The 125366-nt window shown below is 48.8% G+C and overlaps 4 protein-coding genes and 23 non-coding genes across 28 annotated transcripts; 16 read left to right on the top strand and 11 right to left on the bottom strand.

Moving 5' to 3' along the window:
* Nucleotides 1-16583: 16583 nt before the first annotated feature.
* Nucleotides 16584-16656, bottom strand: TRNAV-CAC (transfer RNA valine (anticodon CAC)). The gene has a single exon. It is a non-coding gene; the product is annotated as a tRNA-Val (tRNA).
* A 5508-nt stretch (nucleotides 16657-22164) lies between these two features.
* Nucleotides 22165-22236, top strand: TRNAE-UUC (transfer RNA glutamic acid (anticodon UUC)). Its single transcript has one exon. It is a non-coding gene; the product is annotated as a tRNA-Glu (tRNA).
* An 813-nt stretch (nucleotides 22237-23049) lies between these two features.
* TRNAE-UUC (transfer RNA glutamic acid (anticodon UUC)) lies at nucleotides 23050-23121 on the bottom strand. Its single transcript has one exon. It is a non-coding gene; the product is annotated as a tRNA-Glu (tRNA).
* Nucleotides 23122-30876: 7755 nt separating this feature from the next.
* Nucleotides 30877-30950, bottom strand: TRNAN-GUU (transfer RNA asparagine (anticodon GUU)). The gene has a single exon. It is a non-coding gene; the product is annotated as a tRNA-Asn (tRNA).
* A 3291-nt stretch (nucleotides 30951-34241) lies between these two features.
* On the top strand, nucleotides 34242-34313 carry TRNAD-GUC (transfer RNA aspartic acid (anticodon GUC)). Its single transcript has one exon. It is a non-coding gene; the product is annotated as a tRNA-Asp (tRNA).
* Nucleotides 34314-35121: 808 nt separating this feature from the next.
* On the top strand, nucleotides 35122-35193 carry TRNAG-UCC (transfer RNA glycine (anticodon UCC)). Its single transcript has one exon. It is a non-coding gene; the product is annotated as a tRNA-Gly (tRNA).
* A 301-nt stretch (nucleotides 35194-35494) lies between these two features.
* Nucleotides 35495-35566, top strand: TRNAE-CUC (transfer RNA glutamic acid (anticodon CUC)). Its single transcript has one exon. It is a non-coding gene; the product is annotated as a tRNA-Glu (tRNA).
* Nucleotides 35567-37161: 1595 nt separating this feature from the next.
* Nucleotides 37162-41821, bottom strand: LOC128778908 (collagen alpha-1(III) chain-like). The gene is made up of 4 exons (XM_053909519.1): nucleotides 41616-41821; nucleotides 39847-41447; nucleotides 37976-38095; nucleotides 37162-37310 (listed from the first exon to the last, which is right to left on the bottom strand). Exons 1-4 carry the CDS (start codon nucleotides 41819-41821, stop codon nucleotides 37162-37164), a joined length of 2076 nt encoding a protein of 691 aa, XP_053765494.1.
* TRNAG-GCC (transfer RNA glycine (anticodon GCC)) lies at nucleotides 37899-37969 on the bottom strand. Its single transcript has one exon. It is a non-coding gene; the product is annotated as a tRNA-Gly (tRNA).
* On the bottom strand, nucleotides 39472-39554 carry TRNAL-CAG (transfer RNA leucine (anticodon CAG)). Its single transcript has one exon. It is a non-coding gene; the product is annotated as a tRNA-Leu (tRNA).
* On the top strand, nucleotides 40185-40256 carry TRNAD-GUC (transfer RNA aspartic acid (anticodon GUC)). The gene has a single exon. It is a non-coding gene; the product is annotated as a tRNA-Asp (tRNA).
* TRNAG-UCC (transfer RNA glycine (anticodon UCC)) lies at nucleotides 41064-41135 on the top strand. The gene has a single exon. It is a non-coding gene; the product is annotated as a tRNA-Gly (tRNA).
* TRNAE-CUC (transfer RNA glutamic acid (anticodon CUC)) lies at nucleotides 41437-41508 on the top strand. The gene has a single exon. It is a non-coding gene; the product is annotated as a tRNA-Glu (tRNA).
* A 420-nt stretch (nucleotides 41822-42241) lies between the features above and the next one.
* LOC128778909 (collagen alpha-1(I) chain-like) lies at nucleotides 42242-47914 on the top strand. The gene is made up of 9 exons (XM_053909520.1): nucleotides 42242-42354; nucleotides 42801-42967; nucleotides 44147-44247; nucleotides 44737-44855; nucleotides 45454-45700; nucleotides 45790-45939; nucleotides 46225-46458; nucleotides 46582-47299; nucleotides 47532-47914. Exons 1-9 carry the CDS (start codon nucleotides 42242-42244, stop codon nucleotides 47912-47914), a joined length of 2232 nt encoding a protein of 743 aa, XP_053765495.1.
* Nucleotides 43828-43898, bottom strand: TRNAG-GCC (transfer RNA glycine (anticodon GCC)). Its single transcript has one exon. It is a non-coding gene; the product is annotated as a tRNA-Gly (tRNA).
* On the bottom strand, nucleotides 45398-45480 carry TRNAL-CAG (transfer RNA leucine (anticodon CAG)). The gene has a single exon. It is a non-coding gene; the product is annotated as a tRNA-Leu (tRNA).
* On the top strand, nucleotides 46096-46167 carry TRNAD-GUC (transfer RNA aspartic acid (anticodon GUC)). The gene has a single exon. It is a non-coding gene; the product is annotated as a tRNA-Asp (tRNA).
* TRNAG-UCC (transfer RNA glycine (anticodon UCC)) lies at nucleotides 46985-47056 on the top strand. The gene has a single exon. It is a non-coding gene; the product is annotated as a tRNA-Gly (tRNA).
* On the top strand, nucleotides 47358-47429 carry TRNAE-CUC (transfer RNA glutamic acid (anticodon CUC)). The gene has a single exon. It is a non-coding gene; the product is annotated as a tRNA-Glu (tRNA).
* A 12363-nt stretch (nucleotides 47915-60277) lies between the features above and the next one.
* Nucleotides 60278-60348, bottom strand: TRNAG-GCC (transfer RNA glycine (anticodon GCC)). Its single transcript has one exon. It is a non-coding gene; the product is annotated as a tRNA-Gly (tRNA).
* Nucleotides 60349-60558: 210 nt separating this feature from the next.
* HSPA6 (heat shock protein family A (Hsp70) member 6) lies at nucleotides 60559-62085 on the top strand. The gene is given in 5 exon segments (XM_053909521.1): nucleotides 60559-60713; nucleotides 61066-61194; nucleotides 61196-61317; nucleotides 61320-61384; nucleotides 61386-62085. Coding segments are annotated over 5 exon segments (678 nt in total). The 3' UTR covers nucleotides 61593-62085.
* Nucleotides 62086-69412: 7327 nt separating this feature from the next.
* Nucleotides 69413-69495, bottom strand: TRNAL-CAG (transfer RNA leucine (anticodon CAG)). The gene has a single exon. It is a non-coding gene; the product is annotated as a tRNA-Leu (tRNA).
* A 615-nt stretch (nucleotides 69496-70110) lies between these two features.
* TRNAG-UCC (transfer RNA glycine (anticodon UCC)) lies at nucleotides 70111-70182 on the top strand. The gene has a single exon. It is a non-coding gene; the product is annotated as a tRNA-Gly (tRNA).
* Nucleotides 70183-71075: 893 nt separating this feature from the next.
* TRNAD-GUC (transfer RNA aspartic acid (anticodon GUC)) lies at nucleotides 71076-71147 on the top strand. Its single transcript has one exon. It is a non-coding gene; the product is annotated as a tRNA-Asp (tRNA).
* Nucleotides 71148-78317: 7170 nt separating this feature from the next.
* Nucleotides 78318-78391, top strand: TRNAN-GUU (transfer RNA asparagine (anticodon GUU)). The gene has a single exon. It is a non-coding gene; the product is annotated as a tRNA-Asn (tRNA).
* Nucleotides 78392-79833: 1442 nt separating this feature from the next.
* Nucleotides 79834-87158, bottom strand: LOC109276673 (low affinity immunoglobulin gamma Fc region receptor III-A). 2 transcript variants are annotated; one of them, XM_053908934.1, is made up of 5 exons: nucleotides 87037-87158; nucleotides 86057-86077; nucleotides 85432-85686; nucleotides 81956-82210; nucleotides 79834-81160 (listed from the first exon to the last, which is right to left on the bottom strand). In XM_053908934.1, the coding sequence occupies exons 1-5, from the start codon at nucleotides 87074-87076 to the stop codon at nucleotides 80982-80984; spliced, it is 750 nt and encodes a 249-aa protein (XP_053764909.1). In that variant the 5' UTR covers nucleotides 87077-87158; the 3' UTR covers nucleotides 79834-80981. The 2 variants fall into 2 exon arrangements, with proteins under 2 accessions (XP_053764909.1, XP_053764908.1); XM_053908933.1 differs by having other exon boundaries at nucleotides 85432-85689; nucleotides 87037-87156.
* Nucleotides 86486-86570, top strand: TRNAR-UCG (transfer RNA arginine (anticodon UCG)). The gene has a single exon. It is a non-coding gene; the product is annotated as a tRNA-Arg (tRNA).
* Nucleotides 87159-125366: the final 38208 nt, after the last annotated feature.

A 125366-nucleotide genomic window follows, 5' to 3' on the forward strand; every position in this document is an offset into this window, starting at 1 on the left:
GGTTTTAGGAGTAGAAATTCGGAGAAATGTTTTTGATCCAATACTTCTGCATGTCTGTCGCCTCCCGCTTGAGCGTACGACCACCAGCTTCAGACAGCCAAAGCGTGGCTCTTTCAGCCCGCGGCTCCTGTCCCCGTGCTACGTACTGAAATAAGCTAAGTTGCGCAGTAAGGTGTCTCAAGAATTCTTTCCCGACTGCCACGCTCAATGATCCCGCAAGAGAAAGGGAATAGCATTAGTACGTTTTACATAGGAGAAAACGGAAGCATAGGAAGGTTAAATACTTTGTCCACAGCAGCACAGCTAGGAAGACGCAGAACCAGCTTTCACGTTCCCGGACTGGCCCGGCCCTGAAAGTCCAGACTCTGAAATCTGGACGCTCTAGCCCTCCTTGAATCTGATTGGGCTACTGAAGGGAAACAGGCTTCTCAGATGCTTAATTTCCTAAGGCACACGGACACTTCAAGGGGGGGACGGGGCTATACTATGCAGCGTCACTTCAACCTATTTGACCACTGGGCCTCTTTTTCACGAAGCATCTCAACGAACTCTCCCGGCTGCAATTTTGCAAAACTTTGCATCCATTAAACAGTGTAATAAGCAACACTGCTTTTGAGAGAGAGGGAGACACAGAATCCAAAACAGGTTCCAGGCTCCGAGCTGTCAGCTCAGAGACCGACACGGGGCTTGAACCCACAAACCGTGAGATTGTGACCTGAGCCAAAGTCAGATGCTTAACCGACTGAGCCACCCAGGCGCCCGAGAAATTTTTTTTTCTTGTGGTAAGGATTTTAAGGTCTATTCTCTCAGCAACTTTTAAATATACAATACAGTATTATTAACTCTACTCACTATACATCACATCCCGAGAACTTATTTATTTTATGATGGAAAGTTTGTACTTTTTGATCTCCCTAACCTTTTTTGCCCATCCCTAACCCTCACCTCTGGCAACCACCAATCACTTCTCTGTATCTATGAGCTTAGCTTATTATTTTTGTTTTTTTAGATTCCACATATAAGTGATATCATGATGTTTGCCTTTCTCTATCTGACTCATTTCACTTAGCATAATGCCCTCGATGTCCATCCATGTTGTCACAATGGCAAGATTTAATTCTTTTTATTTATTTTTAATTTTTTAATGTTTATTTTTGAGACAGAGAGAGACAGAGCCTGGCGTGGGGCTAGAACTCACTAACCATGAGATCATGACCTGAGCCTAGGTTGGACGCTCAACCAATTGAGCCACCCAGGCGCCCCAAGATTTAATTTGTTTTAATGGCTGAGTAATATTCCATCACACACACACACACACACACACACACACACACACACACACACGCTCACCTTTATCCATTCGTCCATCGATGGGGACTTAGGTTGTTTTCATGTCTTGGCTATTGAGTAATACTGCAATCAACATGAAGGCCCATATATCTTTTCAAATTAAGTGTTTTTGTTTTCTTTGGATACCCAGAAGCAAATTGCTGGATGATATGGCGGTTCTATTTTTAATTTTTTGAGGAACCTCCATACCGTTTTCCACAGTGGCTGCATCAACTTACATTCCCACTAATGTAATGTGCAGGGGGGTTTCCTTGTCCCCACATCCTCAGTAGTAATTGTTATTTCTGGTCTTCTTGAGGACAGCCATCCTAACAGGTGTGGCCTGGTATCTTACTGTGATTTTGATTTGCATTTCTCTGATGATGAGTGATGCTGAGCATCTTTCACGTACCTGTGGGCCATCTGGATGTCTTCTTTGGAAAAAAATGTCTATTCTTAGGCCCTCTGCCCCTTTTTTAATTGGAATGTTTGTGTCTTTTGCTATTGAGTTGAATGAGTTCTTTACATATTTTGGATATTAACCCCTTATCAGATGTATGATTTGCAAATATTTTCTCCCCTTTACTAGGTTGCCTTTTCGTTTTGTTGATGATTTCCTTTGCAAGGATGAAGCTTTTTAGTCCGCTGTATTTCCACCTTGCTTATTTTTTACTTTTGTTGTGTTTGGTTTTGGAATCAGATCCAAGAAGTTATCACCAAGGTTGATGGTAAGGAGTTTACCACCTGAAGTTTTCTTTTGGGAGTTTTACGGTTTCAGGTTGGCACTAAATAATCTGAAGTGCTTGTTATGTATTCTTTCAAATTGTTATGTCTTCTTGTACTGTATACATTACTCGGCAACTTGCCTTCTTCATTTAACATATCATTGAGATAACGGAGTCCTTAGTTGAAAGAAACACAAACGGGGCGCCTGGGTGGCTCAGTCGGTTAAGCGTCCGACTTCAGCTCAGGTCGTGATCTCGTGGTCCATGACTTCGAGCCCCGTGTCGGGCTCTGTGCTGACAGCTCAGAGCCTGGAGCCTGTTTCAGATTCTGTGTCTCTCTCTCTCTGACCCTCCCCCGTTCATGCTCTGTCTCTCTCTGTCTCAAAAATAAATAAACGTTTAAAAAAAATTTCTTTTAAATGAAAGAAACACAAACTGGGGTGCTTGAGTGGCTCAGTTGGTTAAGCATCTGACTCTTTATTTCAGCTCAGGTCATGATCTCATGGTTTGGAGATCAAGCTCCACATTGGGCTCTGTGCTGAGCGTGGAGCCTGCTTGGGATTCTCTCTCTCTCTCTCTCTCTCTCTCTTTCTCTCTCTGCCTCTCCCCCACTGGTCTCTTGCTCTCTCTCAAAATAAACATCTAGAAAGAAAGAAAGAAAGAAAGAAGGAAAGAAAGAAGGAAGGAAGGAAGGAAAGAAACACAAACTAAATCTGGCTAATTCAGCAGAAAAGTAGCTTATTAAAGGCCATTGTGTAGTTCGTACAATTTCTGGAAAGTAGGAGCATTAGATTTTAGATTATTAGATTTTAGGTTATTCCCGATTGTCCTGCAAAATGGCTACCCTGAACTGTCACTGCCACTGGGCACAACCACCGCATCTTGCACGTGTGACTCACTGGTACTCTCTCGGCTGGCTCCATGGACACATGACCCGTGCGATCGCCTGTGGCCCTGCACTTGGAAAGGCCATGCTCTTGGTTGAATACTCTGCTGTTTCCATCTTGAAATTCCTAATCATTGTTTAACAAGGGGCCCCGCATTCTCGTCTTGCACCGGGCCCTGCAAATCGTGCAGTCAGTCCTGGGTTCTGGACATTGGGGGCCTGCTATTAGAGTCACTGTCACCTCTAGAAACGGACGAAGTTTGCCCCTGTTGTCATTAACCCTCACCAGGATGCATTCATGCATTCCTTCCATGGCCCTCTCCTTCCCCTGTTTCCAATTCAAGATATGGGACCCCTGCTTCTAACCTGCAGGTTTTCCAGCTGCAATGGAGCTAGAAGAATGAATATCTAGTCTTTTATGGTGGGAGGAAAACTGTATCTTCTAAGGTAGAGGTGGGTGGTAGTCCCCCAAACATAGGAAGTAGGTTCAGATGCTCAATAGTTGAATGGAATCACAGCTGCTCAGTAAGATAGAGCCACGTGAGTATGTATAGATTTGTCACATCCTTTTAAATAGCTGTCTAGGGGTACCTGGATGGCTCAGTTGGTTAATCGTCCTACTCTTGGTTTTACCTCGGGTCATGATCTCACGGTTCGTGAGTTTGAGCCCCGCATCCGGCTCTGTGCTGACTGTGCAGACCCTTCTTGAGATTCTCTCTCTCTCCCTCTCTCTGTTCCTCCTCGACTTGTGCTCTCTCTCTCTCTCTCTCACTCTCTCTCTCAAAATAAATAAATAAACTTAAAAAAAAAAAATAGCTGCCAGGCACCGGGTGGCTCAGTTGGTTAAGCACCTGACTCTTGGTTTTGGCTCAGGTCATGATCTCATGGCTTGTGAGTTCCAGCCCTGCGTTGGGCTCTCTGCTGTCAGCACGGAGCCTGCTTCAGATCCTCTGTCCCCCTGTCTCTCTGCCCCCCCCCCTCTCTCTGCCCCTCCCCTACTTGTACACACACTCTCTCTCTCTCTCAAAAATAAACAAACATTAAAAAAATAGCTGTCTAATATTCTGTAGTGGAGACATAGTGTAATTTATTCAGTCGTTGCCCTGTTGATGGGCATTTAAGATATTTCCACTTTCTTGCTACTAGTGTTTTCACAGACAGCTTTGTACATTTGACCTTATGTACTTACGGTTTTATTTCAGTAAGCTGGATTCTTAGAAGTGGAGGATCTGGACAACTGTGAATATGTTGTGTCTATGTTTAGTATATGTTGCCAGATTACTTTTAAAAATATACACTAATTTAGATTCCCACCAGCAAGATACAAAAGTGCCTTTTTCTTCCATCCTTTCAGTTTCTGAATATTATCACTCTTTTTATCAATCTGATGAGTGAAAAATGACATTATCAGTATTCTTTTGATTTCTGGTTTCTTGACTACTAGCACCTTTTCATATTGTTTATTGGCTACACGGAGTTCCTTTTTGATGGTTTGCCTATTCCTATCCTTTGCTCATTTTTCTTTTGTTCCTTTTTTTTTAATGTTTATTTTGAGAGAGAGTGAGAGAGCACTATAGCAGTCCTGCAAGGGGTGTAGGGAGGGACAGAGAGAGAGGGGGGAGAGAGAATCCCAAGCAGGGAATCCCAACATGGGGCTCGAACTCACAAACTGTGAGATCATGACCTACCCGATGCCGAAATCAAGAGATGCTTAACTGACTGAGCCACCCAGGCGACCTGTTTTGTTCCTTTTTCTTCTCAAGTTGTTGGTACCCTATGTGTATTAGAGATACTCTTTATTAGTCATATGTGTTGGGTTATTTCTCAGAGCATGTTTTTAGTGGTTTTTTGTTTGCTTGGGTTTTTAAATTCTATTTATGATATGCTTGAACCCACGAATCCTGAGATCATGACCTGGGCCAAAGCCAGACACTTAACTGACTGAGCCACCCAGGCACCCCTGGCTTAATTTTTTTTAAGGTAGTTAAATATGTCTTTTCCTTTGTGGCTTCTCTGTTTTTGTTATTCTTTTTTTTAAAAAAAAAAGTTTTTTTTTTTTTTACGTTTATTTATTTTTGAGACAGAGAGAGACAGAGCATGAACAGGGGAGGGGCAGAGAGAGAGGGAGACACAGAATCGGAAGCAGGCTCCAGGCTCTGAGCCATCAGCCCAGAGCCCGAAGCGGGGCTCGAACTCACGGAACGCGAGATCGTGACCTGAGCTGAAGTCGACGCAAAACCGACTGAGCCACCCAGGCGCCCCTCTGTTTTTGTTATTCTTAAGAAAGTTTTTATCATTCATTTCTGTGTTGACTGGTTACAATAAGCACATGTTACTTTTGTAAAAATTATATACGTATTTTTTTGAACGGAAAAAATGTAAAAGCCATGAAAGAGTATCCTGAAGACTTGTATTCTTAGACCCAAATCTATTACCAGCTAGTTACAGCCTCAGACAACTCACCACGCCTCTCAGTATCTCCTTGTGTTAGTTTTACCAACTGAGAATAATAGCACCACCCTGCTGACTTCACAGGGTCACTATAAAGATAAGATGAGATTTAAACAAAGTAAAGGCTTGAGGGACGCCTGGGTAGCTCTGTCGGTTAAGCGACCGACTTTGGCTCAGATCATGATTTCGAGGTCTGTGGGTTTGAGCAGCGCATTGGGCTCTGTGCTGATGCCTCAGAGCCTAGAGCCTGCTTCCCGTTATGTGTCTCCCCACTCTCTCTGCCCCTCCCCCTCTCATGCTCTGTCTCTCTCTAAAAAAAATTTAAAAAAAAAAGGCTTGAAAAGTGTCAATAAGGGTTATAAAAATATGATGTTATTAACATGTATTCCCTCATTCCTTGAAAGGTAATGGGGTGAGTAAAAAGATCACTACATTAGGAACTCATGTTCCATCTTAGGCCAATAATGAGTGGCACACTTCTAAGCAACTTCTTTAACTTCTGTGAGATTAACTTGCCTCATCCCTAAAATGAAAGAGTTGGTCTGTACGTTCCCTTCCAGTGTTAAGGATCTGAAAATACTACAGCAAAATCCCTAACCAGAAAGTTATTTAAATTTCTTTTTGTAGTAAAGCCATATTCTTCGGATTAAGTGTTTAAATATGTATCTTAAAGATGCAGAAATGGAGGATGGGTTGGAAGAGGACAGCTGTGGGTGCAGACACTCATTAGGAGTGTCTGAGGTAGTTTAAGTGAGGGATGGTGGAAAACTGAACCAGGATGAGAGCAAAGGAAATGAAGAACAAGTGAATGAGGCTTAAAAGTCTCACCCGATCTTTTGATCCACCTTAAGGTGTTTGTTAAGTCACGGCAAGTACTGAAGTGATGGATAGATGCAGGTATAAAAGCTTTAGCATCAAAACCAAAATTAATCTATTTCCCATCCTGATCCAAATTTGTTATCCAGTTTTATTTCTTCAGACCAAGACTCTTTCTAATGCATACTAGTGTTTTTTTTAATTTTTAAACATTTTTTTTAACGTTTATTTATTTTTGAGACAGAGAGAGACAGACCATGAACGGGGGAGGGCCACAGAGAGAGGGAGACACAGAATCTGAAACAGGCGCCAGGCTCTGAGCTGTCAGCACAGAGCCCAACACGGGGTTCGAACCCACGGACCGTGAGATCATGACCTGAGCCGAAGTCGGACGCTTAACCGACCGAGCCACCCAGGCGCCCCAAGTATTTTGACATATGTAGTGGCTCACAATTTACTTAAAAAAAAAATTTTTTTTTTCATGTTTAGTTTTGAGAGAGACAGAGACAAAGAGTGCAAGTGGGGGAGGGGCAGAGGGAGAGAGGGAGACACAGAATCTGAAGCAGGCTCCGGGTTCTGAGCTGTCAGCACAGAACCCGATGCACGGCTTGAATTCACAGACCATGAGATCATGACATGAGCTGAAGTCAAACGCTTAACCACCAAGCCACCCAGGCGCCCCCCCCCCCATATACTCTTTATACTCAAATATGCAGGGGAGAAAAAGTGGCATATTTACAACTGATCTTTTTCCTAAGTCTCTGTCCCACAAGATGGGGAGAAATAGGGGAAAATTTAACTGCCCAATTAAATATCTGTTTTTTCTTGTTTTGCACAGTAGTGGTGACTGTGTTCCCAAAGATGACCACATCAATATCTCCCCTCCCAAAAGCTCTTTTGCAATGTGACCTAGACAATTACCCTTCAAGGGATGGAGTCTACTTCCTCTCCCTTTGCGTGGGGGTTGGCCCTCTGACCCGTTCTGACCAATAGAACCGGATGGAAGCACTAACGTGTAGCTTGTGGGGTGCAAGCCTTAACAGACCGGCAGCTTCCGTCTCTTTTGGTTGGAACGTTTCTTCTTGGAAGTCAGTTCCATGTCCAGTCACCTTGCCAGAGATCAAGGCCATGGTGGAGAGAGGCCAACGGCTATTTTGATCGTTCCAGCTCAAGCCAAACTCCCATCAGAACAGCCCAGCCTAAGCCCCAGCCAAACAAAAGAACCACGAGAAATGGTAAATTATTTCAAGCCACTAAACTCTGAAGTGGTTACGTAAAAAGAACCAAAACATAGTGTGTGGAGCCTAACTCAGTCGTTCTTGGTAAATGAGCTCTCGTCATTCCTTTATTTTATTTTATTTTTTTTTTTAAATTTTTTGATGTTTATTTATTTTTGAGAGAGCGAGAGAGACACAGCACAAACAGGGGAGGGGCAGAGAGAGAGGGAGACACAGAATCAGAAGCAGGTTCCAGGCTCTGAGCTGGCAGCACAGAGCCCGACATGGGGCTCGAACTCACGAGCTGTGAGATCGTGACCTGAGCCGCAGTCTGATGCTTAACCGACTGAGCCACTCAGGCGCCCCTCGTCATTCCTTTCAATCTTTCATGAAGCCTGTAACAAGATACTCCACAACACGTGCTGTTCTTAAATGTGACGCGGACACTCCTCCCATTGAGGGCCGGAGTCTATATTCAAGTCTCCTCTTGAATTTGGGGGTGCCTATCGCTAAGGTGGAAGTGATACTAAGTTTTAAAAAAAAGATGATCTCCTCTGCTTGGTTCTCGCGGGAGCCTCTCTCTTGGCATCCAGCCACCCTGATGTGTGGAGGCTGGGGGACCCTATGGGGAGGCAGCCTGTAGGTGTTCCCGCTGAGATCCTAGCCCACGGCCAGCACAACGGAGGAGCGGACGAGTGACTCCGGATGATTCCAGCACCGACCTGGCAAGTCACCTCTAAGCCTCCGTCTTCCCAGATGGAGTCCCGGAGATTCTTGGACCAGACAAAGGCTGTTTCCACTCCTTCCAAACTCTTGGCCCTGTAGTGGTTTGTTACACAGCAGGAGTTCATTAGGACACCCCCTAATGCCACTCAAGGTAGCACCTAGGTGAGTGTGGAACTACCATGGTAGCAGAGAAAAGGAGGCAACCTCAGGTCGCTGTGACTGGCCTCTGGGACCTTACTGCCCTCAGCTGTGTTGGCCTTGGGTACAAGGGCGGCGGATTTGGATGACCCCAACCGCGACACCCCGGCTCTGCTCCGATTCCCTTCCGCGGCGTGTTACCGGCACTGCCGGGAAACGACACCAGCCCCTCCCCACCCTCCGGTAGTGACTCAGCCTCGCAGGCGGGAAGCCTCCCGACCGACGGGGCGGACACACGAGCGGGGGGCGGGGGCGTCCGCGGGCGTGACCGCGGGCGGGAGGCGGGGCTGGACGTGACCACGGACCCGGAAGCCGGGACTTTCGCGGAAGACAGGCGGGCGAAGCCGGACGTGACACGAGGACTGGGGGAACGATGACGTCCGCCAGCGGGAGGCGGGGCCGGACATGACCGGGGGCGGGGGACCGGGGACGTCCGCCGGCGGAAGGCGGGGCCGGACGTGACAGGAGGCTAGGGAGGTGGGACATCCACGGGCAGGAGGCGGGGGCCGCGTGACAGGGGGCGGGGCGTGCGGGCGGAGACCTCGGTGGGCGCGGTCGTCGGGCGTCCTCGGGCTTCCGGGAAACGCTGGCTCACCTTTTCTCGGGCCTCAAGCGTCTCATCCGGGATTTGGATTCCCCGGGATGTTTGATGAGGCTGGCGAGGTTGGCCGATGTGCAGGGTCGATGTCCCGGAGAAGACACTTCCGTGTCCCTGGGCACGTACGCGTGGCTGGCGCACTGCGGGCACCCGCCCTGAGCCTGGGGGAGAGGGGTCAGGGATTAGGCGCAACTCGGACGCCCCCAGAAGTAGGAAGGCGAAATCACCACGTGACGAATAAGTTTTGGGGAAATACGCGTTAATGTGGCCCCGTTTGTCTTTGTAATGAAAAGGTACTCATAATCTCGCCTCTGCCTGACTCTTCCTGGCTCTTCCTCTTCCTGGCTCGTTTGACATGATGCCGCCCGTCTTTTTACCGTACTCGCAATTCGGGGCGCACTGACCTTTCTTTTACGAACGTTTGTCATTTGGTAGATACTATGTTAACGTGATAAAAATAAGTTCATGGGAGTGCGGAACCACTTAAGAGAAAACCTGGCCTCCGTTTTCACAAAGGAAAAAAAAAAATAGGATAGGCTTCCCTGGTGCGGAGGGGAAAATGGTTTTTGTTTTCGTTTTGTTTTTAAATGGAGCCCTGAGGCATCAGCTCTTATACTTGGGACTCTACCTCTCACTCACTATATGCTGCCTTAAAGCCATTCAACAAGGAGTCCAGTAGGTATCTGAAATTCAATACTCAACGGACTCCTCTTTTTCAGCTGTATTTTTCAGGTACTGCGTGGTGAACGCCCCCCCTGGTGTCTCTTACAGGGCCACTTTGGTAGTTGTGTATCTGCTCGTGTATGTGGTTTGACAAACCAGTTTTTTTAAAAAACAAATGGCTTTAAAAAAAATAATAAGTTCAAACATTAAAGTACATGCAAGGAAAAGTAAATCTTTCCACCTGTGCCCTCAGTTCCCCATTCCCTTTCCCAGAAGCAACCAGTTACCAGTGTCTCGCAGGTACTGCACGGATAATCCACGCATGTGCATATTTCTCTGTGCATATGATGTGGTTTGAAGGAGGGCTCAGGAGCCAACAGCCCAGAAAGAATTCTTGAGACATTTGCATAATAAAAGGTGGTTCTATTATAACAGGGGGACAGGACCCCTGAGCAGAGAGAGCTGCCCCGGGATTGTGAAGGCAATTGATTTTTATACTTTGGAGTTGGGGGTGGGGTGGGTAAAGACCAGATGAAGTTTCCAAAAGGATTTTCCGACCTTAGAGAAGATTTACAGGAATCTGGAGGCCTGCCTAGGGTCAAGCTAAGATTTTTCCCTTTAGCAAGGCATTACCGTAAAGACGGGGAGTTCCTCGAAGAATGTTATACTCTCCCTGTCTCAAGTATTTGTCAATGGGCTTTACGTATAAGGAAATTTAATTTTACCTCTAGTTTCTTTTGCCTTGTTCTCCACATCACTTACATATATGTCCTCCATTTTTCCTTCCCCAAACACCACATATTACACACATGGCTCTGTCCCCGAGTCTTTCAATTAACATAACTTAGAGCCCCTGAATGAGTCCAAAAGTGAGGCGCTCTGCAAGATTCTATGGTTGGGCTTTAACGTGCGTGCTTTCAGCTTTTTGACAACTTAGGCAGGAGTCCCAGCCATGGGAATTATAGATGCATTTCTGGCCTCTGCCATGCACCGGCTGTTCCTAAACAAAGGGAAAAGGTTTGTTGAGTCTTCTCACTGGAGTTGGGCAGGATGGTGAAGCCTGAGACTCCTGACTCAGCCACGTGGAGCCCATCCCCCCAGCAGTGTGTGCGGCTCTTACCGGAAGCACCAAAACTTGAGTAGAACTACTGGCCTGTGTAGCGTGGCCTCTTCGAAAGCCAAGGCTGCTTTTGCATCAGTGGGGGTTCCCTGGGGCCTCACCAAATAGGTGGTGGTGATGCTTGTTGCCCGGGAGGCCACGTTCAGGCAGACAGGCTAGAGCAATGGAATATGGAAAGGGCCCACAGTTAGCACTTAGCTGAATACAAACAGGCCCATCAGGCAACCCACTTCAAAATAACCCCCTCAAAGTATTCATAGGCCGTAACTAACCAATGGACGGACTATTTACAACTAGGCACTGTTACCAAAAAAGGGAAAATTCCAAAAGTTGCCATACCTCCTTACTTTCCCTTTTTTTTTTTTTTTTTTTCAACATTAAAAAAACTTTTTGGGGGCGCCTGGGTGGCTCAGTCGGTTGGGCGTCCAACTTCGGCTCAGGTCGTGATCTCACGGTTTGTGAGTTCGAGCCCCACGTCAGGCTCTGTGCTGACAGCTCAGAGCCTGGAGCCTGCTTCGGATTCGGTGTCTCCTTCTCTCTCTGCCCCTCCCCAACTTGTGCTCTTTCTCTCTATGTCTCTCAAAAAATAAATAAATTGTTAAAAAAAATGTTAAAAAAACTGTTTTGAGAGAGAGAGAGAGAGAGAGAGAGCATGTGCACATGAGCAGGGCAGAGGGAGAGAGAATCCCAAGCAAGCTCCAACACTGGCTTGATCCAACAACCCTGGGATCATGACCTGAGCCGAAATCAAGGGTCACATGCTTGGGGCGTCTGAGTGGCTCAGTCGGTTAGGCATCCAAAGTCGGCTCAGGTCATGATCTTGCGTTCGTGAGTTTGAACCCCACGTCGGGCTCTGTGCTGACAGCTCAGAGCCTGGAGCCTGCTTCCGATTCTGTGTCTGCCTGTCTCTCTGCCCCTCTACCACTCATACTCTGTCTCTCAAAAATAAATAAATGTTTTTAAAAAACTAAAGAAAAAAAGAGTCAGATGCTCAACCAGACTGAGCCACCCAGGTGCGCCTCGCTTTCCCTGCTTAAAAGAAGTCCCCCTCCCACTCTCTTTGCAGACAGAGTCTCCTCCGCTGTCCTGCCCACCACTCCCCTGTGGTGGATTCAATAAAAATCTCCTTTGTTCTGCCTCAGATGAAATCTTTCACCTCTCATGCCACCAGCTTCGGCCCATCATTACCCCACATTTGGGGGCCCCCATCCAACCGGACAGACACCCCATTTAGGCAACAACAGAAGGTTCTTGGTTCATCATGAAAATGAAGTCAAGGACATGCACGCAGCACAGCAGATGGGTGACACAAGCTGGAAAGTTTATTAAAGTGAAAAGTACACTCTTGAGATAGGAGAGAGGCCAAGCTCAAGAGAGAGAGAGAGAGAGCTGTGTGCCTTTGGTGGTTGTGATGTGGAAGACGTTGGGGTTTGGAGTCAATGGCCAAGAAAGAATTCTTGAGATGTCTTCAGTGCAAAGAAAGTGGTTTGTTAAACCTGCGGGCAGAAAGAGTTGCCCTGGGATTGTAAGGAGCAGTTGATTCTATCCTTGGGGGTTGGAGGAGGGAAAGGCAAGGGAAGTTTCCAAAAGGACTTTCATATGCTAAAGAGGCCCAGCTAGGGTTCAGCTAAGGTGGTTTTTCCCTCTAGCAAAACATTAACATTAAGACAGTTTGGAGCTCCTGGAGGAATGACCTACTTTGCCAGCCTTTATAAGGAAATTTAATTTATCTGCATTTCTTTCTGCCTTTGTTCCCCACATCAGTTGTTTCATTATCTTTTTTTTTTTGACTGTTGTTAACTAGGGAATGGAATATTTGTTGCCTGAGGTGGGAAACAGGGTTTTGCACGTTTGCTTCGTAATTTGGCCAGGGGTTTCCTGTCTTGGCATCCACCATCTTGGGCCTGTCTGGTTTGATCCGGCTTCCTGGGGAGTGTTTCCCGGACAGGCCTCAGACCTTCCCACAGCTGGCCACGACTTCTTTGTTGCTGGCCTCCGGGTGTCCTGTCAGAGCCTAACTAACTGTCTATGCTGACCTGCAGACTACCCTTTTCAGGCCCAAAACACACGCGACCCAGCCATTTTCTTATTTCTAAGCAAGCCTCGCGGATTCTATCCTGAAACTCCGCAGAAGGCTCATCACACTTTTCCTCGGACCTGGGGCGACAGCAGCCTGGGTTCTGCCTGACGGCAGAGAGGGGACTTGTTTGCTCCCGCAAAGAAGGTCTGTGTCCCTGCCCCCCGAATTTCCCTTCTGCATTCCACCAAGGATCAGACTTCGGAAGATGCTGACCAGTCTGGGTAGCACAGGCCTATCGCCCTACTAATTCTTTGTGCTCTCCATAAAGCCCTGAAATATTCTGACCAACAGGGAGGGACTCATTTCAAGGTGCACAAAGCTCTGAGGAATTTGCCCTTCTCCCCGACTGGCCCGGGTTTCTGGCGTCTACTCAGAAAGCAGCTAGCGGAATGGGTAACCTAGGAATGCTAGGTTAGTTGGTCTGGAACAAGGGTGAAGAAGAGCAGTCGACCACTTTGGGCTCAGGATAGAGAAGAAAGCAGGGCCACTGAGGGAGCTGTAGTTATTCCCTCTGTGCTGCTGTTTGGCTGCTGTTTCGCCATGTACAGCCGCAATGGCCGTATATCCATTTTCTGCCCTATTGTGCATTGCAGGGACATGCATTTCCCAAGCTTGCAAAGCAAAAGCCAAATTTCTTAATATGTCTCACAGGGAATTCTACTGCCCCCTAGCTCACTCTGATCCACTTACAGGGCTCTTTTTGCTATTTCCAGAATACAATAGCGCCTGCCACAGGACCTTTGCACTTGCTGCTGCGCTTGCTGGAAGCTGGGCATCCAGATATCTACAGGGCTAGTTTCCTCACTTCCTGTAGGTTTTAACTCAAAAGTCACATTCTCAGGACCCCTTCCTTGGCCGTGCCGTCTAAAACTTCCCATGCTCCCCCCCCCCCCCACACACACACGCATATCGCCGACACTTCCTATTCTGCTGCCCTCTATTTCCTCTTAGTATTTGTTATCACCGAGCATACTATATATTTGATCTTGTCATTGTCTGTCTCACCCACTGGACCGTAAACTCCATGCAGGCAGGGATTTGTTTTTGTCTCTCGTTGTCATTACCGAATCCCCAGGGGTTAGAACAGTACCTGGCACTTAGACACTCTATAAATATTTATTTAATAAAGAATGTATGACGGCATTGTTTGTCCTAGCAAGGAGTACGTGACAGCCTGGTATCCATCACGGGGGAAGGGACAGTAAAATGGGTGGGTGCTCACTATAGAATTATTTACAGTAGTTGGAAACAAAGGACTAAATGTGCGTACAACCACGTGGGTAGACCCTAAAGTTACAGCGCTGAGTGTTACACACCTATCAACTGCACACTTTACAAGGATACATACAAATCCAAGATACATATCAAACACATTAGAGGGGGTGGGAGTAAGGAATAGGGATAAAGGAAAGAAGATTAAGACAAAAATAAAGAGTTTTGTACCCATCCATGTGGATAGAGGACAATGAATTGAGATTAACACTGTACCTGAGGTCCGCCCAAGAACTAATTAATGTTGTGAATATATATTCTTGTTTCATACAAACTTTTTTTTTAAGCTTATTTATTATTGAGAGACAGAGAGAGAGAGAGCATGAGCACTGGAGGGACAGAGAGAGGGGGAGACACAGACTCTGAAGCAGGCTCCAGGCTCCGAGCTGTCAGCACAAAGCCCGATGCGGGGCTGGAACTCAGGAACCGTGAGATCATGACCTGAGCTGAAGTTGGATGCTCAACCAACTGAGCCACCCAGGTGCCCCTTGTTTTTGTTTTGTTTATTTTAGAGAGAGAGAATGAGACCGCATGAGCAGGTGAAAGAGGCAGAGAGAGAGAGAAACAGAGAGACAGAGAGAGTATCTTAAGCAGGCTCCATACTCAGCACGGAGCTCAGGACCTGAGCCGAAATCAAGTCAGATGCTCAACCCACTGAGCCACCCAGGCACCCCGAAAGGTTTTTAATATTTAAAAAAATAGTTTTTATGAAGGAAGTGGCCTACAACGTCCAGGTGCCTATGGCCAATGAAAGTCACAATATAGATCTGCTACAGTTAAGACAATGAGCATATTCATCACCCCCTTCAAATTTCTGTGGGCCCCTTTTTATTTACGTATTTAAAGTTTATTTATTTTGGAGCTCATGGGTGGCTCAATCAGTTAAGCTTTGGACTCTTGATTTCAGCTCAGGTCATGATCTCACATCGGGCTCTGTGCTGACAGTACAGAGCCTGCTTGGGATTCTCTCTCTTCCCCTCTCTCTGCCCCTCCTCTGCTCATGTGCTCCCTCTCCCTCTCTCAACATAAATAAATACACCTAAAAATAAAATTGAAAGAAATACATACACATTAAAAAAGTAATAAAAATACACAAAATACATTTGAGAGAGAGAGAGAGGTAGGGGCAGAGAGAGGGAGGGAGAGAATTCCAAACAGTGCAGAGCCTGATGCAGGGCTGAACCCATGAACTGCGAGATCATGACCTGAGCTGAAATCAAGAGTCCGAAACTTAATCGACTGAGCCACCTAGGCACCTCTGGGCCCCCTTTTCATCCTTATCACCTGCTATCCTCCCATTTCCCAAGCAAGCTCTGATCTGCTTCTGTCATTATAGTTTTCATTTTCTAGAATTTTACACAAATGGACTCCTCTAACCCTCTTTTTTGGTGGGGCTTTCACTCGGCATAATTATTTTGAGGTCCATGTTGTATCACTAGTTCATTCCTTTTCGCGGAGGGGTTGAGGAATATTCTTTTGCATGGGGATACCACAATTTACCTTCATCTGCTCATTGGCATTTGGGTTGTTTCCAGTTTCTGGCTATTACAGATAAAGCTGCTATGAACATTTGTAGACAAGCCTTCATATGGGCATTTATTTTCTTTTTGCTTGGTAAATACCGGGGATTGGAATGGCTCAGTCGTATTTTAGCAGTTTAACTTTCAAAGAAACTGCAAAGTGGACTTTTACATTCATACCAACACGTACGAGTGTATCGATTCCTCTGCATCCTGGACAGCCTGATACGGCAGGCGTTAATAACAGCGTCTAGTGAAATCCCAGCGTGTTTTTGATTTGCGTTTCTCTGGTTAACCACGTCGAACACCTTTTCGTGTGAGCATGTGCTACTCCTCTGTCTTCTCTGGCGAGGTGTCTGAGGGAGGGGTTGGATGGCGAGCATAACTCTTTAATGAGAAGAAAATGTCTCCTTTTCACCTGGTTGAGAACCGAGGGCCTTAGGATCCCCGTGGGGAGGGGCAGAGAAGAGGGAGGGAGGAGATCGCTGTCGTCGACTGAGAACCGGCGGGGGACCCATGGGGGAGAGAGCCCAGTGAAGGCAGGTTGGGCTGGGGGCCCGGCTCCTGGATCCCGGCACCCGAGAGCCGGACCGTCGCCAAGCACTGGCTGGGTCCCCGCACAGCTTTGGCAGATTGTCCGCAGGAAGCGCGACCGCCGCGGCCCCAGCCGAAGGGGGCGGAACCGAGCAGGGTCCGAAGCACAACCTGCTCATCGGGGGTCCGCAAAGGAACCGAGGGGCTTCGCTCACTGAGCAGCCAAGAACTCTCCCTTTCCCGGCCGGAAAAGGACCCCGCAGCGGAGCGCGCCGAAGGGCTGCGGCGGTGCCTGCTGACCCGCGCGGGGCCGAGCCACCTGCCCACCCGCCGCCGGCTCCCGGGCGCCGGTAGTGTCCCCGCGGGCTCGGCGGATTCCTCCGCAGGACTCCCGACGGGGGTGGGGTGGGGGTTTGTAAAAAAAAAAAAAAAAAAAAAAAAGTACGGTTGTTTCCGCCCGGTTTCGAACCGGGGACCTTTCGCGTGTGAGGCGAACGTGATAACCACTACACTACGGAAACCGGTCGGCAGCGGGCGCCTGGAAATCCGCCTTGAAGCTCTACGGCTGGGAGCCGCTGGCCGGCCGGCCGCGGTGAACCCGAGCGCGCCTCCCCCGGGAGCCCCCGGCCCAGCGGGCCCCGGCAGGTGTCGCCGGGGTGGAGAGTCGCAGTCTGCCCCGCGGATGCTGGCCGCGCTGGCGACGTGCGGTAACTACAGGTGGGAAGGGACAGGTGACGGACTTGGCCAGGGTAAGGAAAGCCAGCTTCTATTCGAAACAATACAAATACACTTGATGTTCGCCCAGCACGCAACTTAGAAGGCACTTAGGCAGGAAAACTCCGTTTTCTCTTTCCTATGTCTTTCCTCCTGGGAGTCTCATTTCCGCTCAAACACTTCCTGTCCGCTCCCCACCTGGGTGGGAGGCCTCCCCACGCCCAGCCTGGGACAGCAGCTCAATTCTGACACGATGCTCGCAGAGACAGCGTCAGATCCCCCAGGTTAAGGGCTCGGTCCCACCTGACACCCCTTGCCCCCCTTCAGGTACATATCACAAGGGCACGCTGTCACCTGTGCTTCTGACCAACCGGAGGTTCCCACCACCTCCTTCTGGGATTTGACAATGTGCTAGAATGACTCACTGAACTAAGGAAAACAGGTTACTTACCAGAGTGTCCCTTTATTATAAAAGGATGTAACTCAAGAATAGCCTGACGGAAGAGATGCATAGGGAGGGGTGCGGGAGAAGGGGCATAGATACGGGCTTTGTTGCCCTTTCCGGACCCTCCCTGTGTTCCCCAAGCTCCCTGAACCCCCTACCTAAGGGATCTTTTGCAGACTTCATCAAGGAGGCATGACCCATTATTAACTCAGTCTCCAGCCTCTCTCCAGAGTGGTGGTGGGGGGGGGGGGTGTAACTGAAATGTCCAAACTTTTTAAAAAAAAATTTCTTTTTTTAACGTTTATTTATTTTTGAGACAGAGAGAGACAGAGCGTGAACAGGGGAGGGGCAGAGAGAGAGGGAGACACAGAATCTGAAACAGGCTCCAGGCTCTGAGCTGTCAGCACAGAGCCTGACTCTGGGCTGGAACTCACAGACCCTGAGATCATGACCTGAGCCGAAGTCGGACGCTTAACCGACTGAGCCACCCAGGCGCCCCCCAAACTTTTAATCATAATGGTTTTTCTGGTGACTGGACCCCCATCCTGAGACTATCCAGGAGCCCACCAAGAATCACCCCATTAAAACATGACAGACGCCTCTCCGGGAAATTCCAAGGGATTTAGGAGCTCTGTGACAGGAACCAGGTCAAAGAGCAAATGTTAGAACAAAAGATGCTCCTAGCACCTTTAAAAAGAATTTTTTTTAAGTGTTTGTTTATTTTTGAGAGAGAGAGAGACAGAGAGAGAGTGAACAAGCAGGGGAGGGGCGGAGAGAGAGGGAGACACAGAATCCGAAGCAGGTTTTTTTTGTTTGTTTGTTTGTTTTCCTAGCACTTTTCTTTCTTAGAAAATTACAAGAGTTTTAGGAGCTCTGGCCCGGAGCCTGGGATGAAGACCAAAGTATACATTTCTCGTTATGTCACAGTATCACATTGCCTACGCATTTGGGCGGGGCCTCATTATTTTATAACACTGACTATTAAGTCAGACAGATGCTAGCACCTTCTCTCTCTTTCACTCGGGGCCAGGAAGGAGTTGGGGCCCTCGGCAGAGACCAAAACTAAGACTCAGAAAGTTGGAGAACGAACGAAGGCAGGTTGAAACGTAGGGGGCAGGTCAACTCAGGATGAGGTTACAGGATGGTCACCTCAGAAAAGGTTGTCCAGGGACAGGATCGCACCCGCCAACCTGAGTTCAAAGCTGAAGGTGGCCGCCAACGGTGCCACGTGCGGTCGCGGGCAGGGCTTCCCAGGTAGGTCTTGTCTTGTTCAGGCGCTCGCCGCAGGGAGGGAAGGCTGTACTTCACGCTCGGCCCTGCTGGGCCCAGCACCGGCCCTCGGCACCGCCCAGGGCCCAGCACTGTGATCCAGAGCCTGGTAGCAGGACGGACTCGGGTGATGGCAAAAGCCAGACGCGGAAATCATCGGGAGCCCAGCACTTCGCTTCATGTCTCCCAAAGCCCCGCTCCGGCTGAAAGCCACTCTTTCTTTTACCCAGAGTCGAGACCCAGGTCGAGAATTAGGCTGGACCCTGTGCTGGCTTGAAGGGACCCTTCCCTTGGACTGAGGGAGGGGGGGTGCCAGGGCGGGGGAGGGAATTCCCATCCACCAGCCCTCAGCCTGATGATAACAGCTTCTCGGCAACCTCTTCTGTAAGCCCTCTTCTGTAAGCTAGAAGCCCTCTTCTGTAAGCTAGTTTCATCAACTTCTTTCTGAAATAGATCTTATTTTTTTTTAAATTTTTTAATGTTTATTTATTTAGAGACAGAGAGAGACAGAGCATGAACGAGGGAGGGTCAGAGAGAGAGGGAGACACAGAATCTGAAGCAGGCTCCAGGCTCTGAGCTGTCAGCACAGAGCCCGACGCGGGGCTCGAACTCATGGACCGTGAGAACATGCCCTGAGCCGAAGTCGGACGCTTAACCGACTGAAATATATTTTAACCTATAACCCTGAAATATATTTTAAAAGTAGGGGCGCCTGCGTGGCTCAGTTGCTTAAACGCCCAACCCTTGGTTTCAGCTCAGGTCATGATCTTGTGGTTTGTGGGTTCAAGCCCCACATTGGGTTCCGTGCTGGCAGCACAGAGCCGGCTTGGGATTCTTTCTCTCTCTCTCTAGCTCTGAGAGACCAGCATAGGAGTCACACAAGGTGGAAATGCCAGAAACACTGCGGGCTTTCCACCCCTCCCCCTCCCAAGTCCACAAGGTTGTGGAAGGTGGTCATAGACAGCCCCTCTTCCCACTGGGGACGAAGAGGTGGCCCGGGGGGTGTGGGGCCCACGTGTGGGAGTGGGCAGAGCAGAGCAGAGGCTTGGCCTTGCGGAAGCGGTGGGTCAGCAAAATCCAACCGCGGGCTCAGGCCAGAGGCCTGCCTGCCTGGCTCCTGCTGGCGGAGAGGGCAGTGGGCGATCGCAAGGAGCCCTCTGTTGGCGTCTATCCTACAGGCGAAGCAAAAAGAGCGATCAACTGGGTCCAGAGTCCAGCCCGACGCCTGGCTGGGAGTTGCAGCCTGGGCTTCCTGAGCTCTTAGGCCTTGTGCAGAAAGCGGCAGGAAAAGGGCCGTGAAAGGTAGTGAAATATAAAGCTTTTCCCTTTGTTCCATGGCCTCCCTCCCAACCTGTCGTGGTGTCGTTTTTACTTGCTATTTAATGTCGTTCTGTGTGAAGAAAAATTAAAATGATTTGCACAAATGTTACATGTCATCTTTATATTGTACAAGGCCCATTTCTTATCCTCTACTTCATCTGGTTTTTTCTTAAAATTTTTTTAACGTTTATTTATTATTGAGAGACAGGGCATGAGCATGGGAGGGGCAGAGAGAGTTGGAGGAGACAGAATCCAAAGCGGGCTCCAGGCTCTGAGCTGTCAGCACAGAGCCCAACGCGGGACCCAAACTCACCCACCAGGAGATCATGGCCTAAACTGAAGTTAGACACTTAACCGACTGAGCCACCCAGGTGCCCCTCTTCTGCTTTATCTTGAGCTCCTATGGTCAAGCTTCTCTCCTCCCCGTAGGTCCTTGGACTTTGACGTGTCCCCAAGATTGAGCAGGCACCCCTATGCAGAACATGTCCCATTTACTAGCTGATCCTGACAATCGGGTGACCAAAGGGAAACACGTTTCCTGGGAAACTGCAGCATCATCGTGTTCTGTTCACTCTCCCTTGCTGCCTCAACTTCCCCTTAAAAGTTTCTGCTAAGCTCTGCTTACCTCACCCTATGACAGAAACGCCCTTTGCTGTTTGATTTTGAGATATTTGCAGATTTCTGAGATTGGAGCATTCTCTCTATTGCGGTAGTCTTTTTTGAGAAGTGTCTCCTTAACTAAGTCCGGATTTGGTTTTGGTTGGCAGTGCAAATACAAAAGCGTTTAACTCATAGGCAGAATCACCAGAATCACGCACATGAATTAAAAAAAAAATTATTTCAATTCTAGTTAGTTAATATATGGTGCAATATCGGTTTCAGAAGTAGAATTTAGTGATGCATCACTTACATACAATACGCAGTGCTCATCACAAGGCCCTCCTTAGTACCCATCACCCAATTAGCTCATCCCCCCCCCCACCTTCCCTTCAGCAACCCTCAGTTCGTTCTCTGTATTTAAGAGTCTCTTATGGTTTGCCTTCCTCTCTTTTTTTCCCCTCTCGTCCCTTATGTTCATCCGTTTTGTTTCTTAAATTCCACATATGAGTGAAAACCTACGGTATTTGTCTTTCTCTAACTTATTTCCCTTAGCATAATACATTCTAGCTCCATCCACATCCTTGCAACTGGCAAGATTTCATTTTTTTGATGACTAATAATCCATTGTTTATATAAATATAAATATAAATATCTATATTATATATAATATAAATTATATATAATATATAATCTATATAATATAAATATTATATAATATATATATATATATCTCACATCTTTTTTATCCATTCATCTGTCGATGGACATTTGGGCTCTTTCCATAGTTTGGAAATTTCCATAATTTCCACAGTTGTTGATAGTGCTGTTAACATGGGGGTGCTCGTGCCCATTCAAATGTGTATTTTTGTATCCCTTGGGTAAATACCTAGTAGTGCAATTGCTGGGTCAGGGTAGTTCTATTTTTAACTTTTTGAGGAACCTCCATACTGTTTCCCAGAGTGGCTGCCCCAGTTGGCATTCCCACCAGCAGTGTAAGAGGGGGGTCCCCTCTCCCCGCACTCCCAGAACATGTTGCACAGACTTAACTGTTTTTATTTTACTCCTGAATATGCCCATCCTACCGCCATTTTCTGCCTTCAGCTTGCTGATATGGAAGGAAGGACTGGAAGGAAAAGGAACTCTGGCTTGTGCTGTCTTCACCTTTCCTTCTGTGTCATCCTTTCCCCCCTAAGCAGTTGGCTAATACAGGAAGTGAGGGAAGAAAGGATATGATAGGATTATTTGGTCTTTGGTCTTTTTGCTTAGAACGCCATAACCTTCTTTTTGCGTTTGAAGCAAATTCTGCTTGGAAAGGAAAGCGTGGCCTCGGGGCTGGCAGGTCAGTTTATTCTGTCACCAAGACAACGTGCTTACTGTGCACTCGCCTTAAGTCTCTGAACTCCCATTGCGGCAGTGGGTCCATCCCGAATTCTGTGTTCATCAAAGGTAGCAAATGCTAGGTACAAATGCGCCACGAGGAAGGTCGACACGAATGTTGCTGGTATCTTCTCTGCTCATACGCAGGCGCCCTGGTTCCAATGGACTCTGTTACGAAACCCACATTTAAAGGTTATTTAAAATTTCAAGGACATTTCCCGGACATCCCCCCCGAATTCCAAGACACAGAATCAGTCCTAAGCTCCTTTTCCAGAAGGCGCTACTTACGTTTGTTGAGCACCGCTCCCTGGTGGTCTAGTGGCTAGGATTCGGCGCTTTCACCGCCGCGGCCCGGGTTCGATTCCCGGTCAGGGAAGTCTGTTTTCTTTCTGATCCCCACCGACATTCTGCTGTTGCCGCCAACAACTCGGTTTTGACCAAGGCTCACGTGCGCGCACCTCACATGCCATCCTGTCCCGAGGTGTGTCAATATCACGGGAATGGGGTACACGGGGTGTATGTGAAGAATGAAAAATTCCTCTAAGCCTAGCCAAACTCGCCTCTGCCTCACTCTATTGGGAATTATGGATTTGTTTTTTCCATCTAAGAAAATTTCTACATGAAACGAGTTCTATCAAATGACTCTCACATCTATTACGGTTTGATTGGGATAGGTACGGTTTTAGTAATGGATGTAATTTTTTCCCTGTTCATTGAAACCCTAAGGTACATGCGAGAGGTGTAGACAGCTCAGGTGATTTTACCAGATCTGGGGCCGTTCGGTCTTTTGTAAGCGCAAGAATACATTTCTATATGTTGATTAGTTCATTTTACCTGTAAGACAGGAACTATAATACAAAGACGGATAGCAACTCATATGACACCAGTCTTTGGCTCCCTGGTGACTTTGTCTGCGGTTCTCAGCACTGATTTCAGGATCACCTGGGAAAAGCTTGAGAGGCAGGCAGATTCTGCGAGGCATCGTCTTAATCCGGGGATCCGTGAGCTTGGCCTTGGCGGGCAGGAGTGGGGAGCCACGGGAGCACTGGCTGGCCTGCAAGGCTGCGTGCAACCGGCCTTGGGGGTAACCAGGCTCAGGAGCCGTAACAGTAGCAAAATGTTAGTGGTGGACAGAAAGGAAGGCGGGGGGGGGGGGGGGGAGAAAAAAAAGAAGGAAGGCACAACCCACTTCCCTGACCGGGAATCGAACCCGGGCCGCGGCGGTGAAAGCGCCGAATCCTAGCCACTAGACCACCAGGGAGAGGTATTTAGCATCCCTGAGCGTCAACTCCTAGAATAAGATCTTAAGAATGATGCAGCCACCTGTTAGGGGCCTTTAGAAACGTCTGGAGAATGTTCTGTAGGGGGGTGTGTGGTGCTGGATGCAGCGACTGCCACGTGGGTCAGAGGGTGGCAGGAAACTTTAGTGGCAGAAAAGTTGCAAAAAAGACCGTCACAAGTCAAGCCAGGGAAGAGGACACTTTTTCCTACATTTTCGTCACCGACTCCCTCTGACCGCAGGGCTCGCTCGGGTTTCTTTCTTTTTTCCCCTCTCTTCATTCCTAAAATATTTGTGCGTCTCTCACTTCAAGTTTCCCCGTGGTTGATTGAGGAAACCCATGTCTCTCTTTTGCTCCCTCACCCCCCAAAAAGGATGCTGTTCCTGATCTTCTCCGATGATGGCCCTCCCCTGCGCAGAGGGAGGAGCATTCAGGGCCAAGGGGACACGCCCACCGGGAGCCGCCCCCCTCTCCCCGGCCAGGCTCTGTTATTTGGGACGTAGAATGACCTGCACAAATGGCTGACGTTTGGTTAGGGCGCCCCTCTCCCCCACCCGCGTGGTGGAAGTGGGTTAGCCTCCGGTGCGTGCAAGTAAGGCTCGACAGGTGGCCAAAGGGAGGCTGTTTGCAGGGGTTCGAACAGATCCTGGTGCCCATACACCTGCACAGGACCCCTCTCAGCGCAGGAAGGAGCTAGAATTGAGAGGAGAGGGTCTTTCCTGGGCCACGGTGGTCAGGCAGAACTATGAGGAGTCTCACAATTCTAAATGCAAATCTGGACCCACAGGTCCTTAAGAAAATATTTTTGTCAATGTAGATGGAAAGCTCTCATTGTATGTTACTGCTTATGAGCTTAATTGATCAATTTAAAGCATCTAGACATATGGTATGTGGCCCTCCATTTGTACTGTTCCCCGCAATCACAAATATGAGGCACCAATGGAGGGTCTTTTGGACTCTTCCCTTTTGTATTCCGTTTGCACTGCTTCTCTGACCTTCCAGGCCCACCCCCAACAGAGCTCTCAGCTCCTTACCCCACCACTGGGAGGATCTAAAGTCATGCTCCCCCAAACTAAGTCATCTTCCTCCATTCCCCCAACCAGGAACCTTTCCCACGGCCCCACCCCCACAGCACCCTTGGAAATAAGCTCAGAACCTTTTCTACCCACCATATCCGTTGAACGTACGGTCCTTTCTGTTTTAACCTCTGTGGCGCTCCCTCTGGTGAGGACACTGCCAAGTTCTTTGGGGGGTATTTTCACCTCAGCAGCTCAAGCAGCCCGCGTGTGGTTTAAGGTAGTGGGCTAGCAGGTAACAGGTATGCAGTTTTTCCTTAAAATTGTATTCAGTAGCATGTTTCCAATTAAAAAAAAAAAAAGAAATTGTAAAGTTGTTTCTGTTTCCTGTAATTTGAGGAACCCTCAGATCTGCTAGGAGTTAATGAGAGGAGGGAGAAGAAGGCACCTGCTTGCGTGGTGTATCAGAGTTCTTCAGAGACACAGAACAAATCAGAGATCGACATCCACACGTATATTTGTATCTATGTCTGTGTGTATATCTATACCTATACCTGTACCTACATGTATATCTGTATCTTTATCTATATCTATATATGTTTCTGTATCTGAAGATCACATGATCATGGAGTGTCGAGGTCTGCAAAGTGAGCTGGCAAGCTGGAGGCCCAGGAGAGTCGGTGGGTCCAGTTGGAGTCTGAAGGCCTGAGAATCAGGGAAGCTGCTGGTGTAGTTCAAGTCCAAAGACCAAGGCCAGTATGCTCGAGACCCAGGAAGAGCTGGTGTTCCAGTCCAAGTCCAAAAGCAGGAAAAACTCAATATCCTAGTTCAAAGGCAGTCTGGCAGGAGGAGTTCTCTCATCTGATTGGATGAGGCCCACCCACATTAGCCAGGGCAATAAGCTTTGCTCAGTCTGCTGACTTAAATGTTAATTCCATCCAAAAACATCGGCACAGAAACACTCCAGGGGCACCTGGGTGGCTCAGTCGGTTAGGCCTCCAACTTCGGCTCAGGTCATGATCTCACGTTCGTGAGTTCGAGCCCTGCGTTGGGCTCTGTGCTGACCGCCTGGAGCCTGCTTCCGATTCTGTGTCTCCCTCTGTCTGTGTCCCTCCCCATCTCTCTCTCTCTCTCAAAAATAAATTAAAAAAAATTAAAAACAACAAAAAAGAAACACTCCAAATAATGTTTGACCAAATATCTGGGCACCATATGACCCAGTCAGGTAGACACATATAATTAAACATCTTAGAAGGTGATGCCTTATACTAAACACACAGAAGAGACAGAAGAGAGATCTGCCTTGGTTAGGCTTCAGTGTAGGATAGTTGCTTCTTCAGAGCACTTTTGCCTTTGCCTCTGCTCTGTCTGGATATAGTGCAAAGTTGCTTTCATCCGGTCACATAAGAGGGATGAATTAAAAAGAAAAAGTCCGTTCTGACAGAGCAACAGCAGGGCTGGAGAATAGCAGGTTACCAACACACCTCCCCCAGGGGACTCGAACCACCAATATACTGATTTATGGTCAAACCAGCTGACCATTGGACTTCAAGGACTCTGCGGCTGAGTTTTTTTTTTTTTTTTTTAAGTGGCATGCATAGAAGTTTAACTATTTTAGAGTGGAACTATTCAGTTACTGAGTAGTACTCAGTTACTTAGTACATTAACAATGTACCAAGTAACTTTGTGTAACTACCTTAACTATCTAGTTCTAAAACATATTCATCATCCCAAAATAAAGCCCCACATCCATGAAGCAATTACTCCTCTACACACGCTCCTCCTGGAAGCCATCATCTTGCTTTCTGTTCCTGTGGACTTATCTATTCGGGATATTTCATTTACACGGAATCATACAACAGGTAACATTCTGTCTGTGGCTTCTTTTACTTAGCTTGTGGTTGGAGTTCCTTCATGCTGCGACATGTATCATTTAAATGTTAATTCCATTCCTTTTTATGGCTGATTAACATTTCATTGTGTGTATATGTGACATGTTTATACATCCACCCAGTGATGGAACTTTTGATTGTTTCTCCCTCTTGGCTGCTGTGAGTAGTGGCGCTGTGAACATTCACATGCAAGGACTAGTTTGAGTAGCTAGGTTTTTTTTTTTTTTTTTTTTTTTCTAACGTGTATTTATTTTTTGAGAGACAGAGACAGAGCAGGGGGAAAGAACCGAGGAGGGACAGAGAGAGAGGGAGACACAGCATCTGAAGCAGGCTCCAGGCTCTGAGCTGTCAGCATAGACCCTGACACAGGGCTCAAACCACCTGAGACACCCAGGCGCCCCTTGGTGCCCCTGGTTTTAATTACTCTGGGTATATACCTAGTAAGTAAAATCGTGGGGTCATTTACATTCTCACCAGCAATGTTTGGTGGTCCTCATTTCTCCTTCCTGCCAACACTTTCTATTTTCTATTGTTGTTGTTGTATTTAAAGTGACAGCAATCTTAGTGGGTATGGAGTTAACACCACATGTGTTCTAGAATGACTAAAATTAACAAGATTCATGATACCAAAGGAAAAAGAGGACCTTCGGTATGACTCCATTTATGTAAAATCTAGAAAATGCCAACTAATCTACAGTGGCAATAAGCAGATCCGTAATTGCTCGAGATGCTGCGCAGGTCAGTGGGGACGTGACTTAGCAAAGGGCAGAAGGGGGAATTATCAAGGGCTATAAGGACACTTCTGGGGATGATGGGTACGTTTATTATCTTGATTGTAATCATGGCTTCAGTAGTACGTACATATGTCAAAACTGTATATTTTATTTATTTATTTATTTATTATTTTTTTAAATTTATTCAATGTTTATTGATTTTTGAGAGAGACAGAGAACAAGCAGGGAAGAAGCAGAGAGAGAGGGACACACAGAATTGGAAGCAGGCTCCAGGCTCTGAGCTGTCAGCACAGAGCCCAATGTGGCTCAAACCCAAGAACCATGAGATCATGACCTGAGCCAAAGTTGGACACTCAACCAACTGAGCCACCCAGGTGCTCCTTTATTATATATTTTAAATATGGGCAGTTGGTTGTATGTTAAATACTAAAGTGTTAAAAAAAAAAAAAAAAAAAAAAAAAAAAAACAAGGTGAGGGGTGCCTGGGTGGCTCAGTCAGTTAAGCATCTGACTCTTGATTTAGGCTCAGGTCACGATCTCACGGGTTCCTGAGATGGAACCCCACGTGAGGCTTTACACCGACAGCGCAGAGCCTGCTTGGGACTCTTTCTCTCCCCTCTCTGCCCCTCTCCCACTTGTGTGGGCTCTCTCTCTCTCTCTCTCAAGAAAAAAAAAACACCAAAAAAAGGAAACAAAGCCAAACAGTTTTACATATACCTTTTGGAGGTCACTAAAGTCTCTTCATTTTAAACGGTGCCATAACTTGAAAATGTAGGGGACTGATTACACCATTCTCTTTTTTTAAGACTGTTTTAAAAGGAGACTTTCTGAGCCTTTAAATTTCTCACAGCTGGGACAAAGTCCTAAGTCATTAGCAATGCAGGTTCCCAGATGGCAACAGATGACCCTTCACTGTTACACAGCAGTTCTCGGGTTGTTAGACTCCCTTTCCAGAGTATTCAAAATATCTTGCCTGCTTTCCAGCCAACAAAGCCCTTTCACCTATTTCGTATACCCATATTTTTCTGTTACTGATGTCTAAATATTAGTGGTCTTGGATAGAAAATGCATAAATAAACTTTAGCAAATTAAGCAGAAAAGGAATTAATTGAGAGATCACTGGGCGGTCATAGATTTATGAGAATTAACAACCAGACTCAGATAAAGGGAATAACCAAAGGGGAGCTAAGAGGCCAGAAATATAGCCAAACTCATGCCAAAGAAAGAGTCTGGGAAGGAAACTACAGAATCTGTCAAAACTACACGCTAGCTTTGACTTCCTGGATAAAGGAATTCTAAACTGTTTGTGAGTCTACACATCATTGGCTCTTGAATCAGAATCTGGGGAAGTACCTTCTAGCTAAAAGAACCAAGAAGAATTTTTCCTCCTCTACACTGCCTATAATGAAACACTAGAAAGGAGACATGAAGTAAGGACTGAGTATTCAGTTTTCAGCTGGAATTTGGACAAAATGTAAGACTTGGGACAGTTTCCATCCAGCAAATGCTTCAGGAAGAAAGGGAAGGCCAAGGAGATCAAACCCAGGTGCTGTCAGGAAACATGGTCCAGGGGAAAGAGGAACCTAAATCTGTATCTACAGAAGCCTTTGCACCTCAAGAAGATTGAAGGAGTGCCTCCTAGACTTTTTCAGAAAGAAAGAAGGCCTTTTATGAATCTTAAGGGCTTGCCTCAGAGACCCTTCCTGTTAAGAAGGCTTTTAAGGATCTTAAGGACATTGACCCACAGCAACCTTACCAGGGGCCCAATGTAGAAAAGGGCTGATCTCAAAGAGATTTGTGAGTGTGGCTTTTGCCTAATAAGTGAAGTATATATTGATATATTTATAAGAAACTCTTCAAGCTTTTAAAGGAAGTATATCAGCTTGGATCGAAAGGGACAGAGGCAGTACAAAATTAAAAGAAGCCTCTGGACCTGCAAACGCCTATGAGCAGGAAGCAGGCTGAGCAAATGATCAGCTGTGAACACCGACTATTCCTCTGGAAAAGTAAGCAGAATTCAGGAAGCAGAAGTGAGGAATTCCCAGTAAGTAGTAATGGGGCTTAATCAAGGAACTGGCCACATGAATCTGACTGGATGTCAGAGTTGATGTGGACCATTGGTCTTCAATTTCTCTCTTTCAAATGGGATTGGCAACAGAGGTTGACCCATGCCTGTCCCAACACTGTATGTTGGAGATGTGGGGGCCGGATAACTTATTCTTTCGCTCAAAAGTCTTTTGACCAAGAAGAAACTACTCACGGGGCCTCAGGTATAGCAGGAACAACTCAGAAATGAGATAAGGAGCTTACGAAGAGAGGGGGAACATGGAGTTCTGCAGGCAAAGGAAGCATGTTTGTGGCTCAAAGGACAGCAGTCTCTGGGTGGACTGTGAACCACCAAGCTTTAACCTAACAGCAGAAAGTCTAACTCATTACAAAGATCAGGCAGAGTCCATGGGCTGGCATTTCCTATTGAATAACTTGTGGCCAAACACCAGACTGTACTCCTGGGTTAACTGCCAGCTCCTGGGTGCAGCACTTTGGGGAGTTCAGCTCTAGGCAGTCAGAGACCCTGCCCTGCTCTCCTGAGTCTGAAAACCTGGCAGTACAACGGATTTGGATGATTCCAGAAGCCAAGTTCTTTCGGCCAATATGGGGCGAGTACATAGAATAGCCTTGGAGCCTCCATAGCTTTGTAAACGGCAGGAGAAAGATTTAGGGACCATGGTGCCCCATTTGTTCTGGAAATTCCCCCCAGCGGGCACAGTTGGATCACACTGATCTTGGTAGGAATTTCAGAAAGTAGGTTATGAACTGAAAAAGTATGGTAACTGTATCTGTTTTCTCACTCATCATTTTATTTACAGCTCTTTACAGAGTGCCTGGCATATAAGAGTTGTCAACATATGTTTGTTGAATGAATGTATGTGTGCATGAATAAATAGATGAATAACAGGTACATATTTAAAGACTAGGGACAAGCCAGGATTTTGTGTTTTTCGAAAAGCCTTCAGGGAGAAAGTTTGATTTAGCCAACAGTTTCGTTTCTGTGGTCTTCCTGTCCTGACTTCTGAGCTAAGAAGGGCATCTGAGAGATGAAAGGTCAGCTTTGGCTGAGGGGAAAGTCCAGCTCTCAGGAATTCCTGGCATGAGAACACTCACAGACAGGAGTCCTGGCAACACATTCCTTGCACTATAACAGGACTTCTCAAGGTGACCCGGGTCCAGTCCCCGAGGGAACCTGGCAGTGGGCTAACAGGAATGGAAGGCAGAGAAGTTAAATTGGAAGAACTTGACGACGGATGGATTTGCTGGGTGAGGGAAAAAGACTTGAAGGAAGTCCCCTTCCCATCTGGCTTGTTTCCCTAAAGGTGGTGGTAATGCCATTCACTAAGAGAGGAAACACTGGAAAAGACTCTCATGCCTCGGGGATGAGGAGAAGATGAACTCAGCTTGGGAGAGGATAACCCTGAGGTCAACGGGTCACGTGAAGCAGGCAGGTGGAGGCGTGGGTAGGTTTAGAACTCAGAGAGGTTCTGGAGACACAAATTTGAAAGTCAACAAGATCACTAAAAGAGAGCGCAATATGAAAACGAGAAGCGTTGGAGCCACAGTCAAAGCCTTGAAGGTTTATTTCTAGGACCTTCACTGCAGCCTTATATATAAGAGCAGTGTCCAGTTCTAAGTAAGTAGCAGGATAAGTGTGAGAGCACATTAATGCAGGGAATGCTTTATACTTTAATCCCTTTAAAACGCGGCCAGAGATCATTGGGTTTCTCCAGGTGCTTGCCATCTGCTACAAGAATTAACTGAACTCAAAAGAGCCTTAACTGTTTTCTGTACTAGCAGTGCCCATTTGCAAAGGCCCACTTGCTGTGGAATTCTGCCAAAAAAGCAGCTCGAAAAAGGTTTTGATTTTAGAGGAAAGGGAAGTACAGATACCTCTAGATTCTCCATAGAAAGCTCCTGATCATAAGATGTGGCACTCAGAGAATTTCTCTTAGTACACAAGTAATTCGCAGAATTTTGGATTGGAAATGGAACTCTGATTTTTAAAATGAAGGAAAAAAAAAAAAGTGAGGTTATCACTTCAGGCGTCCCTGGGTGGGATCGAACCACCAACCTTTCGGTTAACAGCCGAACGCGCTAACCGATTGCGCCACAGAGACTACCCACAACCCCTGGCAAAATTTTGCACGTCCTCTGTATGTGTAGACCATTAACCAAACACTAGCGTTCCGCCATCTGGGTTCGTTTCTTCATCTTGAGATTGCAAGTAGGTTCCGAGTTATGTGATTCTAAAAGCCAGAACATTAAACCATCCCTGTCCTACAACAGTAGAATCCTTGCTTCCTTTCTTCCCAATCTCTTAGCACCAGCGGGAAGCGACGTCCTCTTTCTCCCCAAGTAGAGATCTGGACACGAGTTAAGACCAGATTCACCACCGGAGGAAATGGAGAATGGCGGGACGGAGTGGAGAACTAAGCAGGGATTAATGAGTGCTGGGGAGACAGCTTGCTGCTGATTTGAACTGACATCCCTGCTTGGGACATCAGCCTGATACTCCTACTTCGCTAAACTTCTATGAAACCCACTTACATTACCTCTCTGTGAATTATAAAACCCAGATGCCGAGCGTTTATTTAAAAACGTAACTTCAAGAGGGCAGTGATCTTCAAAGCTCTTCCTGAATGTGATTCTCAAGTAGTAGTGACTATTCCACGGGGGAGGGAAGACAACCTCTGGAGACCGGACACACAGACTAGGTTGAACACTTCCCCCAGTGCTCCTCCTTCTACTCACAATTGTGATTCAAAAATATCGCCAATGGGCCCTGGCTCTCGGTAGAGAATTTAGTAACTTATAAGAATTTAGTAACTAAATTTCTTCTTAAACATTTTTAAAGTTAATAAATTTATTTTTTAATTAATTAATTTTTAAATTTTACATCCAAATTAGTTAGCATGTAGTGCCGCAATGATTTCAAAAGTAGATTCCTTAATGCCCCTTACCCATTTAGCTCATCCCCCCTCCCATAGTCCCTCCAGCAACCCTGTTTGTTTTCTATATTTGAGAGTCTCTTATGATTTGTCCCCCTCCCTGTTTTGGTATTATTTTTACTTTCCTTCCCTTATGCTCATCTGTTTTGTCTCTTAAAGTCCTCATATGAATGAAGTCATATGATTTTTGTCTTCCTCTGACTAATTTCCCTTAGCATAATACCCTCCAGTTCCACCCACGTGGTTGTAAATGGCAAGATTTCATTCTTTCTGATTGCCGAGTAATACTCCATTGTATGTATATACCACATCTTCTTTATCCGTTCATCCATCGATGGACATTTGGGCTCTTTCCATCCTTTGACTATTGTCCATAGCGCTGCTATAAACATTGGGGTGCATGTGCCCCTTTGAAACAGCACAACTATATCCTTGGATAAATACCTAGTAGTGCAATGGCTGGGTCATAGGGTAGTTCTATTTTTAATTTTTTGAGGAACCTCCATACTATTTTCCAGAGTGGCTGCACCAGTTTGCATTCCCACCAGCAGTGCAAAAGAGATCCTCTTTCTCTGCATCCTCCCCAACGTTGTGTTGTTGCCTGAGTTGTTAATGTGAGCCATTCTGACAGGTGTGAGGTGGTATCTCATTGCGGTTTTGATACAACTAAAATGTTTTACATTGAAACCAATCTGCAAGTTACTTTGAATCAAGAAAATAAGTTTTAGTAATGAACGTAATTTGACTGATTGGATGAAATTCTAAGAACAGGTAAATTTTCAGAATTTTGTAGAGCCTGTGGGCATTGGGAGAAACCCTCTGGCATTTCCAGGGGTAGATACCGTGACTCAGAAATTCCTGGCTAGAGAAACACAGATCGTTCATTACACAGACTTAGGCTCAGAAAAACACGAGTACAGGTACACCTCATATAGTTAGTCTTCTAGATGTAAACAGGTGGAAACTTCAGCTGCTTGTAAAACCAGATCAAAGTCATCTTCACGAAGTAGAAAATATTAGCATGCCATTTCTCTGCTAGACAACAAAGCAGATATGACTGAAACACACTGGTTCCTCAGGGATACATCTGCAGTTGACTCAAAAGATTTTATAAAAATTCACAGGCCAAGTTACCTAGAGGTACAGGGGTCATGGCAGATGGCTGAGTCAACAGACCCGAAGGGCTTTTTCCCACCCATATATTTTCTTACCAGGTTCTGAGGATCCACGTCCTGTACTAAGGAAGAAAGCCCAGTAGCTTCAGAGAATACATGGGTACTGAAGGGAAAGCCAGCTTTCCCATATGACCAGAAGCTAAAAGCCTAGGAAGAAAATACAGAAAATACAGAGCACAGAACTGATTTCCCAGGATCACAAACAATATGAGGCACTATTTGCAATATAGCCAGGATGCCGGATGGGGGGGAAAAAAAATCAAGTGGTGTGAAAAAGATTAACAAAAGGGAGGAGTTCTGAAAAAGGGAAAAAAATCAAAATAAAAGGTCTTTAGAGAAAGGAAAAACTAAAGAAGTCAAGACAAGCTAGTATAAGGAGGATATATTAAATAGTTTTAATGTAATGCACGTAGCACTGGGATACAAGTTGCACACAACGCAGGAGGGTGCGATTCACCTTGGAGAGCACCCATAGAAGAAGGGTACGGAGCTGGTGAGAAGGAACGGGAAGATCCTGGCTAGGTGTAAGGTAAGGCAGGAACGGGAAACTAGTAAGTGAAATCTTGGTGGCGGGCAAGTGGAACGAGGGATGGGGGTGGGGAGAGGAGGGGGAGGACGGTACTTCTGGGTAACACGCTGGCCGCTGGGCCATATGAGGGAGGGTATCAGTCACGCAACTGGAAAAACACGCACACGAGAAGTCCACTCTGTCCTCCCGTGTGATGCACAGGCTCCCACCTGCTTGGGGTTGGATCTCCCTCACCGGCTCCACCTGTATCTGCGTGCTCTCTCACTATCATTGCCTGATGGTCCCAATGCAGGGACGTGGCGAGAATTTGCTTTTCACAACCAGGTTCGGATTCCACGGTCGGTCTCAGTTCTCCCATTCCCCCCAACACACCACTCCCGTGGGACACAGTAATCGCCGCAGGGAGGACTCCACCTCTGCCACGGCTGGTTCCGCCGCCCCTGAACCAACACCACTGCCGTCGTTCATCCACACACCGCGTCCTCTATTCCGGCGCGATGCCCGCTTTGCTGGCAAAAGGCAGCGTGCTGGAAGTACCGAGCGCCAAACCGATCCGTGATGGATCTCGGTCCCCTCAGAGTCGGAGCCAGAAATGCCCTGCGGGGGAGGGGAGCGAAGCCGGGGGTGTGGAGTCGGGAAGGGGGTGGCCCGGGCGGGGCGCCCGTGCAGGGCAGGGCGTCGAGGGCGGGCAGGGGCAGGCGTGGGGAGGCAGCCGGAGAGGGGTCGGGCGGGCGCCCGGGTGGCCGGCCGCCGCCGTCCTCGTTAGTATAGTGGTGAGTATCCCCGCCTGTCACGCGGGAGACCGGGGTTCGATTCCCCGACGGGGAGGCAAGACGCCCTTTTTGGTGGCCTGCGCAGCTCTGGGTCCCACCTCTTGCTCCCGAGGGAGGGGCAGGGGCGCTTCTTCTCGGCCGTCCGTCGTCCGGCCGGCGGCGCGTGCCCGGCCTGCCCACCGTCCACCGGGCCCAGCCCTTTGCGTGGCTCGAGGCCGGACGCTGGGTCGCCACCGCGCAGCCGGGGCCTCGTGCGGTCCCCGCGGCAGCCACAGCGAGCTCCTTGGCGACGTGCCGCCCAGCCGCGCAGCCGCGCAGCCGCGCAGCCGCCGTGGGTGTGGGTCGGGTGGGAGGCAGATGGGTCCGGTCCCGTGTGGATGCGGGAGGTGGTGTGTGAGGCCTGGCGGCCGCCCCCTCTGCTCCTTCCCGCGCGGGGCCGGGCCGGGCCGGGCCGCTAGCTGCGGGCCGCGGAGGACGCGGAAGACGCCGGGCCGGGGGCGTGGCGGGGCTCCCCAGCCGGCCTCCGAGGGCCCGAGAGCGGCCAGGCGGCCAGAGCGCCCTCCAGAGGCGGGCGGCGGTGGGCGCCGGGCGCCGGGCGCCGGGCGCAGGGCGGGCAGGTGGGCGGGCGGGCGTGCCCGGCGACCGGCCGGCGCAGCGGAGTCGGAGGGGCGAGGCTGGGGCTCCGGGCGGCCGGAGCCCGTGGTGGCCGGAGCCCGTGGTGGCCGGGCAGAGCTGCGGCCGGCCGGGACGTCGGGGCAGGGCTGCGCCGGGCGGCGGCGGCGGCGGCGGCGAGAGAGCGCCAAGGCGAGAAGGCGCCGGAGCGCACCCTGGGCCGGCCGCGTCGGGCCGGCCCGGGCCGTGCAGCGTTGGTGGTATAGTGGTGAGCATAGCTGCCTTCCAAGCAGTTGACCCGGGTTCGATTCCCGGCCAACGCAGCCGGCCGACCTTTTGCGCCCCTCCGGGGCCCTCCTGGCCAGGCCCGCCGGGCGCTGGCAGTGGGGGACGGCGTGCCGGCCGCTGGGCGCTGGGCACGTGGCCCGAGGCGGCCGGCGTGCGGGTGCGAGGGCGACCGGCGCGCAGCGTTTTGCGGGTGCTGCCAGCGGGCCGGGTGGACTGCGTGGGGCCCGCGGGCGGCTGGACGTGCAGAGGCAGGGGCCTCGGGGCCCAAGCGGAGCCGCGTGGGTGGAATGGAGGCGCTGGGTCCAGGGGGTGCAGGCCAGGCGCGCAGCCTGTCGCTCCCTGGTGGTCTAGTGGTTAGGATTCGGCGCTCTCACCGCCGCGGCCCGGGTTCGATTCCCGGTCAGGGAAGCCTTTCTTCTTCCTCTGGCCCTCCGGGGCCTCCCCTCCCGGCCTGCCAGGCCGAGCCACCCACCGTCCGGTCCCCAGTGCACCCGCACCACCCCCTTTTAGCCCACGCCAGCACGCCAGGACACAGGTGGCTAGCTTGTCGTGGGCCCCGCCGCCGCGACGACGACGACGACGACGACGACGATGACGACGGCGGCCGCGGCGGTGTGCGCACAAGGCCACCTGCCACGCCCCCACGGGCAGCCCAAGCCTCGCCCTGCCACCTCGGCCCCTCCGAGCCTTTTGGCCTGGCTGGCCCTCTGGAGGCCCTCGGCATCGCCTCTCCCCTTCGCCCCCCTGCGCACGCGCTCGCCTGGCTCCTTCGCTTCCACAGCCCGAGACGCGAGTGGCCGGGGCGACCTCTGTCCCCCGCGGGGACCACCAGTGTGCGCAGAGGCCCCGGCCCCCCGAGTGTGCTCGGACCCCCACCGCCCCCGCCGGTGGCGCTCCTAGCTGGCCAGGCTGACGAGCCATCCCGTCCTCCCTCCCGAGGTGCCCGCGGTGGCGGTGCTGGGCGCGTGGGGCAGGTGAGCCACGCGCAGCCCTGAGTCCCGTCACCTGGCCGAGCCCCCCGGGCCTTGCCTCCCTCGCGCCCCTCGGGCCTGCGACCTCTCGGGCGGCTTCCCTGCCCCACGCGGGGCGGGAGCGCCACGACCTGGCTGGCTGCGTCTCTCCCCGGCGCCGGAGAGCAGACCCCATGGGCACGGTGGTCTTGGGCCCCGATGGGAGCGCACAGTCCGACCGCCGGGCCCGGGAGGTGGAGGAGGGAAGAGGCATCCGGGCCCGGCCCGGTCCCCGCGGGCACTGGAGGTGACACAGCGGGGAGGTGTGGTGGGAGCCGCGGGAGAAGAAACCCCAGCAGCCAGGCAGGTGGGTGGCGGTGCAGTCACCCCGGGGGACTGGGCGCACTTGTCGCCAACTTGTCATTCCAATTGCAGGACACGTCGGTCCCCTGCATCCTTTGGCAAAGGGGCCAGCGTGTTACCCAGAGGTCCCTTTCAACACCTCCGCGCCCCACCCCCCCACCCCCGATGAGCGGCGTCCTCCACCCCCCCCCCCACTCACGCACACTTTCTACAGTTGCGCTTTTCACAGTTTCCCATCCCGCCTCGCCCCGTGCCTCGCCATGATAGGCGCCGTCAGTCCCTCTGTCCACCCCTGTATCCGTCCTCTTCTGTGGATGCCTCCCACGGTCCATCGCACACCTCAGTCTCCTTCCCGCCCCATCTTGGACACCCTTGTCCGCCAGGGATTTGCTCTGTGATCAGAGGTGTCCCCTCTCGAGGCCAAGCGGTCAGCCGGTGCGCCGCGCACACCTGCTGGGGCACACTCGCTTCAACCGGACGACCCCCCTGCACCGGTGCGGAGGGGCCGCGGCGGCCGTGGGTCTCCGGGTGCTTCCCGTGCCCGCCGGAAGTTTCCTCGGAGTCCTTGCTTTTGCGTGTGTGTGCGTGTGCGTGTGCGTGTGCGTGTGGGTGTGGGTGTGTGTGGAGGGGTGGAGGTCGGGGTGGGAGAGGGATGGAGGACGGCGGTGGCCTTTGGTGCCGTGGGCGGCTCTAGCGGTGGAAGAGGAAGCCGCGTCGGCACGGTAGCGGCGGCGGCGAATCGGGACGCAGAGAATCAAGGGCCTGCGCGACCCTGACGTTAGGCACGCTGGGGTCCTGCGGGTGCGGGTGTCGGTGCCACCTGGAGTCTGTGGGCGACCCTCCCGGACAATGGGATGTATAGCGCACCTAGGCGTGGCAGCTTGGTTTCTGCCGGTGTTGCAAAAGGGGAGGATTTCTGGAGTGTGAATAGAGTGAGCCAGAGCCTGTGTGTGTGTGTGTGTGTGTGTGTGTGTGTGTGTGTGTGTGTGTGCGTGCGCGCGCGGGGGGGGGGGGTTGGGGGCTGGTGGCAGGGGCGGGGGCGCGAGGTGGTGCCGAGGGAAGGGGAGGAGCGTGTGGGTGGCAGCGGCGAGTTGGTGCGTGGATGCGTCCCTTGCAGTGAATCGGGAGACTCGAGCGAGGCGAGCGTCGTTAAAGAGAAGAAGGGCAAGGCAGGTGTGTGGGCGGGCGCGGAAGGGCCCTTGGCTCCCGGGCGGAGTTTTGTCCCTTGTCCCCAGGGCGAGCGAGCCAGGGAGGAGGAAGGGAATGTGCGGCAGGGGCGGGGACGGGATGGGGCGTGGGCGGGCCCCCAGAGAGGAGCAGAGGTGGCTTTGGCCAGGTGCTCTGAAGCTGGGAGAGAGGCAGCTTAGCAGGGAGAGAGGAAGCGTAGCGCGCAGTTGGCGCTGCGGGGCCAAAAGGGGATGGCGCGTTGCATGGGCCGGGAATCGAACCCGGGCCTCCCGCGTGGCAGGCGAGAATTCTACCACTGAACCACCCATGCACCCACGGACGTGGTCCACAGAGGGCTTCCCCAGCGGCGCCGGCCGCCTCCGTTGCCGGTCCCCGCCAGTAGTGAGCGTGAGCGTGAGCATGAGCGTCTGCTCCGTGGGAGCAGGAGGCGGGCGGTCTGCAAGACAGGCTCCAGGCACGCGGAGAGCCAGCCCCTGGGGCGCGGCGCGGCGCGGACGTCCGGGCAGAGGAAGGCAGGGAGGCGGACTGGGCTCATCCTGTGCTTTGTCCCTCGTCCAGGGCCGCCGCCACAGCCTGCCCAGTGTCGCCAGAGGCAGCCAGGAGCCGGACCCAGCCTGGCCAGCGCCCGAACCCCAAACAGCCGGAGCCATCTGTGGCAGGTGCAGGCAGGCGAGGGACCTTGCCTTCAGCTACTCCCAGCCCCGAGCCAAAGTCCGTTTGGCAAAGTCCGTTTGGCGGATGGTTTTCTCGCGCGTGCAGTGTGTGTCCCGGCGGACCGGGTGGGGAACGGACCTCTCGTGTGTGGAGCCGTGGGGCCGGGGGCGGGGATGGGTGGGCTGTGTGTGTGTGTGTGTGTGTGTTCGCGCTCGCGCCGGCGTCTGTCGGAGTTAGAGGCCAGGTAGCGCCGCGTGCGCCTCTGAGTGCGTCTGGGGCCGAGAGAGCAAAGGCCTGAGCGCGTTTGGCCGGCGGCTCTCCCTAGGGGTCCGGCTCGGTGCCTTGACAGGTTGGGAGCCAGGAGGGCGATCTTGGATCCGGGAGGAACGCTGGGGCGGAGTGGCCGGCCGGCGGCCTCCCCGAGCCAGGAGATGCGCTGTGGCGCCCGGCTGGATGGCCTGGGGGGGTCTAGGGCTTCCGCTCCCTGCTCCCTGCAGCCATCTTCCCGGCTTGGACTCGTGAGCCAGGCCCACAGAAGGGAGGGGTCCACGCCGCCGGCTGGCCAGCAGACGGCTGGGCTGTATGGCTCCCGGGAGGCAGGCAGGCAGGCAGGCAGGTAGGTGTGGCCAGGGGAAGGCCCCCAGGTGGAGGATCGTGTGGGCCGCCTCGGGAGGGTGTGGAGAGAATGGACTGGGGCCGGGGGGGAAAGCACGGGGTGACGGTGGGGTGGGTGCGTGTTCCCGGTGGCGGCGGAAGCGGACGGCTGGCTGTAAGAAAGAGCCAGGCGCTGTCCAGCGGCCACAAGTGGGAGCGGGAAGCGCGGGGAGCTTTGCAGCCTGGGCTGGTCCGCGAGTGCCGGGGTGACGAGGGCAGGGGCGGGAATAGGCGAGAAGGAGGACCAAAGAGCCTCCAGAAAGCAGCAGGTGCGAAGTCAGCGAAGCCCGCGGGTGTGGGAAAGGCGCTCGAGTCGCCGGGGAGTGCGTGTGCGTTCGCGCACGCGCGCGCGCTCGCTCCGAGCCCGAGGCGGCGAGGGTGGAGGGGCTGGAGCTCGGTCCTGGGCAGCGTGTGCTCGGGTGCGAGGCGGGCCGCGGCGGCGAGAGGGTGTGGTCCAGGCCCGGGTGGCGTGGCTGCTGTGTGGGGCGGGCCAAAAGGTGGGCGTGTCAGGAGTGGGATTCGAACCCACGCCTCCAGGGGAGACTGCGACCTGAACGCAGCGCCTTAGACCGCTCGGCCATCCTGACGGCGGGTGTGGGCGCGTCGCCGCTGGCCTGGCTGGGACGCGGCGCTAACGCTGGTGTCCTTGGCCGTCATGGCGCCTGGCTGGCGGCTGTGTGGGTGCGCAAGGGGCGAGACACGCGCGGCGGCCCCGGAGGAGCACCGCCAGCCGCCTCGCCGCCGCCGCCGCCGCCGCCGCCGCCGCCGCCGCCGCCGCCAGCGCGGCTCCCGTCGCTGTCGCACCCCCACCCCCAGCTCCCTGCAGGCCCCGTCCAGCGTCGGCGCCCCTTGCCCTGCTCCCCACCCCGCCTTCCTCGCCCTCGCCCTCGCCCTCGCCCTGGCCCTCGCAGCCCCGCTTGCCGTCTGGGGCCTTTTCTCCCGGCGCGATGCCCGCCTGGCAGACGAGAGAGAGGCAGCGCTCGTTGGGAGTACTGAGCGCCGTCCGGGTCCGTGTGTGGGCCCGGGTGCGGGTGGACTCCGAGTCGGGGCCGGGGGCTGCCGTGCGGGAGAGGGGGCCGAAGCGGGGGTGGGGTCGGGTGGGGCGTGGCCCGGGCCGGGCGCCCGTGCAGGGCAGGGCGTCGAGGGCGGGCAGGGGCAGGCGTGGGGAGGCAGCCGGAGAGGGGTCGGGCGGGCGCCCGGGTGTCCGGCCGCCGCCGTCCTCGTTAGTATAGTGGTGAGTATCCCCGCCTGTCACGCGGGAGACCGGGGTTCGATTCCCCGACGGGGAGGCAAGATGCCCTTTTTGGTGGCCTGCGCAGCTCTGGGTCCCACCTCTTGCTCCCGAGGGAGGGGCAGGGGCGCTTCTTCTCGGCCGTCCGTCGTCCGGCCGGCGGCGCGTGCCCGGCCTGCCCACCGTCCACCGGGCCCCAGCCCTTTGCGTGGCTCGAGGCCGGACGCTGGGTCGCCACCGCGCAGCCGGGGCCTCGTGCGGTCCCCGCGGCAGCCACAGCGAGCTCCTTGGCGACGTGCCGCCCAGCCGCGCAGCCGCGCAGCCGCGCAGCCGCCGTGGGTGTGGGTCGGGTGGGAGGCAGATGGGTCCGGTCCCGTGTGGATGCGGGAGGTGGTGTGTGAGGCCTGGCGGCCGCCCCCTCTGCTCCTTCCCGCGCGGGGCCGGACCGGGCCGGGCCGCTAGCTGCGGGCCGCGGAGGACGCGGAAGACGCCGGGCCGGGGGCGTGGCGGGGCTCCCCAGCCGGCCTCCGAGGGCCCGAGAGCGGCCAGGCGGCCAGAGCGCCCTCCAGAGGCGGGCGGCGGTGGGCGCCGGGCGCCGGGCGCCGGGCGCAGGGCGGGCAGGTGGGCGGGCGGGCGTGCCCGGCGACCGGCCGGCGCAGCGGAGTCGGAGGGGCGAGGCTGGGGCTCCGGGTGGCCGGAGCCCGTGGTGGCCGGAGGCCCGTGGTGGCCGGGCAGAGCTGCGGCCGGCCGGGACGTCGGGGCAGGGCTGCGCCGGGCGGCGGCGGCGGCGGCGAGAGAGCGCCAAGGCGAGAAGGCGCCGGAGCGCACCCTGGGCCGGCCGCGTCGGGCCGGCCCGGGCCGTGCAGCGTTGGTGGTATAGTGGTGAGCATAGCTGCCTTCCAAGCAGTTGACCCGGGTTCGATTCCCGGCCAACGCAGCCGGCCGACCTTTTGCGCCCCTCCGGGGCCCTCCTGGCCAGGCCCGCCGGGCGCTGGCAGTGGGGGACGGCGTGCCGGCCGCTGGGCGCTGGGCACGTGGCCCGAGGCGGCCGGCGTGCGGGTGCGAGGGCGACCGGCGCGCAGCGTTTTGCGGGTGCTGCCAGCGGGCCGGGTGGACTGCGTGGGGCCCGCGGGCGGCTGGACGTGCAGAGGCAGGGGCCTCGGGGCCCAAGCGGAGCCGCGTGGGTGGAATGGAGGCGCTGGGTCCAGGGGGTGCAGGCCAGGCGCGCAGCCTGTCGCTCCCTGGTGGTCTAGTGGTTAGGATTCGGCGCTCTCACCGCCGCGGCCCGGGTTCGATTCCCGGTCAGGGAAGCCTTTCTTCTTCCTCTGGCCCTCCGGGGCCTCCCCTCCCGGCCTGCCAGGCCGAGCCACCCACCGTCCGGTCCCCAGTGCACCCGCACCACCCCCTTTTAGCCCACGCCAGCACGCCAGGCCACAGGTGGCTAGCTTGTCGTGGGCCCCGCCGCCGCCACGACGACGACGACGACGACGATGACGACGGCGGCCGCGGCGGTGTGCGCACAAGGCCACCTGCCACGCCCCCACGGGCAGCCCAAGCCTCGCCCTGCCACCTCGGCCCCTCCGAGCCTTTTGGCCTGGCTGGCCCTCTGGAGGCCCTCGGCATCGCCTCTCCCCTTCGCCCCCCTGCGCACGCGCTCGCCTGGCTCCTTCGCTTCCACAGCCCGAGACGCGAGTGGCCGGGGCGACCTCTGTCCCCCGCGGGGACCACCAGTGTGCGCAGAGGCCCCGGCCCCCCGAGTGTGCTCGGACCCCCACCGCCCCCGCCGGTGGCGCTCCTAGCTGGCCAGGCTGACGAGCCATCCCGTCCTCCCTCCCGAGGTGCCCGCGGTGGCGGTGCTGGGCGCGTGGGGCAGGTGAGCCACGCGCAGCCCTGAGTCCCGTCACCTGGCCGAGTCCCCCGGGCCTTGCCTCCCTCGCCCCCCTCGGGCCTGCGACCTCTCGGGCGGCTTCCCTGCCCCACGCGGGGCGGGAGCGCCACGACCTGGCTGGCTGCGTCTCTCCCCGGCGCCGGAGAGCAGACCCCATGGGCACGGTGGTCTTGGGCCCCGATGGGAGCGCACAGTCCGACCGCCGGGCCCGGGAGGTGGAGGAGGGAAGAGGCATCCGGGCCCGGCCCGGTCCCCGCGGGCACTGGAGGTGACACAGCGGGGAGGTGTGGTGGGAGCCGCGGGAGAAGAAACCCCAGCAGCCAGGCAGGTGGGTGGCGGTGCAGTCACCCTGGGGGACTGGGCGCACTCGTCGCCAACTTGTCATTCCAATTGCAGGACACGTCGGTCCCCTGCATCCTTTGGCAAAGGGGCCAGCGTGTTACCCAGAGGTCCCTTTCAACACCTCCGCGCCCCACCCCCCCACCCCCGATGAGCGGCGTCCTCCACCCCCCCCCCCCCCCCCCACTCACGCACACTTTCTACAGTTGCGCTTTTCACAGTTTCCCATCCCGCCTCGCCCCGTGCCTCGCCATGATAGGCGCCGTCAGTCCCTCTGTCCACCCCTGTATCCGTCCTCTTCTGTGGATGCCTCCCACGGTCCATCGCACACCTCAGTCTCCTTCCCGCCCCATCTTGGACACCCTTGTCCGCCAGGGATTTGCTCTGTGATCAGAGGTGTCCCCTCTCGAGGCCAAGCGGTCAGCCGGTGCGCCGCGCACACCTGCTGGGGCACACTCGCTTCAACCGGACGACCCCCCTGCACCGGTGCGGAGGGGCCGCGGCGGCCGTGGGTCTCCGGGTGCTTCCCGTGCCCGCCGCAAGTTTCCTCGGAGTCCTTGCTTTTGCGTGTGTGTGCGTGTGCGTGTGCGTGTGGGTGTGGGTGTGGGTGTGTGTGGAGGGGTGGAGGTCGGGGTGGGAGAGGGATGGAGGACGGCGGTGGCCTTTGGTGCCGTGGGCGGCTCTAGCGGTGGAAGAGGAAGCCGCGTCGGCACGGTAGCGGCGGCGGCGAATCGGGACGCAGAGAATCAAGGGCCTGCGCGACCCTGAGTTAGGCACGCTGGGGTCCTGCGGGTGCGGGTGTCGGTGCCACCTGGAGTCTGTGGGCGACCCTCCCGGACAATGGGATGTATAGCGCACCTAGGCGTGGCAGCTTGGTTTCTGCCGGTGTTGCAAAAGGGGAGGATTTCTGGAGTGTGGATAGAGTGAGCCAGAGCCTGTGTGTGTGTGTGTGTGTGTGTGCGCGCGCGTGCGCGCGCGGGGGGGGGGGGTTGGGGGCTGATGGCAGGGGCGGGGGCGCGAGGTGGTGCCGAGGGAAGGGGAGGAGTGTGTGGGTGGCAGCGTCGAGTTGGTGCGTGGATGCGTCCCTTGCAGTGAATCGGGAGACTCGAGCGAGGCGAGCGTCGTTAAAGAGAAGAAGGGCAAGGCAGGTGTGTGGGCGGGCGCGGATGGGCCCTTGGCTCCCGGGCGGAGTTTTGTCCCTTGTCCCCAGGGCGAGCGAGCCAGGGAGGAGGAAGGGAATGTGCGGCAGGGGCGGGGACGGGATGGGGCGTGGGCGGGCCCCCAGAGAGGAGCAGAGGTGGCTTTGGCCAGGTGCTCTGAAGCTGGGAGAGAGGCAGCTTAGCAGGGAGAGAGGAAGCGTAGCGCGCAGTTGGCGCTGCGGGGCCAAAAGGGGATGGCGCGTTGCATGGGCCGGGAATCGAACCCGGGCCTCCCGCGTGGCAGGCGAGAATTCTACCACTGAACCACCCATGCACCCACGGACGTGGTCTACAGAGGGCTTCCCCAGCGGCGCCGGCCGCCTCCGTTGCCGGTCCCCGCCAGTAGTGAGCGTGAGCGTGAGCATGAGCGTCTGCTCCGTGGGAGCAGGAGGCGGGCGGTCTGCAAGACAGGCTCCAGGCACGCGGAGAGCCAGCCCCTGGGGCGCGGCGCGGCGCGGACGTCCGGGCAGAGGAAGGCAGGGAGGCGGACTGGGCTCATCCTGTGCTTTGTCCCTCGTCCAGGGCCGCCGCCACAGCCTGCCCAGTGTCGCCAGAGGCAGCCAGGAGCCGGACCCAGCCTGGCCAGCGCCCGAACCCCAAACAGCCGGAGCCATCTGTGGCAGGTGCAGGCAGGCGAGGGACCTTGCCTTCAGCTACTCCCAGCCCCGAGCCAAAGTCCGTTTGGCGGATGGTTTTCTCGCGCGTGCAGTGTGTGTCCCGGCGGACCGGGTGGGGAACGGACCTCTCGTGTGTGGAGCCGTGGGGCCGGGGGCGGGGATGGGTGGGCTGTGTGTGTGTGTGTGTGTGTGTGTGTGTGTGTGTTCGCGCTCGCGCCGGCGTCTGTCGGAGTTAGAGGCCAGGTAGCGCCGCGTGCGCCTCTGAGTGCGTCTGGGGCCGAGAGAGCAAAGGCCTGAGCGCGTTGGCCGGCGGCTCTCCCTAGGGGTCCGGCTCGGTGCCTTGACAGGTTGGGAGCCAGGAGGGCGATCTTGGATCCGGGAGGAACGCTGGGGCGGAGTGGCCGGCCGGCGGCCTCCCCGAGCCAGGAGATGCGCTGTGGCGCCCGTCTGGATGGCCTGGGGGGGTCTAGGGCTTCCGCTCCCTGCTCCCTGCAGCCATCTTCCCGGCTTGGACTCGTGAGCCAGGCCCACAGAAGGGAGGGGTCCACGCCGCCGGCTGGCCAGCAGACGGCTGGGCTGTATGGCTCCCGGGAGGCAGGCAGGCAGGCAGGCAGGTAGGTGTGGCCAGGGGAAGGCCCCCAGGTGGAGGATCGTGTGGGCCGCCTCGGGAGGGTGTGGAGAGAATGGACTGGGGCCGGGGGGGAAAGCACGGGGTGACGGTGGGGTGGGTGCGTGTTCCCGGTGGCGGCGGAAGCGGACGGCTGGCTGTAAGAAAGAGCCAGGCGCTGTCCAGCGGCCACAAGTGGGAGCGGGAAGCGCGGGGAGCTTTGCAGCCTGGGCTGGTCCGCGAGTGCCGGGGTGACGAGGGCAGGGGCGGGAATAGGCGAGAAGGAGGACCAAAGAGCCTCCAGAAAGCAGCAGGTGCGAAGTCAGCGAAGCCCGCGGGTGTGGGAAAGGCGCTCGAGTCGCCGGGGAGTGCGTGTGCGTTCGCGCACGCGCGCGCGCTCGCTCCGAGCCCGAGGCGGCGAGGGTGGAGGGGCTGGAGCTCGGTCCTGGGCAGCGTGTGCTCGGGTGCGAGGCGGGCCGCGGCGGCGAGAGGGTGTGGTCCAGGCCCGGGTGGCGTGGCTGCTGTGTGGGGCGGGCCAAAAGGTGGGCGTGTCAGGAGTGGGATTCGAACCCACGCCTCCAGGGGAGACTGCGACCTGAACGCAGCGCCTTAGACCGCTCGGCCATCCTGACGGCGGGTGTGGGCGCGTCGCCGCTGGCCTGGCTGGGACGCGGCGCTAACGCTGGTGTCCTTGGCCGTCATGGCGCCTGGCTGGCGGCTGTGTGGGTGCGCAAGGGGCGAGCCACGCGCGGCGGCCCCGGAGGAGCACCGCCAGCCGCCTCGCCGCCGCCGCCGCCGCCGCCGCCGCCAGCGCGGCTCCCGTCGCTGTCGCACCCCCACCCCCAGCTCCCTGCAGGCCCCGTCCAGCGTCGGCGCCCCTTGCCCTGCTCCCCACCCCGCCTTCCTCGCCCTCGCCCTCGCCCTCGCCCTGGCCCTCGCAGCCCCGCTTGCCGTCTGGGGCCTTTTCTCCCGGCGCGATGCCCGCCTGGCAGACGAGAGAGAGGCAGCGCTCGTTGGGAGTACTGAGCGCCGTCCGGGTCCGTGTGTGGGCCCGGGTGCGGGTGGACTCCGAGTCGGGGCCGGGGGCTGCCGTGCGGGAGAGGGGGCCGAAGCGGGGGTGGGGTCGGGTGGGGCGTGGCCCGGGCCGGGCGCCCGTGCAGGGCAGGGCGTCGAGGGCGGGCAGGGGCAGGCGTGGGGAGGCAGCCGGAGAGGGGTCGGGCGGGCGCCCGGGTGGCCGGCCGCCGCCGTCCTCGTTAGTATAGTGGTGAGTATCCCCGCCTGTCACGCGGGAGACCGGGGTTCGATTCCCCGACGGGGAGGCAAGACGCCCTTTTTGGTGGCCTGCGCAGCTCTGGGTCCCACCTCTTGCTCCCGAGGGAGGGGCAGGGGCGCTTCTTCTCGGCCGTCCGTCGTCCGGCCGGCGGCGCGTGCCCGGCCTGCCCACCGTCCACCGGGCCCAGCCCTTTGCGTGGCTCGAGGCCGGACGCTGGGTCGCCACCGCGCAGCCGGGGCCTCGTGCGGTCCCCGCGGCAGCCACAGCGAGCTCCTTGGCGACGTGCCGCCCAGCCGCGCAGCCGCGCAGCCGCGCAGCCGCCGTGGGTGTGGGTCGGGTGGGAGGCAGATGGGTCCGGTCCCGTGTGGATGCGGGAGGTGGTGTGTGAGGCCTGGCGGCCCGCCCCCTCTGCTCCTTCCCGCGCGGGGCCGGGCCGGGCCGGGCCGGGCCGGGCCGCTAGCTGCGGGCCGCGGAGGACGCGGAAGACGCCGGGCCGGGGGCGTGGCGGGGCTCCCCAGCCGGCCTCCGAGGGCCCGAGAGCGGCCAGGCGGCCAGAGCGCCCTCCAGAGGCGGGCGGCGGTGGGCGCCGGGCGCCGGGCGCCGGGCGCAGGGCGGGCAGGTGGGCGTGCGGGCGTGCCAGGCGACCGGCCGGCGCAGCGGAGTCGGAGGGGCGAGGCTGGGGCTCCGGGTGGCCGGAGCCCGTGGTGGCCGGAGGCCCGTGGTGGCCGGGCAGAGCTGCGGCCGGCCGGGACGTCGGGGCAGGGCTGCGCCGGGCGGCGGCGGCGGCGGCGAGAGAGCGCCAAGGCGAGAAGGCGCCGGAGCGCACCCTGGGCCGGCCGCGTCGGGCCGGCCCGGGCCGTGCAGCGTTGGTGGTATAGTGGTGAGCATAGCTGCCTTCCAAGCAGTTGACCCGGGTTCGATTCCCGGCCAACGCAGCCGGCCGACCTTTTGCGCCCCTCCGGGGCCCTCCTGGCCAGGCCCGCCGGGCGCTGGCAGTGGGGGACGGCGTGCCGGCCGCTGGGCGCTGGGCACGTGGCCCGAGGCGGCCGGCGTGCGGGTGCGAGGGCGACCGGCGCGCAGCGTTTTGCGGGTGCTGCCAGCGGGCCGGGTGGACTGCGTGGGGCCCGCGGGCGGCTGGACGTGCAGAGGCAGGGGCCTCGGGGCCCAAGCGGAGCCGCGTGGGTGGAATGGAGGCGCTGGGTCCAGGGGGTGCAGGCCAGGCGCGCAGCCTGTCGCTCCCTGGTGGTCTAGTGGTTAGGATTCGGCGCTCTCACCGCCGCGGCCCGGGTTCGATTCCCGGTCAGGGAAGCCTTTCTTCTTCCTCTGGCCCTCCGGGGCCTCCCCTCCCGGCCTGCCAGGCCGAGCCACCCACCGTCCGGTCCCCAGTGCACCCGCACCACCCCCTTTTAGCCCACGCCAGCACGCCAGGCCACAGGTGGCTAGCTTGTCGTGGGCCCCGCCGTCGCGACGACGACGACGACGACGATGACGACGGCGGCCGCGGCGGTGTGCGCACAAGGCCACCTGCCACGCCCCCACGGGCAGCCCAAGCCTCGCCCTGCCACCTCGGCCCCTCCGAGCCTTTTGGCCTGGCTGGCCCTCTGGAGGCCCTCGGCATCGCCTCTCCCCTTCGCCCCCCGCGCACGCGCTCGCCTGGCTCCTTCGCTTCCACAGCCCGAGACGCGAGTGGCCGGGGCGACCTCTGTCCCCCGCCGGGACCACCAGTGTGCGCAGAGGCCCCGGCCCCCCGAGTGTGCTCGGACCCCCACCGCCCCCGCCGGTGGCGCTCCTAGCTGGCCAGGCTGACGAGCCATCCCGTCCTCCCTCCCGAGGTGCCCGCGGTGGCGGTGCTGGGCGCGTGGGGCAGGTGAGCCACGCGCAGCCCTGAGTCCCGTCACCTGGCCGAGCCCCCCGGGCCTTGCCTCCCTCGCCCCCCTCGGGCCTGCGACCTCTCGGGCGGCTTCCCTGCCCCACGCGGGGCGGGAGCGCCACGACCTGGCTGGCTGCGTCTCTCCCCGGCGCCGGAGAGCAGACCCCATGGGCACGGTGGTCTTGGGCCCCGATGGGAGCGCACAGTCCGACCGCCGGGCCCGGGAGGTGGAGGAGGGAAGAGGCATCCGGGCCCGGCCCGGTCCCCGCGGGCACTGGAGGTGACACAGCGGGGAGGTGTCGTGGGAGCCGCGGGGGAAGAAACCCCAGCAGCCAGGCAGGTGGGTGGCGGTGCAGTCACCCCGGGGGACTGGGCGCACTTGTCGCCAACTTGTCATTCCAATTGCAGGACACGTCGGTCCCCTGCATCCTTTGGCAAAGGGGCCAGCGTGTTACCCAGAGGTCCCTTTCAACACCTCCGCGCCCCACCCCCCCACCCCCGATGAGCGGCGTCCTCCACCCCCCCCCCCCCACTCACGCACACTTTCCACAGTTGCGCTTTTCACAGTTTCCCATCCCGCCTCACCCTGTTCCTCGCCATGATAGGCGTCGTCCGTCCCTCTGTCCACCCCTGTATCCGTCCTCTTCTGTGGGTGCCTCCCAAGGTCCATTGCACGCCTCAGTCTTTCTCCTGCCACATCAGTCCCCACCTCACGGTGTTGTTAGTCCTAGCTGGACCTCAGAGCTCGACCCTTGGGCCAGGTGGTTGGTGGAGGGAAAGGGAATGTGGGCACTGGTGTTTTGCCAGCACAGAGGCAGTGGAGGTGAGAGAGCGTGGAGATATTCGGAATGGAGGGGGAAAACGCAGCGTCCACCCAGCTCGGTGTGGGCAGAGGCACCTTGGGGACAGGGAGGACCTCTATCTATGGTGTTATTCAATTTGAGGCCCCATACTCTCCATCCTATGGCACAGTTGCCAGCGTGGTACCCAGAAATAGCTTCCTCCACCTGTGTTCAGCTACCCGCTCTCAGCAGCACCCCCCTCCAAACCCTGGTTTCACTGTTAACAGTTTCATGTCCCCACCTTCCCTTACTCCCAGCCTCAATATGTTCCAAGTCTCTCCTCAGCATGTATGTATCTTTTCTTGATGTTCAAGTTTTCTTTAAAAGAGACATTTCCACCACAGACAATAATGCATCAGGTTGTGAAATTGATTATTGAGTCACACATTAATATTCTAACAGCCAAGGGAATCGTGGGAGATACCAAAGCTTGGTCGGTCCTAGAAATAGTTTTTTCCTAGAACATTAGAGGTAGGATGCTCCTGCTGACAGGTTGATTTATGAGTTGTAGCCCTTTCAGTCTGTGTGGGATGAAATTTCTGTTTTTTTAAGGTCTCACTGTGGTTAATATTTTTGGAAGCCCTAGGAATTAAATATCATTTGTGTAATTGCCATCTAGGTCTTGGAATTATATCTTATATCTTTGATCTCTTGCCTTTCTACATGGCCAGTCTCTGGCTTGTCATATTTTTAGCCTTATTAGCTTTTATCGATATTTGTTGGGGTTCTGGCGGTCCCAGCAGACTCTTGATTTCATGGGTAATGAATTTTAGCCTGTAGGGCATAAAGCTAAAATAAAGTAAAACCCTCCTGTGAAATGTGCCCTCCTTGTACGTGGAGGAAAGGAACACTTTTATCTTGCAAGGCAAAGGGACTCAGAGAAGAATCTGAAAATTTGCAATATATGAGAAAGTGTGCTGGTGAGGATTCGAGGAAGTGGTCCATATCATCCAGTCTTTTGGAAGTCAAATTATAGGACAAAGTTTTTAGAGAAAAATTTGGATCTATGTAAATTTTAAATGTGTTTATCATTTATCAAGCAGTTCAACTGGGGGAATTTATCTTAATATTTGCACCGGTGGGCAAAGTTGTATGTTCATTACTTCATTATTGGTGTCCTAGAAAACTAGGCAATGTTCCCCATGTTCATAGCTAAGAACTTGTTTATGAAATATACAACACAATATAACTGTTTAAAAGAGTCAGTAGGTAAGTGAATATATTAGTTATACTTTTGTGGTAGTCAGCTTGTAAGATAGTTTCTGATGATCACCACCTCCTGGTTTTCCAAACCCGCCACAGTCCTTTCCCACATTGTAGTGGGATTTGTCTTTGTGAATGACAGAACATAGCCAAAATGTAAGTATGTCACTTCTAAGATTTGTTTAGAAAACGCTATGGTTTCCACCCTGGGCTCTCTCTCACTCTCTCTTTCTCTCTCATAACTTTCTTTGGGCAAAGCCAGCGAACACTTCGCGCTGATTCACAGGCAGCCTAGGAGTGGCCCAGAGGGGGAGGAACAGGGCTTAAGTGAACCACCACCCACACGAGCTCTGAATTGGGCCCCCCATTGTAGTTAAAGCTTCAGGTGACTTCAGGCCCAGGCAACGGCTCGACAGCGACTTCACGAGGACGCGGAAGCAGAAACCGTGAAGCTAAGTTGTTCCTGGATTCCTCACTCCAGAAGCTGTGACATAATACATGTTTCTTCTTTGAAGCTGCTAAGGTTTGGAGTAATATAACATGTGCTCCGTAGAGAACAAACTAACGATATATCAGTTGTCTGCAGATAACTAATACAAATTACATGCTAAAAAAGTAAATTGTACCATAGTGAATTTATAATATGAAAAATGATAAATCATGAAAAATCATAAATCATATAATTATTTTCATAGAAACTCTCGAAATTCAAAATACAATAATATGGCAAGTAGGGGCTCGTATCATTTGTCCCCGAGTCTTATTTAAATGTGCTTAGGGGGGCCTACATGGCTCAGTCGGTTAAGGGTCCGCATCTTGATTTTAACGGGGTCATGGTTTTGTGGTTTGTGGGATCAAGTCCCACGGCAGGCTGTGCGCTGACAGCACAGAGCCTGCTTGGGATTCTCTCTCTGCCCCAACCAAGCTCATGCTCTCTCTGTTTCTCAAAATAAATGAAATTTATTTTTAAAATGTTTTTAAATGTTTTTACAATTAATTTTTTAAATTGATGTATAAATGGCATGCAATAAAATGGACACATTTAAAGTGCACTATTTTGGGGGCGCCTGGGTGGCTCAGTCGGTTAAGCGTCCAACTTGGGCTCAGGTCATGATCTTGCGGTCGGTGAGTTCAAGCCCCGCGTCGGGCTCTGTGCTGGCTCTGTGCTGACAGCTCAGAGCCTGGAGCCTGTTTCAGATTCTGTGTCTCCCTCTCTCTGACCCTCCCCCGTTCGTGCTCTGTCTCTCTCTGTCTCAAAAATAAATAAACGTTAAAAAAAATTTTTTTTTCTGTCACCACTGAGTACTTTTGTTTTCTAGAGCATGCTGTCTGCTAGAATTTCTGTGATTATAAAAATGTTTTATATTTGTGTTTTCCACGATGGTAGCCACTAGTCACATATGGCTATTGAGCACTTGAAAAGAGGCTCGTCCAAACTGAGAAATCCTGTAAGTGTGAAATACACACTCAATTTCAAAGACTCAATATGAAGCCAAGAGTGTAAAACATCCATATATTTTTATACCAATTCTACATTGAATTAGCATTATATGGGGTATATTGGGTATTATGGATTACATTGTGTCCCCTCAAAATCCGTATATTGAAATCCTAAGTCCCAGGACCTCCGAATGGGAGCTTATTTGGAAATAGGATGTCTCTCTCCTCTGTAATGAGGATGAAGTCAGATTGCAGTAGAGTGGGCTGCTAATACAATGTGGATGCTACTCACCCGTCATCAATATGGATGCTACTCACCCATATTAAAAGGGGAAATTCAAATACACAGACATACTCACGGGGGAAGAACACCAGGTAAAGTCTGGAGTTCTGCTGCGAGCAAGGAAATATCAGCAGCTAGGAAGGAGGCCCGGAACATATCCTTCTAGTATCTTCCGAAGGAGCATGACCCTGATGACACTTTGATCTGGCTTCCAGCCTCTGAAACTGTGAAACAATAAATTTATGTTGGTCAAGCCAGTCAGTTCATGGTACTTTATTATGGCAGCTATTTAAAATTAATATGTTGGGGTCGACTGGGTGGCTCAGTTGGTTAAACGTCCGACTCGTGATTTGGGCTCAAGTCATGATATCATGGTTTGGGGGTTTGAGGCCCACGTAGGGCTCTCCACTGACCTTGAGGAGCCTTCTTAGGATTCTCTCTCCTTCTCTCTCTGCCCCTCCCTAGCTTGTTTTCTGTCTCTCAAAATAAATAAAAACTTTTTAAAAAATTAATACATTGGATTCAAAAAGTATGTTATTAAATTAATTTTAGGGGCACCTGGATGGCTCAGTCGGTTAAGTGTCCAACTTCGGCTCAGGTCATGATCTCGCAGCTTGTGAATTCGAGCCCTGTGTCAGGCTCTGTGCTGACATCTCAGAGGCCTGGAGCCTGCTTTGGATTCTGTGTCTCCCTCTCTCTCTGCCCCCTCTGCTGCTTGCTCTCTGTCTCTGCCTCTCTCTCAAAAATAAACATTAAAATTTTATAAATTAATTTTATATGTGCCTTTTTTTAAATACTCCCTTTTGAAGAAGGCCCTGAATCTGCCCTCTTCAAACACCCTACAGAACAGATGTACGAATTTCTGAAAAACCAAGCAATCCCATTTTAAACAAAACAACAAGCATATTCCTTATTTTGTGGCATGGCGGCTAAGGTGATATAGACCCCCAGAGGAAACTTTTCCATAGTTAAGGCAACAAGAATGGAATCAAGCTCCCCACACCTACGATGGAACGGATACCTATTCCTACCCTTGCCCCTCTGGAGTGTGTATTGTGACCACATAAGGAGTTGTGATGAGATCACAGTAAAGAATTATGGTGGAGGTGAACTGTAGCACAAAAGTCTGTAAGAATAAGTCATTTATTTGACTTTTTTTCTAATTTTTTTATACGAAGAAGGAAATAGCTATCCAATCATCAAACGTATGAGGTGAGCCCTCAGCAAAATTGTCAGTCAATTGCTTTTTATTTCTCTCCTTCCAACCCTTCCCTGAGCTACCCTGTCTTCTCACTGGCCCTCTCCCTAATTGCTGGCATTCCCAGCATTCTGGATTTTTGTCTCCTCTGGTGAAACTACCAGCCTGAGAAGGTGATTCTCCCTGTGGTGTTAAATGACTGTCCTCAGCTAGGGATGAAGGTTGGTTATAAGAAAACAAAACCCACTCGAACTAGATTAAATAAAGAGTGACCGTAAGCCGATGAGAGGAAACCTCAAAGCTATTTAAAGACGGGAGAAAAAGCATGACGTGAGCCGGCTGAAAGCGAGACTGGAAGTGTGTTTGGGAAGCCACGATTCGAAGACGTGACCACTCGCGTCTGCTTTTTTCTCTACTTCTCTCCAGTTTCGACCAACTCCCTCATTCTCTCTTGCTCTCTCACTCTCTCCCCTGTCCGTCCTCCAATCCTTCCCGTCTCCTTCTCTCAGATGGCTTCTTTTACTTTCACATGACCTAACGTGGCGTGATTTGAAAAGCTCTTTCAATTAAGGACCTCCCGTAACCTACCTAAAGCGTTTGCAACGCGGTTCAATTTCAAAGAGCATCTGATTGGTCGTTGGTCGTCGTGAGCTCCCTCCTTCCTGGGTAGTGATAGGCCCTGGTCGCCCTGAGGTGGGAGGGGAGTGAAGGAGTTAGGAGAGGCCTTTTCCAACCTGCAAGACGGAGGGCTGTCTCTTCTATCTAGGAGCGGGGCGCAGGCAGTGGAGCACGCGTGTCAGGTTTCTGCTGACGTTACCTATTGAAAATAGATATTGACATTACCTATTGTGCCCCTGTGGGTCTGGATGTATTGTGAAAAATACTGTAAAAAGTATATACTTACGATTTCATAAATGCTAGAGAGATCATCCCCATTGGGGAAGAGATGATTTTTTTTTTACCTTCCCTTTTTTTACTTCTTACTTTTCAAAATGCTCTATTATATATGTGAATTTAAATATGCGGCTCACATTACATTTCTACTGGACAACACTGCTCTACGGGTATACTTAGCAACAAATGGATCCCATCAGGTTTACCGGAGAGCTGTTTCTTCTGCTCCTAGTCCTTTATCTGGTGATGCCTATCTACTCCACATCCCTAGTAAATACGGAAAGTCAGTCTCTGTTTAGCAAACAGCAACTGGTCCTGCCTTTGATATTTACCTAGAACACTCTCCCATTTATATGTAATCTAGCTCTCAAAATCTCAGGTCCTCTTGATGATCTATTTGGAAGAACTCTCTGACTTTGACACTTGATACTCTCTTCTGAGCATGTTTTTGAATCTGCCGTTCAAATCCACAAACTTCTAGCCGTAGACATTTTTGCTGGCAACATGGATGGTTATTCGCCCATCCTGATCCCATGGGAGCTATCCTATTGGGCAGGTGTGCTTGATTTTGCTTTAGGAGAACTAAACAGATGCCATATTATTCAATCATGAACAATGACATTGTTCTAGGAATTATAGAGAGCATCTTACTACCGTTATGTAATTCAGCAAAAATAAGCGTTACGTATCTATTAGGATCTCTGCCTTGGAGAATTCAGTCTGTTGAGGTTACTCTTGAGTTGTGGAAAGAGACAGAGAAATGGACAGGATAACCTATAAGTGGTAAGTGCAGATGAGAGAATGAGACAGGGAGGTATAAGGGGACCTAGGTTTTAGCACTGAAGAGAGAGATGCCCTGGGGGCTCCTAGGTGGCTCAGTCAGTTGAGCGTCCAACTTCGGCTCAGGTTATGACCTTGCAGCTCGTGGGTTTAAGCCCCTCATTGCGCTCTGTGTCGGACTCTGTGCTGACAGCTCAGAGCCTGGAGGCTGCTTCAGATTCTGTCTCCCTCTCTCTCTGCCCCAACCCACTTGCATTCTGTCTCGGTATCTCTCAAAAATAAATAAACATTAAAAAAAAGAGAGAGCGATGCCCTGGGTCAACTCACAGCCCTTGTCTGGACTATGGTTTCCTCGCTTACACAAATGAAGGGTTGGACTTCAACTCTTTAGTCTTATGATTCCTTTTTTTTTTTTTTTTAACATATATAGTAGGAAAAAAAGATACTCCTTTCCATGGACAAACAATCATGCTCAGACATTTCAACTTTCCTACCTCAGAGAGAATTCCGAATATTCGCGAACAACTTTCTGAAATGGGGGAAGATATTGTATCTCTGATTATGAGCATGAACCACACCACCTGTATTCCTGCCCTTGTTCACAGGTTGTCTTAATCCTCAAACCACTGTAGATCTTGCATAGACAGTTTAGAGTGCTCTCTGATGCCTCAGAAATGCCGCTCCTGACCTTGGAATGCTGAATAGAATTTTCTATAAGTTCTGATAAATGTGTTGGGGTAGGTGGCCAGGAAATCTTATAGGAGGCATTATTAAAAATGCAAGCCCAGGATACATACAGTTCTGTCTAATCTGAGGCAACAGAACAAGGCTCTAGGAGATATGTGCACATAAAGGCTTTGGATCTTCTGGAAGGGATAGATCTCTCTTCCTCTGCTCATCGCACACTTACACATTGAATTTAGCACACATACCTTTAAAGTTCTACCTGAGGCCGAAGAGCAATTTCCTTTACTTTCTACACTGTCATGTCAAGAGCTCTGCTTCTGCAAATCTGTCCCAGAAGGCTGCAAAAACAACCAATCTTCATAGGTTCTTTATCAATTCCATTGACTTCATTTCCTAATAGCAAAACAAAACACCCCAAAACCCAAACCCAACCCCCCCCCCCAAAAAAAAAACCAAAAAAGACCAACCAACCAACAAAAAACCCTGGGCTCTCTTAGTATATGGGAGGAGTCATTGGTGGGGTGGGGATGGGCGTTCTATCTTTTATTGACACTGGTTAACTAGAGAGTGGAATATTCATTGCTTGGGGCAGGAATTTCTTGGACGCAGGGTTTCTGCCTCTTTTTCCTTATTTGGTCAGGTGTTGCCTACTGTGGTATCTGCCATCTTGGGCCTGTCTGTTTTCATCCCGCTTCATGTGGAGTGCTGCCAGGACAGGCCTCTGACTTTCCCCCTAGCTGGCCACGACTTCCTTGTTGCAGACGTCCAGGCATCCTGTTAGAACCTAACTGCCTACTCTAACATGGTGACTGGCTTTGTTTCCCACAGTCGTTTGGCCTGATTAAAATTTTAGGTGCTTTCCCTTGACAGGAAGGAGTCCATCTTGTTTGTTAGCTGTTGCTGTCTAATCATTGGGGTCTTTTTTTCTCACCAGTGTTAGCCAGTGAGTACCACCCAGTCCTGAGCTCAGAGGACGTGGCAAGTGAATATCTGTAGATTTGGTCTGGATTCCCTAGTTCAGTGTTTTCCAAAAGCTGTTCCCCAGCCACATAACTCCTTGAGAGAGGTTTTTCAGAATGAAGGGCTCCGTGGTCAAAATAATGCAGACATTCTGCATACACTGTTCCTCTCCTTGTGTATTCATAATGCCCATTAAACGCTCCAAGAAGCCTTATTGCAAAGAGAACTTTCAAACTAAATTTTATAAGGCATTTGCCAAACCTCGATAACCACAGAATCTTTTTTCCTCTGTAACTTTTATCAGTGTCGTTCAGACCAGATGTGGCCACTGTCACCCTTTGGGAAATGCTGACCCAGTGCTTTATTTGGGAAGTCAGAGAGAAGAAGAGAACCTCTGAAGACATCCTGGGCTCCCCGACTGCCATTGGCCTTGGTCTTAGCCCCTGGCCTGAGGGACTTCACAAAGGTTTCCCCACAGGGAACCTGTTTATTCCAAATCTCTGACTTAACAACTCCTTTTCCCCATCCCTCTCCTGTGAGGTCTAGCAATTGTATTCATTTTTCCACCTTGGTGTCAAATCACTTTCTGCTTGCTGATGGGACTCCTGCAGTGGCAGTGGGCACGGAACCATCTTTTTCTGTGCAGAGAGACTTTCAAAGCTCAAAGGGAAACTGGAGAAATTGTAAAGTCAAATGGAGCCAGGGCCCTCAGGGCAAACGGCCTCTCATCTCAAGGTGTAACAGCACCGGGTTGTGATGGGGTTTTAGGGTGAGGGTAGAATTTGGAGCTGAGGGCCAAGAAAGATTTCTTGAAGACATCTTTGGTGCAAAAGGGTGATTTTATTAAAGCACGGGGACAGGACCCATAGGCAGAAAGAGCTGCTCTGGAGTTATGAGGAGTGACTGGCCCTACACTCTGGACTTGGGGGAGGCAAAGCCAGAACGTAAGTTTCCAAAGGGGTCCCCACACGTCAAAGACCCACAGATCACTGGAGGCCCAGCCACTGCCAAGTCATGGATGCCCTTCCCTCCCGCAAAGCATCAACATCAAGACGGTAGGGGTTCCTGGAGAAATGTTCTACTCTGGCAGCCTCCAGTATTTGTCAATGAACTGCAAGTTATAAGGAAATTTAATTTTCCCTGCCATTTCCTTCTGCTTTGGTTTCCCACACCACCGTGGAGGGGAGGGTGCTGTTAGGGCTCCAGGAAACTGAGTCTATAGGTTTCTGGAGATTAGGCCATTGATAAGATTGCCCCTCTCTCGCAATCCACCAAGATCCCTGTAAACTGATGGAGACTCTATCATCCAACCATCTGTTCTCCATCCCCTCCCCTGTCCTGGGGCAGCCAGGAGTGCCCGCAGAACGTCACACGCATCCCACCGGGAGGGGGGTGCGTGCCAGCCTGTACTTTGCCCCCAGCCTGCCCCATCGTCCCTCATCAGTAGAAGCATCTGTTCAGGACATAGATTTCCTCCTCCTCTAGCCCCTCTTCTGACAGCAACCTGGCTAAGGAGCCTTCCACCACCCATTAGCCTCCAGAGGAAAAATAAAAAGAGCCTTTGATCTCCAGACCTAACCGGTAACAGACCCCACCTTCACTGGGTTTCTGAAGATCAAAGCATGGTCTCAGCCCACCCAGTTCTGTAAGGACTCACGGCAAATGTATTTTCACAGATTTTAGACAGAGGCTCCTTAAATAGATGAAAATTCAGTACATTCTGCTTCTACTTTCAAAATAAGTCCAGCAAACTTACCACCAGCAAGTGGGTCCAAGCCACTGTCGTCCCTCGCTCGGATTACTGCACAGGCTTCTGACCGGTCTCCCTACACTCGCCCTTGACACCCTACAGTCTGCTCTCACCAGGACTGCCAAAGTGGTCCTTCTAAGATGTGCGTTGTATTTGCCGCTTCCTTGCTTAAACTAAGCAAGAGCTTGTCCCTGCACTTGAGAACAAATGCTAAAGCTTTGCAGGGCTCCACGACGTGATCCATGATCTTGACCTCACTGTCTGACCTCATCTACTGCTCTTCCTTGAACACACCAATTAGACCCCTGCTCAGGGCTTATGTTAACTTCTGTTTCTGGAATGTTCTTCCTTACAGATATCCACATCATGCTTCGTCATGGCCTTGATTCAAATGTCACCTTATCAGGGAGGCCTCCCCGATCATTCACTAGAACTCCAACCCACCCCTTCACCATCTCCTAACCCCTGTCTCCTGCTTTATTTCCCCTCATTGTACTTCCTGCCAATCGAAGTACCCTGTGTTCCCTTGTTTAGCTGTGTATTGCCTGACTACCCTGCCTCCCATCAGAACGACAGCTCCAGGAGAGCAGGGCCTTTGAATTTGCTCACTGCCTTCTGCCTTAGAGTGTCTGGCACATTATAAAGCACTCAATAAAAATTCTTCAGCGTTTGACATCAGAAATGTAAACCTAGAAAGTCCTGTATAAACGATATAGTCCACACTCCTCGCCGACGCGAGGCTCAAACCATGAGATCCTGACCTGAGCTGAAGTCGGACGCTCAACAGGCCGAGCCACCTAGGCACTCCGACAGCTTGCTTTTTGCGCTCAGTATTGATAGTGCGCTCAGTATCACAAGCATCCCTCCACTTCATGATGTCCAGGTAAGTTATCGCTTAAAAAATCTGTTCTACGTCTAAAGACACTCAGGCTAAGTTACGAAACGTAAGTGGATATATTTCAGTGCATGGGAGAAGACGGCCCTGCAACATACATTCCTCTATATTGGAAACTTTCTGAATTAAAAAGTAAAGACGTGAAATGACTTTGGAAGAGTGCCTGTGATGTACTGTGTGGGTCATGTCCAGGTACAGAGGTGCTCACTTTAGGCCTACACCTGGAGCTCTGGGGGGTGGGTGGGTGGGTGGGTGGGGTTTTGAGTTGCTGAGGGCTGGGAGAGAATGCTGGAGGAACTTGGACAAGACAGTCCCTGAACAGGCCAGGACACAGATCCCAAGCCAGGCCACCTTTCCTTCTGAGGTGAGGACCCTTCTCTTGCAGACCCTTTGCTACAAGTGTCCAGAGTGTGACAGCCAGGCCGGACCGGCCTAGACTCTAAGAGGGAATGAACTTAAAGCTGACGGCTTCTTTCTTCCGGGGCTATAGACTAGCTTTCTTCCTTTTTGAGGATGGTTTGATTTTTCCACTATGGGAGGCATTCACTGCACACTTCTTCTCACATTCCCTTTTTTTCCTGGACCGATCACCTGGACTGATCCCAGTAGAGCTGATCTCTCCAGCAGCAAACCTTGCGAAGCCTTCGCACCACTGCACCGGGAGAAGGTTGACTAAGAAACCCCGTCCAGAAGCTGGACTGACCTCTGCATCCTGACTCCCACCTCCTTCCAAGGACCCCCTGAGCTTTCCACAGGGTTCTCGGGCCTGAGGAGAAAATAGCCACTTATGGGACACAGGTTTTCAGTTTCTCTTTTTTAAAAAACTGGTTTCCTTTGAGTTAGGCAAATAACAATATATTACAAAACAGCCAACTTTACTGAAGCTTAAAGCCCTGAGACGCTGCGCCTGTTTAGTGTAGCCGCTAGTGTCTCTGCCTGCCACCTGGGACAGTCAGGTTCCATTCGCCGTCGGGCAAATGACAAGGACATTTTGTTTTCTTTCCTCCATTTCTACCCTCACGTCTCGAAAAGTCTCCTCCTTTTGTCATGCAGAGCCTTTCCAGCAGGCCTCTGGGACGATGCCCCTCGGGACGCCAGCGACAAGGACGTGGCTCAAGAGGAGGGCGTTCCCACAGTTCAGGCACATCCTCCTTCCGGCGCGCCCCTCCCCCTCCCCGGCCCCGCCCCCGCCCCCGCCCTCGGCCTTCAGAGGAAAGGGACTTGATAAAGGAGGGGAATCAAATCCAATCAATGCAGGCTTCAGCTAGCTGGTTTCGCTTATTTCAGTGTTGCAAATCCTAGAATAGAAAAAGACTGAATTAAAACGACTGGATCAGAAAACAAAAGGCTGTGATGCATTGGCCGGGAATCGAACCCGGGCCTCCCGCGTGGCAGGCGAGAATTCTACCACTGAACCACCAATGCTCCCGCTTTGCGTTTCGTGGTGGCATCCCTTAGCTTCATCTCTATCCCGAGCTCCGTTCCACGATGTGAATCAGGCTCCCGCTTGAGTCACCGCTGAGCCACCAGTTTGAAAATATTGTCTTTATGTTCCAAGACAGAGAACGTTAGGACTCAAAAAAGAACAACAACAACAAAAGCTATTTAAAGTCCTGACTCTGAGGCTCTATTGGCATGACGATGACACGCTTTCGGCTCTCCCGGCTCATCAACCATCCAGGGGGCGCATTTGTCCTCGTGGGGAGTTGCGACCTGAAGTGGTTTCGGATCTCGCTTCGGGCCGGCGGGGAGGAGCTGGAACTTTCCCCTCCACGCCGAGCCAGGAGCGGGTAACCGGCAGGCGGCGCGACGGCGCGGGATGAAGGGCTCCTGGAGGCCCAGCCAAGCAGCCCGGAGTCCCAAGGGCTCAGGCGTCCGACGCGGCCCGGGAGCGCGAGAAACCACCAGCGAAGTGGCCGTGGGCACCGACCCTAGCCCCACGTGCTCGTGGGTCGGCGTGCTGCAGGGAGGCGGGGTGGCGGCTGCCAGTCACCCACGACCAGGGCACGCGCCCAGCGCCCGGCTAGGTGGCCTTCAGGACCGCGCGCGGCTGGTGCGCGCGTAGCTAAGATGCCGGCGCACCACCTGCTTGGACGCCACGCGCGCAGGTTCGCGGTCCCGGCGGTGCTGGCGGACCTGAAGCACTGACCCTTGCAGGGGGCCGAGGGAGGGCGGCAAGGCCTGGGTGCGCGTGTCCCCCCCCCGGGGGCAGGAGACGTCCTCCTACCCCCAGGAGGTCTCTTCCATGGTGCTGGGCCAGGTGCAGGAGATTGGTCACGGTGCCCGTCTACCTCAACGACCCGCAGCGCCAGGCCACCAAGGACACCGGTGCCATCGTGGGGCGCCACGGGCTGCGGATCATCAACAAGGCCACGGCGGCCACCATCGCCGACGGGCTGATCAGCGCGGCGCGGGGGAGCAAAATGCGCTCATTTTCGACCTGGGCGGGAGCACCTTCGACCGTATGCATTCTCGCTGTCGACGCGGGTGTCTTCGAGGCTCCTGAGGCTGGGTGGGGAGGGCTCGACGACAGGTTGGTGAGCCGCCTCGGGAAGGAGTTCCGACGGAAGCAAGGGAAGATTTCCCAAGAGGACAGGCACAGAGTACAAGTGTCGGGAAGTCCTTGCCTGGCCAGAGCACAACCAGCTGGCAGAGAAGGAGGACTATGAGAATCAGAAGAGGGAGCTGGAGCAAAGTCTGTCACCCCACCTTCCCCAGGCCCTACGTGTCCCTGGGGGTAGCCGCTGTGGAACTGACACCGGCCAGGGAGCCCCCCACCCCTCCCCGGTAGTGGCCTCCGCACTGAGCAGGTTGATTGAATGGTCCCTCCTGGCAGGTCATCTGTGATGGTAAGGCCTGGGCTTGTGGTCCCTCTGTCTTCTGTGATCCTGCCCTGAACTTGAAGAATGGGAGTGCAGAGGAATCCTCCAATCAGGGAGCTTTCTTCTCGCCGTGGTGTCCCACTGAGGCCTGTGCCCGCGTCGCTTGGTAAAATCCTTTTCTCTCCCATTTCAGACCGGCAGAAGTCATCATTATTAACATTTGTGGGGCACTTTACCATCGCTTTTGCCTACTTTGGTGCTGTTGTTACCTGCATGTATGGATTTTGTTAATATATGGGTTTTGTGAAACATACATGGAAATAAACATTTAAAACTCCTCCTTGGTTTTCAGTCCAGTTAAATACATAAAGAGGCAAGGCTTTCAGAAGCAGAAAATGTCAGGGTGGGTGCTGAAGGAAGGAAGTGAAGAAAACTCACAAGCCTGTGCGTGTGATTTCCACAGGGGAAAACAGGCTAAGGGAGAGTTTGAGGCAGACATGTCCAGTGGGTACTGAAGTCTGAGGGCTGATAGGAGCGAGCTGTGAGTTATCTGCTGCAAGAGGAAAGGAGATGAGAGTTGGAAAAGTAGAGAATGGAGAGAAACTTTAAGTCCCAGCAAGGTTCCCACGTGTGACCCTAAGATTAAAAAAAAATCCTGTATTGGGATTCTAGTTTAGTTTGTCTGTCTATATGTCCTAATACACTGACAAGATAGTTTATACGATAATTAGCTGGCTCTAATCGAGTTACTTTATCCATTGTTCCTTTTTTAAGCTTGTTTATTTATTTTGAGAGAGAAAGAGAGAGCGTGCGCATGTGGGGGAGGGAGAGAGAGCGAGGGAGAGAGAATCCCAAGTAGGCTCCACACTGCCATTGCTGAGCCCGATGCTGATGCTGGGGCTTGAACGCACGATCCATGAGAACCATGAGAACTGTGAGATCATGACCCCAGCTGAAATCAAGAGTCTGAGGCTTAACTGACTGAGACCCTTAGGTGCCCCTATCCATGTCGTGTTAGAGAATAAACCCCACGTCCTGAACTCTGGGATGTAGTGTATCCTGTCTCTGGAGAGTACATCTAGGGGTGTAATTAAAGTTACTATTGATCTTGTGTGTGAGAAGTTTCTGGTTTCTTCTGATGGGCCCTAAGGGTGATGATTAATAATAATGATGATGATGCCAGCCCTGTATCATAATAGCAATACTGAAACCAGATTGCTTAGGTTTTCAGCTCTGTTCCTTTATATCTGGTGGAAGTTAAACTTCCCAAGGTTTGGGGGCATCTGGGTGGCTCAGTCAGTTAAGTGTCTGACTTCGGCTCAGGTCATGACCTCATGGTTCATAGGCTTGAGTTCTGCATTAGGCTCTGTGCTGACAGCTCAGAGCCTGGAGCTTGCTTCCGATTCTGTGTCTCCCTCTCTTCTCCTCCCCACCACCCCCAAATAAAAAAACATAAAAAAAAAAAAAAAAAAAAAACCACTTCTCCGAGGTTCGGTCTCTCCTTCTATATAGAGGGGATGATGATGAAATAGGACCTATTTCAGGATTGGTAAGAGGGTTCAGTTAATTAGTACATGTAAGAAATGATGAAGAAAGTTATGCATACAGCATATGAGCCACAAATATTAGCTATTACTAATTATTTTAGTTGAGCATCATCTATGTAGCAGGTACTTGACATACACAATCTAATTTAATCCTCACGGCAACATCACAGGGTTTTATTTCTTTGGGGAGATGAGGATTCTGAGGTTCACAGAGGTTAAACAATTTACTCAAGTTCGCATAGCTGTTAACTGTGGGGGAGGGGCAGGTTGGAATTGAGAATCCCGTCCTGCCTGATTCTAGAGCCTGTGCCTTGTCACCTCACAAACAGGCGGTGACTCTACTTGTTATCAAAACTTCCCAATATGTCGTGAAATTGGCTATGTTATTCCTCTAGAACACAGTTGGAGAGAAAAGGTATATATTTTTTTTATTAGTTATATTATTCACTGATACATGTTTTTTACAGCACGTGGCTGAAGCTGGGAAGTATCTTCGGGCTCAATTTTACTGCCAGTTGAGCAAGTGCCGATGTAAGAACAAGGATAAACTCGCGTCAGCTAGTTCCCAATTAACGCAGTCCACACTGGGTCTCTCCTGTGAGCAACGGGAAGATAGACTTTTATCTCAGAACTGCAGGCGGGTTTGGCCAGAGCAAGGCTGCATTACAGTTGGTTCAGGGGCGCCTCTTGCGGGTGACGAGGAGATTGCAGAACAACCCACTTGGCCCCATACTTGTCACTTCCCATTTTTAACTGCTCTCTTTTCCTGCACCTGGGCTTAGTGCTGGCCATGCTGGTTTCACAGTGAGAGAACTTGCCCAGAAAAGATGACATCACATACACATTCTATATTACACTTTCCCTTCCCAGAATTTCCTCCCAACTTCCAACTTGGACTTCCCAAGAGGAATGATACTCGTGTTGCTGGGTGAATTGGGGAGACCCTGGGCCCGGGGCCTTGACCCAGTCAGACCTGAAGGAGTCACCAAAGGTTCTTGGTCTTGTCACAAGAATGAATCCAAGGACAGACATGCAACACAGCGGTCGAGTGACACAAGTGGGAAAAGTTTATTAAAGCGAAAAGTACACTCTTGAGATTTGAGAGCAGGCTAGCAAGGGGGGGTGGAGGGAGAGACAGAGAGAGGGAGCGAGTGCCTTCTAGAGGTGGGGTTTGGGTTTCTGTCTTTTATTGACAGTTGTTAACTAGGGGGGCAGAATATTTATCACTTGGGGCAGAAAGCAGGGTTTCCCGCTTTTTCTTCCTAATTTGGTCAGGGGTTTCCTGTTAGGGTATCTGCCAACTTGGGCCTGTTGCTTTGATGGGGCTTCCTGTGGAGTGCTGCCTGGACAGGCCTCTGACCTTCGCACAGCCGGCCACAGCTTCCTGGTTGCTGGCCTCCAGGTATCCTGTCAGAGCTTAAGTAACTTCCTATTCTAACACTCACAGGGTCAAGATAGTTTCTTAGCATTCCAACAACATATTCTCTCTCTCTCCTTAAAAACATACACAGGGTGTAAGAAGGAAAATCGTCTTGTGTTGGGAAAACATTTCAGATCCTCTCATTTGTATGGGATCTATTTTTCCATAGAGGGATTTAAACACACTACTTCATCTACTTTTGAATGAGACTGTTGTTAATGGTTTAGTTTCTTTGGGGACTATTCCTTGTATGCCTGGTAAGGCATCTTTTTTTTTTTAAAATTTTTAAAGATTTACTCTTGAGAGAGAGAGGGGGGAACAGAGCACGAGCGGGGGAGGGGCAGAGCAAGAGAGGGACGCAGAATCCGAAGCAGGCTCCAGGATCTCAGCTGTCACCGGATCCCGACGAGGGGCTCGAACTCACAAGCCGAGAGATCATGACGTGAGCCAAAGTCGGGCGCCCAAACGACTGAGCCGCTCAGGTGTCCTTGATAAGACATCTTTATATTGTATATAGTTGTCAAAGGACAGAATTTTAACCGAGTAACTCTGAAGATCTAATTGGCTTTTGTAAGTGATTCAAGAATTGGGCAACACCCATTCCAGCAAGTCAAGGGGAACTCTGAGGCCTTTTACAAAAACCGAAGGTTTTTATAGGCAGGAGGGTGGGGTGACAAGTTATTAGCAAAAGAAACGAAAGGATTGCTCCAGATAAGGTCACCCTCCCTTAGGGGCAAGGGCGGGGTTTCTTACCCTAATCGGTGCAGACTGGAAAATTCCTGACTGACTGGTTAGGACTAAATTTCAGGGAGAGGTTTAAACTGCAATTAGGTTAGGATTTAAGCCCCAGTTTGGTGGCTTGGCCCAGCATAAGTGACTCCACCTTGGACCTGTCGTTTCTTTCTTTCTTTCTTTCTTTCTTTCTTCTTTTGATGTATGTTGATTTTTTCTTTTTTTCTTTCTTTTTTTTTTGAAATTTACATCCAAATTAGCATATAGTGCAGTAATGATTTCAGGAGTAGAATTCAGTGATTCATCCCCTACATATAACAACAAGTGTCCTCCTTAATGTCCCTTGCCCAAATAGCCCATCCCCCACCCACAACCCCTCCAGCAATCCTCAGTTGGTTCTCTATATTTAAGAGTCTCTTATGTTTTGTCCCCCTCCCTGTTTTTATATTATTTTTGCTTACCTTCCCTACTGTTCATCTGTTTTGTATCTTAAAGTCCTCATATGAGTGAGGTCACATGATATTTGTCTTTCTCTGACTGACCAATTTCGCTTAGCGTGATACCCTCCAGTTCCATCCACGTAGTTGCAAATGGCAAGACTTTGTTCTTTTTGATTGCCGAGTAATACTCCATTGTATATACATGCCACATCTTCTTTATTCATTCATCCGTGGATGCATTTGGGCTCTTTCCATACTTTGGCTATTGTTGATAGTGCTGCTATAAACATTGGAGTGCATGGGCCCCTTCGAAATAGCAAACCTGTATCCCTTGGATAAATACCTAGTAGTGTAATTGCTGGGTCTTAGGGTAGTTCTATTGTTAATTTTTTGAGGAACCTCCCAACTGTTTTCCAGAGTGGCTGCACTGGTTTGCATTCCCACCAGCAGTGCAAAAATGTTCCTCTTTCTCCTCATCCTCCCCAGCATCTGTCCTTGCCCGAGTTGTTAATTTTAACCATTCTGAAAGGCATGATGTGATAGCTCATTGTGGTTTTGATTTGTATTTGCCTGGTGATGAGTGATGTTGAGCATCTTTTCATGTGTCTGTTAGCCATCTGGATGTCTTCTTTAGAAAAGTGTCTATTCATGTCTTTTGCCCATTTCTTCACTGGATTATTTGTTTTTGGGTCTGTCGTTTTCTTTTTAACATAGTTTGATTAGTGTAATAACAACCGTGTCACCCAGTTCCTCCCCAAAAATATTACAACAAATTAAATCAAAATACATGCCCATTACTTAGAAATGAAATCTTGCTACAATCCCTCTAATGTAAAAACAGCATTTTCTTGCCCTACTCTCAATTCCTCACAGGCAGCTACTTTCAAGCGTTTTTCATTTCGGGTTTTTTTTGTTTTTTTTTTTTTGTTTTTTTTTTTTGTTTTTAGGGCCTTTTTATTGCGCAATAACTTTTGATTGACAGAGAGTTGGGAAGATACTACAGAAAGTTACTATATATCCAGGGGTGCCTGGGTGGCTCAGACGTTAAGAAAGTTACTATATATCCTTCACCCAGCTTCCCCTAATGTTAAGATTTTTACATAACCATGGTGCACTTATCAAACCCAAGAAGCTGACATTGGTACAATACAGTTAAGTGAACTATAGACTTTATTCAGATTTCATGTTTTTCCACTAATTTTTTTTTCCAGAAGCCAATCCAGGATACCATGCTGGTTTTGGTTATCATATCTTCCCTGATGTGGGTTGGGGTTCAGAGCTAATGGTCAAGAAAAAAATCCTTGAACCGTCTTTGGCGCAAAAATGTGGTTTTATTACAGCATGGGGACAGGACCCGTGGGCAGAAAGCTGTCCTGGGGTAGTGACAGGTGACTGATTATGTAAGTTCAAGTTGGGAGGGGATTAGGGATAGCAGAAGTCTCTAAGGAATGTTGGAAACAAGGTTTCTAGGACCTTGAGGGGGCTAGCTATTTTTAGGAAAAGGTCATTTATTACTGTTAGTAAAAAAAAACTCAGTCGTGAGACCCTTCGGATATCTGGGGGACATATGCCTGGAGGATGATTGCCAACATGTATCTTGGGGGGCAGCGAAAATGAAGTTTCCAAAAGAATTTTTATATGTTACACAGGATCCTGTGGGGTTGGGCTAATGTTGCCTTTTGCCCCTAGCAAAGTGTCAACTTCAAGGCAGCTGAACTCCCAGAGGAAGGTCACTCTGCCTGTCTCAAGGCCTTATCAATGGGCTATAGGTAGTAAGGACATTTAATTTTTTTCTTTTGCCTTTGTTTTGTACATCATTCCCGACAATCTGTGACAGTTTCCCAACCTTGTGTTTCATGACCTTGACATTTCAAGAGCACTGGTCAGTATTCGGCAGATTGTCCCTCGATTTGGGTTTATGTGATATTCTTTCATGATTAGACTGAGGTTTTTAAGAAGTGCCCATCTCCATGAATTCGGTCAGTGGGACTGTGACCTTGATCACATGGTTAAGGTTCAACTTTGTTTTTTTACATGTCTCTCTTGTGAATGCATTGCCATCGGCTTTAGCGTAGACACCTTCTGTTCTAAGCGCGGTGTCTGACATAGTGTGAGTGCTCATCTGAAACTGCCTTGGTGAGAAGCAAGGGAAAGGGTAGTCCAAGTTCAAGATCAGCCTGTGCAAAGGCACCTAAATTGGATCGGTGCTGCTCAAGCTTTCGGATGGGTGTGCATCACCTGGAGACCTTACGAACTTTGGATTTGGTGGGTCTGAGGTTGTGGCCTGCGACCTGCATTTCTAATAAGCCCCTAGGTATTCACCTAAGCCTCCCACCAGCTCAGTGTACTTACTATGCTGCTGGCAGCTTCCTGAGGTCACGGTCTGGTCTAGTAAATAACAAAGAATGCAGTTTATCTGGCAAAGTTTCACCAATTTCACCAATTGACCTAAAGATCCTTCCAATCTCACACCTGTGAACCTCACACATTCAGCTTGACAGCTCGTCCCTCTTCCCAGAAGGGCAACAAGATTTTTTTCATAGCCACTTCCTCCTCCTATCAGAAAGCATCTTATCTGTGACCTTCAGGAAAAAGGAGCTCTCGAAACACCCAACTCCACGAGTTTACCTTTCCTCTGTATTACTTTCCCAGATTTTTTCTGTTGATTTATTTTCCTTGGTTTTGGTGACACAGCAAACCTACTGAATTAGAGTTGGTGGTGGTTTTAGCGCAAGCAGGTAGTCGGGTTTCAACCCCACGTCTGGACGCCAGCAAGGGAGGAGTCAGGGTCAGCTATGGGGAAAGTCAGATACCTGTCCTGGCAACATTCCCAAACTAAAGCCGGAAGAAAGCCGGATCAAATCAGACAGGCCCAAGACAAAGAAGGCCTGCAACCCTGCTCCCAAAGAAATCCCCTCCCCAAATAATATTCCACCGCCTGGTAGACAACTGTTGATGAAAGATAGAGACCCAAACCCTGGGCCCTGCTCTCCCTTGAGCGGGCTGCTCTCACATCTGGAGAGTGCACTCTCTCTCCCTTTAATGATCTCTTTTCCAGCACTACTCAACCAGTGTCTGGTCTGTTCTTGAATTTTTCTCTTGGGAGGAGCCTAAGAGCCTGAGGTGACATCCCAGGGAGGGGCTGCGCGGAGGCCTCAGGGCCAAGGGGTCTCCCCAGTCCACCCTGCGACAGATGAACGGCCTGCCCTAATATGCTTGGCACATAGGAAGGGCTCAATATATTGTTGTTAGATAAAGGAATGGATAAATAGGTACCAAGAGGACGGAGTCTAAGGCAGAAACACTTTTTTTTCCAGTTAGGGATAGATCTTAGTGTCAATTGTTTCCTGATTTCCTAGACCAGTCTCCTGCCTATGACAGAAAAAAATTGATTGTTTCATATTTACAATGAAGCATAATATTCATATGTAGATACTCAGGATAAAGAGGTGTCGATTAATCAATACTCCCTTCTCCATGAATTCAATTCTATTTGTTGGTGGGAAAAAAAAAGTAAAAGCAACACTTTGTCAGAAGTGGGATTCGAACCCACGCCTCCAGGGGAGACTGCGACCTGAACGCAGCGCCTTAGACCGCTCGGCCATCCTGACTTGGCGTTTATCGTCGTCTTATTTTCCTTTAGTATTATTCCACAGTACTGTATCATGACGTTAACGTACATCAAAGTTGTATTTATTGTTTTATATAAAATTAGAACTCTCCATGGGATCCTTGTCAAAGCACGGAAAATAAAACTGTCTCCGACTCCTCTTTCTTACTTCACCATCCTAAACGGTAAGGATCCATTTTAACTGTCGCCCTTTTGAGCCCTCCAATCACTCCTCTAGCGCGGCGGAATCTCGCCAGGGTGGGCCCCTCGCCGGCCGGTCTCCTTCAGACCCTCCGTCCCAAATCGTCGGTACCGAATCCCACGCCCCGCGGATCCAGCGCTGGGACGAGCCCAGTGGCAGAGCTGGGAGCGCGGACGAGAGCAGGGGGCGGGAAAGATCCCTGGGCCGAGCGAGGCGTCTACTTTCCTGCTGGGCTCCGCGCTGCCCCGGCCTCCAGTCCCTGTCCGTAGCTGGAGGATCGACTAGGAGCAAGGCCGAGACCCATTCTCGTTAAAGGAAAGCTCCACGCACCTCAGAATCGTGGAACACCGTGGTCCGAGAAGCCACGGCCTCCATTTGCCTTATATAGAAAATTCCCAAGACCTAAGAACGCCGGCGTTGGTGGTATAGTGGTGAGCATAGCTGCCTTCCAAGCAGTTGACCCGGGTTCGATTCCCGGCCAACGCAGCTCTTCCTTTTTTCCCCTTCCCGAGGAAAGCCACATGGGATTTCCTTTTTTTTTTTTTAAAAGCCTGAACCCAAACTAGGAACCGCAGGCACTGCCTTCTCTCCCGGACTCATCTGTCGCTGGGGAGCCCCTTCTCCGCCCAGCCGCGTTTGGGTCCAGTGTCCGACTCGGAAGGCTTTCTTTCCTGGCTGCCGCTCCTCCCCGCCTTTCTTTCCCCGCTGCCACCTCTGGAGGAACCTGCGCGACGCCGGGTGCCAGGTACCGAGTGCCGAGCGCCGGGAGCCAGGTCTCCGGAGGGCCCTGCGTGCAGGTGCGCGAGGTCCGTGCGGCTGCCCTGCGAGTGCGTCGGGAGAACTGCGCTTGCAGGTGTACGACAGTAAACTAAATAATTAGCAGAAGTCAATAAATGGACACCCAGTTCAGCCACTGAAGAAAGTCTAAGTACGCTGGGAGCAACTTGGGCATATGAATCCCCTTTTTCAACTGTAAACGTTATGAAATCTAAGTACCCATCCAGTTTTTCCGATGAAAATTTAACGCCCGAGTGTGCAACCTGCTGTCTGTTGAGTGTCCAATACATACTGGTTTGAAGACGAAGTATAAAAAAATTCTAATATCTTCATATTGGTTACATGTCCAAATAATATTTTGGAGATCTTGGGCTAAAGGAGATGTGGTATTAAAAGCCACCCGTTTCTTAATTTTTAGTGTGGCTGCAAGAAAATGTAGATTGCATGTAGGGCATTCGGCATGTGTCGGTTGCGACGCGCCAGTCGAGGCAGGAAAAAGGGCATAGCGTTGCCAGCAGCCAGTAACGTTTCATGGAAGAAATTGTCCTGGCAAGTTAAAAGTAAGTTTGTAAACAATGACTTTGGCGGTCGTTTCGCGGTTTTCCTCGTTAGTATAGTGGTGAGTATCCCCGCCTGTCACGCGGGAGACCGGGGTTCGATTCCCCGACGGGGAGACGACGAAGCTTTTTTTTTTTTTTTTTTTTCTTTCTTCACCATGGCCTCCCTGAAATCTGTGCTGGGTAGATACTTGGTTCGAGGGTAAGCCAGAGATAGGAGAGATTTATTTGCAGATTTGGTTTTCCGGAATCAGGCTATCTCTTCTCTGAGATTTGCTCCTTCAATATCCAGCCAGTCTAGCAGCCTTCAACTTTGTCTCAATGCATGAGGTATAAGACTGGTTTTCTGCCTGAATTTATGCTCCCGAGTCTCATTTCCTGGAGAGTGCCCTCAGAACGAGGATCTTACCCGTATGATTCCTCCTTCTATAGCTTGAATCCTCTTTTCTTTTTTTTTTTATTTTTAAATTTTATTTATATCCAATTTAGTTAACATATAAAATCCTCTTTATTTTCTATCTCCTTTGATCGCTTTCCAGTGTTTTATAGATTTTTTTTTTTAATTTGTCCAGAGTTTATAATTCTTATGGGCACAGTGGTTAGTACCACACAAACTCCCCCACCAGTATGGAAAGGAATTAACTTTCTAATTGTATTCATAGCATTTTTGAACAGAAGTTTCTAATTTTTATGGAGACAAACACTTTCCCTGGTAGTTTCTTAACTTTTTTCATAAGTAGAAAACTCTTACCCACCCCAATATCAGATCAGTTTTTACCTTTATTTTCTTAAGTGTTTCCTTTTGCTTTTTTGGTATTATCCCTTTAATTCTTTTTGAAACCATTTTGAGATGTAACATGGGTAAGTATAACTCTATTCCCATCCCTCCACCTGGTGGTTCTCCATTCAATTCATTGCATAGCCCACCCCTCAACCACTGATTTGAAATGACATCATTGATGGGTACTAACGCATCCATCCCTCTCAAAGAAGACAACACAAAAACTCTGGGACACACTTGACTCCAGTCCCAGCTTGGATCCATGAGCTAAACGTGAAACCAGAAGATATCAAGCTTCCTCTTGGATACTGTGAATGACTGGGTGTCAATGGCTTACAGTCCCTTAGGCTGCCGTCCCTTGTTGTCTCTTCTTGCTCACGTTTTTGATATTTGGCTATGTGAGTGGCGCCCCGGTCTGATTTCCAAGACAGTTTTGACTCCATCTTGGATTATGAGCTGTTTATCACGAACCCAGTAGATTGCATGCTTTCTCTTAGGTATCGTGGATCAACGGGATGGTATAAACTTTTCTCTGTTCCACTGTTGGGATCTTTTCCACAGGAATTTGGGAAGAGTCCAACACAGGGACCTGGAACCCCTCCCTCCTCCCGCACCCGGGTTGTCTTTTAAGAACAAAAAGCTACACAGATCCTTGGTGGCAAGGTATATATTATCACAATATACCCACAACTGTAGCCCAAGACTACATAGTTCTTTAGATCGTTTCATCCCCTCAGTATCTAATAGCCCCGCATCAGAGGTGGAGGTGGAAGCGTTATCTGCTTTTGTTTTAATTTGGAGTTGGTTTTATTTTATTTTTGCTTTTCAGTTTATTCACTGTAGTGGATATGTCCCCTGGTTTGCTCAGCCCCCGGTCCCGTACCATTCTGGTTTGCTTTCCTGTGCTATTGAGGCTGGGAAGCTAAAAACTACATTTCCTAGATTCCTTTGCAGCGGGGGTTCTGGTTATGACTTACGTTCCACCAACCAGATGTACTTTAGTGAGATCTGATTTGTAACTGAGTTACATGGGAGAGACATGGGGATACAATTTGGGTTGTGTAAATAGTGGCCATTGCAGCCAGTGTTCTGGAGCCAGAGACCAGAGACTGGGGAAGCTTTTTAATTTGTTTTATAGCAGGTTTTGCTGGGTAGTGTGGTAGCCCGATATACAGAATAGTTTGGGGAGCTATTCCCGGAAGTTAGCCTAGAGTCTGTTTCTTCAGTCTTCCGGATGCCTGGCGAATTATCCATAGCCCTCAATAAATCCTTTTGTATTTAAACAAGCTACAGTAGATTCTGCTGTTTGCAGTTAAGGATCCTACTGTGCTCATCCTTGAATGAGAAGCCATCTAAGGAATCTCTCTAAATCGGGTGTCTCTTTCTCCCAATAAGGAGCACACTTTATTCTGGGTTTTATATTCATTATTCCTTTGGCCTGTATAACAGTTTCAATACATGTGTATGTGTTGCCAAATATATGTATTATTTGGATTTTCATGCTTTTAAAGGTTTTATAACTGGTACCAGGCAGTATGTATTCTTTTGCAACCAGCGTTTTTTCCCCCTAAATATTATTTTTATAGGATTCATTTATATTGAGACACATAGCCATTAATGGTATTCAGAAGATTTAAAACAGCTGCAGGATTCTGTATTTCAACTATTCCCTACTAGTCCTTAACTGCACGTATAGATCTGTGTGTTTACGGGTCTCATAAAACCGATTTCCAGGCGACGTAGTTGTCGTGCGAGTCCTATTTAACCTTTCAAATCATCTCCAAACTGTTTGATTTTTAATAACTGTTGGTTTTGTTTGATGCAGCTGTCACTGGCTAAATGATGCCTCTCTCTGAACCCTGCTTTTCCTGCGTCAAATTCCCCCACTTTCTGTCCAATACACTGATAGTCATGCAGTGACTTGTGTAAGCTGAACATTTTTTCCTAAAATTAGGATACTGAATCCTTTGACATCTTCTGTTAAACTAACAGCAATGGTGATAAGTTTTTTTTTTCCGGCCTTTGAAATACTGTCTGAGGGTTGTTTTCTCTATCACACAATAGTCATTTATTGGAATGATATGTGTCATCAGGCTGGATGAGGCAACTAACGGGATTGTGGGGTACATGGGCTCTGTTGTGCTTCCCGTGTTTGGACTTGGCTCCCCTTCTCTCAGTTTCCTCATATGTAAAAGGGGGTAATGATGACGATTATAATTCTCAGATGAGTTAATAAGCGTTTAGAATGGTGTCTGGCAATGAGCAAGCATTAATTATCCTCTTTATTACTAAAACAATTACCTGCGGTGGGAGGATGTTTGAGGTTTGAAAAACAAACAAACAAACCTGTTCCATGAAATGAAGGTGAACCACAATACAGATGGGGGAAAGGGGCACCTGCCCCTCCGTCACCCGTTAGCCCCCAATTTCCCCTATGTTCCAGTCTGCGTCCCAGTCTCCATCCTATCACGGGACGGCCAGCAGAGGCCACAACATGTGGCTGATACTTTGTGTGACGCATTACTGCCTGCCCGTTCTCTGTTATTTCCTGATTCTCGGTACCAAGTTTGGGTGGAGGCTGTGGTTCCTACAAGTGGCCACAGGCAAGGGTGGCTACTGAGTAGTAATGAGTGGTAGCAGACAGCCACAGTGTCGGGGAGCCAAACTGACGCTGGGCCTTTGTTAACTGGACCAGGGTTTCGGGTGGCCCTGTCCTGGGATAGGACAGTCCTATCACCAGGACTTGCAGTAGGCTGGCTTAAATTGGACCTGTAGGCTGGGAGGCATTGAGCTGCCTCTTGACAGTGCTCATGTAGAATTCTTTAGAGTTGGCCAGCATTGGCATGGGGACTGGCTTTCTGGTATCTAGGGACAGCCAAAGCAGAACCCAGACGACGATTCTTTCTGAGGGGGAGTTAACGGGTATGGCACTGACCGATCAGAATGTTACCGTCTATACATTTCCCTCCTTGTCACAGGATTAATTGTCTTCCAAAAGTTTTCTGTTGTCGTCGTCGTTGTTGTTTTTCTAGCAGATTTATTGACCCGCAGATCCCGTGCAATACGTATGCTAAGCATTGAAGGTCGGTATAGCATTCCTGTTCCCTGGTGCACATGTAAAACCCTGAACAATCAACAGTTTGGGTATGTTATATATTTGTTACTACTCCATCTAAGCATTTTTCTTTTCTTTAATTTTTTTTTTAATGTTTATTTATTTTTGAGACAGAGAGAGAGCATGAACAGGGGAGGGGCAGAGAGAGAGGGAGACACAGAATCTGAAACAGGCTCCAGGCTCTGAGCTGTCAGCACAGAGCCCGACGCGGGGCTCGAACCCACGGACCGTGAGATCATGACCTGAGCCGAAGTCGGCCGCTTAACGACTGAGCCACCCAGGCGCCCCTCTTTAATTTTTTTTTAATGTTTATTTATTTCTGAGAGAGAGACAGAACATGAATGGGGGAGGGGAGAGAGAGAGGGAAACACAGAATCGGAAGCAGGCTCCAGGCTCCGAGCTGTCAGCACAGAGCTGGACGCAGGGCTTGAACTCATAAACCATGAGGTCATGACCTGAGCGGAAGTCAGTGGCTCAACGGACTGAGCCACCCAGACAGCCCGATCTAAGCATTTTTCAATTTCCACTCAATTTCTCTTTGATCCATGAATTATTTTAAAAGCATACATTTGAAAATTTTCCACATATATGAGGGTTTGAAAAGGTTTTTTTTTGTAGTTGCTTTCTAAGTTAAATCCCGTTATGTTCAAAGAATGTGTTCTAAATAGTGCCAATTCCATGAAGCCATGTTTTATGGCTTCATATAATAAAGTGAACTTTTGTAAATGTTTGAGAAGACTATGTAGCCAAAAATTATTGGTTGCAGAGTTCTAATTATATATATATATATATTTTTTTTTTAATGTTTGCTGATTTTTGAGAGAGAGAGACAGCACGAGTGGGAGAAGGGCAGAGAGAGAGGGAGACACAGAATCCGAAGCAAGCTCCAGGCTCTGAACTGTCAGCACAGAGCCCAATGCAGGGCTCGGGCCCACGGGCAGCTAGATCATGACCTGAGAGGAAGCCGGAGGCTCAACTAACTGAGCCACTCAGGCGCCCCTAAATATATATTTTTTAAACCAAGCTTATTAATTGTGTTCATATGCTTAATTTTTTTTTTCTCTGCTTGACCTATTGAATGCTGAGAATAGTTAAGTTGAATTCTCTCACTGTAGAATTTGAAGAATCAACTATAGATGAATTTGCCAGTTTTCTCTCAGAGGTCTAATAATTCTTGCTTCTATGTTTTAACATCATTTTATTAGATACATATGTATTTAGAATTGTTATATGTTTATCATAGTTTAATCTTTTATCATCATGTGGCGACATCTTTATCCCTTGTGATGCATTATTTCTTAAACTTTATTTTGTCTGATATTACTTAGCTATGTGCCAACTTTCTTTTAGACTGTTCCTGTCATATCTTTTTCCATTCTTTTCCATTCAGTCTTTCTGTGTTTTTTTTTTTCCTGTTTTAATGCCATTCGTCTAAAACAGAATAAAATATATTAAAAAAAAATCCACTCTCACTGGCAAATTTTCTCCATTTATATTTATTGTGATTACTGTATATTTGGATTTATTTCATCATCCCATTTTGTACTTTCTTTTTTATTTTTATTTTTAATGTTTATTTACTTTTGAGAGAGACAGAGACAGAATGCGAGTGGGATGGGGCAGAGAGAGAGGGAGGCACATAGTCTGAGGCAGGCTCCAGGCTCAGAGCTGTCAGCACAGAGCCTGATGCGGGGCTCAAACTCACGAGGTGTGAGATCAGGACCTGATCCAAAGTCAGTCACTCAACCGACTGAGCCACCCAGGCACCCCTGTACTTTCTTTTTTAATAACTCAGTTTTTCTTGTTTTGCCTTCTTTTAGATTGTTGTCTGACTGTACTTGCAAAGCGAAACACGGGAAATGTATGCGTGTTTAGAATAAACGGAAAGTAATTTTTAATTTCTTCTGCCAATCCAATAAATAGGTGAAGGTGAGAGTAGCGGTTCCCAAACTTGGACTTTGCAGATAAGTTGAATTTCCCCTAAAATGTTGGTGACCGGGGCGCCTGGGTGGCTCAGTCGGTTAAGCGTCCGACTTCAGCTCAGGTCATGATCTCGCGGTCCGTGGGTTCGAGCCCCGTGTCGGGCTCTGTGCTGACGGCTCAGAGCCTGGAGCCTGCTTCCGATTCTGTCTCCCTCTCTCTCTGCCCCTCCCCCGTTCATGCTCTGTCTCTCGCTGTCTCAAAAATAAATAAACATTAAAAAAAAATAAAATAAAATGTTGGTGACCAATATAGAGTTGCCAACTTTTTATTTTGCCGAATTAGGAAATTAATAAAACAACCGCAGACACTGCTTTGTATAAAACAAAGAACATTTTAAAACAAACTTAAAAGTGTAAAAAAAGGTAATCTCAATATAGAGTTCTCTTGGCAAACTTCTCTGAGATACACACACACACACACACACACACACACACACACACATAATTTGGGCCTATATGGGCATTGTGTATTCTCATTCTCTGAAGAGCATTGGACACCGACCTGCACCCAAACTGGAATCCACTGAGTAGGGCGCAGAGGTGTAGAAGGAAGAGAAGGTTCTGGGCGGAGGGTGGGGACTTGGCACCACAGAGAAGGGCTGCCTGTGGGTGCCTGGGTGCGTCAGAGGTGTGGCTCGGTAGAGGGGTTCGGGGGGCCAGGGGCGGAGGTGATGTGACTCAGGAAGCCTGCGGCTGCGAAATGACCCAAGAACAAGAGAGAAGCTTCCCTCCAGGCTGCAGAGAAGAGGCCAGGCACTGACCAGGATCCCTGTGCTGGTGATGTTGGATGAGGGGTCTCTGCCCTCAGATATTTAGATCTGGATTTGCCAGTGTGAGAGTCTTTAAATTACAGGCAGTTACAAACTCTGTGTTCTGTCCCGGTGCCTAATGCACGAGTAGCAACCTTTCAAAAACCGCTGGGCTTGGAGATTAGTCTTGTTCTACTGGGCTTCCTTGCTTAGACGTTACATTTCGCCGGGCGTGATTGGACACGTGATACGGTATTTTAAACATTCACAAGAGCAAGCTGATTGTGAGTTACCACTCGCCCAGGCACGAGCGCATAAATCGTCCAGATCAGCAGGAAAGTCGACTGTACCTCCCGGAGCAAAGCCCAGTGAACTCGCGAGCGCACGGAGAGACTTCGTTTTGGACTCCCGAAGGAGCTGGGCTGCTGCGGCTTCTCAGCATCATCTGGGTCCGCACCGAGGCCTGTCCCAGGTCTAGGCAGGTGCCTCCGCAGCGCGGGGGAAAGGCCTGCTTGGCTGGGGCCACCCGGCGCCCCCGAAGGGGACCGCCCCGCGGGTTCCCACGCCAGCCCCGAGCACCTCTTCGGGGCGAAGCAGAAAGCGCGGCCGAGTTTTTTTTCCTTCGGTGAACTGGGTTGGCAGAGGCCCTGGCTTCTGCCTGTCTCTGTGGCGCAATCGGTTAGCGCGTTCGGCTGTTAACCGAAAGGTTGGTGGTTCGAGCCCACCCAGGGACGGGGCCTGACCGTTTTGAACCGCGGGCGTGGGTGTTCTTCCCGGAAGCCGCGGGCATCCTCCGCGTGGCCAGGTTCTCGCTCTTCGCTCGTCCCTCGCCCCCGTGGCCTGGGTTTCCTAGCAGGAGGTCCGCCTGGGTAGGGTTGCGGTCGGGAGTGAGAATTTTAGCCGCCTGACTTCAGTTCTACGAAAACTGCCTCGTGAAATTGTTCTAAAAATGTTTGGCGACCAAAGGAAGCCAGCACTGGTAATCCGAAGGTGAGTTCCTTACCAAACCTGTGCCTGCCTCGCCTTTGACCTTGTATTGCCTAACTCATCAAACGGGCTTGTCCGGAGCCTGGGCCCCTAGTCGTGCCACGTCCGACTGGTTGCCGGTTTTTGGAGAGTCTGCTTTCTAAATATCTTTCCAATAGGCACCTGCGTCCCCAGCCTCGCTGCCACTCACTTCCTCACTATCTAGTCCCCCACCCCCCACCCCCCTTGAGTTACTGCAACAACTACCTAGGTTTCTAGGCGGTTTCCTGTCTTCAACTCCCCTCTCCCTTCCTTGCACGGAGGGAACCGTCTGAGAGGCCTCCTAAAACTCGTTCTGCCTGAAATCCCTCCAAGGCTGGCTGGGGGCCCGGAGGCGCTCTCCTCTGCTTGGAAGGCCGTGCCTTTGATGATCTGGCCGCTGAACTCCCTCTTCTCCCTCACTGGCTCTTTACACTGGAAAAGGGCCGAACCACCTTCTTGAACCCTAATCTGGCTTTGGAATCTTTGCCCACGGATCTTCAGCGTTCCTCCTCTCTGCCTGGCGAACTCCTCCTTCACCACAAGAACACTGCAGCCTTTTCTCCACTCTCTCCTCAAGGCTTTTCTCCCTAGAATGGAGACTCCTCCCGGGACTGACCCTGTGCTCTACGTCTCTGTCTTCAGCACTTGGACTCAAGCTGGGCATATTGTAGGCCCTAAATAGATGTGAGGTGGATGCCCAGGGTTTCCCAGTGCACCTGCCTTATGTCTGAATCTCATCCGATATTCATACATCAAGCTTGAATCGTCTTGACCTATAGCTCATAACTTGACCTATAGCTCATAACTCAGTTATGAGCTATGGCATATGGCTCATAACAATTAGGCTGCCCCTATACCTCTGTCCAGGCCCCTGGCTCCTTCCCAGGGGTGCCGTCTCCTGCCCAGCACCTGCTCTGGAACTACTTCTAACTTTCCCCCCTCCCCTACTCCCATCCCACACCACCTGTAAAAGTCTCCTGTGCCCGTTGCCTCAGCAGGACTGGTGAATTCACCACTGGCTGATTCACATGAGCTGCGGTGACATGATTTAGTTACCCCCACACTAATCCCTGGTAGAATGTCGGACAACAGGAGGGAAAATGGGTTTTTATTATCAGGTCTTATTACCACGGTTTTTCCATCTTCTGGCTGAGAGTAGCACACAAAATCTTGTAAAATGCTTTATTGGAATCAAGACATGTGCTTAAAGCTTGTACAAAGAAATAAGGTCGCTAAGCTTTCTTCCACAAGCAATGCTGGTGACCCCACCCTTACTCATTGTCACTGACAGGCGGACGGATTTCCAACTGTCCTAGCTTAACTCAGCAGACCTGAGCGCATAGAGTATCGCTTAGCCAAGGTTTGTTTGGTGAGTGATGTAAACAAAACTGCACCTGAATTAGATACTGAAGCAGAAAGCTGGTTTGCTGTTCCCTGCCTCTCCTCTCTCCGACTGTGGCTTATCCTGGCCAGGTGTCCTGCCTCCTGAGCAGCTGTAGTGGACTCTTTCCTGCCATGTTTTCTCAGTTCAGACCCGAGATGGCTCTGTTCACTGAGCTCAATCTGGGACAGCCATGCTGCCCTCCTTCCTGCGGACGTAGGGATTGTTCTGTGCTTTCTTTTCCAACACCCTCCAATCCCCAACCTCCTTCCAGGACCATCTTCGGCTCATGACATCAAGAGGGTCCATCATTATATACTCACAGACCATCCCAATTCTGGCATGAGCCCCCCTGAAAAACTCAATTCTATACCACCCCTGTGATCTTTCTGCCACCCACACCATGGCTCATATCCTAGGAAGACAGAGGTCTTCTCTGATCTGTCCTGGACTGCCGTGTTCTTTCTCAGTCACCCGCTTCACTGGTTCTGCCGTCTCCCCTAGACCCTCCACAGCCCCCACGATCTGTCTGGAAGGAGTTTTAGTGTGCCTCACAACAAACGTAGACCATCAGCCTGCTGGCCCTCGGCCATAATTCTCTTACCTACACATTCGGTTATTTAAGAACAACGTTCGCATGTTGGGTCACCGTCCAGATTCTGCATTGTCGCGTTGCTGTGACAGGGCAGTCGTGCAGAGAGAGCATCTGTGTGGCTCTGAGACTTCAGTTCTGAGGGATGCGGCTACTCACTGGGGCGTCACTGTGGGCACCTGAAGGTCGCCAGCCCTGCCTTCCCAGCGGAGACCGAGAGCAAATGGAATGGGGTGAGGGACCCTCAGCCTGGACGCTGCCCCCAGAGCTGCCTGTCGGGGACGACGGGGTTGTGAATCCAGAGAGAGGTTCGGGGGTGCCGATTTTATCGCCCCTGTTTGTCCTACGGGCCCTGGCTCCACGTGACTTTGCCGTCCTTCCGCTCCTTCACGGAGCTTTGAAGGTCTCTCTGCACAGCCACATGCAGCCCTGTGTCCACTACAAACAGGAGTGCTGTCACCAGGAAGAAAGCGATTCGGTACCAATGTGGAAGGAACGTTGAGGTGGAGGGAACTGGCGGACCTAACGGGAGAAGCACAGGGATGAGAAAGATGACAGTCGTTAAGGCAGAAGTTTGGTGTCTGTCCAATTATTTCATTTCGTCCAGTGGTTAACTACATAGGCTTTGAATCTTGGGAATGATCCTGGAGAAAAGTTCATTATTCCCGCTCCCTGCACGACCACTGCCCCCCGCCCCCCCGCCCCGGCTCCTTTTCCCCTCAGTCTCTGCATCTGCAAAGTAGACTCCAAACTAGCTAGTGATCTCCTAACGTTGTTGTCAAGAGTCACTGGGTGCCTGTGAGGAAGCACCTGGCACAGTGTCCAACACACCGGAAGTTGCCCAATAAATGTCAACTCGTCCTTGTTACAGAAGGGGAACTTGACATTCAGCGAGACTAAGTGGCTTGCCCACTGTCACACGATGAATGAGCCACAAAACCAGAACCCCGTCTCTAGGCCCTCTCCGTGAGGGGGTGAGAGGCTCCCACCAGGTGGGCTTGTGGCTAAGCCTTGGGCTTGGAGAGGACAGGAAGGCAGGTCAAGATGGCCAGCATCATGTGCACACATACCCTTGCGGGCATGGTGTGACTGGCGTAAGTGAGGACAGGTGCATTTATGGGGAAGGAAACGCGGTTTCCATTCCTGCCGTCACATTGCAGAGTGAATGACGCCCCTCAGCACCCCTCGTAAAGAAGCCTCGGCAATAATCAGGACGCAAAGCAAAAAGCATAGGATCCTCTGAACTCTTCTTCCCAGGGTGAACGCAGACCCCACGCACAGGGGGCTCTGGGCCCTCTTAGGGCTGCACAGCCTCACCTTGAACCGTGATGTTCACAGCCTCTGACGACTCATTTTTATTCCCGATAAGCCCCCTGCAGAAGTAGGAGCCACTGTGTTTGCTCGTTGCTTTTGGAATGTAGAAGTCGGAATTATTATGAAAAAACATCTTGCCCCTTCCGTTCTGGAAATATTGAACCTTCTGTACAGTCTTGTTCTTCCAGCTGTGGCACCTCAGCTGGATGGTGTCTCCCTCCTGGAACACCCAGCGGGGGGCCTGAAGCAGCAGCCAGCCTGAAAGACACCGAGACCACAGGCCCCGGGGGCCTCAGCGATGAGAGCAAACACCTTCCCAAGGAGACACCACCCAGATCCTGGGACGTCGTGGAGAGCCAGACTGGGAGCCATCCCTGCAGAGTTCCCTTTGGGAAAAAGGCCACTGGGCCCCGCAGGAGAGCTCAAGTCGCACCAAGACTTTTTGTCCAATGGGAAAGAGAGACGCACACGTCAAACCGTAAGGTTAGAGCTGAGGGACTTAAGTGATGAGGTAGGTGAGGAGCTATCCACAGGGTCCTTAAGGCCTGCGCTGGGGTTTGCTACGGCAGCTGATAAGCAGCCGCCGTAGGTTCTAGATCAAAGAGTAAACATTGCACTTGAACGTGATGATTTGCCCCATCCAAGGAAAGGTAGATATCAGAAAGGATAGATAATTATAGGAATATTCGAAGACTCCTGCCAGTCAGGAGTGAGGTCACTGGATGGCCACGGGAGTTGCTACAGAAATCGTGAAGTAGAACTCAAAATAAAAGTCAAGGAGGGGAGGGGCGCCTGGGTGGCTCAGTTGGTTAAGTGCCCAACTCTCTCTTTTTTTTTTAATGTTTATTTATTTTTGAGAGAGAGAGAGAGAGAGAGAGAGAACGAGCATGAACAGGGGAGGGGCAGAAAGAGAGGGAGACAAAGAATCTGAAGCAGGCTCCAGGCCTCAACACAGAGCCCGATGAGGGGCTCGAACTCATGGACTGTGAGATCATGACCTGGGCTGAAGTTGGACGCTTAACCGCCTGAGCCACCCAGGCGCCCCATTAAGCGCCCAGCTCTTGACTTCGGCTCAGATCATGGCTCAGGATTTGTGGGATCGAGCCCTATATCAGGCTCTGCACTGACAGCATGGACCCCGCTTAGGATTCGTTCTCTCCCTCTCTCTCTCTGCCCCCCCCCCCCCCCCCCCCGCTCACACGCGCACCTGCATACACGTGACTTCTCTCTCTCTCTCAAAATAAATAAACAAAAAAATTAAAATAAAAGCTCAAATAGCTTAAAAAAAAAGTCAAGGAGGGGAAAGAGGGGCATGAACGGTAGTGTTCATGGTAACTGCTACTTTCTGAAGGGCCCCAGGGCCCTCATCACTGAGCACAGCCTGCTAGAGAGAAAATTCGTGTATCACCAGGATACTTGTTCTCACAACTCTGTCACCAAGTAACCACATTTCACACAGAGAGAACACGACAGTCACCGCCAGGAGGTTGACCTGAATAATGAAAAATGACATTGCAGATAAATTTTACAATGACACAAGAAAACAGTCACGAGATAATGCTAAGTGAAAAAGACAGAATACAGAAAGCACAGAAGCACGGAAAAAAGGAAAAGAAAGAAAATGTGCTGAAATATTAACAGGGGTTTCCTCTGAGGGATGGGATTACGGTTATTTTCGTTTCTTTTACATAGTTTTGAGATTGAACCCAAACGACTTTTGTAATAAGAACAGGACAATAAAACTTCCTATAATTAAAAAAAAAAAAAGTCTGCTGCCTTACGCTACACAAAATTGGTAGAACACAAAAATTCTCTGCTTGGGAGATTTGCCAAACAGAAAGTAACCTTAATTACTTATCCAGAGATATTTATCAAAAGACAATGTACCCATATATCCATTTACTTTTTCAGTGAAGAGATACATCATTATTATCATAAGATTATGGTTATAAGAATATATACATATACATGTGTGTATATCTAATTGTGTGCAGAGAGAGAGAGAGAGAGAGAGACTGGTGATCTCCAAAAAAGTAAAGAGGACTTATCAGAGGAGGAGGTAAGTGAAGTAATAACAATGATAATCAAGTGTTGGCCTGGTGAAGTTAATGCTCATAGTCTCGTTTTCATATGGTCCTCATTGACAGGCCTTCTTTTTTTTTTTTTATGTTTATTTATCTTTGAGAGAGACACAGAGTGTGAGTGGGGGAGGGGCAGAGAGAGAGGGAGAGAGAGAGAGAGAGAGAGGGGAGGGGGCAGAGAGCTGAAGCAGCTCCAGACTCTGAGCTGTCAGCACAGAGGCCGACACAGGGCTCGAGCTCACAAACTCTGTGTGGGATCATGACCTGAGCTGAAGTCAGACGCCCAACCAACTGAGCCACCCAGGTGCCCCCTCATTGACGGGCCTTCTAAAGCCAGTTTCTAGATCAAGGTTCAAGGCAAATTTATAATTCTCAGACTTGATTTTTCTCTTACGTCCTGCTGATAATTCCCCCTTTTATTTGGTCCATGGAGGCCATCTCTCACCTCATTAGTAAGAGACATGCCTCCTTGTAATTCTGTAGTGTGACGACCATGTCAGCTGCGTGACAGCCAGGGGCTAAGGAACCACAAAGATCAGCTCCAGGGGCACCTGGGTGGTTCAGTCGGTTGAGCGTCTGACTTTGACTCAGGTCATGATCTCACGGTTCGTGGGTTTGAGCCCCACATCGGGCTCTGTGCCGACAGCTCAGAGCCCGGAACCTGCCTCGGATTCTGTGTCTCCCTCTCTCTGCCCCTCCCCGGCTCGTGCTCTGTCTCTGTCTCAAAAGTAAATAACCATTAAAAAATTAAAAACAAAATCAGTTCCAGAGGCCCAGTTCCGTGAAACTCTTTGCGAGCCCACCTCCGTCAGGCCCTCCTTCCCCTCTCCCGCCTTGTCCCATCCACACCCGGTGGGCAAGTGAGCCTCGGAAGTAGTCGGGCTTGCGAGGCGACACTGCACTCCACTAGGTGATTTGCACTGAAGAGTGAGTGAGAGAGGGGGCCCTGATGGGGGGTGGAAGGGGCTAGATATGACCCTAGGCGGTTAGGAAGGTTAGGAGGAGAGCTTAGGGCGCGGTGTGTCTGAGAGTCAGAAGGAAATGGAGCTCACAGAAAAACAGATTCGTCACTTTATTCAGTAAATATTATCGAGCGCCGGTGTCAGGTGCCGACCTTCGGAGGACACCGTGGGTGCCGGGCGCGTCCTACGTGAGCCGCAGTGGCTGGGACTGCGCCCCGCAGCGGTCCCGTACCCATGACCCCCCAGGTTTTGACATTTTTGCCGGAGGCCCGCTTATGGTTAGAACCACAACTCTGATACCCTTCAGGGGGACCACAGAGGCTCTCATCTCAGTTGTAACCCTCAAGAATGACATCTTCTGGCTCTCCCCGAGTCGTTCAGCGTCTCCCCTTTCACCCTTTGTTGGAGATTCCCTCCTTTCCCTTCCCCTACTCACCAATATGCACTTCTAGCTGAACCGGGTCGCTGGCTTCGGAGAGGCCCGTCTGGCACTTATACTCGCCACTGTCTTCACTTCTGGCAGCTTTGATGGAGTAGCTGGGGGCCCGATGGGGGATGACGCTCTCGTTGTGCCACCACTGTGCGGAATTGTCCCCAGGGGGGTAGGCCCCCTGGCACCTCAGAATCACACTGTCCGAAAAGAGTACCCTGTTCCATTCAGGTTCTAGGACCACCATGGCCTTCGAGAGGTCTGCTGAGGAGCCAGGAGAGGAGAAGGTGGGTCAGGGCAAGGAGGTGAGCAGGCCCTACGCCGGCACTCCCCGGGGACGCTCGGAGCCAGAGCGAGCCCATTGCAAACCCATCGTCGGCGACTCAGCCTTGGCCTGTGACTCAGGCTTGGAGCATCTTGGCTTCAGGGCGCTTAGTCCCATTTCTGGCCTCTCCTTATCTTGAGGAAAAGTAGCCAGAGAAGCCTAGCGCCAAGCCCCACTGTGCGGGGGAAGTGCCCCTGACAACCCTCAACAGCTTCCCAGGCAGAAGGCATTTCCCAACACCCTGTGGCCATTACACGCCATATATGTGCCTCGCTTGATCAATCCAAGGGCACAAAGCCAACTCACCAGCTCGCGTGCCAGCAGAAACTGCAAGACAAAAGAGGGAAACAAATACTGAGCAGAGGCAGAGAGCAGGGCGGCCAGAGCGGGTGTAAATTCCTTAGCCCATCCCTTTCCTGAGAGTCCAGCGTTGCCAGGAATCAAGGCGTATACATGGCTAGCTGTCCCGCTGCCCGCCCTCTGTTCTCCCGTGTCTGTGCCCCCTGCTCTCCTCTCCAGCCAAGTCCCTGTCTTCAACACCATAACCTTACTCCTTAGTCCCTAGTCAAACTCCCAAAATAAGGGTACAGCCTGAATTTCCCTGAATCAAGCCATAGAAACAACCTCGACCCGTGTCCCCCCCCCCCCAAAAGGGTGGAAATTAAAAGTCTTAGCGGGCAAGCCCAGAATGTCAGAATGGAAGAGACAGAAATTAAAGAGCATCTATCGGGGGGCGCCTGGGTGGCTCAGTCGGTTGAGCGTCTGACTTCGGCTCAGGTCATGATCTCACGGTCCGTGGGTTCGAGCCCCACGTCGGGCTCTGTGCTGACAGCTCAGAGCCTGGAGCCTGTTTCAGATTCTGTGTCTCCCTCTCTCTCTGACCCTCCCCCGTTCATGCTCTGTCTCTCTCTGTCTCAAAAATAAATAAACGTTAAAAAAAAAAATTTTTTTTTAAAAATTAAAAAAAAAAAAAAAAGAGCATCTATCGGGTCCACAGTCTTCATCTTACGGATAGGGAAACTGAGACCCCGCAGGGTGAGGGCACAGGGACCTCACAGTCCCCCTCTACTTCCTGGTTATGCCCACCTCAGAGGGCTCCCATGTTTAGCCCCCAAATGTTTGTCCTGGGAAGGAAATCTAGCGCTAGAGATGGGGTAAGGGGTCCTATTCCTTGGGAGGGCTCCCTTCCCTGACCTGAGAAGTGGGATCTGCTGAACCCAGGGCGTCCTGAGCTTCTCCATCAGCCAGAGTGGCCCTGACTTACCCAGAAGGTGACTCTGACTTACCCAGAAGGAGCAGGGCTGTCGGGGACAGCAGCCGCCACATGCTGCCACGGTAGAATGAACAAGTCACTGCAGATGCACTGAGCTCTGAAGGGACAGAGCTGAGTCAAAGAGAGGAAGTAAACAGTCTTTCCCTCACCCCCCCTCCCCCACACCCCCAGCTCATTACTCTCTAGGTTCCTTTTCCCGGAAAGTCATCTGATTTCTGAATCTGAATTCTGACCAGTGAGCCCCAAGATAGGGCAGGAAGAGGAGAAGAGCCTGGAAGAGGAGCTGAGGGAGGCTCCCCCTTTGGTCCACATAGGTCTACAGCTAAGCGTCTAGTGACACAGGGTCTGTCCGAACGCGTCCCAGTAAATCTCAAGGTTTTTCCCCCACCTGGTAGGTTTGGATCTACTCCGTGCCAAGAACAAGATATCGGGACCCTGGGGATGAGACTCAAGAGGGAGGGCATTCATCGAGGGATCTGGTGCTCTACTTCAGACCTTGTCACTCTCCCGCCTGGCCCAGACCTGCCTCCAGCCAGCCTGGACCTGCCTGCATACGGGAAGTAGTCATTTAAACCTTCAGACCCCTAGAAGTATGTCTGTCCCCCCAGCGATCTCTCCACTGACGTGTTTTTCAAAATTCAAAAAGCATGTGCCTTGGGGTCTGTAATGCGCTTCTTAGGGTGAATTTGACCATGAGATTCACACCTTCTGTTAAAGGAAACCCGGGCAGTGAGACAGAAACGGGGCCCTGGGATGCCACTGATTGGTTGAAGGGAAGGCAGGAAAGGGGGACCGGTGGGGAAAGCAGCGAGGAGGGGAGGCCGGGAGCTGTTTACCTTCAATCCACCGTTACCAGGGGTGGGCTGAGTCACAGCAGCTCAGGTGAGCTTAGCCCGTCAGGGAGCCTCTGGGCTGCTCTGTGAGCCTGTAGCCACGGTCCCAGGGCTCCTGACTGGAAAAGGTGGAGGCGCTGTGGCCAGGAAGTCGTGAGATTGCTAACCTGTTCTGCTTTCCCTAGCGCGCCCCACCCCCAACACCCGCGCCTACCTCTGTGCCCTCCCCCTCCCACCCCCTCTTCGCTTAAATCCTGGTCCCAGACACAGCATCAAATGGCTCTGCTTAGCAGTGCCAAGGCCCCAGGGGGTCCCTGGACATCTGGGACAGGCCTCGCTTATAAAAGCCGCGGGAAAGCCTGGGAGGTGAACAGCAGACAGATGCGATGTTTGACAGGGGTAGCGTGGAGGCGGGGCCGGCACAGGAGCCCGTGACCTCTGCTTTGGACCAGTGCCCCTCCCCGCTCCAAAGTCGTATTCAAAACCACTTCTCAGGACTTGATTTTCGTTTCCTGTTGCTCCCAGGTAGAGTTTCCCGGTGCCGCCCTCCCATCCACCCGCCCCCTTCACGCATTCTGCAGCAACCTCTCCGCTCACAGGCCCTGGGATTCGATGTGTGCTTAGCATCAACAGTGAAAACGCACCAGGCAGCAGGTCTGGTGCTCCCTTTCAGGTGCCGCATTTACACCTCGCAAAATCCAGATTAGTATCCGGCTAGCTACCTCTCCTGGCACTTCAGGTCCTTATCTGGGAAACCCACGCGCAGAGAGTGCCTTCAGGGCCGTCCGTGGAAGGCTTCCCAGGCCGAAGGGGACACCCTCCACGCGCGCGCTCTGTTCCTCATAGTTGTCGGAGTGGCTTTCGGGCACATGAGTCGTGGCGCATGGCATTCACTGTAGCTTTCCTTCTTTGCAGTTGCATTTTTGCCTCTGACTCAGCTTCTGTCCATGGTCTTCCAGTGGAGGGAGGAATGAATTGCTAGCTGCAGAAAATGGGCTGGACAGGAAGGAGAGAGCACAGGAGGACGCAAGAGTGGGAAGCTGTCTGCAGGTTTGCATGAAGCACTCATTGAGCAAGCCTCAGCTCCAGCCTGAGGTTGTAAGGGCTACTTTTATGGTGTGGGTAGAATGCACTTTTTTTTTTTTTTTTTTTTTTTTTTTTTTTTTTTTGAAGCACAGATAGTCTTGGGATCTCTTATACTCGAGTGTTTGTCCTCATCCTTTTGCCTTTTCTTTTCTCCTTTCGTGCTTTCCTCTCCGGCTTCTTCTCTTCCCTTACTTTGCCTTCAACGTTGAAACGCCAGCCAGAGCACAGGGTTTTGAGATTACCGAGGTCAATCAGTTATCATCCCCCCACCCCCACCCCGGGACTCACACTTTCTCAGGGGGAGACCACCAGATGCGCCACGGGGACTATGAGAGAATCGACACGGTTCTGTTTATGCCCACAGAAGGCATCTGTGGGAGGAGGGAACACTTTAACTGGATCACAGAAGGTAATTGCGTGTTCAGCAGGCAGGTTTGGAGGGAAATAGGCATTTCAGGCAAACAGAGAAGCGTGACCACAGATGGAGGGAAATAGGCTGGCATGTTCTCAGAGCTGGGTACGTACAGTGCCACGAGGTTAGTGAGTCCCATAAAGGAGAAGTGGAAGCGGAAGGGCGCTGGGTTTCAGATGAGTCTGGGGTAGAATCTCAACTCCATCCCTTACTTAACCCTTCTAGGGCCTCGGTTTTCATATCTGTAAAATGGGGCTAACAATAGCGGTGGTAACTCCGAGGTGAAGCCTAAATGAAACAATGTCTGCAAAGGCACTGGTTCCATATCCGGACGCGTATCTACTGATTGTTATTCGAAGTGCAACATGGAGGTTGGGGCCGTCCCTGGTGATCTGAATCAGGATGACACCCTCGTCCCTTCTCCTTTAAAAGCCCGCGCTTCTCCTTTGTGGTACTCATAATACCTGTGAACCGTAAGGACTCTGAGGGCAGGGAAACTGTTCTTCTTTGTTTATATTGTATCCTCAGCATTTAGTGCAGTGACTGAAACATACTAGGCACTCAGTATTCATTGGGTGATCATGGAGGACTTTGTCACGGTGAACAGTCTATACCTTCTTAGATTGCTGCCAGAATAATGTTCATAAAATGAAAAGCCAGTCATCAACACTCAAAGCTGGGGAATGACATGATCAGTTTCACGTATTGTAACAATTGCTCTGGGGGCACCTGGGGGGCTCAGTCGGTTAAGCTTCCGATTCCTGGTTTCCGCGCAGGTCATGATCTCACAGTTCCTGAGTTCGAGCCCCGAGTCGGGCTCTGTGCTGATAGCTCAGCGCCTGGAGCCTGTTTCAGATTCTGTGTCTCCCTCTCTCTCTGCCCCTCCCCTGCTAGCACTCTCTCTCTCTCTCTCTGTCAAACAAATAAACAGTAAAAAATTTTTAAAAAACATTTAAAAAACATCCTGATAATAGTCCAATAAATAGATTGGAGAGGAGAGAGATTGAAGGTGGAAGGAAAAGTTGGGAAGTTATTTTAACAGTGTAGCTGAGAGGAGATTTGCCATTAACGTAGTGGAAATGCAAGGGAAGCATGTAAGACAGGTGTGAAGAAGGTAGAATGGACAGGATTTGGACAAGGGATTGGCTGTGAGGGTAATAGACAAGGAGGGGTCTGGGGGTGATGCTCAGTCAGCTTTTTGATCTGCCTGATGAGGAGGAGGGTGGTACATTTCATGGACCTAAGAAATAGAGGAAGAGGAGCAGGCTTTGGGTGGGGAGATAATGACCTCAGCTTTTGACATTGTTGAGCTGGAAATAGCTGTGAGTTTAGGTGGAGATTCCCAGCAGGTCGTTGGACACACGACCCTGGAACTCAGGAGGCAGGTCTGGACAAAACACAAGGTTTATGAGGTACCAGCATGGTGTTTTACACTTTTGATAAGAGCTTCGATCCTTTTCCTAAGAAAAAATGCAAATAAGTATACACATAAATTTCCTTGTGATTTAAGAAGTCCCATGTGAAGCCCATGTAGAGATCCTAGGTTAAGATAAAGCAGGGGTAAAATTTCTCTGATTATCAGAGAGAGAAAAAAGGGGAGCTTCAGGGAGGCAAGGAAGGAGATGGGAGAGGAGGGGCAGGAGATAAGGGGAAACAATGAGAGAAAATTGGCACAGCAACTTTCATAGGGTGAAAAGGAAGAAAAGCTGACAAAGGAGATTGGGTAGGAGGGGCTAAAGAAGAGAGGAGAACAGGGAAGCAGGGGCTTCCGTATTAAGGGAGAAGTCAACCATATTAAGTGCCGTAGAAAGTTCAAGAAGCTCTTTCAATGAGGCAATCCAGGAACTGTTCATGACCTCTCCCTGAATAATTTCAGGGGCTGGGGTGGGGGAACAGACACTTGATAACTTTTGGTTGAAGATTGAGTAGAAGTGAAAAAGTGTGTGTGTGTGTGTGTGTGTGTGTGTGTGTGTGTGTGTGTATTTATTTTGAGAGAAGTGGGGGGGTGGGGGAGAGAGAGAGAGAGAGAGAGAGAGAAAATCCCAAGCAGGCTCTGCGTTGTTAGTGCAGAGCCTGACTCGGGGCTTGATCTCATGAACTGTGAGACCATGGCCTGAGCTGAAACAGAGTTGGATGCTTAACCTGCTTAACCTACTGAGCCACCCAGGCTCCTGAAAAAGGGTTTTAATGAATTGCTACTCCCTTTAAGAATCTCTGCTATGAGGGCACTTGGGTGGCTCAGTCGGTTGGGCCTCTGACTTAGGCTCGGGTCATGATCTCACAGTCCGTGAGTTCGAGCCCTGTGTTGGGCTCTGTGCTGACAGCTCAGAGCTTGGAGCCTCCTTCTGATTCTGTCTCCCTCTCTCTCTGACCGTCTCCTGCTTGCGCTCTGCCTCTCTCTCATATAAATAAACATTAAATTATTTTTTTAAAAAAGAATCTCTGTTAGAAAGGCATCATGGACCTTTGTCCTGACTGTCCAGGGTCCATATCAGCATCTCATCCCCCCTTGAGGAAGCTCCCACTTCGAGTAGTCTTAATAGAAAGTGGAGACTGGTTTCTACTGCAGAAACCAAACAGGCCACATCCCCCTTTTCCCTACTTGGACCAGTGTTATGTGCTAAACTGTGTCTCCCAGAGATTTATATTTTGAAGTCCTAATCCCCCAGTATCCAAGAAAGTGACGGCATTTGAAGACAGAAACTTTGAAAGGTGGTGAAGTTAAAAGGAAGTCATTAAGATGCATCCTAATCCAACATGACTGGTGCCCCTATGAGAAAAGGAGATTACTGGGGTGCCTGGGAGATGCTGTCGGTTGAGTGTCTGACGTTTAATTTTGGCTCAGGTCATGATGCCAGGGTGGTGGGATCGAGCCCCGAGTCAGGGTCCACGTTGAACGTGGAGCCTGCTTAAGATTCTCAATCTCTCTCTTCCTCTGCCCCCTCCCCTCTCCCCTGCTCATGCTCTCTCTCTCTCTCTCAAATAAAATAAAATAAAATAAAATAAAATAAAATAAAATAAAGTAGGGGCCCCTGGGTGGCTCAGTCGGTTGAGCATCCGACTTTGGCCTAGGTCATGATCTCTCAGTATACGAGTTCAAGCCCCATGTCGGGCTCTGTGCTGACAGCCTGGAGCCTGCTTCGGATTCTGTGTCTCCCTCTCTCTGCCCCTCCCCCGCTCATGCTCTGTCTCTCTCTGTCTCAAAAAGAAATAAACATTAAAAAAATTTCTTTTAATAAAATAAAATGAAGAGGAAATTAGGACACAGACATGCACAGAGGGAAGACCATGTGAAGACATAAGGAGACGATGGTCACCTAGAAGCCAAGGAAAGAGGACTTGGAAAAAAACCAATCCTGTCTACACCTTGATCTCAGACCGCTGAACTCCAGAGCTATGAGAAAATAGATTTCTGTTGTTTAAACCACCCAGTCTGTGGTATTTTTACAGACCATATATGTATTATAGCAGCCTGAGCTGACTAATACAGGAAGTCAAAGAGCAGACCTGTGACGTAGGCTTGGCCAACCTGTCTCCTCTGGGATGCTGAATCCCGAATACCTGACATTATTCACATGTCAGGAAGATGCGTTCTTAAGGGAAGGAGATGGTTGGGTCCTAATCATCACAGCGGTGGGACAGGCTGACCTGCCTCCAGTTTCCGTCCAATAAATTCCTTTCCTTTACTTCGTATGTCTAGATTCTGGTGCAGTTGCTTACAGTCAAGAGTCCTGAGTGATACAGTAGGAAAGGAGGACCAGAAGATGGTAACTAGAGGGGATCAAAGAAAGGAAAGACGAGGAGTTTTGTTTTTGTTCGTTTGTTTTGTTGCCTGAAGTGAAAGACTTGAACTTGTGCTGGAGTCCAGCTCCAGCGGGTCCAGGGGTTCCCGAAGGATGAACGGCGTCGGCGGAAAAGTGAAAATAAAATAAAACAAAAATAAAATGGACACAGACCACAGCAGTGGGTTAGAGTGGCCGCTTTATTGTGGCAAACGTGGCATTATAGTTGTTAGCAATTTCCTTGTAGCGTGCGTCATCTATGTTTTCTGGCATTACCTAATTCTGAAAATGTTCCTATGTGTAATCACCCCTTAAGGAATAACGTGGTTATTTTCTCATAAGGTTCCCTCCTGCCCTTTGCTTATTGATTAATTTCTTACATTATTTTCATTATGTATCTACGTTTATCCATAATCTATAGAGCATTTGCTTTGCTGTTTTCATGAAAGGTCATCTATCTCTCAACACCTCAAGTGGAACAGTTACGGGGCCATGACCTCTTAGCTGTTTCCCCTAACCATTGGTGGTTTGGGGAACAAAAGTGTTCGCCTTGGTCCAAGGTGCTAGAAGGGGGCCAAGAGGGCCTTAGGAACCCACACCTTACACATTCTCAGAGAGACAATGCACCTAGGAACTAATGTACCATTCTGTACTGACTAGGTTCAGTCATCATATGGAATGCCTCCTGGGGGCCAAGTGGGCCTAGGGGTGGGAGTAATTTGTGCCCATAGATACACTCCTTTGTTGCGGGAGTGGGGCTTTCAAATCCATTTGTTCCTTCCTTGGCTGGGAAATGTAGGAGGCTATCCTTCCTTTAGGTAGAGGAGTCTTTATAGGGGGTGGCAAGGGCTAAATGTAGGGCCGCACAATTTCCTTGCAGAACCTTATTTTCTTTCCCCAATGGTTCTTTTCCCAGGGGGCCTGTGGAGGGCAATTCTCCAACAGACAATTCCCCAGGTACTTTTATTAAGGCCAAATTACGTAAAGGCGGGAATATAAGAAGCTTCGCTGTCGGTGGGCGGCCTGCAGTCCCGATCCGTCCACCGCCAAGGCCCCGCCATCAGGCTGGTTGGATAGCTCGGCTTCCGGCCAACTCGTATACAGGCCACTTAAGTTTTTTAATGGCCATTATGATGAATGGTTGGGGGGAAAGTCAGAGGCTCGAAGCACTCCCCAGGAAGCCGGATCAAACCAGACAAGCCCCAGATAGCGGGTGCCACGGCAGAAAACCCCCGACCAAATAAGGAAGAAAATAGCCAAACCTTGCACCACACCAAGAAATGAATAGTCTAGCTCCTAGTTAACAACTACCAATAAAAGATAGAAACTCAACCCCAGGGGGAGCAGCTCTCTCTTTCTCGAGCTCTCCGGCTCTCACATCTTGAGAGTGTACTTTTCGCTTTAATAAACTGTCCCCATTTTGTCACTCATTCACTGGTGTGTCTGTCCTTGAATTTTTTTTCTCATGAAGAGACCAAAAACCTTCAGCGACATCTTTGGGACAGGCTGGGCTGAGCCCCGGGGCCTGGTGTCTCCCCAGTTCACCTGGCAACAAAACCAGTTAAAAGCCCATCCTGAATCAAGGGTAGGGGATATAGATCCCACCTCTCGATGGAAAGAGTGTCAAAGAATTTGTAGCGATGTTTCAATACTGTCGCAACCAGCCGCTTTAGTAACTTTTTGGGGATTTCCTGATCCTTTGAGGGTCTGGTGATTAAAGTGGAAATATTTAAATTTTTTTTTTTTTCAACGTTTTTTATTTATTTTTGGGACAGAGAGAGACAGAGCATGAACGGGGGAGGGGCAGAGAGAGAGGGAGACACAGAATCGGAAACAGGCTCCAGGCTCCGAGCCATCAGCCCAGAGCCTGACGCGGGGCTCGAACTCACGGACCGCGAGATCGTGACCTGGCTGAAGTCGGACGCTCAACCGACTGCGCCACCCAGGCGCCCCTAAAGTGGAAATATTTAAAACAGAGAGGGTTGGGTGGCTCAGTCGGTTGAGTGTCCGACTCTTGATTTCAGCTCAGGTCATGATCCCCAGGGCTCAAGTCAAGCCTTGAGTCAAGTCAAGCCTTGAGGCTCCATGGAGCCTGCTTAAGATTCTCCCACGGTGCCTGGGTAGCTTCGTTGGTTCAGCATCCGATTTCATGATTCTGCTCAGGTCCTGATCTTGCAGGTTGTGGGATAGAGCCCTGCGTCGGGCTCTGTGCTGACAGCTCGGAGCCTGGAGCCTGCTTCGGATTCCGTCTCCCTCTCTCTCTGTCCCTTCCCCACTCACGCTCTGTCTCTCGCTGCCTCTCAAAAATGAATAAATGTAAAAAAAAAAAAAATTTTTTTTTTGGAAACACAATAGTAAAAAATTTAAAAGAAAGAATAACCACAGGAAGAAGGGAGGTAGTCGGTGTTAACTGGAGAGAAGAAAGCCAGACAGACATTATCCATGACTCTCGTCCCAGACTCAAAAGTTTGGGTAAGATTATAGCAGCAAAGAAATAGTGTGTGTCATAGCACTGTCTTAGCTCAGGGCTACAGTACAATGCTGAGACATCTAGGAAACAAGGACGTCTTGAACTTGAATCCACGGTAACCTCTGAGTTCTTTGCAACTCAAAAATTGCTCTGACTCATTTGACGTCACAAGTCTTATACAATGTACAGTGAGGGGGTAGAACTACCCAACATCCATCCTTCCTCCTTCCCGATACAGTGCTGATTTTATTCAGAAACTGGCATCACCCCATACGCAGAGGTGTCTCCTGACTGGTCTAAGCCACTGAGGGTGTAGCGTTCTCCTGGCTTTTATTGGTTAAGTGGGGGCAGAGGGGACACTGTCCAAAAGATCCATTCAGGCAGAAAGGAATGGCTTTTATACGTCATATTTGGGAGAGAGGGTGTCTCTCTTCCACTGGCTGTGAACAAGGACCCATTATGTCTCAAGTTTTGCTGGCAGCTGTTGTTAAGACTGTGGGGATAGTGAGCATGAGGCCAAAGCCAAAATACCAAGGAGGGCAGAGAGGAGGGAGGCGAGGGATAGAATGTGGCCTTGGTGACATCACTGAACTTCTGAAGCAACCAATTTAGACTTGTCATAATTTGAGATACATTTCCTTGTTGTTTAAGCCTATTTAAGTCAGGGCTTGTGGCTTTCAGAGGAAGGCATCCTAATGGACACGCAGGTATTTGCCGAGTACCAACTAAAAGAATAAAAAACTCTCTTTCTTGGGGTGCCTGGGTGGCTCAGTCCGTTAAGCTTCCGACTCTTGATTTCGGCTCAGGTCATGATCTCACGGTTGATGGGGTCGAGCCCCACATTGGGCTCTGTGCTGATAGCGTGGAGCCTGCTTGAGATTGGGATTCTCTCTCTCCTTCCCTCTCTCTCTCTGCCCCTCCCCCGATTTGTTCTCTCTCTCTCTCTCTCTCTCTCTCTCTCTCTCAAAGTAAATAAATAAACATTTAAAAAGAAGAGGGGCATCTGGGTGGCTCAGTTGGTTAAGCATCCGACTTCTACTCAGGTCGTGATCTCACAGTTTGTGAGTTTGAGCCCCATATTGGACTCCTTGCTGTTAGCCTGGAGTCCACTTGGGATCCTCTGTCCCCCTGTCTCTGCCCCTCCCCTGCTTGCATATGCATGTTCTCTCTCTCTCTCTTTCTCAAAAATAAGCATTAAAAACCCCCTCTTTTCCTGGAAAGACCTCCTAATTAATAAGGGAGAAAACTTGGCATTTAAGGAAGAAGAGAAACTATTCACAGGGAAGCCAGGAGTTGTAGACCTTGTTTATGTGAACTGGAACAAGGCACTGAATCTTACCAGATCTCAGTCTCTGAGGTCCGTGAGCTAAGAAGGTAGAAGGATCTTGTTTGCCAAGATCCCCTCTGGTTAAAGAATTCCGTCTTAATGAACGTCAACTAGAGGAAAGATGGTCTGCCAAGAAATGAACAATGAAAGCCCACAGAGCGGCAAAAGGAAATGTAATGGCCTTTTAAGGAAATATTCTACCGGTTCATTTTAATAGCAAAATATAGCAATCTCTGAACTACGACTGCAATAGACATCAAAGTCATTTAATGAAAATATTCACCGTTACACGTCCCGTAAAGTTAGGAAAAGAAATAGCAAAGGAGACTGGCAGACTCAGAGAAGGGAGGGGAAAGGCAGAGAGTGTGGTGGGAAGACATGTAATGGGAACAGAAGGTAACACGAAACAGCCTGGAGAAGTAAAAGGTAGCAGGAAAGTTACCTGGGTTCACAGACACTGAGTCTCAAATGTAGACGGAAAACACACACATAATAGGACAGGCACACAGAGGCCTGGAATCGGACACACCTACAGGGACACATGCAAGAAGTCATGGGAAAGGTAAGGGTCACCTCCAAACAACAGGAAGTCATCGATGCAAGGGCGGGTGGGGGGGGGGTGGGTGGGAAGCCACAAGGAAATAAAACTGACTTTGTGGCGCGACCTTAGGCTACAGCCTGTTACTTTGGCTGTGCGCGTTAAAATAATATAGCCTATCGGGGCGCCTGGGTGGCTCCGTCGGTTACGCATCCGACTCTTGGCTTCGGCTCAGGTCATGATCACGCGGTTCGTGGGATCGAACCCCGCATTGGGCTTTGGGCTGACAGTGTGGAGCCTGCTTGGGATTCTCTCTCTCTCCCTCTCTCTCTCCCTCTCTCTCTCTGCCCCCCCCCCAAAGTAAATAAACTAAAAAAAATTTTTTTTAATAATATAGCTTATTGACATAAAAGAGTGTCCCAGAAATTCGATGTTATCTGCTAGAGTGACTTATAAATGCCCTACCTTCTCATCCGATGTCAGAACATGCTTAGAGTCCCCCTGGACTTGCAAACATTTAAAGTTTCAAAAGAAGGTGTTGCCGTGTTATGGGGAGGACATTAGCCAAGGAGGAAGGAAATCCAGTTTTCGGTTTCAGCATGACCACTGCTGGCTGTCAAGCCACTTCTCTTCCCTAAACCTCTGTTTCCTCAAATGAGGTAATGATTATGTCTAGCCCCCTTCTATCTTAAATATGCTGGCTTCCCATGTGATTTCCAGACACTGCAGAATGCAGGAGGCTTTGGCTTCTAAAAACCCTAATGAAGGGCCGCCTGGGTGGCTCAGTGGGTTGAACCTCTGGACTTTGGCTCAGGCCAAGATTTCATGATCCATGGGTTCAAGCCCTGTGTCGGGCTCTGTGCTGATAGCTTAGAACCTGGAGCTGCTTCGGATTCGGTGTCTCCCTCTCTCTCTGCCCCTTCCCTGCTCACGCTGTCTGTCTTCTCTCTCAAAATAAACATTAAAAAAAAATCGTAACAAAGGCCACTGGACAAATTTTAGGAGCTAAGGGAATTTTCTAGCAAAGCTAACAGATTAATACCTCTAAGATTTAAAAATCAGTTACAAAACCTGAACTCACGCTTTTGCTCACCCACGCACTAGTCACTACCTAGGAAAACAAAAGGCAACACCAAAAAAGAAAGGTTTCGGAAAAAGAAACGGAAATGGTTTCGTTTGGTTACTGGGTGCCATCCCTTTGGAGATGAGGGGGGTTTGGAGGCATCCACAGGAGTGTGAGCAGAGCCCAGAACCATCCCCAGAGATTCAGTCCCTGTCCCTCTCCACGATGTGTCTGGTCGTTGTTTGCTTTAAACATTTTCTGCTGGAAAATATGCACGCGAAGCTATAATATACTCTTGCTGCGGAATAAGCAAAACAATTCAGAAGGCAAGAAAGCAAAAGTGAAAGTGACTTCTAATGACCTGTACCCCGTTCCTCAGGGGTAACCACTCAGAAGTCTATTGTGTTCTTCCAGAACTTTCCCTGTGCATTCAGATTCATGGAGGCGCAGACCTACCTACATATATTTATATTTTGTTCATTTTTGCCGACGTTGTTTACATATTGTATTACATGCTTTTTCTGCAACTAGATTTTTTTACAGTAATTCCACATATACATAGGTACACCTTACTAGGTAGCGGGAGGGGGAAAATGCTACAAAAATATTTTTGAGGGATGTGTGGAAAGGAAGAGGCAGTGTTACTACTTTGACCTGTTATTTCTAAGAGACTCAGTTCATCATGGGCACCAGAACGGGATTTCTCTGGTAAGAAGTCGGCCAGCCCTGCCGCTGTCTCTCCCTTGCCAACAGAACATGATTATGTTCAGAAATACGAAGGCCAGGAGCTTTAGGGGAAGCTCAACCTCCTACCAGCCTCAGGAGGTGACTTTTCATCCGTCCAAGTCGTACTTCTCCAATTTGATCTACATCGGAGTCATCTGGCTGTCCTGTTAAAATACAAATTAGTGGGCCTGACTCTCAGATTTTCTGATTGAGGTGGGGCCTGAGAATTTGTATTTCTTCCTCTTTTTTTCATATTTATTAAAATTTTTTTTCTTAATGTTTATTTTTGAGAGAGAGAGAGAAAGAGAGAGACAGAGAGAGAGAGCGGGGGAGGGGCAGAGAGAGAGGGAGACACAGAATCTGAAGCAGGGTCCAGGCTCCGAGCTGTCAGCCCAGAGCCCGACGCGAGGCTTGAACTAGAGAACTGTGAGATCATGACCTGAGCTGAAACCGGATGCTTAATCGACTGAGCCCCCCAGGTGCCTCTGCTTATTATTTTTTTAAAAAATCTCTTCACCAACCTAGGGCTTGAACACACGACCCTGAGATCAGGAGTTGCATGCTCTGTGAACTGAGCTGGCCAGGCACCCTGAATTTGCCTTCTTTTTCTTTTTCTTTTCTAAATGTAATTTTCTGTCAAATTAGCTAACATACAGTGTATACAGTGTGCTCTTGGTTTCAGGAGTAGATTCCCATGATTCGTTGCTTACATACAACACCCAGTGCTCATCCCAACAAGTGCCCTCCTCAGTGCCCATCACCCACTTTCCCCTCCCCTCTGCCTCCCCCATCAACCCTCAGTTTGTTTTCTGTATTTAACTTGCATTTTTAAAAATGTTTTTATTTTATTTTTGAAAGACAGAGCACAAGTGGGGAAGGGGCAGAGAGAGAGAGAGAAACACAGAATCTGAAGCAGGCTCCAGGCTCTGAGCTGTCAGCACAGAACCAGATGCAGGGCTCAAACTCACAGACTGTGAGATCATGACCTGAGCCGAAGTCGGACACTTAACCGACTGAGCCACCCAGGCACCCCTTAGCTTGAATTTCTAATAAGTTTCCAGGCAATGCTGACCCTGCAGATTCAAGAACTACACTTTGAGAACCACTCCCCCTGCCGGTGATGGACTTAGGACAGAACGTGTGATGCAGTTCTGGACAATGAACCCTCCGGAGGCAACCTGCTGGGGGGCTGTGGAACACAAGAAGCAATGAATTCTCCGTCAGTCTTTGGATATGATGATGTTTGCGGGTGTGATGCTGGGTGCAGCTGCTGCTGTTTTGCTCCCATGAGGGAAGTGGCTGACAGGCTAATGATAACAAAGCAAAGAGGGAAGAATCTGGGTTACTGGTGACATTACTGAGTTATAGAGTAACCAGCGCTGGAAATGCCCCATCTTCCTACAACTTTGACATGTGAGATCATAAAAGATTTCTTTCTTGCTTAAGCCATTTGAGTGGAACTTTCTAGCACTTGCAGAGAGAAACCTCTCTCTCAGTGTTTAGGGCGACTCCAGCTGATGTAGTTGTACAGCAGTGAACCTAAAGCTAGAATTTGTACATTTTTAGGTTGTTTCTAGTTTTCGGTATTCTCAAGAGTTCTGCAAAGAGCAGCAAGATTTTATTTTATTTTATTTTTTGGCATATTTCCAAAGGCCGCGTTTGTAGTGTCGTAGCTCTGCACATCTCCAAGCTTTCTGATAGTGCCTCCATGTTTCTTTCCAAAACAATTCCTTTGTTAAAAATTTTTTTTTGATATTTTTTTCATTTTTGAGAGATAGGGGCAGAGCATGAGTGGAGGAGGGGTGGTGGGAAGCACTTAAGCCAGTGTCTGGCACATTTAGACATTTAATGTCTGTGTAATCAAATGTCTTTGGATGTCTGTTGGCTCCCCCATCCCACCTAGTTCTCGAAACTCTATGTTTTTCTCTTTAATTACTTATAGGACAAAAATACCTCTTTGGGGCATAATTAAAATGTTTTTTTTTTTTCCAGATTGCAATTGGTAGTTTATTTAGAGCTGGTTTTAGTTTTGTATTACTGAGAAATTTAAAAAGTTTTAGGAGGGGATCCTGGGTGGCTCAGTGGGTTAAGCATATGACTTTGGCTCAAGTCGATTTCATAGTTCAAGAATTGGACCCCCGCTTCTGGCGAGCCCTGCCTCTGTCTCTGCCCCTCACTCACTTGCTCCTTCTCTCTCTCTCTCTCAAAAAAAAGTTTTATGAGGATCTTTTCCTCTCCCCCCACCCCAGGCTTAGAAATCTTTCTTCCTTCAGATAATTTGATCACTGTTCAGTTCTATTGTATTCTGGGTTGCCTATAGTTTGGTTCTTTTTTCTTTTTTTGAAATGTTTTCCTTATTTATTTTGAGAGAGAGAGAGCGTGCATGAGTAGGAGAGGGGCAGAGATAGAGACACAGACAGAGCCCGACACAGGGCCTGAACTCGTGAACCACGCGAGATCATGACTTGAGCCGAAGTTGGACGCTTAACCGACTGAACCACCCAAGGGCCCTTCCTATAGCTTGGTTCTTGTGACTCACTCTGTGCTCCTTCTGAAACGCATTTGTGAGTTTTGACAGTGGTCTAACAACTTACCTTACTATGCTCCTAATTTTAAGAAAAAAATGTGGTAAGAAACACATAGCATTAAATTTACCACCTTAACCACTTTGCAGTATAGAGTTCAGTAGTATTAAATCTATTCACACTGTTGTATACCGGATCTCTCGAATTTTCGCATTTTGCAAAACTGAAATTCTTTACCCATGAAACACTAATTCTCCCTCTCCCCTCTTCCAAGCCCTTAGCAGACACCTTTGTGCTTTCTGCTTCTATGGTTTTAACCACTTTAGATACTCCTTATGAGTGGAATCATACGGTATTTGTCCTTTTGTGACTCGCTTACTTGCTTAGTTTAATGTCCTTGAAGTTCATCCATGATGTCGTGTGCGAGAAGATTTCCCTCTTTTTTCACACTGCCTAAGATTCCATTGAATGAATATGTCACGTTTTCGTTATCTGCCTCTCTGCTGATGGGCATTTGCATTGGGCTATTGTGAATAATGTTGCAATGAACATGGGGTGCAGATATCACTTGAAAATCCTGCTTTGAATTCCTTTGCTAAGGTAATGGTGGTGGGGTTGAGCTAGTCAGCAAGGAGAACTGGTAAGACTGGATGCGAGTTCTGAAAGAAAGGAAGGAAGCCAGGATGATACCCAGATTTCTGGCTTAGCAGGCGCTATTCCCTGAGGTAGGAAATATGAAGGGAAGAAATTTAGCCAGGATGGAGCTGGAGGGACGTGATAAGTCCAGATGTGGAGACTCTGGGCTTGGGATGCCTGCGGGACATACCAGTGAGTGGTCGGAATCGGCTAGAAGGAGAGGGCTGGGCTAGAACCAGAGACAGAGACTTGAGCTGAGTTGTACTTTAGGAAATTAACTGGGAACCATAGAAGTGATTCCCTTATTTGCTGAGGCCTTGAGGTAGATGGATTTCCAGGATGAGAAGATAATTTTGAACCGCTTAGAAACTTGTTTACAGTGCTTCGAATGTTCTGGGCAAGTATTTACTTGCTACTGAGTGGGGCAGATTTGCTCTCTGCAGAAGTAGCCCGCAGCATGCTTGGCTTAGGACCGTGTTCCTACCTCCCTGAATCTTCACGCTCGCTGGAGACCTGTGCACTTGATACAGTTAAGTCTGTATCAAGCTGGTCTGAGCAGGAGGTCAAAGCTTATCTGAGTTGCAGACCTTAAATATTGGGCTCTACCTCCTAGCTTCCTGCTACAATTTCAAATCCTACCCTCACTACTAAAGCCAGAGTGCCGATGAATGAAAGCAAGACCATTTTTGAATGGCATTGTCAAGAGTCACTCAAGAAGGGCAGAGCAGGTGGCTTAAAGCAAGAGGGTCCTCCGATTGGTTCTTCTTGCTTCTGAACCTGACTCACTCTTGCTTCCCTAGCCCCTTGGCTGGCTGTCAACTGGTGTCAAACCATTCACTCAGATCTTTAGTCTTCTTGAAAACTGGGGATCTTTGTCCGGCAGAAGAGACTCACATTGTCCACTTTGTTTCAACAGAGGGCAGTAGAGAGCCACTGACAGATTACATTTCTCAGCTCAGAGAAAAAAAGTCAGTTTCCATGACCCCAGTGGTCCCCAAATACAACACACCACGCTTCATGTATTCATGAACTGGACGGGAGAGATCTTTGTGAAGGGAGGGAAGCCCCTGGAAAGTCTGCAACTCTTAGATGACTCCTCCTCTGGCAAACAAGAATTTAGCTGTGTGCCACTCGTGGAGTGGCCTCGAAGAAGGACTATGGGTTGGCAAAATAGCTTTACTCACAGAAAACGGGATGGGCAAAAACATGGCAACACATGGCAGATTTAGGGAACAACAAGACATTTGGTATTCGTGGAGCACAGGATTGGGGTGAGGACACCAGTGATAGATAAGCTGTCTCACACTATGTGTGCTACCCTGAAGGGTATAGGTGCCACTGAGAAGGGTCCATCTTGGGGGCGACTGGGTGGCTCAGTCGGTTGAGCGTCTGACTTTGGCTCAGGTCATGATCTCGTGGTGCATGAGTTCGATTTGTGGGTTCAAGCCCTGCATCGGGCTCTGTGCTGACCCCTCAGAGCCTGGAGCCTGCTTCGTGGATTCTGTGTCTCCCTTTCTCTCCCTCCACTACTTGTGCTCTGTCTCTCTCTTTCAAAAATAAATTAACATTAAAAAAAAAAAAAAGAAGGGTCCATCTTGAAGGACTCCCATCCTGAAGGCAATGGGAAGTCATTGAAGGATTTTGAGGAGGGGTAACCCAAACAGTTAGCCAATTTTGGTTTTGTTTTGTTTTTAATTGAAGTATATACGGGTATTGCCAATCTTTTTAATTTTAGCCCATCAGCTGTGCATATAGTGATATCTCATTGTGTTTTGAAAGAGAGAGAAAGAGAGCGTGAACAGGAGAGGGACAGAGAGAGAGGGAGAGAGAATCCCAAGCATTCTCCAAACTTGGGCCTCAAGCTCACAAAACCATGAGATAATGACCTGAGCCAAAATCAAGAGTCAGATGTTTAACCCAGTGAGCCACCCAGGCGCTCCTCTCTCTAAGATTTTTAAAAAGAAAAGTCTATTGGTATTTTAATGATTTTCTCTTTATTTTTGGTTTGTAGGAGTTTGGATCAGATGTGTTGGGGTGTGTGTGTATGTGTGTGCGTGTGCATATGCGTATGTGTGTATATGCTTAGTCTGTCTATGGTTCTCTCAGCTTCTTAGATCTCTGGTTTGATCTGTTATTTCTTCAAATGTTTCCTCGGCCCCATTCTTTCTCTCTTCTTTGGAATTTCAATGACACGTATATTAGACCATTTTATATTGTTCCACATTTCTTGGACATTCTGTTCTACCTCTTTTTTTTTCTACTTTCTTTTCCTGTTGAATTTCAGTTTGGATTTCACTTTGGTTAGTATTTATGAACCCATCTTCAAGGCACCGATTATTTCTCAGCTGTATGGAGTCCATGAAGGACCCTGTGGAATATATTCCTTCCTCTCTCCTGTTGTGTTCACAACACTCTTACGTTGCCATTTGACTGTTCTTACAGTTTCTATCGCTCCGTTGAAAGTCCTTATCTGTCCACGCAAGTTGTTGTGTTTTCCACCAGAGCATGTAACAGAAGCGTTTAACATATTACTTATAGCTGTTTTATTTTATTTACAGTTTATTTATTTATTTATTTATTTATTTAGAGAGCAAGAGAGAGCGTGAGTGCGGGAGAGGGAGGGAGAGAGGGAGAATCCCAAGTAGACTCCAGGCACTCAGTGTGCAGAGCCCGTCGCAGGGCTTGAACCCACGAAACTGTGAGATCATGATCTTAGCTGAAATCAGGATTCAGTCACTTAACCCACTGAGCCACGCAGGCACCCCACATATAGTTATTTTAAATTTCTTGTTTGATAGTATCGCATGTGGATCATCTCTGAGATGGTTTCTGTTGCCTGCATTGTCTTTTGACAGGGCTGTGTTTTTGTGTAGTTTCATAATTTTTTTAAAGTTTTTATTTGTTTAAGGAATCTCTACAGCCAACATGGAGCTTGAACTCACGACCCCAAGATCAAGGGTTGCATGCTTTTCCAACTGAGCCAACCAGGCGCAAATATAGTTTCATAATTTTTATTTTATTTATTAAAAAAATTTATGTTTTTATTTTATTTTTGACAGAGAGAGAGAGAGGGAGAATCCGAAGCAGTCTCCAAGCTCCGAGCGGTCAGCACAGAGCCCAATGCAGGGCTTGAATCCACAAACCGTGAGATCATGACCTGAGCTGAAGTCGGACACTTAACTGGCTGAGCCACCCAGGCGCCCCATTTTATTTTATTTCTTCATGTTTATTTGTTTTTGAGAGAAAGAAAATGTAAGCAGGGGAGGGGCAGTGAGAGAGGGGGACAGCATGGAGCCCCATGCCAGGTTCGAGCTCATGAACCCTTGAGATCATGACCTGAGCTGAAGTCCGTCGCTTAACCGACTGAGCCACACGGGCGTCTCATAGTTTCATAATTTTTCATTGAATTCTGCACATCATATATAGGACCGTAGAGACTGGAGTAAATGCTATTTACGCTTGGAAATGAGCACCCCTTCTTCTGTTAAGTGTGGAGGACTGAGGCAATTGTCAGGAGTAGACCCGGGCTTGGATTTTCTGGTTGCTATGGTTGGTGTCTATTGTAGTGTCATCTTTGCTTGAGGTACGGGGCTAGTTTTCCTGGAGGGTTTTTCTCAATGTTTCTGCTCCCCCTTCCACTTTAGGCTTTCCTACGTGTCTGCACCTCAGGTGGTCTCTCCACAGGGTAGGGTGTGTCTGCTTCTTATTCAGGACTTGTTAGCCTGGGAGGTGGGGACAGGGATTTCTCTGTCATGCCGGACTTGCCTCAGTCTTAGGCCAGCTCTCTGTCCCTAGATCTTGCGAATAGGACCCTGTCAATAATCCTGCACCCCTTCCAATGATAGAAGCCTTCTCATGCTCTGGGCCTGGGATGGTTTGGAGGCCCTCCCCCAGGGGTAGAAGCTTTCTTTTTGTTCCCTTCTTCAGGTGTAATGGTTTTTCACCTATGCCCTGGGCCCTTCTTCTAGTGATGGAAGGGTATCTGTCATCCCTTAGGGAGAAGGGGTCGGGGAGAAGGGCTTCACGCCCTTCCCACAGTATTCCTGTTATCTAGGTGTGTGTCACCAGAGAGGCTTTCTCTGATTTCCCTCTCTGCTCCTGTTCTCTTCATGAGCATCGGGTGAAGATCCACAGAGAAGACCCTGGAAGCGGGTGTGAATGGCGCTTGCATCAGCAGCCCTCAGTTCTTGGCCACACCTGGGTTTTAGCAATTTGTTTAAACTTTTAGTTGAATTTTTCTAACCCATTTGTATGGCAGCCCCTTCTTCCCCCTACACTCTGTTGCTGGTGAGCACGTCCGTCCTAGCTCTGTTTGGAAGAAACTCTTGCCTCAGATCTCTGAAGGGTTCTCAAGAAAGAGTCTCAATCTTATCTGGCGTTGTGTGTGTGTGTGTGTGTGTGTGTGTGTGTGTGTGTTTCTAATTAAAGTAATTTAAGGTGGCTGGTTTTTGAAGCTGTTTTTATACCACTGAACCAAAATGACCAAGTCCAAAATGAAAAATCACCAGAAGGGCCAGGCATGATGCATGTAGGCACAGGAATTAGGTGAGGATATCTGTTCCTCACAGGACTTGATAATCTAAAAAGCTAAGAGAGGTGCCCGGGTGGTTCAGTCGGTTAAGCGTCCGACTCTTGATTTCAGCTCAGGTCATGATCTCATGGTTTGTGAGTCTGAGCCCTGCATCAGGCTCTGTGCTGATGGCCCGAAGCTTGCTTGGGATTCTCCCTCTCTGCCCTTCCCCCAGTCTCTCAAAATAAATATTTAAAAATTTGAAATATACTTGACATATAGCATTGTATAAATTAAAGGTATACAACATGTTAATTTCATACATTTATATATTGTAATATGATTGCCATTATAGTGGTGATCGTCACCTCTAGCACATTACATAATTATCCTTTCCTTAGCAGTTGGAATAATTAAGTTCTAGTCTCTTATCAAGTTTGATGATTATAATACAATATTGCTGTCTAGTTTGTACCCTTAAATAACATCTGTCCCAACCTCCAACTCTTGTGACTGCCATTTTACTGTCTGTCTTTATAAATTTGGCTTTTTAAAATTCCACGTATAAATGATGTCATACAGTACTTGTCTTTCTCTATGTCACTTACATAATGTGCTCAATCAAGGTCCATCAATGTTGTCACAAATGGCAGGATGTCCTCTTTCTCATGGTTAAATATTACTCCATTGTGCATGAGCACACACATTTACACACACGCACACGCATGTCTGTGTGTGTTTGCACCACGTCGTCTTTATCCATTCGTCCAGTGATGGGCACTTAGGTTGTCCCCATGTCTTGGCTATTGTGAATAATGCTGCAGTAAATATGGAAGTGCGTATATTTCTTCAAAATTCTTTTTTCATTTCCTTTGGTATTTAGCCAGAAGTGGCATTGCTCAATCATATGGTAAATCTATTTTTAACTTTTTGAGGAACCTCCATATTGTTTTCCATAATGGTTGAATCAGTTTACATCCCCACCAACAATGTATAAGTATCCCCTTTTCTCCATATCCTTGCAGTACTTTGTATCTGTCTTCTTTTTTTTTTTAATTAATTTACTTTTTTTAGAGAAAGAGAGCACATGAGGGAGGGATGGACAAAGTGGGAGAATCTCAGGCAGTCTCCACACCATCAACATGGGGCCCGATGCGGAACTCAAATTCAGGAATCATGAAATCATGACCTAAGCTGAGATCAAGAGTCATATGCTTAACCGAATGAGGCACCCAAGGCACCCTTATCTCTTGTCTTTTTGATGAAAGCCATTCTAACAGGTGTGAGGTGACAGCTCATTGTGGTTTTGATTTGAATTTGCCTGGTGATTAGTGATGGTAAGCATCTTTTCATGTCCCTGTTAGCCATTTGGATATCTTCTTTGGAAAAATGTCTCCTTAGTTCTTCTGCCCATTTTGTAATCAGGTTGTTGTTTGTTTGTTTTGTTTGTTTGCTTGTTTGTTTTGTTTTTGCTGTTGAGTTGTATGAATTACTTATATATTTTGGGTATTAATTCCTTACTTAATATATGGTTTGCAAAATTTTTCTCCCGTTTTGTGGGTTGCCTTTTTATTTTGTCCATTGTTTCTTTTGCTGTGCAAAAGTTTTTATGTTTGATATAGTCCCATCCATTGAATTTTGCTTTTGTTATTTGCTTTTGGTGTCATATCCAAAAAATCATTGCCAAGACCAATTTTGAGGAACTTCTACAGTTTTTTCTAGGAGTTTTATATTATCGGGTCTTATGTTTAAGCCATTTTGAGTTGATTTTTGGGAGCGTGCATGACAGGGATTCAATTTCATCACTTTGCATGTGTTCATCCAGTTTTCCCAGCATCATCTGGTGAAGACACTACCCTTTCTCCATTGTGTGCTCTTGACTGCCTTGTTGAATATTAGTTGACCATACAAACATAATTCTGGACTCTCTTGGTCTATGTATCTATTTTTTTGTGCCAGCACTGTACTGTTTTTATTACCGTAGCTTTGTAGTATAGTTTGAAGTCAGGAGATATAATACTTCCAGTTTTGTTTTCCTCAGGATTACTTTAGCTGTTTAGGGACTCTTGAGGTTCCATACAAATTTTAGATTTTTTTTTCCTTTTCTAATTCCTCTAAAGAATGCCATTGGTATTTTGATGGGGATTGTATTGAATCTGTAGATGGCTCTGGATAGTATGGACATTTTAACAATATTAATTCTCCCAATCCATGAATATGGGATGTCTTTCCATATGTTTATGTCTTCTTTGATTTCTTTCAGGAAAGTCTTGTAATTTTAGTTGAATGATGTTTTATTTCATTTGTTAAATTTATTCCTAAGTATTTGTTGTTTTGGATACTAACATGAACTGGATATTTTTCTTTATTTCTTTTTCAGATGTATCATCATTGGTGTATAAAAATGCAACTAATTTCTGTGTGTTGATTTTGTATACTGAAACTTTACTGAAATCATTGATTAGTTCAAATAGTTTTATGGTTGAGTCTTTGGCACTTTCTAATACAAAACATATCAGCTGCAAATAGCAACAGTTTTAATTCTTCCTTCTTGGTGTGGATGCCTTTCAGTTCTTTGTCTTGACTAGTTGATATAGCTGGGACTTCCAGTACTATATTGAATAGGAGTGGAAAGAGTGGGAATCCTTATCTTCCTCTTCATCTTAGAGGAAAATCTTCCATTTTTTTCTCCATTGAGTAGAATGTTAATTCTCGGTTTGTCATGTATGGCCTTTATTATGTTGAGGTATGTTACTCAATCTACTGAGGGGTTTTATGATGGAAGAATGCTATCTTTCGTGAGATGTCTTTTCTGCATCTATTGAGATGATCATGTGATTTCTATCTTACATTTTATTAATGCAATATATTACATTTGTTGATTTGCATGTGTTAGACCATCCTTGCATCCAAGGGATAAATCCCACTTGGTCATGATGTATAATCCTTTTTATGTGTTCTTGAATTTGGTATGCTAATATTTTGTTGAGAATTTTTGTATCTATATTCATTAGGGATATTGGTCAATAGTTTTCTTGTGTCTTTATCTGGCTCTGGTATAGGGCAATGCTGACCTCATAGAATGACTTTAGAAGTATCTCCTTCTCCTCAACTTTTTGAAAGAGTTTAAGAAGGACTGCTGTTAGTTGTTCTTTGAATGTTTGGTAAAATTCTCCAGCGAAGTCATATGGTTCTAGGATTTTCTGTGTTTGGGAGGTTTTTTTGTGGGTTTTTTGGTGTGTGTTTTCTTTGTTTTTTTAATTTTTTTAAGTTTATTTATTTATTTTTGAGAGAGAGACAGAGAGAGCGAGCGGGGTAGGGGGACAGAGAGAATGAGAGAGAGAATCCCAAGCAGGTGCCACACTGTTAGCATGGAGCCCATTGTGGGGCTGGAACTCACAAACCGTGAGATCATGACCTGAGCCAAAACCAAGAATCAAACTCTTAACCAACTGAGCCACCCAGGTGCCCTGGGAGGTTTTTGATTATTGATTCAATCTCTTTATTTGTTATTGATCTGTTCAGATTTACTATTTCTTCCTAATTTAGTCTTAGTAGGTTGTATGTTTCTAGAAATGTATCCATTTCTTCTAGGTTATCTAATTTGTTGGCATATAATTGTTCATAACAGTCTCTTATGATCGTAGGTATGTCTGCAGTATCAGTTGTAATGTCTCTTTTTTTATTTCTAATTTTATTTATTTGAATCTTCTCTCTTTTTTGTTGGTTAGTCTAGATAAAGGATTGTAAATTTTGTTTATCTTTTTGAAGAATCAGCTCTTAGTTTCATTGATCCTTTCTACTGTATTTCTGATCTCTATTTCATTTATTTCCACTCCGATCTTTATTATTTCCTTCCTTCTGCTAACTTTGGGATTAATTTGTCCTTTTTATATTTCCTTGAGGTGTAACGTTAGGTCACTTATTTGAGACGTTTCTGACTTTTTAATATATGCATTTATTGTTATAAACTTTCTTTTTAGAACTGCTTTTGCCATATCCCATAAGTTTGGTATGGCGTATTTGCATTTTCATTTGTTTTGAGATAAGTTTTATTTCTTTTTGATTTCTTCTTTGACCCATTGATTGTTTAGAAGTATGTTGTTTAATTTGTACACATTTGTAACTTTCCATTTTTTTTCAGTTGTTGATTTCTAGTTTCATTCCATTGTGCTCAGAAAAGATAGTATGTTTTCAGTCTTCTTAGATTTGCTAAAATTGTCTTGTGTCTTATCATATGATCTATCCTGGAGAATATTCCATGTGCACTGGAGAAGAATATATTCTGCTCCTATTGGATGGAATGCTCTGTATACACTTGTTAAGTTCATTTGTTCTAGAATATGGTTCAATTCCAAGGTTTCATTGTTGATATTCTGTCTGGATGACCTATTTATTGCTGACTGGGAGTATTAAAGTCCCCTAGGATTATTGTACGGTTGTCTATTTCTTTCCTTAGATCTGTTGGTATTTACTTAATATACTTTGGTGCTCTAATGTTGACTGCATATATATTTATGACTTATATATTCTTGTATTGACCCTTTCATCCTTATGTAATGGCCTTCTCTGTCTCTTGTTAGTGTCTTTGGCTTGAAGTCTATTTTGTCTGATATAAGAATGGCTATGCTCACTTTCTTTTGGTTTCCTCTTGCATGGAATATCCTCTTCCATTTCTTCATTTTGAGCCTATATGTGCCTTAAGAGCTGAAATGAGTCTCCTGTAGGCAGCATACAGTTGGGTCTTGTTTTGTTTGTTTGTTTGTTTTTAGATTTTTTTTTTTTAAGTTACCTCTACATCCAATGTGGGGCTTGAATTTACAACCCTGAGATCAAGAGTCACATAGTCTATTGACGGAGCCAGGTCTTGTTTTGTTTTGTTGTTTTTTTTACATCTATCCAGCCACTCTGTACCTTTTGATTGGTGAATTCAACCTATTTGTGTTTAGAGTAATTATTGACATGTAAAGACTTACTACTGCCATCTATTGCTTGCCTTCTGGTTGTTTTGAATCTTCATTGTTCTTTTCTTCATGTTTCTATCTAGAAAGGGTGTGTTTTCAAAGTCCTCATCCAAAGTGACTAAGAGTTATACCCCATCTATGACAAGGGAGCTATGCAAGCAGGAGCCATGCTATGGTGGCAGGCTTTTCTATATGTTCTTTTCACCACTATACATTCAGTTTGAAATCTCTCCTGTGCTAAGTACTCACCACATGGGATATTGATATTTGTTTTCCCTGAGGCTATGTTGTTTGTAATATAAGCATAATGTTAATTTTATGACTCCCTCCCCCCACCAACCCTTTATGGCACAAGCCATTCTCTTAGCTACCATGTTCTTCAGTGTTACTCACATTTATGTTATTACTGCTTGATACTCAGACCTACCTTGCAGCTAACCTGATTTTGTGTCCAAAATCAAAACCCTTTGGATGAAATTCTTTGGCTGTACAATCAATAATCATGTTTTTTTTCTAATTACTCATATTTTTCCTCAATTTTTGATTTAGTCATAAGCTCAAAGTTCCCTTGTATTCTGCTAATACGGGTAAAAGAGAGGATGTAGTTTTGCTGTTTTTATATCTGTCTCTGGCATGTATTAGCTTTTCCCCATTATACTGAGAGTTCCTCAGGACAGAGACTCTTGTCTTTTTTTATTCCTTAATTTTCCCCTCCCACCCTTCCCGCACCTCTTTTATGAGCATAGAATCGTAGGGCTTGAGTACTGGGTATTAACTGAATCACTCAGTTTCTAGGTAACCCCTTCCCCTTGGGCAAGTTATCCCTTGCTCAGCATTTGGTGTTATTGCTAGCCTCAGTATCATTTCCCTCCAGTGGTTCCAGAAGACCAGCTTCACTTCTGCAATTCTGCCAGGGCACAAGTTCCCTCTACCCTTTCCACCTGCTCTGTACCTTTACCAGGGTAAACTCTTCTTCTGGGGCTTCTGCTGAGACTAGGGGCCACAGGAAAGCACAGGTGCTAAGCAAACAACTCCCACTATTTTTTTGTACAAAATGACTTTTCTCAGTTTCTAGACTAATAAACTGAGACTCCCTAGAGGGACTTTTTCTTAAGTGTCTCCAATGAGCAACAACGTACCTTTTATTTTATTTTATTTACTTTAGAGAGAACACACAAGTTGAGGAAAGGAGCAGAGGGAGAGAGAGAGAATATTAAGCAGGCTTCACATTCAGCATGGAGCCCCATGTGGGGCTTGATCCCATGACCCTAGGATCATGACCTGAGCCAAAATCAACAGATGTTCAGCCGACTGAGCCACACAGGTGCCCCCAACATACGTTTTATATTTGCAACTTCCCTCAACTGCTATAGTCAGGAGAGATCTCTTTCATTTACATTCCTGTACTTTGAAGATTTGTCCTTTCCTAGCAATCTTCTAGTCAATGCACAAGAAAAATGAATGGTAGGGCCTTAGTGTTGATAAGATTTGTTCCAAACGGAGTCTAGACCCACCACACCTCCATCTGTCTCTGATTCTTCATGCTCCAGTACTTCTGCTCTAGAAACCTCATGAGTGGGCCTCTCTAGCTACTGTCTTTTCTGCTTTCTGTCCAGGTCGTGGTATACATCTTCCCTCCTGGCACAGCACCTTATTTAGCACTTAGAGTATACTATATCTTAGTTCCCATCCTTCCGTTTGTTGCCCCAGAAGGCAGCCTGCCTGGGTATGATCTAGGATCCCAGCTCTCTCTTGTTCCTGACAGGTTATGGAAAATTGGGAATCAACGTTAAAGAGAAAGTTGAGTCTGGAATCTGTACCGGGTAAAATTGGAAATAATCATAGGAGAATGAAATTTGTATCCTAAAATGTGCTTCTTTGGCATGTGGATTATGCTAGCAAATCTTAAGAAACAGAAGGCTCAGGGTGCCCTGGGTGGCTCAGTTGGTTGAGCACCCAACTCTTGTTTTTGGCTCAGGTCATGATCTCATGGTTCATGGGATCTCAGCTCCACACTGACCATGCGGAGCTTGATTGTGATTCTCTCTTTCCCTCTCTCTCTCTGCCCCTTCCCCACTTGCATGCTCTCTCTCTCTCTCTCTCTCTCTCTCTCTCTCAAAATAAATAAATAAGCTTGAAAAAAAATAAACAGAATGCTCAGGAAGAACCTTTGATCTCACACTAACTGCCTAAAAGGGATTTAGACGGAGGGTTTTCTTGGAGAAGGGAGCTATCACCCTATCACCATAAAGAGCTACAATATAATATGAACTAGAGGTGGTAGACTGGGAGGAAATTAGCAAAGCTGGTTTGTTAAAATTCCTATGTCTCATTGTTTCTGTGTGGTCCAGCAGACACTTGTCTACAAAACATTTACTTTTTCATCTCGCTATGAATTGACTTCCTTCTTTTTGAAGTCCCAGGCCCTTACCCCCTTCTCCTTAGCTCTGGATAGCCTCAATTTCTTGACTGCCTGGGGTCTACCTATTCTGATGGAGCCCCTGTATTAATGTAATTACATTGATTTTCTCCTGTTAATCTGTCGCATATCAATATAACTCTGAGGCCAATCAAAAGACTACCGTAGAATAGGGGACTATTTTTCCTTACCCCAAAGTTAGTGTAGTTGCCAGGATAAACTTTGACTGGACACTGTTTGCCCCAGGATTCCTACAGCTGAGAGATCCTGGGACTTCTGATAAAACCTGCTCAGGTGAGACTTCTTACCAAGGCCCTCTTCTGAAAATTTGCCTGCAGGGTCTAATCGAAGTGACAGTGGTAGGAGTACATTTTTTAAAATCTAAATTTAGATTAAGAAGAGAAAATATTTCTGAAACTGGTTCCTTGGGTACAGCAACTTTGGTAAAAATTTGTTGTAAATATTTTCTATTGATCTTTCTCCCAGGGTTGGTCATTGGTTTCTTTAGTCTACTTTATGATCAGTGAGAATCTTCTCTGGTCTCCATCAGCTGGCAGGCAGCGGAATAAGCTGTGGACCCAAGTTTAGGGAATCAAAAAAAGGGGGGGGGGGGAGTGGTGAACTTTCGACTTGGTTAGTCACTCTATTCTGTTCAAAAGGAGGGAAAACACATGATTTCCTGTGTTTTGAAACAGTTGTTTAGAATAGGGCCCTTCATAGTTACTGTCTGTACTTTCTTAGACTATCTTTGGGTGTGAACTTTCTAGATCTTGTGAAGTCGGCATTTTTGCCTTCTCTTGGAGGACACCTTTGGTTAAGCCATAAAAAGGCTTGTTGAGATTGATATAAGATCCTACTCACCAATGGTCAGATGATGGATCCTTTAAATTAGCTGTATTTGAAAGAAAAAAAATTTTTTTGGAGAGCTCTCGTTCTAAACAATTGTCTTATTGGTGTAACAGCTGGGCTTAGGGACTCCCTTAACAAGATGGAAAACAGAAATTAGGCATAGAACAAAAATTGAAGTCCACTCAGACCCCTTCCTCTTGGCTTTCAGACATTTGCAGATATTGTAAAAAAAAAAAAAAAAAAAAAAAAAAAAATCAGGGCATTGGAACTACAATTGCCCTGCACTAAAGAAGAAAAGAAAAGAAATTTGAGAGCACCTGTCCTGATCTTACAAAGCTGTGCAAAACTAAAAAAAAGAAAAACAGGGACGCCTGGGTGGCCCAGTCGGTTAAGCGTCCGACTTCAGCCAGGTCACTATCTTGCGGTCCGTGAGTTCCAGCCCCGCGTCAGGCTCTGGGCTGATGGCTCGGAGCCTGGAGCCTGTTTCCAATTCTGTGTCTCCCTCTCTCTCTGCCCCTCCCCCGTTCATGCTCTGTCTCTCTCTGTCCCAAAAATAAATAAAAACGTTGAAAAAAAATTAAAAAAAAAAAAAAAGAAAAACAAAACAAAAAACAAAGGCAGCCCTAGAGGCAGTCCAACATCTGGCAGGCTGAGGGGCAAAGCGAAAGGTAGCCCCCCCCCGCCCCACCCCGCCGCTCCACCAGGAGGGCCATGCATGATACTCCTTGGACACTCCCGACTAAGTGTCCAAAGGGGAAAGGACAAAAAAACAAATGGTCAAACTGATAAAAGTCTCCACCAGATTACCAGAAAAAGGCAATCCCCTCAGAGCCTAAAGTCCAGGAACTCCCTACTGTCTTAATGTTAATGCTTTGCTAGAGGGAAAAACAGCCTTAGCTTGACCTTAGCCAAGGCCTCCAGTAAGTCTTTAGCATGTGAAAGTCTTTTTGGAAACTCCCTTTTGACTTTATCTCCCTGGACTCCATAAATTGGTTACCCCCCACACTTACAGTGAAGCTCTTCCTGCCCTTGGGTGCTGTCCCCATGCTTTAATAAAATCAACTTTTTTGCACCAAAGATGTCTTCAAGAATTCTTTCTTGGCCTTCGGCTCTGGACCCCACGAACCGCACCATCACCCAAAACTTCATCACAAGGATTTGTAAATCAATGACCTTAGGAAACCAAAGTACTTCTTGGAGGGACTTATGTTCTTTTTCTGTCCTTGAACATATAAATGTTACCATACCTTTGAAATGTAAACACTCCAGAAGTTGAAACCACTTATATTATAGCAAATACTCGGCGCCCAGGAAGAGACAAGCGACAAGCACTCGGGGGAATCAGAAAAGACTGTTTATTTTGCACTGGTCCTGGCCCAGCGGAGTCACCTCCAAAGGCTGAGCATCTGGCTTGGGTTTTACTGACCTTTTATACATATGTGTTTCCACGTTGGGTGGGACTAGTATACTCAAGCTTCTGGTTCCTGGCTGCTGGCTATGCAAGAGACAAGCAAGATTGCAGAAGCCTCGGACATCTGGCTGGCCCTTTTTATTCGCATTTACCAGCTTTCCTTCTCACTTAAAACACAAAGCTGAACAAAAATTAAAATGGCTGCATGAATCCTTCAGTGAAGCACGGTTTTAGTGTAAACTTTACCCTCTCTTCCGCAGGCCTCCCCTCCTCCTCTCTTACCTTTTGTCTCAGGAACCCAGTAACACCCTGAAAACGACCAAGGAGGTTAGCAGCACACACACAATTCCTGTTGAAACCAGCTAGATCCTGTATTTCCCTCTAAATCTCCCAACCCCAGTCCCTCCCTCCAGCAGTCTTAGCCTGCTGCAAACTCCTTTGCCCAGCAAAGCAACCTACTATCTTCCTTCTTAATTATTATGTTTTAAAATCTTTATTTACTTTTGAGAGAGAGAGAGAGACAGAGCATGAGCAGGGGAGGAGCAGAGAGAGAGGGAGACACAGACTCCGAAGCAGGCTCCAGGCTCTGATCTGTCAGCACAGAGCCCCACGCGGGGCTCAAACCCAAGAAAGTGAGTTCATCACCTGAGCCGGAGCCAGACGCCCAACTGACTGAGCCACCCAGATGCCCCTCTTTTTCTTTATTTTTTTATTTCTTTCAAGTTTATTTATTTTTTCAAGAGAGAGAAAGAGAGAATGACAGAGGAGGTGCAGAGAGAGGGGGGTGCAGGGGATCCGAAGCAAGCTCTGTGCTGATAGCAGAGAGCCTGATGCGGGGCTCAAACTCGAACTGTGAGATCATGACCCGAGCCAAAGTCGGACGCTTAACCGGCTGAGCCACCCAGACGTCCCTATCTCCCTTCTTTATACCCATTCTCTGTCTTTGCTTTATATTTTGGCTCCAAAGCATAAAGGTTAGATTTTGATGACAGAAGTATCTAAAACAATGCCCATACTCACCTAAGACTAAATTTAAAAAAAGGAAAGGAAAGGAAAAAAGTTATTTTCAAAACTACAAACTGTATAAAGGGTTGTTGTGACCAAACTTTACACCAAAGCCTCCTTAAGATTATTTACACAGACAAATATAAATCTTAAAAGTCTTCTCTACAAAAAGTAAAAGACCAGCCATCTGAGTGAGTAAAATTATGTTTATTCCAACTACTACAAACTGTATAAAGGGTTGTTGTGCCCAAACTTTACACCAAAGCCTCCTTAAGATTATTTACACAGACAAATATAAATCTTAAAAGTCTTCTCTACAAAAAGTAAAAGACCAGCCATCTGAGTGAGTAAAATTATGTTTATTCCAACTAGTACTTATAAGCTAGTGTGTTTTATATTGTTTTGAAACAGAAGCTATAAGAACTCTGTATGTGTCTATATGTATGTACATTATAGATATGGGTTGTTTTTTTTTTTAATGTTTTTAAATGTTTATTTTTGAGAGAGAGAGAGAGAGAGAGAGAGAGTATGTAGCATGTGTGTGCACGTTAGTGGAGGAGGGAGACAGAGGAGCCAAAGCAGGCTCCCTGCTGACAGCAGAGACATATGGGACTTGAACTCACCAGCTACAAGATCATGACCTGAGCTTAGCCAACTGCTAAGTTGGCAACCCCAGGTGCCACAAGGTTTTTGTTGTTTTTTTAAACCACTGGATGGTATTGCTAAAATTAATTCTAAAAGAGTTCTGTTTAATTGACCTTGTAAATTAGGCATTTCTAAATCTTAACAATACTTAGAAACTAACCCAGATGCATTCAAGTTCTAGGATCTAGGATTATTTTAAGGCACACGGGCAACCTTATGACAAAAGCTTCCTATCTAAATATTCATCCTAACTCCAAACAAAGGAATCCATTCACCCTCTCTCAAGGTCATAGCTTTGGAAACCATTCCCTGTGATCTCCTTAGTTGTGGCAAATGAAAGTTTTCTTTGTGGGACACCTCAACTTGCAGTTTCTAACTCACCAAGGAGTGAACTCACGTTGCTTCAGTTACAAGTTTATATTATCTCTGTTACAAAATTGTCGGCCAAAAATAAAGCAAAAAACAATGGCTGATTTTGTCTAATGTTTCATGAAATTTCCATGGGTAATTTATTTAAAAAAATTTTTAAGTCTATTTATTTATTTTTGAGAGAAAGGGAGACAGCACAAGCAGGGAGGGACAGAGAGAGAGGGAGAGAGAATCCCAAGCAGGCTCTGCACTGTGAGAGTGGAGCCCAACACAGGACTTGAACTCATGAGCCACCGAGATCATAACCTAAGCCGAAACCAAGAATCTGGACGTTTAACTAACTCAGCCACTCAGGTGCCCCTTCGTGGGTAATTTAGGGATAATTATTGATAACCAGTACATTGAATAGATGTAAGGAGAACAAGATTTTAGATGAACATTTCTAGCAATAATTATATGTTATGGCATATGATGTAAAATCTTGGAGTTTGGGAGGGAACGGTCAAGAAAGAATTCTTGAGAACTCTTTAGCACAAAAAAGGTGGTTTTATTAAAGCACGGGATGAGAATACAAACTGGTGCAGCCACTCTGGAAAACAGTATGGAGATTCCTCAAAAAATTAGAAATAGAACTACCCTACAACCCAGCCATTGCACTATTAGGTATTTATCCAAGCGATACAGGCGTGCTGTTTCGAAGGGACACATGCACCCCCATGTTTATAGCAGCCCTTTCAATAGTAGCCAAAGTATGGAAAGAGCCCAAATGTCCATCGATGGATGAATGGAAAAGAAGATGTGGTGTATATATATATATATATATATATATATATACACACACACACACAATGGAGTATTGTTTGGCAATCAAAAAGAACGAAATCTTGCCATTTGCAACTACATGGATGGAACTAGAGGGTATCATGCTAAGCGAAAGTAGTCAGTCAGAGAAAGACAAATATCATACGACTTCATTCATATGAGAACTTTAAGATACCAAACAGATGAACAGAAGGGAAGAGAAGCAAACGTAATTAAAAACAAGGAAGGGGAAGAAACATAAGAGACTCTTAAATATGGAGAACCAATAGAGGGTTGATGGGGGAGTTGTAGGAGGGGGATGGGCTGTATGGGTAAAAGGCATTAAGGAATCTACTCCTGAGATCATTGTTGCACTATATGATAAGTAACTTGGATGTAAATTAAAAAAATAAATTAAATTAAAAAAAAACTACAATGAGATATCACTACACACTTACCAGAATGACTAAAACAGAATATAATGACAAGACCAAACGGTTGTAGAGATATGAAAAGACTGGATCGTTCATCTGTGGCTGGTCGAAAGACAAAATAGTACAGCCAAATCTAGTTTCTGATAAAACTAAACACGCAACTATATGATGAGCCAGCAATAGCACCTTGGACATTTATGCCAGAGAAATGAAGACGTATCTTCACACGAAAACTTGTACACAAATGTTCGCAGAAGCTTTGTTTATAATAGCCAAAAACCGGAATCAGCCCAGAGATCCTTCAACAAGTGAATACATACCATGGAATACTACCCACAGGAAAAACTATCCGTATAGGCCACCGCTTGGATGAATCTCCAAGAATCCTGCCGAATGAAAAACGCCAATCCCAAAAAGTTACATGCTGTATGATTCCACTTATATAACATTCTTGAAATGAAAAAATTCTGGAAAAAGGACAGTAAGAGTTGCTGGGGTTTATGGCTTGCAGAACAGAGGAGGAAAATGAGTGTGGTCGCAAAAGGGGAACACAAGAGATTCGATTAATGTTGGAACTGTTTAGTACTTTGATGGCAGTGGTGGATGCACGAAACCAGACTGGTTATACAATTTTATAGAACTTAATATACACGCAACAAATGAGTACGATGAAAACTGAGTACAATTAAAAATCATATTTCTTTGGGGAAAAAAAAAATCACGGGAACAGGATCCAGAGCAGAAAGAGAGGTACTGAGGTTGTGAGGAGTGGCTGATTATATACCTTCACGTTGGGAGGAGGTTAGGGACACTTGAGTCTCTGAGGAATTTGGAAGCCAAGTTTCCCCCCCTTGAGGGGCAAGCTGTTGTTAGGATAAGGTCATTTCCTACTGTCTGGTAAACCCTTAGTCATGAGACCCTTCAGATGTGTATCAGGGGACCCTATGCTTGGAGGATGATGACCAATATATATCTTGAGGGGTAGAGATAAAGGAAGTTTCCAAATGGATTTTCATATGTTAAAGTAGACTTACCGGATCCTGGAGGTTGGGCTAAGATCAAGCTAAGGTTGTCTTTTGCTTTTAGGGAAGTATTCACATTGAGGCAGCTGAAGTCCCAGAGGAAGGTCACTCTGTCTCAAGTACTTACCACTAGGCTGTAAGTTATAAGAAACTTTAACTTTTTCTGTATTTGTTTTGCCTTTGTTCTCTGCACCAGTATACATACCTAAAAACAGTTTCCCAAATCTCCTTGGTAACTTAAAACCTTAAACTTTTGCTAAGTTAAGTCAAATAATGGAAATTTATCAAATATCCAGATTATTTCCACATAAGATAAAATAATGAAACATTAATTACTGAGCTAGGTTTATCGACTTCTGGTTTCTTATTACAGGGAAAGTAAAGATAAGTTTGGGTCTGTTAATAAACACGTTTTGGGTTTTATTGAAAGATTGCGTATAGAGAAGCACGTTTCTAGAAATTATGAAATGTATTCATATATTTGCCAATCTAAGAATGCTCATGTAACAGATATTTCACAGTTGCTTGCTACTTAGTTTTCACCAGAAATTAAAGTTTTAAGGGTTAATTTTAATTAATATATGTAGTTAAAACTACTAGAAATAATAGTACAATTAAAGTAGGATAAGAAAAAGATATGGATTTGTTTTGTCGAGGGAAAAGAAAGAAAACTTGTCCTAAAGTAAAACTGGTTATGGGAAAGAGAAAGGACAAAATCTGAATGTCAAAAAAAATAATAATAAGTTGTAGAAGGTTTATGGGCAAGAAATCTTTGAAGGTAAATTTTATGTATGGTCACAAAATTCGAAGACTGGCTAATATTGGAATGAATTTAATTAAGTAATGAGTTTTAATGTCAAAAGTAAGCTGGTACAAAATTAAAATTTGGCTTTAAGATTTCATTTTTAAGGAATCTCTACACCTAACACGAGGCTCGAAGTCACAACCCCAAGATCAAGAGTTGCATTCTCTATCAACTAAACCAGCAGGCACCTCCAAATTTGGTTTTTCTATGGGTTAGGAGGACAAACTTTTCTTGGACTATTGGTCTGCTCTTAATATCAAGAGATTATGAAGGGTTTTTCTTTGCCTTTAAAGTAATGTGCCCAGAAAACAAAAAAAAAAATTGTGTTTATCAAAATAATATTTGGTGCTTCATGTGGTCTTAATCAGATTGTCTTTGATTTCTTAAGAAAACTGAATCTTCTCAATATTATAAGACCTACGTTTTCCCTTCTTACAGCCATTTAATGTTCTGTGTTTGCCTGCAAAATCTTTGTCACCATGGTTAAATGGATAACTAAGTATCATTAATACTACATAGTAACTTATGATCCTATTTGATTGTTTTTAAAACTTTTATACACACACATATTTATTTAAGTTCATTTACTTACTTATTTATATCTATCTATCTATCTATCTTTAAGTAATCTCTACACCCAGTGTGGAACTTGAACTCATGACCCCAAGATCAAGCATCTTATGCCCTTTTAACTGAGCCAGCCAGGCACCCCAAATTTTAATATTTTTCACAAAGTTCCAAAAAATCAAATCCTACACGAAGCTTTTTTTTTTTAAACCTCAGAATAACTTTTTTCAGAGGGTCCTTGAAAAAAAACCAAAACATTTGTTCTCTCTCTTTATAGAAGAAAGCTATTAAACTAAGTAGGCTTATTGGATATGTTACATTACATGGGAAACATTGTCAAATAAGTGACGTAAAACCTTCTTAGATTATGCTGTGTGGGTAAATATTATCAATATAAATGTTCTAGAAATTCTATAAAATTCCTAAAATTATGATATGTGATATGTATAACATTATCAGTCATAAATCTAGTTATTGTCTGAAAATATTGTATGTCACAGAAATAACTAAATTTCCTCAGCAATTGCATTATAATGAACTCTAATCAGACTTTTATGCCATTTTTAAGTCTTTTATCATTTACAGACATTTACTTTTTTACTCAGATGATTTTACAAAAGAATTCCTGAAAAAGTGTTTCATCTTAAGGGAGACTCATGAAATGGAACCTAGAAAACACCTTTAAAAAATTTTTTTTTAATGTTTATTGTTGAAAGAGAGAGAGAGACAGAGCTTGAGCGCGGGAGGGGCAGCGACAGAGGGAGACACAATCCGAAGCAGGCCCCAGGCTCTGGGCTGTCAGCACAGAGACTGACGACACGGGGCCCAAACTCACAAACCATGAGATCATGACCTGAGCTGAAGCCAGACGCTCAACTGACTGAGCCACCCAGGCACCCCTAGAAAACACCTTTTTTAAATTTTTTATTCTTTTTAATTTTTTTATTTTTTAATTAATTTACTAATTACTTTTTAAATGTACATCCAAGTTAGTTAGCATATAGTGCAACAATGATTTCAGGAGTAGATTCCTTAATGCCCCTTACCCATTTAGCCCATTTCCCCACCTACAACCCCTCCAGTAACCTTCTGTTTGTTCTCCATATTTATGAGTCTCTTATGCTTTGTCCCCCTCCCTGTTTTTATTTTTGTTTCCCTTCCTTGTGTTCATCTGTTTTGTCTCTTAAAGTCCTCATGAGTGAAGTCATATGGTATTTGTCTTTCTCTGACTAATTTCGCTTAGCATAACACCCTCTAGTTCCATCTATGTAGTTGCAAATGGCAAGATTTCATTCTTTTTGATTGCCTAGTAATACTTCATTGTATATATATATATATATATATATATATATATATACCACATCTCCTTTATCCATTCATCCATCAATGGACATTTGGGCTCTTTCCATACTTTGGCGACTGTCGATAGGGCTGCTATAAACATGGGGGTGCATGTGTCCCTTTGAAACAGCACACCTGTATCCCATGGATAAATACCTAGTAGTGCAATGGCTGGGTCATAGAGTAGTTCCATTTTTAATTTTTTGAGGAACCTCCATAGTGTTTTCCAGAGTGGCTTCACCAGTTTGCATTCCCACCAGCAGTGCAAAAGAGATCCTCTTTCTCTGCATCCTTCCCAACATCTGTTGTTGCCTGAGTTTTTAATGTGAGCCATTCTGACAGGTGTGGGGTGGTATCTCACTGTGGTTTTGATTTGTATTTCCCTGATGATGAGTGATGTTGAGCATTTTTTCATGTGTTGGATGGCCATCTGGATGTCTTCTTTGGAGAATTGTCTATTCATGTCTTTTGCCCATTTTTTCACTGGATTACTTGTTTTTTGGGTGTTGAGTTTGATAAGTTCTTTATAGGTTTTGGATACTAACCCTTTATCTGATATGTCGTTTGCAGATATCTTCTCCCATTCTGTCGGTTGCCTTTTAGTTTTGCTGATTCTTTCCTTCGCTATGCAGAAGCTTTTTATCTTGATGTGGTCCCCATAGTTCACTTTTGCTTTTGCTACCTTTGCCTCTGGAGACGTGTTGAGTAGGAAGTTGCTGCAGCCAAGATCAAAGAGGTTTTTACCCGCTTTCTCCTGGAGGATTTTGATGGCTTCATGTCTTATGTTTAGGTCTTTCATCCAGTTTGAGTTTATTTTTGTGTATGGTGTACGAAAGTGGTCCAGGTTCATTTTTCTGTATGTTGCTGCCCAGTTTTCCCAGCACCATTTGCTGAAGAGACTGTCTTTATTCCATTGGATATTCTTTCCTGCTTTGTCAAAGATTAGTTGGGCATATGTTTGTGGGTCCATTTCTGGGTTCTCCATTCTGTTCCATTGATTTGAGTGTCTGTTTTTGTGCCAGTGTCTTGATGATTACAGTTTTGTAATATATCTTGAAATCCAGGATTGTGATGCCTCCAGCTTTGGTTTTCTTTTTCAAGGTTGCTTTGGCTATTCGTGGCCTTTTTTGGTTCCATACTAATTTTAGGATTGTTTGTTGTAGCTCTGTGAAGAATGCTAGTGTTATTTTGATAAGGATTGTTAGAAAACACCTTTAAGGTTATGAAACAGGGGGCACCTGAGTGGTTGAGTGGGTGAAGCATCCAACTCTTGATTTTGGTTCGGGTCATGATCTAACAGTTTGTGAGGCTGACAGTGCAGAGCCTGCTTGGGATTCTCTCTCACCCTCTCTCTCTGCCCCTCCCCCACACTCTCTTTCTCTCTCTAAATAAATAAATAAGCAAACAAACAAACATTTTTTAAAAAAAGATCTTGAAACTGAACTGAGTATTCCAGAAAAAGGAATAATGGGGAAAAAAATGGATTTAAGGAGAACAAGAATTAATTACATGGGACTGAATAGACTGAGGATGATTATAACTTTTATGACTTTTTGTTTCAAATATTGCTGGTTCTTTAATTTTTTGTTTTTTCAGATATAACAAAACTTTTCTTCTTAAACTAACTATGACTTATAGCAATTTGGCAAATTGTAAGCAGAATGGAAACATTTATCTTTTTCTTCCCTCTGGACCCCTCCAGAATTGGAAAACCTAGTGAATATTCTTATTTTTATGCCAGTATATTTATTTGCATATGAGAATCTATTCTCCTTGGAACAGGACATGATTGGAAATACTGCT

Source organism: Panthera pardus, unplaced genomic scaffold, assembly GCF_024362965.1.
Source record: "Panthera pardus isolate Hobbes unplaced genomic scaffold, ASM2436296v1 HiC_scaffold_21, whole genome shotgun sequence".
Classification (NCBI taxonomy): domain Eukaryota; kingdom Metazoa; phylum Chordata; class Mammalia; order Carnivora; family Felidae; genus Panthera; species Panthera pardus.

What these genes read in the sequence shown, in the direction of transcription:
- LOC128778908 (XM_053909519.1), bottom strand. Translation starts at nt 41,821, where the DNA reads ATGCCGAGGGCCTCCAGAGGGCCAGCCAGGCCAAAAGGCTCGGAGGGG. An exon ending in CTGTGGCCTGGCGTGCTGGC is followed by an intron (nt 41,448 to 41,615) that starts GTGGGCTAAAAG and finishes CCTAACCACTAG; the next exon opens with ACCACCAGGGAGCGACAGGC. An exon ending in GCCCTCTGTGGACCACGTCC is followed by an intron (nt 37,311 to 37,975) that starts GTGGGTGCATGG and finishes ATTGTCCGGGAG; the next exon opens with GGTCGCCCACAGACTCCAGG.
- LOC128778909 (XM_053909520.1), top strand. Translation starts at nt 42,242, where the DNA reads ATGGGCACGGTGGTCTTGGGCCCCGATGGGAGCGCACAGTCCGACCGC. An exon ending in GCAGGCAGGCAGGCAGGCAG is followed by an intron (nt 44,856 to 45,453) that starts GTAGGTGTGGCC and finishes ACCTGAACGCAG; the next exon opens with CGCCTTAGACCGCTCGGCCA. An exon ending in AGTCGGGGCCGGGGGCTGCC is followed by an intron (nt 45,940 to 46,224) that starts GTGCGGGAGAGG and finishes CTTGCTCCCGAG; the next exon opens with GGAGGGGCAGGGGCGCTTCT.
- LOC109276673 (XM_053908933.1), bottom strand. Translation starts at nt 87,076, where the DNA reads ATGTGGCGGCTGCTGTCCCCGACAGCCCTGCTCCTTCTGG. An exon ending in TTCTGCTGGCACGCGAGCTG is followed by an intron (nt 85,690 to 86,056) that starts GTGAGTTGGCTT and finishes CTGGCTCCTCAG; the next exon opens with CAGACCTCTCGAAGGCCATG. An exon ending in TCAGCTAGAAGTGCATATTG is followed by an intron (nt 82,211 to 85,431) that starts GTGAGTAGGGGA and finishes GGTGTCTTTCAG; the next exon opens with GCTGGCTGCTGCTTCAGGCC.